Here is a 144,179-nt window from a genome sequence, read left to right on the forward strand (position 1 = left end):
TCTGCGGGCTTTTCCTCCACGTCTACAGGCTCCGATCGTCTAGTTTGCGAACCCCTTTTATATGGAAATGGTTTCCGCGGTCCATTTCGACCGTCCCAATTACCGTCCTCGGCGTTCAGCTTTCTACGCGTTGCGTACTCTTCGGCTAATTCTGCCGCCCTTTCCACAGTGTTTACATTTCCTCTGTCTTGCACCCACAGCTTCACAGATGGTGGGATGCTCGGATCCGTAAAACTGCTCTGGACACATGCAGTCAATAATTATGTCTCTGCTCTTGTACGCTTCCGCGCTTTTCAACCACTCGATTAGGTCGGCCTTTAAGCTATATGCAAACTCCAGATATCCCTCGCTATCCTTCTTGCCTGTGCTTCTAAACCTTTGCCGAAAAGCTTCGGCTGAAAGACGGTCCTTTTTTAGAAGCCTAGCCTTAACCTTCGCATAATCATATGCATCTTGCGCACTGAGTCTGGCGATTACTTCCGCAGCTTCACACGGCAGCATAGACAGCAACCGCTGTGGCCGTGTACTTGGACCGAAGTTCATCTTCTCGCAAGTCCTTTCAAAATTTCCGAAGAGCAAGCTATGTCGTTCCCGACCTCAAATGGCTTTAACAGCTTGTCCATGCGGTATGATTCTGCCTCACTTGATCGTCCCTGAGCCCCTTCATTTCCTTGAGACAACTCCGAACGTTTGCTTTCAAGTTCAAGTTGCATTTTTCTTAACTCGCGATCTCTCTCGCGATCTCTCTCGCGTTCCGCTCTGTCCCGTTCTTCTCTCTGTCCCGTTTCTCTCTTTTCTTAAAAAAGTTCTAATTTAATTTCAATGTCCTCATCACTGGCCTGTTCGGAAATCAGATGCAATAATTCCGATTTTAGCATTTCCTTGCGTACCTCCAGGCCCAGTTGCTCACCTACAATCAACAATTCGTCTCTCAGCAGTGTCCTTAACCCTTTGAAGGTTTTTTCCGTACATGTACGGCGGCGGTTTTCTGTCCCGCGAGGTCTTTTCCGTACGGGTACGGTTCCAACTCTCCGTTTGAAATTTCGCGCAATAATGACGATGCGGGCTCACCGAGAGGTGCTGCCACCTCTTAGCACTTATAAGAAGCGTTTGAAATTTGCTCTACGTTCTTGGAGAGATAAACAGAACTGATTGCTAGCTTCAGCGCATCGCTCAGACTGCGGCAACGCCCCTTTGGCGGTTTCGGTTTCGCCGCGTGATCGCAACGGAGGCGCGCGAAACGTCATTTTCTTTGTCGGCACTCTCTTGCAGGGCGGTGGAAGTTGATTTCTATCTTGATTGGCGCTGCTCTTAGCTTGTTTTTCAGCGACGTTCGCGATCGCGAGGTATTCTCGCTCTCAGTGGCAACGCGCTTTCGCGGTTTCGGTTCCGCCGCATGATCGCAACGGAGGCGCGCGAAACGTGATTTTTCTCTTTGTCGGCACGCTCTCGCAGAGGCGGCGAAAGTTGATTTCTATCTTGATTGGCACTGCTCTTAGCTTGTTTATCACCACCGCTCACGAGGTATTCTCGCTCTCCGCGGCAACGCGCTTACGCAAGAGGGTGCATCAGACCTCTGCCCAAGGCAGCCGCACGCAGAGATGTCATGTGTGCGCCAACACAACTCCTCGCTCCAAGAGAACAGACACGCATTTTAGGTGTGCAGACTGCGATAAGGCGCTGTGCGTAGACCCGTGTTTCAAGGAGTACCACGCTCGGAAGTACTATTGACCATTTTGCAGTTCTGAGTGATGCCGACACCAAAATACTGTTCCTAATTATTTTGTAGTATTTATTCCCGACTTTATACATTTTGTACATTCAAGATCCGCAATTTAATAATGTAATTTGACCACCTGGGAAAGTTTTTTTCAAAATAATTCGACCCTCAAAGGGTTAACTTCACGATTGCTGCTTTACTGCCTTGGTCCTGCTTTCTAAAAATACCTAGGTAAACACAACCTAGCTAGCAATCAACAATCCAGCTTCCCTACTGTTCTAAACAGAACAATCACAAAGTGAAGCCTAACCGAGTCAAAGCAAGAACCAAGCACTCACCGCAGACACAGCACCACGTCGCAAAGTATGTCTCACGGCTGTAAGCCAGTTGTTATGGTTGGGGTCGGGCATGAAATAGATGATAGCTGGCCCATGCCGTCGTCCAACTTATCCACGCTGAGGACGTTGTTGAAGGGAGAGACTTGTTCTCATGGAGAGCGAGGAATATGGAATTTATTTACAGTATCTACTTGAGGACGTTACAGTTCATCAGTCTAACATGACTAAAAGAGGAATGCACACTGAGGAGCCGCCAACGGCTCCTTAAGAGGAAGCCTTAGCTCGGGTGCTCCTATCTAAATACATGTAAAAGGAGAATTCATTTTCTCGACAACCACTGCACCAAATTTGATGGTTTGATGCATTAAAAAAAACCTAAAAATATAATGACTGTTGGTTTCGAATTTTTTAATTAGGCTGTAAATTTTTTATTAAAAATTGGCGAAAATAGAAAATTTTTAGAAAACGCGACTATCAAGTTTACAACTAGCTAACTCAGCAAGGAAAAATGGTATCAAAATTGTGTGAATCGCACTTGATAGTGCATCTAAAGCGGACAAAATTGATGTTACACATGAATCTGAAAAAAATCTGTAATATGGAAATACCTCTTTTGCAGAACCCTTGTACACAACATAACAAATTCACGTAAGATATAAATTGACATATCGAATTTGTCCGCTTTGAATGATCTAACGGATGCCGTTTACAGAACAGCAATATTTGTTCTAATTTATGAACTTCATAGGTCTATTTTCTTTGAACCTGCAAAAACTTAAAAATTCTTGTAACAAAATTCAGGCTCTAAATCGAAATTCAGCTTAGAACAGTCACTAGAATTTAACTTTCTCTCTCAAATGCATCAAATTTTATTAAAATCGGTCCAGGGGTTATCTGAGAAAAGCATTTTTGCGTTTTACATGTATTTGAATAGGCCACGTCGGAGTTGGGCCCGAGCTAAAGCTTCCTATACACACTGTCCTCCCTAGATCCCTAGGTGAGGAAAAACGGCAGTTCACCGTCGACCAATTCGGAGCGTCCAAAGTCATCGTAGCCGACCCGCCTTTGATGGGGAGGGTTTATGCACTCACTTCCGCACAGGTGGCACTGACCACGCCAAGGTGTGTGGGTTCTCGCAGACACGGTGCTGCCCCGAGCAGGCGCCTTTTTATCCCAGAGTCGACTCCACAGACAATGGCCGCCGCATCTGTCCATTGACTGACGACTTCTAAGCTGCGTGAAACGGCACCACCAAAATATCTTCCAGGAGCTCCCCTGCGCTCCAAACAGGCCTTGATGGCGACGGCGTACACACAATCAGTGGCGTAGCAACAGGGGGGGGCCGGGGGGCCGTGGGCCCCGGGTGCAAGGGGCCAGTAGGGTGGGGGGGGGGGGGTGTCATATCGTCTGAAGACACCCCTCTTTCCACCGGCTACACCCGGGGGGGGGGGGGGTGTGACAGAAGACCTATGGGCCCCGGGTGCCAGACGACCTAGCTACGCCACTGCACACAATACTTGCTCAGCCGACTGCGTCCAGCCATCTCGGCGCCCTTGCGTTGGGGACCCGGCGCACTGTCCTCACAAAACGAGTCGCCGCTGCAGCCATGGTGGCGCCGATGGGCTGGGGATTGACGTATTGCCGTCCTTCCAAAGCGAGTCATCGCAGCAGACGTGGTGGCGTCTTTCCGTCGGTCGTTTGCCCGAAGATCACCAGCCCCCGCTGGTCGAACGCAACAATAGTTATCATTTTGAGTGCTTTGTTTTCTTTTCGAGTCAAATAGAGACTGAGCAGGTTGCGCGCACATCTTGTTGCGGCTTGTTGCTGCGTGTTACAGTTGCACACACAGTGGAGAAATATATGTGCATGCACTCAGTACATGGGTCTTTCGAAAGAACAAACAAAGCATGCTGTCAAAAGAAGTTTGTGGAACTCCATTATTGCCAATGAAGGCTCAGAGTTTGGCGTTGCACAACGTTAAGGAATATCAGCTCAGTTCCCGCCGTAACGCTAAAATTGGTGCGCTGCCCCTGACAGTAGCACGTTTCCCGACAATGCGGCCAGCGCGCGCCGCTTAGCAGACGACGCAGATCACTACTCCGTCCCTCGAGCGTCTGTGCCCGCGTGAGCTGCTGCCGCCGCCAGACTCCAGCGCTCGCTGCATCGCGATGCAACGTGCTCCAAGTTTTTCCCTTAGTGTGAAACAGACTGTACACTCTTTGAGGTGTATATTTGCCACACAAAAATAATCGTCATTTGTCTTGATTGCGTTCCATTTCTTGAAAACGCTGCACTCGCTACTTTCCTGTCAAGAATGCTCTGTCATGCTGATAACGCGCGTGCAGTTCCTGACTCGGCAAGTAGGGGACTCGCAGCGTTTGGTGCACTTCAGCTAATAGCTCAAAGGCATTCTCCCAGAACCTTATAGTATGACCCCATTCATGCATCACTTGCATCACGAAAGCACACTGCAGCTTTGCTCTTGGGCTATGAAATCACTGCACGTGTACGGCTCACATTTATGTGTAGGCACCCTGAAAGTAGTGCTAGACTAATGCCATTTTCCTGGGATGCCAGAAATTGTAGCATCCAGTGACACATGGCATACATTTATCATTTAATACATCTCGCAGGATTTAATCCATGAAGTTGATCGTGTGACACCTGCCTCTTGACATGCATCCATGTGTAACTGGTTTCCTTGTGATACACAAACACTTAACAGAATTGTGCCTATGACCACGACAATGTCAGCCAAAGTAAATGCTGAAATATCACTAGGAGTCTACAACAGTATCACAAAATTCAATGAACTTTTAAATAAACAAATAAAAGAAAAAAAAACAACAGGGCTATAAAATACTAACAAGAGGCTTTATTTTTTGCAAAAGCATAACAAGATGTGAGCATGGGATCAATCAATGTCTTCTTAGTTTTGCCAATTCTGCAGAGACGTGCAGAACAGTGGTGCTTAGTGCTACTTATGCATGCTGCGCCTTTGCATATTTAAGACGAGTCAAGACAAGGAGCACCGAAAGACAATTTAACAGCACATTTCCTTCAAGCTTTCTCTCCATGGTATTCACAAGAAACACCACTTTGAGCATGCAGCATCATTTGCCATGTCCATCAAATTTCTTATACAAGGATTTTACGAAGTACAGCAGCTAATACAAACATAAAAAGAAACAACCCCATGAAGTATATTGACAATGAAACCAGGGAAAGCATTAAGGAAATTAAATGTTCTTTAATTTACATGCAATAACAAGGAAAAGGCAAATGAAAATGGGCAAGAAAAGACAACTTGTTGCAGGTGAGAGCAAAACCCAAATCTTTCTCCTTTAGTGTGCGCTGCTTTATCAATTCAGGTACCACAGTCGCCATCCTCTCATCAACTTCCTTAGGTATCTGTGTTTTATCTGCACTTGATACAGCCCCGACAATGTCAGCCAACAACACTGACAGCCATGACGGTAGAAGCAGTACATGCTTTTAATTGCAAATGACACATAATACGTCAATAAATGTCATGCATGCTACCTCACAGCATCAAAGCTGCTGAAGTCTAGGACCTCACTACGCAATGAGCCCTTATGCTTTCCCTAGTTTTATTATCTGTTGGCTTCGTACAGTAGAAAAGAAAAAAATTAAGAAATTTTGCGGTTCACCTTGTTTTTACCCACACGCACAAAAAAGAAGATATACAAGAAAAAAGGCAGCGTAGCACTGTACTACCCATGTTTTTTGTCTTTCTTCCTTTCTTTGTGTGTGCCAACTGTTTTGGGTAGAAAACCAGCCCTAAACTCCAACTTTTTTGTTAAGCTTCTGCACTGTGCATGTGCGATATGCATGTGTGGTTTCTGCTCACACAGCTCCCTTAAAGGGCCCATCACCAGGCCCCATAGCAAATTTTGGTTACATGCCGGAAGTTGACGTGTCCTCAAGGGAGCGTTCTGCCGCAAAAATTTTTCAAACCGGCTCATTAACAGCTGAGATAGAAATATTTCAGTGCCGCGAACCCATGATTTCAGCAGGCGGGCTCCACTGCCAATCAAGATGCTCTCTCCACTTGCCCCGTCTAGCCTCAACAAGCGATATTTCTTCCCTGCGTTCTCCCATACCGGACCTTGAGGATCGTGTGGCGCATATGTCACAGGCCCCGCCTTCCATGTTTTTTGCTCCTCGTTCTTTTTTTTGGCGCTGCGCATTTCCGCTGATGGCTTTGCGCAAGAGCTGTTGTCTCTTTGGCGCAGTGCACGATTTTGCACGCTGTGCACAAGGATACACGACTAGCAGTAGAATTCAGTGCTACACAAATGCTGAGGCAGAACAAGCGGATCGTACAGCATGATCAAGCGCTGGAACATGGCATAGTTTCAGTACTTGCACATGTGACTGCACAGCCGTGGGAACAAGCAAATGAAGCGGAAGTAATCTCTCTTGCTTCGGTGCGAAGTAAAATGAAAAGCACGCAGACATCTCGTTTGTGTGTTTCATTATTTCTCCAAACTTCAATTCGTCAACTGAAGCAACAGATCTCACAAATAACAGATGTTGCCTTCAATAATTATCGAAGTCACGTGTCACTACAAGCGACGTCACAATGCGGACACGAGCACATGGGTGCAGGGACACGAGGACGTCACTGTCCGGCTTGGAGCGCGGTAGCCGCGAGGGAAAGGAAAAATGGCGTTCGGATTGAAATTTCAGACCTTTCCGTGGCACAAAGCGATGCAATTCTTTGCAAACACGATCGTTGGTGCACATTGTATGCTCTGCGCTTGTCAGCTCGAAATGGCCAGACCTGGTGAGGGGCCCTTTAAAGGAGTCCTAAACCACCTCTCGGGCTTGGTGAAAAAACATAGCCTGTGGATAGCGTATGCTGCTGTGAACAGCTCAGGCATTTTGCCGTCAGTTTTCTCACTCAGTCAGTTTTTTAATCGCAGTCACCTTTCCCTCAAACACTTTCTTTTCAACAGAAGCCTGCTCCTCACTCTTTTCTGGATGCTTTACTTCGTAGTATAGCAGATTCCCACATGTGGCTGCTATTGGCCAATATCTGACATCAAACAAGAAGGGTGTTTAGATCAGTGCGCTTCTTCCTACTGTTACCGTGTATATTGTCGACAAAGTTTAATAAACAGGCTGAAGTAAGCGAAAATCTGCTTTTGAATTTCGGTAATTACATACTTTCGGAAAAAGCCGGCTATCATCTGCTCACACGCAGTGGCTGCCTCCATAGGAATTAAACTTTGGCCACCCTACTTATCGCTATCGTAGCTGGTGGGTCCAGCTACTTTAGACTAGCTTTGAACTCTCAACTGTTATTGTTTCCGTCATTGTTTCTGCGTGAAAGGTTTCTGTTATTGTTTCGCAGTTTTAACATTCAAGTCTGAGAAGATTTAACATGAAAGGAATGCACTGTCAGTGTCTTGTTGACATGTTTGTGGGCTGTCATTCTCAAAATTCTGAGGAATAACTTTGGCAAGAATGTAAGACAAGGTATGAGCAACTTTAGTGATAGAATGGTCTGGCAATATAACCCATATATACCGCATGCCATATAGCAAGGCATGGCCTATACACACACCTAAATATATAAAAAAATTTTCGCTCATGGACAACTCCATTGACGCCGGTGCCAACACCAACACTGGATTTTCAACAGAAGCCTGCTCCTCACTCTTTTCTGAATGCTTTACTTCGTAATATATCAGATTCCCATATGTGGCTGCTATTGGCCAATATCTGACATCAAACAAGAAGGGTGTTTGGATCAGTGCACTTCTTCCTACTGTTACTGGATTTTCTGTTACGCAAGGCCCTTACCACTGTTGCATTAAAATGTAGATGTGGCTCTTGTGATGAAACCATGTGCAAGAGACAAGCCCCAGCATGTGCAGCTAGCACTTAGTCTCTCTCTGTGAATGATGACGGGTGCTACCATTAGTTAAGCAAATGTGCCATGCAGAGAAGCGCACTTGTGAATTATGAAAAGGGTCTATATGGCTCTTCTAGCTAGACTCATATTCGATCATTTGCATTCAGATTTCACACAATGAGAGCATTTTCTCTTCCATTTAATATAATGTCTGTATGCAACAGTATTTGCCTTTATCATCTGGAAGAAATCAGGAGTACACATTGCCTGTGGTGACACAGCAAAAAAAAATTTTTTTTTTCTCAGCAGTCCGAAAAATTTTCTGCATCAGAAGAAAAAGAAGAGGACTGAAAACTTTCATAGCAAGTACAGGCAGAATGAATCACACGAGTTCTTTCGTGAGCTAGTCAGTAGTTTTCCAAGGTTTTAATCCCTACAGGGCTTTCAACATGAAGTAACAAACAGTAAAGCAGGTAATGAAATTGAGTGACATCACAAAAGTTATACACATATAAATAAAAATTTCAAGTTTTCCACAAACTTTCACATGTCAGACACACAGAACAGCTTTCCACAAGAAATAAATAAATGCCAGCATGACCCTGCACAAACTAAATAATGGCAATATTTTTCTTTCTCTCTAACATTCTGTCACTCGGACTAACAACATATCTACAAATATGGGTTTGTTGCAGCGTAGTAAATGCACATCTTCTTGCTACTGGCATGACCATTCAAAAGTATGCAAGAAGTTGGTAGTAAATAAAGAAAAAATGTTCACGCCGAAGATCAGACACAACTGAAAGCTTTCACACAAGAATGTACAATGTGCTGTCAACCACGCACTGTCCGTCGGTAGCACAATCCATGTCACCGGAACAATGTCAACCGGTGCACTGCATTCAAGTCCTTCATGAGGCCTTTGAGCGATAACTTCAGCCGCAGCATGTCCTCCTCTTCTGTTATGCTTGAGTCTGTGCCATTGATGGAGCTCTCATGCTCAAGCACTGGTATAACAAGAAAATTATGAGAAATAATGAGCTGAGCATTTAAAAACAAATAAGTTACATAATCACTGAAGCCATTCTGGAATGGTGTGTGCACGAAAACTCCTGTTTTTGTTTTTCCAGGCCATAACATCAATATATAAATATCACTTGCTCCCTCATTTTTCGCAGTTCTATATACATGACTAACCTTGGTGGTTCCACTATATTAGTTATATGCTAAAAGAGCTGCAACATATAGTTCGAAATTGGTCCTAACACTAGAATGTTAACAGGCAATGTTGTCGCAAACACCAGGGAATAATAGCATGCCTATGTAAAAGTGCTCAGTGGTAATGGCATTCAAATGAAGGCATAGCATACTTTACGTACACCCCTTATTTTAATTTGTATAGACTATTGATAAAAGTGTACAGCCAGGTAAAACGCGAGTGGGAAAATGATTTTTTTTTGGACACCTTATCTGCATGAAATTAGCAAATTACTCACTGCCATTTTCGACTAAGTTTAGCAAGCAATTTAAGTATCTTATGTCAACTAAAAAAGAGCCTTTCGACCCGTTTTCTTAATATAGTCCTCAGCTCACCCCGAAGCTGCTCCTCCAAAGCGTCCATCCTCCCTTCAAGTTGGTCTTCCAGATCAAGGACGTGATGCAACAGGTTTACTTTGCAGGCTTCAGCATCCAGGCTGGCTTCTTCCGTGCCACTGGCCTGCTTAGATACACTGCTGCGCTTTGTTGGGGAAGCCCCGGTTGCCGTGGAAGCAGAAGCACTGCTGCCCCGGCCGTCTTCATCCGCGCTGAGTGAGGTGACCTCTTCCTCACCACCAATGATATCCAGTTCCTCTCCTTTGTTGACAACTTCTTCAACACAGCCGACTTCAAAGGCCTCCATGGCTATGTCCTGCACAAGTGTTTTTGCATTCTATCTTATTCAATGTGGGGTTGAGACATGTTTTTTTTCTTCTTTTGGATTTCAAAATTCAAAGGAAAAAAAAAACTATTTCCTTTTAAGGTCTAGATGCCTTTGTATACCATCATCATTAGATGTTGAGATATGGTGCCATCAAAACATTATAAAGCGTCAGGAATGTAATGAACTAAAGCTATAATTTCTGTTGTACACAAAAGTTCACAAATATACCGATTATGCTTTTTCAATAGTAGAGGTTTTCACCATGTTGCTTGCTGCAATACAGTAGAACCTCATTCATATGTTTTGGAAAAAAAAAGCGAGATAAATGTACCAACTGGGAAAACGTATGAACTGAAGCAACTAGAAAAATTGGCAGACGTAACTATTGTTGACATCTGCGTAATGCGAAGCCTCGCACTGATCGGTGCGGCAGGAAACACCGACGCTTGTCGAGCTGGAGGTGCTCTGGCGGCCCGAGACGCATTTTGTTGTTTTCCTATTGCGTGTTGCTTTAAGAGGGCGACCAGAAACCGAAACAAAATTGAGCTGGCGGGCGATGCTGGATGCCACCGAAGCAAAACGTGATGCCCAAATGGCGCTGCCTGCAGCAGGGAGCAGCGGTGTGTTTGGATTATATATCACCTACTAAAAGTGTGAAGTACGCTACCTACAGCACTACGCACCATGCAATATAAGATAGATAGGTGAAGATGCTTATCGCAATAGCTCTGGCGGTGATAGCTGTGAATGCGGTGTGCAACTACCCCGGCGGAGATTTGCTGGTACCGGAATAAGAAACTGCGCGCGCCGTCGTTTTCACGTGAGACGGAAGGCTATGTACTGTTCTCGAGCTGGCGCGGCTCGCGCCTTTTCTTGTTCACATGGGATCTACCGACTGGAAAACGTGTATGATCGCAGGCAGTCTGCAGCAGAGAACGACAGCATGTTTCAGTTTGCACCTATTAGAAGCGTGCGCTACGCATCCAACAGCAATACGTTCTATGAAACAGATAGACGAATATGCTTATCGCAATAGGATTGGTGGTGATAACCGTGAATGATGCATGCGATGAGCCCGGAGAAGATTTTCTAGTGCCGAAATGAGAAACTGGATGCAGCGCCAGCATTTTAATGTGAGACGGGCAGGCGAGTATTGCGGTGAAGCTGCTGCAGCAGGCAGCTATATATTTTTGTTTATTTACAGTACCCTCACAGTAAGTATACACTATAGAGGGGCGAGGCTACATAAAGGAGGTTAGAAATAAGAGTATCCAGAAAAGGCACATTATAAGTAACAATGAAAAATTATGCTCACTAATTACGCATCATAATAAACAAAAATATGATAATAGTGGTAGTCTACCATAGGAATCTGATGATATACTTTTCAATACACAAGCTAGGAATGACAGCTCAATACATACATAGTAAAGTTGCAAATATTGTGTTTATAAATAAAGAAGTCACATGATATATTACCCATAAGTTTCATGATTTAGACGTAGTTGAACTAAAGGATGTTTAAATTGAACAGGATTACTTATACTAGCAATAGATGCTGGCAGACTGTTCCATTCGTTGCGAGTTTTTAGTAAAAATGATTGCGAATGTGTTAGTGTGTTAGAGCGAGGCACATGTACCTTATGCATATGATCTGTACGTGAGGTGCTGGATTAATCCATGCCAACTGAAGCGCTATGTTCTGGCAGTAAATCTTATAAAATAAGCGTAGGCGTTATTGTTTCCTGCTGGTTAACAGCGAAGGCACGTTCAGTGTAGTCTTCATTTGTGTTATGCTCGCCTTACGATGATAATTAGTATAAACCGAGTGGAGTGATTCTGGACGCTTTCAAGGCAGTTAATTGAGATGGCATGATGTGGGTCCTATACTGATGACGCATATTCCAACTGGGGACAAACATATGCCATGTATAACAATTGTGTGAGTGACAATGGTGCTTGCGAGAAGTTTCTGCGAAGGTATCCAAGTGTGCGATTAGCTTTGTTCATTATAAAGTCGATATGGTACTTCCAGGATGTTATAGGTTATATGGATGCCGAGATATTTCTAGTTTTTTATGCTTTCTGAAGGAGTGTTATCAAGTAAATAGGCAGGACAAGCTTCATTAGCACGGGATATTCACATTGATTTACATTTCTTGATGTTAAGCTGCATGTGCCATTTTTTATTCGTTATGCAGTGTGTTTCAATCGTCCTGAAGACAGGACATGTTACGTCATTAGTAATTTTGCGATATATTACGCAGCCATCTGCAAAAAGACAAACTTTAGACGAAATGTTATCAGGCAGATCGTTAACGTAGATAAAAAATAAGAGTGGCCCAAGCACAGACCCCTGTCGAACACCAGATTTCACAGGTGTTATTAACTTCATTAGCATTTACAAATTGCATGCGGCGTGTGAGTAATGCTTTTATCCAATTAAGTACATTAATATCAATGTTTAGTGCACTGAGTTTAGATAGCAATAATGTGTGGTGTACATTGTCAAATGCTTTAGCGAAGTCAAGAAGAATAGTCAGAAAAAATCCTGTGACCAAGTTGGAATGCAAGTCGTTAATAAAGCAAAGAAGTTGGGTATCACAGGAGAATGTTTTACGAAAACCAAGTTTGCAAGATGTAAAGAAATTATTATTTTCAAAATGATTGATTACCTGAGAATAAATTACATGCTCCATTATCTTACAGGGCACTGAAGATAAACTAATGGGCGTATATTTAGAAGGGTTATATGTAATACCAGGTTTATGAATTGGAATGATTTTAACCGTTTTCCAATCGAGAGGCAATGTGTCGTTGTGAAGCGAATGAGAAAAAAATAATTCTAAAATTATAGTGCAATACTCACTAGTACTGCGTAAAAATGTAATGTTAATTCTATCAACACCACATGACGATTTTAATTCTAATTTAGTTATAATTGATTTATTACCGTTACTATTAAAATTGTTATACTGTTCTCTATCACGCATGCCGCGCGCATTTTCTTGTTTACATGGGATCTAGCAGCCGGAAAACATCATACAATCGCAGTTTGGCGACATACTGAACGTTGGTGCCAAAAAGTAGTTTTCGGGGACGTATGAACTAGTAAAAAATTAGCGTAACTCCACTCTATTGGGTCATTTTTTGTACTCTCAATTGCGAATGTTGGCGCCGGGGAAAATGTATGCAACAGGAATGTGTCAATGAGGTTCTGATGTATTATGTTTTTCACTCAGTTAAAAAACAACAGGCAGACTCAACTCCAGTTGACATCTATGTACAGTGAAGTATTCTTGGTGTGATTGCTCATGAACCATAAGTGGAGACACTAGCACTCCAGTTCCCTCTAGTACCATATTTACTCGAATCCAATGCGCACTTTTTTTCCGATAAGACAGTCCTAAAATTTCGTGCACGTTAGAATCGAGCAAGACCCTAAATCTGCATTAACGTATCGCCATTGGCATTTTAAAACGGCTGCATCGTATGCTTCGAGTCTAACTTCCGCAGCTTCCTCCATGTGCTGCAGTATGTGTGCTTAGGCAATGCTTCCTTTGGCTTAGGTTAGTGCACCGTCAGTCTTCCCATTTTCTGCATTTGCTCTATCAGCATGGAAGTGCCGACTGCAAAGACATGCCGAGTTCATCACGTTGCCGCAATTTTAAAAAATTGATCACGTGTGCGGAGAAAAACGGAAATCGGGCCACCATCACGGGTGTTTGGAGTTCCCAAAACTTCTGTGCAGGACTGGCGAAAAAAGGAGAGACGTTCTACACTGGTGGCTGCTACGTACGACGCAGCTGCACGGCCCCTATCTTCAAAGTGATCTGCAACGGAGACAAGAGTCTACGCATCTAGGCGCACCGTGCTGTGTTCTCGTCGCTTAGTTTACATTGAAGTGAGAGGCAGCACAAAGGTAAATTCCCTCGCTTTTGCTACTTCACTTCCTCGCTTCAGCGTTTTGATAGAGTTTCCACAGTCATTGAGTGAGATGTGTTCCTGTTTGCTTGTGTGCGCTTGACACCATGCTTGTTAATTTAGCTAGTAAGCGAATGTTTAAAAGTTTATACAGCCGATAGAACTACTATCCTTACTTTTCGTATAGCTGTCTACTAATTAGCTATCGTAGCCGGTGCTTCGCCTCTCGGGTGAAATTGTGACTTTTTTTATTTGTCGCAACTTCAGTGCATTGGGAGTAAATCTTTGTTTTTTACAAATGATAGAAAGTTGTATTTCTGTAGGAAAGAATGAGGTGCGCGGTACTGTAAAGGCCTTTTCTTCCTTTAGGACATGGCAAACGGGTGTGTGTTACAATCGAGTGCGTTCCCCTCTTTTTGGTCGCGGAAAGCAGGTGCGCGTTACAATCGAGTAAATACGGTAACTAATGTAAGAAACTCAATGCTTGAAACAGTAAACTATTTCACCGCACTGCTCCTTGATGGAACTGCCATACCATTAAAGGCGTCGGTGTTAAGAGACCAAACACATATGAAAAAAAAATGCCTCAACTCGGCAAGATAGCTTTGCTTTAAAAAAAAAGAAGCGGAATTCCTCACTAGAACCATAACAATATAGTATTGCCACAGATTTCTTTCCTTTATTGTTTGCTGGATGCATGCCTTACATCCATCTAAAATGCACTGTTAGCAGTTTGTTACATGAAGCAGCCAAATACCACAAGGTCCTCCTGAATTATTTTAGTGACATGGTATGATGCTGCCATATGTTATCATGCAATTTAACTGACAGGGGCAGACCGTGATCTCTGAGGTCAGGTGGCATGCACGAGGTCTCCCGGATCATTCCAATTGACACGCTCCACTAAAGTTTGAGTGTAGAATGTGCCAGTTTGACAGTGGGCTCTTAAATGCACAGTCCATAGAAGCACTGCGCTGCTTCTTTTTGCTGGTGGAAACTGCATTTGCAAAGTGAATAAAACACTTGCACATGGAAATTGCACAGATACCACTTTTCTATGAAGTAAGGGCATTGTGAGGTGAGCCTCATTGAATTCACGTAAAATATTTTTTGGCGGCATCCGAGTTTTTTTTTTTTTTTTTTTTTTTTAAAGGAACGTCCAGACTGTTGCATATGAGAAGGTTCATGTTTCATTATGACGGGCCCTTGGTTGAGATATACACGACAATAATAATGCGTTATGAGGCACAAGATTTCTGTCACAGATGTGAAACACGCAATTACAGATCTTCGCACACTGCAGTGCAACAACAGAGAGACACTCTCGCTAGGCCTTATTAGAAAGATCTAAGATGAATAAAAAGATGCGATTGCTCTTGTGCTAGCGTGAACATAGCTGTGGAAATTAACTGAAGAAATTTGTAAATGTACTAAACTGCATGCAACCAGAAAACAAAATTGATACGCACTACCTTTACTTCAAATCAGGGGACCTTAGCTCTAAGTGCTTTTATGCCCTGACAGTCCATAAACACAGCCAACTAGCTACAAGCTGAAGCACATATGACTTGGTGGCAAGTTCCATGAGCAGTGAGAGAGGGAAATGCTCCGACTATGCGCTCTCTGCACATGTAGAACCGCATTGGAAAGCCTGCACATGCTGCTGCATCTTGGAGGCCACGCTCTACAATACTGAAGGTACAATGCTACTGGGTAAGTTGCACTTGACTAAAACAGTCATCAGCAAAATTGCGCAGATGAGCTAATTTAAAACATGGAACAAGTTAAACTCAACAAGGAAAGGCACTGCTAGCTTGCACTTGCTATTCCTTACCTGCACCAGAAGGTCACCTGCACTGCTATCACCACCAGTACTGATGATAACGTCTGGAGCTTCTTGCGTCAGCTCAGGAGTCGTGGCTCTTTCAGGTGCGAAGTAAGCATGATCATAGGTTGATAGATGCATGTGCCCGCTTGGCCTTGACTCGTCCTTTTCAGGGCTTCTCGGAGTGCGATCTTGCTTTTCAAGGACTTCGAGTGCCTCGTTAGCAACATTTCGTTTCACCCATGGCACAGTGAAGTATTTCAAGTCTGGATGGCTCTTTTCACTGAAAGGTAAAATTATGCAATGCTTAAATCAGTGTTTATCTCTGCTATGGGAAATTCAGGAACATTGATAATAAACTGGATCATTAACATCAGGATTTGCACTGTACTTTGCAAAGTTTAAGAATAAAATAAGATGAAGGAAAGTGTACAAACAGGGGCATTCCTAAAGAGACATAAAGAGACATTATAGAGTGGAGAAACAGCACAAAGAACAACAACTGGGACAAGCAAGAACAACACATACTTTCTGCCTGTGTCACCACAAATGACTGAAATGCTACGCTGAATATGTCTGTTGTTACCTTGCCACATTGATCTTGTGGGCGATGCTTTGGAGTACAGCCTGGACATTGTGCACAGAACACATGAGGTCATGAGTTGCTTTTATGGGCTCTGGGTTGGGAAGGTTAGCAGGCCTCTCCTTCAAAAAGCCGAAGGAGGCCATCTTGCCATGTTGGAACCAATCCGGGTCTAGTTTGAACCGAGAACTTTCTCGCATGCCTGTTTGTAACAGTAACACAGAAAGAAAACGAGTTGAGTCATACATCCTTCTGTTTTTGGAAAAGCAGCATCAACATTATATGCACAAGTAGCACGGGATCAGATAACTCACAAATGCAGCATATAGGTAAAAGTACAGCTGAACCCGGATATGTTGAATCTGAAGAGGATCACAGAGAAGTTTGATATATAGGTAATTCGATATATGAAATAAAAATTTCAAGGGGATTTCACAGCTGTTTGTTCCACACAATATTTTGCTGTATGTAGGTTCAATACATATGGTTTTGACTGTACTACACATGACATAAGCAGATAATTTTTTGAAATTATGAACATAATTTCTAAACATCACTTTTGTACGTAGCACAGTTCAGTCTCTTACGGTGCATTCCTTGAAGACATAGCCATTACCCAAGGCACAACACTGGTCTAGCTAGTTAACAAATGCCTAATTAACTTTTTAAATACTATTTGATTTATGGGACATGTTGCAACGGCAGAACAGTGGCCAAGTTGGAGGACTCATGGCTGCTTAGCTGAACTCCTGAGGCTAGCAGAAGTACTGAGATTATGGTCTCCAATTGTGCTACAATAATAATATATTGATGCTTCCATTAGTATAGCACCCAAGCTTCCTTCCACAGTGATTGTCACGAGTCGATGGAGGGTGACACCTCCTGTTGTGGACATCGTAACAGTCTCATTTAACATAAAAACCTCCACTATTGCTGGGCACTTTCACCCAGCAACAGTGGAGGTTTGAGTGCATTTAGCACTCAATATTCCCATGTATTTCCCTCCTTAAGAGGTTTAAAAACCTAATGATTACATTTAGAGATACGTATTCACACATTTCGAGGACATTTGTGTACCTTCAGGCCATACTTTTCGAATGATCCATTTCATTTTTCGTTCTTTTTGACATTTGTCATGGGCTCGTACATGTAGTGAATGCTGTTATGGCTGGGACTGGCCCCTTAGCACCGCAAATCAGAAAAGAGGAGGACCAAATGAAATGAAACATTACAAAACATGGGCCCTAAGTAGTCTAACTGAACAGGTGGAACTGTGCCATTTGCCATATGTGATTTTTACGAAGGGAGAAGAGAAAGAGAGAACTTGCATAGCAACAAAACAGAAACAAAGCTTAACTGCTCAACACAGCTTACCTGAAAACAGCAAAATCTGAACAATTAAGACAGTGACTCTCTAAGTATACAAATCTAGCTAACAATACAATACAATAGACTTTGAAACCTTCTCTAGATATTAGGCTGCACCTATTGTAAACAACAGGTGACTCAATGTACAGGTTAGCCAGCCTGCCATGCATACTAGCTTTAAAACATTTTGGTTGCAGTTCTACAAATGTCTTAGAGGGGATGTAGAAGATAACAATTTCTTTTGCAAGAATAAAATCCCTGACATGCATTTGTTGCATTGCAACAAAGGCTTAGCACCTCCTGGCCCAAATAGCATGCCCAGGCAATGCCACAATGGCAGCAAGTTAGCGTAATTAACCTCTTAAAAACAAAATATATCATTACAAATATACTAATACAGAAAATAACTTTAAAGACAGTGTGCGAATTTGAAGATGCGTATTCACAGCTATGCAGCAAGCAGGAGTTTGAAAGCAAGGGAGGAAACCCCAGCAGAAGCATGTAAAGGGGGCCAGTTTGCGAACGCTCAATGGAAGCATGCACAAGAGCATCAAAGAAATTAAACACCTGAGCCAAGTTCTTGCTTGCCCTCCGTCACGGCCTGCAAGTCTGTATTATCTAAAAATGGAAATCAACAAAAGTTTCAGGCAAGTTAGAAAGGACTGCACGGACTGTCCAATCGCTCCATTCAGAAAGAATGAAATAGGCCTGCCAAGCACTTCAAAGCTGCAGTACAGTAAACATAAACAAGTCACAGTAGTGACTTGGGTAATGCTGATGATGAACTGATGTGCAACAAATCTTCAAGGTGAGAAAGGTATAGGCCTCAAGAACAGGAACAAGAGAAAATTTTATATACTGAATATAAAAATCTCAGATGCGCCATGTGTTAGCATATTTTAACACCTGATAGGCTACGCTTTGTAATCATTGTTGTACAGCCACATATTTTTGTGCACAATACTTTTGTGCTCGATGATACTGGCTGCTGTAAAAAGTCAGTCTTCTCCCATAAGCAGGACTGCATGAAACATATTTCTAATGAGCATTGGGCATGACATTGTGTAGAATCAGGTGAATTCATTGTGCTGTGCGCATGTCTCACTAGTCCCAGTTTAACCTCTTTTAGAAAGGTTTTGTGATCTCAAGATCAATATAGGCATGGGATGCTTAAAAAGTGAGAGAAGGTAGGATTCTGAAGTCGTTCATTCACCCAGAAAGAACATGTCAGTGGGCTGCCATCCCTCCCTTAAAAAACAGCTCTTTGCTTGTTGAGTTTCTGACAATGCATTCAGAGAAAAACTCTCACAGTTGTATCCATTTTGGTAAACAAATTGCAGTTGTCACATATGCAATGCCCACTATTTTACAGGCTGCAGCAAGAGATGAAGCCGTAAACTTTCGAAGTAAGAGAATGTACGGCAAGAAAACTAATTTCAGCTTTTCTCGAGTAACAAATGGTGTGAAAATAATTTAGGACGTTATGACTTCAAATACTTCTAAGTGTAGTAAAAAATGTTTTATTAAAATGAAAGAATTCGGGAATTAAGAAATTAAACAGGTTCCATGTGTTTAGAGCATAAAGCAGATAAACATTTCTATCAAGCCAACTGCATGGCTTTGGCATGCCAAAAATATGATGGAATACATTCTACAATGTTGCAGCTTTAAAATAAACCCAAGTGCTAAGTTAAGGCTTGCAGGAGCGGCAGCAGCAGTCAACATTGCCGTATTAGATTTCGCAAAGAAAATAAGAACAATAACTAAATTATGGTTGCATTGGCATATGAAGCTTGCAGGAGAGACACTTGCTGGTAATGAAAAGTTGTGCAAATAAGCCACAAAGTTGTGCAATTGTGCTCAAGCTATATGCAATAGTGTGCTACTCATGCGTGGCAGTTTCTATGCCTCGTCAAAGACAATTTAGATGAGCAAGAGCCTTCCATGCATGTAATGGCACAGAAGCAAGAATGCCAAAAGCCTAGACTATTAAACAGTGTCTTTTTGCATCTGTGTTTTTACCTTTGGGTGCCACACACATGTAGCAGATGTACTTGTCGGGGACGTCTCTTTCCTCTTCAATTTTGAAGCATGCTCCATGCTGCCATGTGAGGCACACTTCGCACTGTTGGGACAGACAAGAACAGATGAGATCCAACCTTCTATATTTTACAAAATTTTCCTTGCAACATGACAAAGGCAGAGAGAAACTAAATCAGCTACAAGGTAGGTCACTATTATGGGTGACTATTCTTTTTAATAGGTGAACATGTGGACACACCAGCCTATCCAGAAATGTGCATACATGTGTCAAAACTCAGTGTAATACATTAACACTTTTTTTTTATCTCTGTATGGAAATTGCAGTACTTCTCCGCTACGTGATGCTGCAGAGAGACATGTGACAACCATGGTTTACCAATATCAATGTGTCACGAGTGTTTTTGGCAGGTGCGTACTTAAACTTTCAGCTGTCTTAGCAGTTTACATCAGCAGTGGTGGGAATGACCAAGAGCGAATTGTAGCAAATTTTCTAGAAGATGACCAAAGAAACAAATCAGGTAAATACCTAATATGTATTATCTTAGTTACAAATACTATACCTCTTGAATTACACAGACGGTGCAATCATAAACTGCAGAAAAAGAAAAGTAAAATTGCACGCTAACTAAAATGAGTGCTGGTCGAACATCAGACGTGCCTTACAATAACAAAAATAACGACAGGAATGTGTTAAATGCTTCTCAATAAGGAGACAACAGCAAAACACTAGAACAGAATGTTGCACAGAATATGTACAGCAACAACAAAACTAATACAAAAAGCTCTTCTGCAGTTACAATTCTTTAGAACATAGCGCTCCAGCACTAACAGATAAATTATTGCCAACAACGTACTGGAAAGATAATACATAGGCACCACACACACACACAAACACACACACACACACACACACACACACTATCATACAAATACACCAGAACCTCATTCATACATTTTGAAAAGAAAAAGAAAGAGAAAAAGCGTACTGAACGAGAAAACATAGGATGCGAAGTAACTAAAAAATTTAACAGACTCAACTGTATTTGACTAGATATCTACATAATGCGAATCGTTGCGCAGAACGCACAAGACGCCAACAGGCGTAGAGCTGGTGGGGCTTGGGCGGCCCGACATGTTTTGTTGTTTTCCTATTACGTAATGTTTAAAGACTACAACGAGAAATCGAAACGAAATCAACCTGAGCACTGTGAAAAAAATAGGTGAAGATGCTTATTGAAATAGGTTTTTGGCGGCGATAGCTGTGAATGCGGCATGCAATGACCCGGGAGGCAAATAGCTGGTACAGGAATAAGTCGCAGTTTCGTCCTAAAGGCAAAGCATCAATTGCAAAAGCAAATTAGTGGACAGCTAGCTATACGAAGGACAGTAGCTTTATCGGCCGTATAAACTTGTAAGCATAGGCATACAAACTAAATTACCAACCATGGTGTTAAGCGCACACAAACAAACATGAACACATCTCACTTGACGACCGTGGAAACTAGCTGCCAAAACACTGGAGTGAGGAAGCACGGCAGCAGGAGCAAGCGAATTGACCTTCGCGCTACGTCTTGCATCAACGCGAACCAAGCAGTGAAAACACAGCGCAGGGGCGGGCTGTCTCCATTGCAGATGGCTTTCAAGATACAGCAACCTGGGTGGGTGTGCGTGGCCGCCTGGAGTAGAATGCGCCCCCGGAGTCTCATGCAACGGAAGACAACGTGCTTCCTCCCCGCTTGCATGAGCGAGATTCAGCCGTGATCGCTGGCTCACTCTCGCACACTTTCACTCACACATACAGCATACAGCGCGTGGTGGTGGTGGCGGCAGAAATGTGCTTAGAGTGACCATATAATTGCTATCGCAATAGTAAGCATAACTTTATTGGGTCATTTTTTTTTGTTCTCGATCGCCAACATTGGCGCTGGGAAATTGTACTTAATGGGATTATATCAACGAGGTTCCACTGTACTTTGGTGCCATAGCAAGACCATTACAATAAAGACCAACTGTATGAGGCAAGCTGTGTCACTGAATAAACGGGACATGAAGCAAGGTGTACAGAAGTGCATTTAAAGGCACATAATTTATGCTCTCTAACTTATGAGTGGAAAAAAGAGATGCAGCAACAACAAGTTTAGCATACAGTGCAGTAGCTCTACCCATATGTGTTGCCTGCTGCAGCTCCCACTGGTGCAGTTTCTCATATTTGCAGCTTTAACGGAATGGCACAGATTGGCACCAGCATTCCCACCAGTGCCCCAGTGTCCCGCGTTGCAGAACGAGTTCACCAAATCATCTGTGCACACCAAGCTTCTGCGTTTATTGCAATGACCCAACTTGGTGAGGGGCTGTTTGAAATAAAGCCTTAAAGGGATACGGACACAAAATCTGAACATTTTAAGATAATACAGAAAATGAGCCATCCGTGTGCGAGTACACCGAAAACAAGTAGTCACTTCGCTCATTTTTCAGAGGATGGCTTTATTTTTGGCGTTATTGTGAGCCCGCGCAACCCCGACCAGCCCAAGCAAGTTGGAAGGCGTGACGTCACGACACCTTTGTCGGATAGCCAGCCGGCCGGCCACGGTCATTCGAGGCGCGCCGCCTCTGCCATCGCGAGCATGGATTCGGGTACTGGTGCCTCTACCAGTGATGAGTACACGTCTGTAGGTGAGGACCGTTCCAACTTAGCAAGAAATATAACCGCTTACGATTACGAGCCTTCTGCGTCAAGCAGCGAAGAAGAGCAGGCAGCCTTGAACGTGCCGGTCAGGCAGTCCGGGCCAGCAACACGGAAATTTTTTTTCTAGTAAACTTGAAGTGCAGCGGCAGCAGTTCGTAAAGTTATGTTACGTAGGATGCAAAATGCTTAGTTTCGTGACCCGCGTTGAGGCAGAAAGGCAACTATTACGGCTGAATTGTAGGTAGCGTAACTCGTTGCTTTGTGCTTCCCTATGCTGTCGGTTTTCGACCACTACACACTTCGTTTTTACGCGACGAGGCATGGCATGTGTAGCATTTTCCAGCCGTTTCGTAGCCCTGTTTTTACGGCTACTATCACATTCACGCCATTAGAAGCCATTTACTGGTTGAACTCGTTGAGATGGGCGGCTGCGCTAGGGACCCGTCGACCAGATCACTTAGCTACATCGATTCTGTGGCCATAGGGAAAGGACAGTCTTTGGCTGTGACATTTACTAGGGAAATGCTGCACGAACAACCAAGTCATGAAACCCGATGCATGACCATGCAGAGACCTATGAAAATCCGTAATTTTTTGCTTGAGGTTGAAAAGCAACGTGTGAAAAGGCAACGTAGATAAATGTGCTGGGCATTTTAGATTACTACACATGCATGCTGTTGTCTGGCGTTCATTCACTGGCTGTGTTTTGTATATTTAATCAATTAAAAGGGCGCTTGCATGCTGTCATTCAATATTAGACGCAGCGAAAGTGTACGCAACATGACTATTTTGTTTTGTGACAAAAACATGCATCCGCAGGGTAAACAATTTCTGTTACAACCCGAGAATATCTGTTCTTGCACAGCCAATGGAAGGGCAATTTCACCGCTGCGGCTACATGCATACAGAAAGAGAGAGGGTCTGTTGCCAGAACAACAAAAGGTGGCGAATACAGCCGACAGTTACGAATGCATCACTAAGCATCCGCTCTTTGAATTGTATTGCCTCAGGAGGAGCCTTTTGAGCGGCATGCCAAGGCTTTTGAGCCAGGCCGGTTGCATAATCATCGTCGACGAAGTGGTCCGCGCAAATGAAGCCATGTTTTAAAAGTCTCCATGCTGGGTGTGGTGGCTGACAGGTACGTATGCAATGTTTACGCACCTTCTCGTCCCTGGGAAACGTGCGCGACAGCGTGCTACGACCGATAATCCCGTTATAACAGCTGTGGGCGCAGTAATGTCAGGGCATTTTCTTCCGCCGTAATGAATGCGTTAATACCGATCGACGACCGTGCGAACACGCGTGCAAGACTGCATGGAATGCTGACGGGGATAATGTTTGAGACGGACCACAAGCGAACATAGCCGACAGCAATAAACAAACGCTGCAAGGGACCGACACTCCAGAAAGACGGCACCGGCTGTAACTGACCTATGCCGCGCACGCGGGGGTGTCATGACGTCAAATTTCAGCTTCTCCCGGCGGCCGCTTGGAAGCAAGGTGCAACAGAAAATTGCAAAAGAAAGGTGTTTCTCGTTCTTTATTTCTAAGCAGCTTGTTGTATTCGTCATTTTCAAAAGTTCAACTTTTGTGCTAACGCAAAAAGCCACCCACCAACTTGTGTGTCCGTATCCCTTTAAGGATTGCACATTATGTACCGTTGGAAGTACTGGCGGGTAAACGCAGGGAGAGACCCATGTCAAAATATAAGACCCACAGAGAACTAAATAGCCCTCATACCTGCATCATGAGGCCACTTTCCTCTTCACAATTGCACACGCACATTACAACTTCATCACTCTTTACCTCCAAAGATGTATCACCAGAATCAGTAGTCGGCGTACTTTCAGGTCCATGCCCTGAACTTTCCTTGGCTGCGTATAAGGAAGCATGGGCACATTAGTTAACCATACAGATTTGCTGTCTGCAATAGTTACTAAAAAGACATTTGTGAACAGAGCATACATTTGTCATGTTGAAAAGCCATCAGGAACCACTAGGAAATTCTGTTTCTATAGTTAAGTCACTTATGAATATGAATATATTATTTACTACTTAGTTTTTTGAATATTCAGTAAAAGGTCTGATTATGGTCGTGGTGCCTTGACACATGAACTTTCCTCGGCGCACCATACCCGTCAATACAAGGCATGATTTTTAACAGCACGTTCACGTAATATGTTTCCTGGGTATTCAATAATTTTTTCTCATAGTCCTGTGAAAAACGTATTTGAGTAGTTTTACTGCATTACCCCAAATTCTGACCAAAAATGGCCAAATTACTTTTAAAGATCCTAGTGGCCAACATCTTTTACCTCTACAAAAAGGATAAATTTGCTTCTGCTTGCGCTGTCCTTTAGATTATGGTTTTGCCATCTACTAAAAGCATGACTAAGCACTTGGATGAAACTGGGCTCATCCATGGCATTGCTAGAAAATGCAAGGTACCGCTGAGCTGAGCTTGCCCTTGGCGCTTTCACCATAAGCACATGGATGAACACCGCTCGTCCAAGGCACGGAAGAGGTTAAATAATGTATGCCCCTCAGCGACTGAAGTAGTGCATGCCATTTGCAACAACTTCCACTATGCCACTTATATAATAAAATTTTCTGGCAGCAAGAAATTTTCGTGCGATGAGAATTGTCAATGAGTGACTTCATGGTGGTTACATACTAGTGCACTGCTGTTACCCCCAAGATTACAATTTCATGGCAGTTTTAAACATGTGTGAAGTTTGAGCTGTGACTTTACAAAGTGAATGTCCTGACAGAAGCATGGACAACAATGCTTACAAGCTGATGGAGGCATTTTGCACAAAGAACACAGGAACCGTCTGTGCAACTCTTCCATTTCTCTATTAACAACTATTGTTTGGTTTAATGCCTGTTCTGCACATTATACATTGCAGGCGTCCTTGAAATTTTGCTTATACAATGCAGAAATGGAAATGGCCAAGAGGGTTTTGAAGCAGCTCTGGAAGCAGCAAATTTGGAACATTAGAGCAGGTTCGGAGCATGAATTGTCTGTTTTGGAGCAGCAGATACGTATATTGGAGCAGCTTGGTAAGGCTTAGCATGAGTGAAATGGAAGCAGATGAAGAAAAGGTACTCCTTATTTGACTTTGCAGAACACTGTTAAGTTATGACAAATCAGTTCTCCAGAAGCCTGCAAGGTGGAAGAAAGTTCATGAAAGGAAAAATTTGTGAAACCCTTAAAGGTTTCTCAAAAACCACTCTTAAGTTGCATACTGGATGTGCCAACTAAATATGTCCAAGAAAAATATAACCGAGGGTTTTATGTGAACAGCATTCAATGTCTTAATATGTTTCTTTTTGTTGTGCACAAACAACTAATATTTATGTTTCATTAGCTAACATTAAATAACTTACTTATTTGATAAGGTGCTAATGCAAAGAAAGGTTGTGGAGGATGTCGATAAATGACCAATCACAGCATATAAAGCAACCTAGGTCTTGTGTGAACCTTTTTCCAACAGAAAAAAAAGGAGGCAAAGCTTGCAAAATTAAATTCCGTATGACAATGCATTTCCGTGCCAGTCGTACTATCAACCATCTTAGACATAAACGTCATTATCTAGTATGTTGTGTGTACTATGCACGCACAAACTAGGAATGTGGCCTTGTAGCCGTTCAGAAAGTGAACCGTTACACAAGATTGCACTACTTCATGTTTAATAACCACTGAAGATGCACGTCAAAAGTTTTTCACGGGTTTCCTTTTTTTTTTTTCAAAGAAAAAAAAGAAAGGCCGCAAGAATCCTAGGTTGATTTCAATGCTGTTATTGGTCATTTCTCAACATACTCCACAACATTTTAACTGACATGTCATCTATTAGGTAAGCTTATAAAGTTTGCTAATTAAACGTAAACATGCACAATTAACAAGAATTACTCACAGTGAGTACTATGAACAACACCCATAAACATACAGTGAATGCTGTTTGCACAGTGCTCTCCGCTAATCTTGAATTCTTGGCAATACAGGACAGCAGAATACCGCAAAGTAAATGTAAAGGTACTTCCCTAGTCATTGCATGTTTGTCAATATTTTACATCGCCTGCCGAGAAAACTCTGGTATTTCTGAAAACAATAAAGAGATAAGAATGTTCACTGGCCTTCCTATCTGCGCTGCTGACCAATATTTTGCATAAGTTTGATTATGTGGGCTTATTTGCAGCTTCGCCACACGTCCCATAAAGCCAATGTAAAATTGCAACCAATATCTTGGACTTCTCTCGATGGTTTATTAAAATTTTCAGAACCGATCTGCACAAGTCATGTCATGAACGTTGTTACCGTGAACACAATTTCAGTGGTTTGCGCTTTTTGTCCAACTTTTAGAACCGCCATTTGGCCGCTAAGGTGGACTAAAACCTAAATTTGATATCATTTGTTTGCATTCTACAGCGGCAAAAGCCTGATTTCATGCGGTGTGCTTGTGCACAAAATAGTGTAGTCGGAGTCCAAATTTGAGTGATGATTATGGTGGCACTTGGATATTTGTGGCCAAGAATTTTAATGAAAGCAAGCATGTCATTTGTTTCCATGCCACACTATCGCACCATCATCCCGGTAACTGGACACGATGCACATGTGAAGTAGGTTTGGAACGTCCCATGCAGATCGTTTGCCATTTAATCGCCACAGATTTACTAATAACGTACACAGGCAAGCTCTAAAATGTATAATGAAACTGACGAGCCACCTAATAAACAGGCCGTACAACTTATTCATTCAGCCAAGAGCTTCACATGCCTTTGCGACTTCCCCTAAAAATGAACGTTCATTCAAATAATTTTTAGCTGGCCCACATCCAAATACACTCAGAATGCAAAAACACTGATGCTAAAAGGGACTGCTTATGCTTGGATTCCAGGGCTACACACTAGCCAACGCATGACTATGGGTGTGTGGTTGCCACTTAACTGCACATCTTGCTAAATTTAGTGACTTTGTTCGAAATTAGTGTTTTGGAGCACGTCGGTGCAGCACTTGTATACCTACAATGAAACCCTATACCAGCGATTTTCAGCCATGGATGTGTCAGGGACCCCTTATGGAGTGGTGGAAGTGATGTAGATATAAATTAACACATCATGCAGCGTGAAAGCGTGAAACAGGTGCCTTTTACTGCTACCTGCCAAAGAATGGTCAAACAAAAGTGCCGCGACAATTGAATCTGGACAGCCTGCCAATATGTGGTGCGGTCCCGTGTAACCAGAGTTGCATATCTGCACAGACATTCAACCTATTTCTGTATATACTGTTTAAGTATGCAAGCCTGGAAAAAAGCATGCTCGTATGCATATATCTGTCATAGAAAACTGCAACAAATGCTTTACAGCTATCTCATGGAGAAGGGGAAACATTTCTAGTCCCTCAGCAGAATGCCCGAAGGCTTGCAGTGGCCACAACCAAAGGGGAGGGGGGGGGGGTTCTCCTTTTTCTTCCTTTCTTTTTGTTTGCAGGAGTAGCTTTTGCGGACCCGCAGAAATGGCTTTGCGGATCCTCGTTTAAGAATCATTGTCCTATATCATTCTGATTTTAGCCCCCAAATTAAGATAAACTAGTTCAGTGTACTGCATTTTCTCGTTTCCTCCTCCCCTTCTTGTTTTACCAGCTGTGGCTATCAGTTTCCAGGAAATGCAGCTGAAGCCAGGCACAAGAAATTGGCACTACACTGAACATAAGTGACCAACTTAGTTTTTCTCTAGTGTTTGTGCATCGTTCAACAGTAAAAAGAAAAATGGTCACCTGTTTCGGAAGCCTTTGCCTTACGGCTGCTCTCTTCCTTAACAGTAGCACCGCGCTTGCTGCCATCATCCGACTTGTCACTACGTGTGCTTGATGTGCGCTTGCGCTTGCGATCGCTTCCAGATCCAGCCGATGCCCTGCGACTGGCTGCAGCCTCCATGTCGGCGATTAGCGCTTTCTCAGTCTTGGCAATCTTGCGCTTCTCCCTGCCTTCTACCAGTGTAGTGAAGTGAGGAATGAAGCGCATGCGCCGTGGCTTGGCAAGTGGAACTGCAGGTGTGGTGGGGGTTGTGGTGGCAGCAGGGGTCACTGCTGCTGCTGCTGTCTGTTGCACCTCTGCAGCTGATGTAGGTGGTGGGAGTGCTGCGAAGAGCTGCTCCAGTGCTGGTGTCTGCTCTGGCATTGTCAGTGGTAATGGTTGATGCTGCTGCTGCTGCTCAGTGCTTGGTGCACCTGGAGACAGAAATGCGAAATGAATCTAAATAGGTGTGACTGCTGTGCTGCATGGAGGAATTGAATGTCACTAAGAGCCCAAGGCATCAGGTTTCATTAGCAGTGCGCCAAAGGTGCTATTGTTGGACAAATTAAATGTGAATATGACAACTCAAATATGAACATGATATGTGCAAAAACTGCGAGGAACAGCCTTTACATTGGCCGATTTAGAGCTACAGAGACAAAAATTATGCGACCCATCGCTATGTCGAAGTTGCACTTTTTTCATTGTGACCATCAATTTTTTTCTTCCTTGAGCCTTAAGTAACTACTACATGTGTTCAATAATGACTTCATGTATCTTTGCTTGTGCACATCCTAGCAAACTGTTCCTGCTTTGCTTGCATTGCTTTAATTATTTGTACTTACAGGCGGACACAATTTACCATTTATTTTCCTCTATGTTTTACCCTTCCTAGAGGGCCTTTACGGCTACACTGAAATAAAAAAATTATAAATTTCACAAGAGAACATTTATTATTTGAAATCCCTGAAACAAGCCACTTATGGGAAATTACCTGTTCCAGTCGCTTCTTCAGATACTATTGGAGTCTCCAGCTTTGCCTCAGCCTCCAAAACACTAGCCTTGTCAGGACACATAGCTGCTTCATCAATGGGCGGTCCATCTCCTTCCTTGTGACCGAAAGCCTCACTCGAGTCTTCAAAAGCTGCCTCAGGCATGGGAACCTCTGAAGGGTGCTCTGACTTGGCTCTGACCAGCTCTTGCTCAACTGCTTCAAAGGAGACAGGTTGAGGCAGATCAGGAGTTGTGCTTGGTGGAGTACGATCGGGCGTTGCTGGCAGCACAGGCTTGCCTCCATGGTAATGCTTGAGGTGCGATGCCAGGAGGGGTTCCTTGCGGAAGCTCTTGTTACAACCCTCAAAGTGACACTTGAAGTGGTTGTGATCCTCTTCAATGATAAACTCCTTGGGGGCAACTGTGCAGGAAACGACAAGGTAAAGGCTCAACTGATTTCTGGAAGAATGCAAATTCTTCATTACCAAATAAAGAACAATTATAGGACCTTTGGCTGCACAATAGATAGGGTGACTTGCAAGGATAAGAAGAAAATTGTACAGTTCCCACCATGTTGTGACATAAATACACATGCACTCAACTAAGTCTTTTATTGCTCTAGGGAAACCTGATGAGGCCAATTCATGAGAAAGTGAGCAAGAAGATGACTGCAGTACTTCTTGCTTTTAATTGCTTTACTTGCATCTGGCTTGGCACTAAAAGTTGAGCCTACGTTAAACCTTTGCATTATCTGTCCTCATCTGGTTCAGTACTGCAGCAATCAAGATATGCACCACCAATAGGTCTAATACAACACACTGCAAGCTAACACAACTCATAGTTTGCTTGTACATGCAAAACTGTGAGCAGACTCTCCTTTCGAAATCTTTCTCATAACAAACATTGACCCATTTCTAGTTCAGGCAAAATTTCCATTCCTGATCGTGTGCTTGGGTGCGGCATGCTCGCTAAGACATTAAGACAGTGCAGAGCAAGGACAACGGCTTACTTCGTCTGCCATCTGGCGTGTACTGCGCAGTTGTCCAGACATCTAAGCCTTGGGAAGTAAAAGAAGAAAAAGAAAGATAAGTTAAGGGAAATTTAAATAAAAAAGTAATACCCACCTAAACATTACAGTGTGGAAACTGCATTACCTTTGCAACTCCCGGTGCACATTTAGTGCTTGAATAAAGTAAAGTGCAGTGTTAAAGGCTTTTGTTTAACCAAGCATATCTTGTTACAATGTAAGCAAAATGATGATTGGAATAGCACAAGCACCACTCAGCTATGTACGGATACAATGACATGTTCACTAAGCATACCTTTAATGTGGATACACAGTCAAACCTGCTTATAACAAACTCAATAGTTTCGCGAAAAGTGGTCGTCTCAGTAGTTAGTTACATATGAATTGGGACTTAAAAATGCTAAAATATTAACAGCAATGAAGCTGGCATCAGCAGTCACAATTCAGCAGCACTTTAGTCCAAAAACCAGGATTTTCAGTATATTTTTGCTCCTGGTGCTATTCCCACACCTAACTGCAAACTTCCTTTAGAAACGGCCATCTGAAGAATGAAATGGGGCGTCGTATATCTCTTTCAAAACAATGCCAGGTTCCAATCACCTGTTATTTCAAAAGTGGAAGTGCAGTCGACATTTTTTATTTGAGAGCTTGCGATATATTTTACTACCAGCGGGACACGAGTGTATTCTGCACAAGAGTTTGAAGCGTTCTAGTTGGCCAGAAGTGCAACCTTTGGAAACTACTGCGGCATGTCGCCACTCTGCGAAGGTCTTGGACATCATACATACAGACGAACCCACTTATAACGATACCGGTTTTAACAATATATAATAATGAGAAGCTGCTGCACCATCAACTTTTGTATGTTTTTCGAGGTGGAATAACCCAGTCACTACAATGCCCCGATGCCGCATTATTGGTTATAACGATGAAGTCTGGCTGCTGGGTGTCCAAGCCGAAAGGTAGTGAAATGCGAAATACTTGAAAAGAAAAAAAGAAAACAAGAAATTCGAGCCGCTCCACGATTCCAACAGCTGCCGCAAGCTCATTTTCCAGTCATCTCGGCGCGGCTCTCTCCCGTCGCCCTTCCACCCCCCCGAACACGAACAGACTGTGCCGATAGCTCTACGCTGCCCCACCCTCCGAAAAACAAACGGATTGCGCCAACTGCGCCGCAAGCAGATTGCTCGCTTGTTGCTCGCTGGCTCCTGATTCAGTGCAGTTCTGCAAACAGCTTAATCGCTTGCGTTCGTTTTTGTTGGTTGCGTTGAAGTCGTTTCTGGCCACGCAGTTTCTAAACTTCACTTGACTCGCCACTGAAACGGAAGATGGCTGATCCGCCTGCTGATCACTGCCAATGCATGATGCTGTCGATGAAAAGAAAGTACACAGCTATAGATTTGGAAACGTAAGTGCTTATAACTGATGAGATGATCGTTGCGAACGTGCTTTCATCGGACAGTGACGGCGACAGCGATGACGCAGTAGCGCAGGCTGCCTCAGCGTTGTCCTCACAGGATGCTCGGCATGACTCAGTCCTCCCCCCTCCGGGGCTTCGTTTTCGCGAGGAACCTTCCGCTGCACTACGTGGAGTGTTTGGATGCCTTGGAGAAGGATGTCAGCAAGCTTTGCGTAAAGCATGCATGGCTGACTTGGAGAAGGATGTCAGTAAGCTTAGCGTAAAGCATGCATGGCTGATGGACATAGGCTTTTCTCGTGCAAGCCAGTGAGATGTACATGGTGAGATGCTTGTGGTGATCTTTCCTCAGTGTTTCTTCTGGATTTCTCAAGCTGACAGGCTGCCATGGCAGCCTTCTCGCAATTTTTAAAAGGCCCCTTTTGGGGCCACCAATGCGATGCCTTGGCGGTGCTCACATATTGCTTGCCACCCGTGACACCTCTTTGCAGTTGTTACAGCAGTGCCATTCTTTAACGCCGACAGCCGCGGCTTGTTACACGCAATTGCAGCACCCAGGAAGCAGTTAAACGAGTGAACACAATCAACAGCCGAGAGGAGGAAAGTGGTGGGAAGGGGCACTGGCCTCCCTACCTATATAGCTTTCTCATATCAGCTCTGCCATCCCCTTGTTTTAACTTTTTCATGCAACCCGGTTATAACAATGGAATTTTCGTGGCACTTGAATATTGTTATAAGTGGGTTCGACTGTAGTCTTGGCATTAAGACTGCGTGTCAGCCACACAAGAGCCATAAAATTACGTTACATATGTTGCTTCATAAGAAGAAGAAGAAGGAGAAAAAAAAAATGTGATATCCGAAAAGTAAAACGTCACTGCAAACCGTTATCGGCAATCGACAATGTATAAACAAAGCGTCGCTCAACTGTGATCTCCTGATAACGGCGCGTAACCGCTGGCCTGGGCCGCGTCGACAGTAACGCTTGAGCAGTCGTTCCCATGGTGGAGAGACATAGATGGTCATTCCAAATCGTTGAAACAGGCGTAATGCACATGGTGCCGTATGGTCGAGTGCGCAAAAACATGAGTGACACGTCGTGGCATCCGATGTCGCAGTGGTGCACGGGCCAGTGCACACCCCGCGCCATGCTGTTTATGCTGTACGCAGCATGCCTCCACTCTGAAGGTGCGCCTTGAAGATGCGTGATCCCGCGTGACCTTCTTTGTGCCTTCTGAAATCCGCGAGAAGCGGTCACTCGCTCATCCCAAAGGTTGTATCATTGTCGCGGTTGGACTGGAGCGGAGTGCGCCCAGTTTGGTCGCGCTTCCACGCTTCACACTTCGCGTGTCTTCATTATACTGTGACTGGGTTTGAAACGTTCGTTGTAGCAGTACGGTGATATGAAAAATGTTCTTTGTATCTGGAAGCAGTTTCCATAGGGGGGTGTTGGAATATCGTAAGTGCACTGAAATGTGGTCGTTATAAGTGGGTTCGACTGTACAGTAATTTTTACGCCAAATCAGTCAGCAGGGAGCACAATACCAACTTCAAGAAAAAAGCAGCATTGCAATTAAGCGGGTACAAAACACATGTTTAATAATAATAGCAAAAACTTGATGTGCATGGATAAGAGTGATGAAGAAAATGCAATCAGTACCCTACCAGAGGATGCACAGTGATCTTGAGCTGTGACGGTGTGTGGAAAATCAAGTGAAGCATGAGAACTGCCATCTGCAAGATCTGTTAATGAAAGCGATGCATGCAATTAGCACTGTAGAAAAAAACCATAGTTTAACAAATCATGCAAAAGCAGTAACTTCTGTGAAAAAACAAACCATGCATAGCATGTGCCTGAACGAAGTAGTCACAACTGAAAAATCTGACATTGCAAGTGGCCTTAATGATTATCTGCATTCCGTGCTTACACGTGATGATGGCTTAAACCCATATTTTAACCACTGTGATGACCTTCCGGCTATTGATAATGTTTTGGTTCGAGAGGAAGGTGTACTTTCGCTAGACGCTTTCGCTAAACCTAGACGCTAAGAAGTCACCCGGTGTAGATGGCATACCTAACTGTTCTTTAATAAGGTATGCTGAATGGTGTGCAAAATACCTGACCCTCATATTTCACAAGTCACTGGCATGCACCAAACTTCCAACCGATTGGAAATATGCCTAAATAACACCTATCCCGAAAACTAACGACCTGTCACAACCTGCATCATTTAGACCTATTTCACTACTGTGTACATGCGCCAAATCACTGGAGCATATCATTTCCAAACATATCTCCATTTTTCTTGATAGTAACAAAGTAATTGATATGCGGCGTCACGTGTTTCGAGAAGGGCTGTCAACAGTAACCCAACTGCTTGAAATAGTTCATGATCTCGCTGCAGCATTATATCAGCATTACATAACCATAGCCAGGTCGACTATTATATTTTTTAGACTTCGAAAAAGCCTTTGATCACATGTCTCATCCCAAACTGCAATTAAAGCTAAAATCACTACTTAAAAATGATACCCTGTTAGCGTGGATAGAAGCTCATCTCTCATGCCGTCGTCAGAATGTTAAGGTTTATAATGTGTCCTCTAAATATGTTTCAGTTGAATCCCGAATCATGTCATAAATATCTCGGAGTAATAATTACAAGCGACTTCGAGATGGAATGAGCACATAACACATACAGAGAAAAAAAAAAAGGCACTGAAAAAACTTTGGTACCCGAGAGCACTGGCAAAATCAACACGTGACATAAAACTGTTAGCACATAAAATGTATACATGTATTAGGCTGATAATGGAATACACTGCCTTACACACCCTTACACACCCTTACACGCAGACGAACATCACCAAACTTGAAAAGATGCAGCACAAATTGGTAAGATTCATCTATAACACATATAATTGGCACGCATCCCTAACGCAGCTCCTACTTGACACACAATTGGAAAGCCTGGCCTCAAAGCGTTACCAGGAACGGATGAAACTTTTTTATTTGCTTTTTCATGACCAGCTAGGTATGAATAAAGCACATTACATCGACAGTGCTAAACCGCGCAAAACAGGTTCTTTTCACCCTAAGAAGGTTAAGGAATATTCTTGCAAGACTAACATTTTAAAGAGTTGTTCTTCCAAAGAACAGCTCGGCAGTAGAATGCCTTATCTACTGATACCATACAATACACAAACGTTTCATTGTTCTCTCGCACGCTGTCATGAAATTTTCTCTCCATACTGTTACTTGCTTTTTGTTTTGTTTATTGAGTGGAGTTCAGACCATGGCATCAAGTTACATTGTCTTTATTCTCTTGTCTTGTAATGTTTCGTTTGTAATTTTTTCTTAGAAAACTTCGTAGAATGTGCTGGTTTGTACTCATGGTGATTTGATTGAAGTGATATGTTTGTTACGATCCCATGTATGAAATGCGGCAACTTCACGTTTGCTTTGTACGCCTGCCCTTGCCTAAAGCCTGGGACTCAGGCTGACAGTATTCTTCTAAATAAATAAATAAAAGTTAAAGCTCACTAACAAGTTGCATAGATAGAAATTTTTTAAAGAGAAACGCTGACTTTAATGAGAAGGTGGAGATGTTAGTTGGCCAATTGCCTGGCATGCTACTCCAGGTATTTAGGATATACACAGTGATCACACACACACAAACAGCACACACACTCACAGACATGCCCACACATGATAAAGCTATTCACAAGACCTTGCTACGCCCCGTGAACCCAAGGAAAGGGCATTTTGGTCAGTTGGATTTTGCGCAGTTGCTAAAGAGGCACAGTATCTTCACGCATGCCTTGGGTGCCAAGTGGACTATACTAGTTGGACTATACTATCTAGTTGTTAGAAGCTTGTCTACTGAATGTAATTGGCACCGATAATTAGGAAAGCGTGCACATTTGTCTAAAGAGCAAACAATATTAAATCTCCCTTGTTTAGCCTCCCCTCCGACAGCCCACTTTATATTCCGAAAAGTGGAGGGCAGTGCCACCTGTTTACTGAAGTAATTAGTGCCCCTTCAATAATGCTCATCAGTGATTCCCAAGACAAAATTTTGCAACCATGCATTATAAATGCTAACTTGAGAGCAATGGCATTGGGACACGCTTGTCAACCAGCTTCTCACTGCAAGATTCAGTGGTGAATGTTACTGAAGTGTTTACTTCAGACGAATAATGGTGTTTGATAGAATTAGCAACCGGCTATGCATTCCCACATTTCCCATCTGTTATCTGTGCTAAAATAGCTCTACTAAAGTGACACAGTTCTGGAGCTGGGACCCAACAGTGTGCATTATCAGCTGTAGCAGCTTAAATGGAAAATGCATTTCCTCTATGGTGAAAGCCATTGCCAAACTCATTACAACTGATGCACTGCAAGATGCTACTTCTATTGGCTTTTCTGCTAATGAATACACCATTTCTTTGCATAACTTTTTTGCACAATTATAATGCCAAACTTGTTGCTAACAGTAGCATAGCTAGGATTTCACTTCAGCAGATGCTATCACCCTTACCTCATCTTAAAAAGGGGTGCTTGACACTGAATGATTACAGTGGTTTTGCAGCTGCAGTTGAACATCTAGGAACCATCAAGGCGTAGCTATAACTGTTTGCAAACGATGCATCAGCGAAATTCATGAGTGACAAGTTACTGCAGCATCCATAAGTCTAGGAGTTGGGAAGAGGTAATGACAGATGCACACTATGAACCTGCCCATTTCCATTTATCAGCATACATTTTAACATCAAAAGTAGTTTTTCTTTAGATGTTACAGTCCTACAGTGTTTTGTATTCTCCACACAGAAAGAAGGGAAATATATGCAAAGAAACCACATTTCTGATTCCTCTGACAATGAGGGAGAGCGGGTGTTGGGCTCTGTTACAGAGACTTTCATAATAATACAACAGCCACCACCGCTTTTTCCTATGCCTACGTTTATTTTTTCAGTTTCAGTTTATTACTCTTTAAGTTCAATGAATGGGTAAGAGATAATACACAGATGAGGGTCCCAAAGTCAAAGACTGCAAGAGGACCCTCGGTTTACAGCACAGTAATTCACAAAGAATGGGAGGAACCATGCCTTTTGCTGTAGCTGACGATTTTCTTTCCCGTTTTGGTGAAGGCTCATCCCCTGCGAGACTCGATTTACGTTTGCTCTGCAAAAAAGATAACATACAGTTTCACTAGCATGCTGCAGACTTCAATCACTTGACAGGTCACCGAAGCTAGAGAAAGGCAAGCCAGAAGAGTTCCAACTTTGGACAAAAGCTTAATAGGCATGTGCAAATACCGAATAGCAGATTTCAAGTTGAATTAAGAAAAAAAAAAGCAGAATATGAAATCGACTATAACATTTTTTCACAAAATTTAATGCTACAAATTTGGGCAAGAAAATCCAGAGCTACACATACTTGGAAGTCTTCTGGCATTGCATAACAAGAATTTAGCATCAAGATATATAGACCGATCTACTCTTATTAAAGGTAACACCAGATTACTATGCCAGCACTGATTACGGCTCAGTTCTAGTATATGAAGGCCTGGAAAATATTTTCTTTTCATCAATAGAATTTCTGTTGAATAGAATCAAGTGCCTTTCTTTTCCTCTGGATCTAATAAATTAGTGACGTTCCGCTGTACTGAATACCAATGAGGTTCTCAGTTTAATAGTGGACCTGTGTATTTCAGTGATCCTTCATTTATCGAACAAAAAGTGCTGCTTTTCAGTTTTTCTACAAAATACAGTAGACTCTCATTACAATGGACACTGATAATCTGACAAAAATTGTCAGTTTTATCCGAAGATCGTAATATCCGAAACGCCTCACTTCCGAAACTGGTCGTGATGTGTAACAATGTCATTGCAAAGAGTGGGTGATGAACATCCAAAGTAAAAAACAAATAAGCAACGAAGGTCGCAGTTTCGCCGGAAAGGTGAAGCATCGATTGCGATAGCGAATTAGTAGACAGCTTTGTGAAGGAGAGTAGATTCATTGGCAGTATAAAGTTGTAAACATTAGCTTACTAACTAAATTAACAAGTAACATGTCACGCGCGCACAGGTAAACATTAATACATGTCGCTCGATGACCGCGGAAAGTCACATTGGAGTGAGGAAGCGGGGCAGTAACAGCGAGCGAATTGACCTTGTGGGGATTTGGGGAATTCAACGCGCCATTGGGCGGGTGCATTTCACCTATGTTCTGCAATCCTTAAGCCACACGGTCTCCTCGCTGCAAACCAGTTGTCAGCGGTGGTGTTCCACTCGCGATGGTTCGCGGTGCGGGCGGAGTTATGACGTCACGAAGTGGCCCCTGGTGGCTACTGTCGTGACGGTTGCGTCTCTTTCTCCTTGGGACTGTGCCGGGTACGCACATGCTTCTTCTCCATTAAAAGCAAACTTTGTTGCATTAATAAAATTGGTAGAGCAAACTAAGGTTGAAATATGGTGCGTTATATCCGAAAGTCTGTTGTGCGCAGGTCCACTGTAACGAGCGTAGACTGTACAGAAGGGCTATCCAAACTTTACTGCAGGTGTGTTATTGCAAGCCAATCTGCGCGCAGCCAGCACCTACAGTAAAGAGCAGGTGCCCTTTCATTGTGAGGTTCGGTGTGGTTTGCTCCCTTTCAAAGATTCTGAAATCTGGAGGGTCACGGCAAATTTGCTTAATGCTGGGAGCAGCTAAACATTCGGCATAGGCAGGCTTTCCTTGGCTCTCATGTAAAGGAGCATCTGCATTGGTGTAAACCGTGTGGCATAAGCATGGTAGAGTACTATTGAATGTGCCTCAAGTTGCACGAAAAAGCTTGGCTGCTGTGTGATCATCTCAGAAGCCATGCCAAGCATTGCCTCGCTCGGTTTTCTGCCATTTGCTGACACACATGACAGAGTTTGCTTGGCAGAAATGGAACAATGGCATAGTTATAATACACCGTATTCACACGATGGTAAGTCGACCTCTCTTTTAAAATTTGAAAATATGAAGCGGGTGGGGGGGGTCGACTTACAATCGAAACCAAAACATGGCACAAAAAAAAAAAAAAAAAAAAAAGAAAATAGAGACAAATGGTATATCATGGGAGCTACAACGTAGTTCCAATTTTATGTTTGCTCTACGACCCCACCCATAGCTTTCCGCTATTCCGTGCGTTTGTTCGCTTTTCGGAAGGGTTTTTCAACATCTTTGAGTTTTACAGCGCACACAGCACTCATGTGGGGGTGTGATAGCTCAGGGAAGTGCCGTTGTTCCATTTGCAGCGGCACCCTCAGAACAGCGGCTCTTGCAGGGAGTATCGATAGTTAATGGAAGAGCAGACACCTCTCGCAGCTCGCGCATTTCTCTTTCCCTGTAGCTCTTTAGTTTCATGCGTTCGATTTGACTGCCGGGCACATGCTACTTTCGTGCTTCCTCAATCGTCATGAGTGCTCCGAGTCCACTAAACAATTGGCGCTCGTTCACAGCGACGTTGAAGAGGGCTGCCATCCTTTATGCTGAAGAAACAAATAACTGCGCAGCGGGTCGCAAATTTAATGTTTCTTAATGGCTGGTGCGAGAGTGGTGACGGCAGCAAAGCAAAATTTTCACCTGTGACGGCAAGCGAAGAGATTTCAGTGGGCCGTTGGGACGTTTTTCGCAGCTGAAAGACAAGCTTGCGGCTTGCGGCACACACGGACCCTGCCAGTGACGTGCGACAGGGTCATGAGACAAGCCTTGTTCTTCGCCTTTGAAGGACCTGCTCCGCCGTGAGTACAAGTGGCTGGTGGCAGAAGACCGTGAACTTACGCCGACCAGACATGTCAAAAGAGCCCCCCTGACGGCTGTGTGTGCTTGGGTGCTTTCGGCGTGGACTTATGTATGTATGCAAAGGTGGAATTTCGCTGGACGGCGACGTGCTGTGGTACCGTAGCAGTAATGACGATGGCAGCCCTAGTGAGGAGTAGTAGTCCAGTGACCATGCCATTTACTAATAAATTTTCGTTATGGAACGCGCCCACGGGTATGCTCTTTTTCTTTTTTTTTTCCCTGTCACACGCGATATGGGCGGGGGGGCCGACTTACTATCGTGTAAATACGGTAGCACTTCTGTAGCAGCATTCTTCCCTACTTGCTAAGCATTTATCACAGGCAATCTAAAGTTGAGGTTGTTTCTCAACAGGGAATGTGTCCCCAGCCAGTGATATGTTGGGTCTTAGCATACTTTTGAATGCAATGAGGTCCTGCTAGATCAATGAGCCCCAATCTAGCCCAGGCACAGATTCTCAAAGTTTATGTTGTCATAACCAGGAGCTAGTGTATGAATTGTTTAGCAAAGTCACCTCCTGTGTTTTGTTTTTACATCATTTCTGGTTTGCAAAGCTTATGCTTGCAGTAAGGCTGACCTATTTAAGTGTTCTGTAAGTATAATCCGATAATCTAGTCAACCCTTAATGGACGATTGTTACCTACAGGCAATGCATCAAACTTTTTTTTGTTGCAGAGTTTCGCTGTCGAGTACAGTTTCTGGCTACATGTCTTTGGCGAACACATTTGGCGAACAGGCAGCAAGCGTCATTTGTTGATTTAGAGCAGGAACGCAGAATGAGGAAGAATAAGCTTGGCATGTGACTCGCTTTCTTTTGAAAGCATAGTCAGAGGAGACCGACCGATGCAAGATCTCCGGCTGCAGTGGTATCACACACATGATGCAAAGCAAATGCAATGTACACATATGGTACACAAATAACGAGGGCTGCCTGTACAGGTCCCAAATGAAGCCGTGTGTTGTAGTGAAGCCCACTTCCAGTTTTCTGACTGGCGCTGCCCTCTTATTGCTCAAAAAGATTCTGTGAAATAGTTTTTCTTTTTGTTGATTTTACTCTCGATTTATTTTACACATTTAGACAAAAAATAAACATTCCTTTTCTGGGTATTTATGTGTCTCATGTTTAAAATGTTAAACCTAATGTCTATATTTAATATCTTTTTAATTAGAGTTATATTACGTGGTTTTGAATGACTACACAAAATGAGATGTGTAGTTACACAAACCCCCTATAGCATGTTTTTATAGTATAATTCGCAACCTTACTGGTGCAAATTGGCAAAAAATAAATAAATACATATTGAATCACGGGTTTTCCCATTGTCTCTATATATTGCTTTCAAGCACTTACATCACTTCTGCGCTTGGAGCTTGTGGGTGTTTCAGGGTAGATGGCTTTCTTGGCCATAAATTTCCCTCCTACAAGCAATATTTTCTTCTTGGATTGCGATGAGGTACTTGAGGTGCTTGTTGCAGGAGAAGCACTTGCTTCTGCAAATTAAATGAGCATCCCCATTTAGCACTTGTGATTTTAAGCAGAATAAATACTCAAATGCCTAATGCTAATGTCACAACTTGCTGAAGAGCCCTTGAACACTTATGAACATGACAAATAGAATCTGGCGCTGCTACAGGGCACCGAGTTTTCTTAAGGAAGCAATCATGCAATCACGACTGTCGCTGGAAAATCTACGTTTGCCACAGAAACACCAGAAATTTAAGTGAAAGTGCTGCTGCTTAATTTGGGTCATAACATATGACTGGCTACATATTACTGTAGTCTGATGGTACACAGATAGCTTTCCAAAGCCTGCATTTCTCAAAACGGGTGCCTCTTGCCTAAACAGTTCTCGCACTTGAGGTTTCACCTCACAGCCACATCAAAGGGCTTTCAACATGATCTAGGTATTGCTTGGTTGTCTCCGTTCTGTCTCCTAGCACCTCATTGTATCAGTCATCTGTGTTGTCTGCTTGTTAGACAGGAAAGACGCCTGTGTTGACGATCCCATCCACCATGGCTTTTGCACTAATCTAAACTGATTCAGAAACCAAACGGTTATTGTCCATTTTAATACATCCTGCTGCCAGTGGCTGAAAGATGAAAGAAGCTGCACCCATAAAAGAGTGCTGTGTTGATGGTAGGCACAAAGTCGGACAGTTTTCATGGTGACCAGGTTGCCAGTCACACTGGGCTGGTGCCAAACTAAACTGATGACTAAATGTCACATGCAGTGTGGCAACCTTACAAGCTGGAAATGCTGAAAAACCCATTTCGTCAAGCAGTGACGAAACCAGAATTTTTTGGGGGGAAGGGGGCAGGGTGAGGGAGGGGCTGGGCAGGCTGCATAACACAAATTTCAGGTCCGGAGGGGAGAGGTCACGTGACCAGTGCCCCCCTGGGTCACGCGACTAATTCTGGTGGGAGAGAGAGAGAGAGAAAGAGAGAGAGAGCAAACAACATTAACCAAACAGTATTTCCTTGTTGTGTAAATGCATTGTAATTACCCTTTTGTTATCAGTGACCGACTACGATCTACCAATTATAAATAGGATATGTAATGCCATGGAAACTGGTATCGTATGTTCACAGAGGTGGTGCCTATCTTGTACACCCGAGTCCTTTTTTCATTGCTTAAAGGGAAGCTGAAAGCTTTTCCAGAAAAAAAGAGTGAAGAGCAGTACGCCGTGGTTTTCAACCCTCTGAATTCGAATATCGCATTGAAATTGAGTGAAAGAAAGCGCAAACATATTTTATTTCGACGAAAAGTGCAGCAGCAGACACGCCCAGCTCGCGCGCCTCGTTTCCGCCTGTGATTGGTCGGGCGCCTCGTGACGTCAACAATAGTGTTCGTGTGGACCGACTGCTGCCGCTACACACGAAGCACAGTGCAAAGTAGTTTGGTGGTGTTTTGCTGAGACGGTCATGGAAATTTTCGAGAGCTTGCGTTTCTCTGAGGAGTTTGGCGTTAAGTCCAAACTCTACGAGAGCAATTTTTCGTGCGACGGTGACGGGCGACGGCTTCGAGCGACAAAACGGGCCGTCGCTTGAACAAATCGCTCGGTGTTGTCGCTCGATCGCTCGTTTCTAGAAACCTAAAACTCGTCGCTCGTTGCCCGGAAATGCTATGAGCGACTAGCCAATTGTGCGAAGCCGAAACTGGATGTACATAACTCAAATACTACTGTTTGTCACACGGAACGAGCAAACTATTGAATTTTACACGTGCAAGAATAAGAACCTATTGCAAGACCTTCAGAAATATTTTCTGCTCCTTCTTCAGTAAAATACATCAACTTAAATTGATAAAGCATGCGTCACGCTAGTTTCAGTGCGTATATTGCTGCCCTCATACCGGGAAGTCGTCGCTCGCGTGGAGTTCGGCTTGCAGACGACGAGTGAATGCGACAGCCATCGCCTCGCTTGTAGCGCTGTCGCTGTCGTGTGCAAGATCACTTGTAAGGGGTTTATTCTTGTACATACTACACGTACGTACATACTTGTACATACTACATGTACGAGCCGATTGCGAAGAGCCGGCCTCTCCAATAAGCAAAAAATGCTGGTGCAAGCGCTGCTTTCCACGCGAACGAAGGCGAAGTGTTAGCACCTCCTTCTGTTGGAAATGTTCTTTGGCGGGTATGTTTTTTGCTAAGCTGCATTCAGCGTTCCAGTGAGTACGTTTCCGGGCAAACAACTGTAGTGTTATGTTCCTGCATGCCTCCTCGTAGAACGTAAGCGGTGATGTGATCTTCAGCATTTGTGCGCTGCCCCAAAGCTGTCGGCAATCTACACAGACGGTTTAAACGCGGGAAAAGTTTACTGGCTGTTGTAGCACGTGTAGTATAGAACCTTCATCAGCGCGCCATCCGCACGCTACTCGTAACCGGCGAATTTCGTCGGCTACGTGAGATGGTCGGTTTCTTATGTGTGCGAGAGAAGGGGGAGCGCAGCGTCTTGGCGTGAGCAGGCTTTTCAACACATGCAAACTTTACACTTGCACTGTGTTATGGTAGCTGCATGCAGGCTGTTTTATAACACACGTGCGAATAGAAGATTCAAAGCGCTTGGCGATGAAACCTGCGTCAAGGGTGGGCTATAAACATGCACCTTCCGTTCAGCGTGCTAACTGTTTGTTTAGGAGAACCCAAAGCACGCATTATTGATAAACTCCGGTAGTAATCGTCACGGAAGTGGTTAGAGCACAACACTGTTGTTCTTGAGCGCTTGAAATTGTTTCGCTTCACAGCAGCCTCCCACTTAGCTGAAAGCTTCTTGTCTTGCAGGAACTAATGGAACATCGGAACATCGTCGCGGCCGCTGGTGTTCGTGCAAGCGTAGGCTGCACAGAACGCCGGCATGATCGGCCTACAAGTTCAATTGATACTGCGCACGTCAACTACCACTCCTATATACACACAAATAAAAGAATGTAGGTTCGAGTGAAGCAGATTAGGACGGCACGCACGCAGAAATAAGCCTGGTCAGGCACTGTCGCGGAGACTGCGAAGGAGCGGAACACCAGTGTTGACGTCACTAAGCCGCGGTTACCAGTCTCCGCTCGCATCGTCAGCGTCAGCAGCAGCGCACAGCGCTCGACGGGGGGCGGAGCTATAGCGCAATTTTAACTGACGATTGCGTCGCTCCTAAGTGAAAAATCCCCCCCAAAATTTTACCTTCATGGTTTATAAGGTTCCCGCATCCGTATATGAGCGTCTTATTGAATTCGACAGACTCTTCAGCTTCCCTTTAATAAAGAGACGCTCTGGACAACTTGTAGTTCTGTAATATCACACTTAATCTAAACTTAATATCTGTCTTCAGTGCTTTTTTAAGGGCAATGCGTTTTGGCAATGCAAATCGTCTTTAAGAATGGGTGTTGCAGAAGTGAGGGCCACGCACCTCTTTTTTCCAGCCTCCGGGCATCCGACTTGGAGCTCTGCTTGGGCAGCCTGGGTTTCGCCACCTTCTCGCCACTCTTCTTAGTGTCCATAGAGGTTTGTGCCTTGCTGCTACCCTCAGACAACCTCCGCTGCTCTCCGTGCCTGCTGTGGCTCCTCTTTGAAGAGTCGCTTGATGAATCACGATGACTCTTGCTTTCGGATTCTCTCTGAGGCGCTCGAGGAAAAGCCTGCACCATGGCACAGGAGTGCCTTTCTTAGGCAACTACTGCGCTTGCACTAGGGCCACATTTACTTGTTATAACCACAAAAGAGAAAAGTGTGATGCCCTCCAGAGTACAGTTCCCCACCAATTAAATTCCAGAGTTATTGACCACTCACGTTTGCTTGATCACTCACGAATGCGAAAAGCACCGAAAGGCATTAGCCATAGGGAAAAGGCATCGCTACAAAATCGCAGCTCATGAATTTCGTGCTGAAATATCACTGCTGGTATGCCAGTGTGACGTCAGAGATCTCAAAGTATTTTCTCGTATCTGGGTCTATTTGGCACAAGGAAAAGTTCGCAAACTTTATAGCTGACATAGGTTTCAGAAGTATTTACAGGACAGCTAACCCCCATAAAGTTGAGTCGCTAACTCCTTCACGATGCAATGCAGTCCTGCTTTAGAAGTGAACAACAAAATAAATCTGCATAGATGATGTTAAAATCTATGTTGAACTGGTGTAGTAACCTTAGGACAGCATCAATACCTGTGACTTGTTCTTGAGCCTTTTTTGGCTTACGTAAGAGTAGCTATTTTGCTATTGTAAAAGCTTAATTTACTGATGCAGCTCAACATAATATTCCTGTTTGATGTCCTTTCCAAACAGTTTAAACATTTTCTTCTTCACAGTTAATTCCCATTAAATGAAACTTTGAAACTTTTGAACTGCCACAAAAGTTCAATGAAATCTCAGAAATGTGGGAGAAAGAGGAAAAGCTTACCACACTGCCCTTCTGATCACTGGGCATCTTTTCAATATTAATTGCTTTCAAAGTCTTGACGATCCCATCGTAGAAGATTACAGCGTACAATTCTGGAACAAGAAAAAAAAAAGCTAACAACTGTCACAGTTCTGACACATACACATTTTATTGGCACAATGCGTATGCTTTTATCGTGAAAACAAACACATGCACACATGTGAAAAATATCCATGGCAGAATGAGAAATAGAGTACATACCGTCTTCTTTTACCTCCAGTATTTTTGCAGGGTACTTCCTGCGGTCGCCCCACCTTGCTAGCACCTCCTCTCCTTTTTTGTATTCCTGTAAAAGAAATTGAATGTAAAACGTTTCAGTACAGGTAAATGCTGATCACTGAAGTACCCATCTACAACAAAGGAGAAGTTGAAAGTATCAAAATTTGCCACATCAATGTCACATAAGAGGAAGCTTTAAAAAAAATTAGATTATGGGGTTTTATGTGCCAAATCCATTATCTGATTATGAGGCACACCATGGCGGGGGACTCCAAAAATTTCGACCACCTGGGGTTCTTTAATGTGCACCTAAATCTAAGTACACAGGTGTTTTCGCACTTTGGCCCCATCGAAATGTGGCCGCCATGGCTGGGATTTGTTACCACGACCTCGTGCTTGAAAGCCCAACACCATAGTCACTAAGCAACCACGGCGGGTAGAGGAAACCTTAGCTTGGGGGCTCCTACTAAATTCATGGCAAAGGAGGAATTGTTTTTCTCCGAAACTCGTGCGTTAAATTTGATGCGGTTTGTTGAATTTAAAAGAAAACGTTAGAACTTAGTGACTGTTGGCAATGAATTTTTGATTTAGACAGTAAATTTTCTAATAAGTATAGATGAAAATTGCAAATTTTCAGAACATGAAACTCAAGTTTATAGCTCTGTAGCTCATGAATGAAGAAGGATATCACATTTTTGTAAAGTGCACCTAATAGTACATCTAAAGCCGACAAAATTGATGTATTATACATGGCTCTCATATAAACCCCTAATATGTTAGTAGAAAGTTTGCAAAACCCTTGTAAGCAATGTAACAAAATCACGTCAGATATAAATTGATGTATTAAATTTGTCTGCTTTGGATGCTCAAACAGATGCAGTTTACAGAACTTCGATATCTGTTCTCAGTACAGAGCTATGAATATGTAAGCTTCGTGCTTCTACTTTTTTAAAGCTTATGAATTTTTGAAAATTCCTTTAAAAACATTTACACTTTAAGTAAAAATCCCGCTTTCAATAGAATTTAACTCAAATGCAAGAAATTTCATTAAACTTGGCCCTGTGGTTATTTTAGAAAAAGTGTTCCTTTTTACATGTTTTTGAATAGGTGGCATCGGTATTGGGCTGGAGCTAAAGCTTCCTCTTAACATACTGAGTTTCCCCTTATTTTGTCATGACACTCGCCACAATCTCATACATGCCTACAAAGTATCTTAGAATCAAGTTACCATTCTACTGCCATTGGTACTCCCAACTGCACATGCACAGGATTTAATGACCAGTCTAGTCTAACATTCCTTTTTGCCGTCATTTCGATACAAAATATACAAAACCATCGCATCGTATGGCCACATACACAAAAACAAAAGTAACACAAAATGAAGAAAGCAAATGCTATTGCAGGTCACAACAGCAAAGTAAATGTGTTAGATAGGAAACAAAAATTGCAAGTACAAGATAAAGGGGCAGACGAGCAATGCAAGAGTGAGCACTGTAAACCCTTTTCAGGGACCACTCTTAGCAGCTTCAAAGTGTGCTAGTAGCACATTAGGTTCAGACCAGGATAGGAAGAAGCGCAAGTTTTGATATTTTGTTGTACCTTGGCACAACTTGTATGCTTGTTTATAGACATATATTGCTATGATGTAGATGACCCAGTAGCCACCTTTTGTAAAGAGAACTTCCAGGAAGAGGCGTGCTACCATGATAAAAGGCAGTGCTCAAATAAGGAGTTAACAGAGAGACAAACTGAAGTCGTCAGATATGTGCTCACCGATTTTCTGTAACGGTGCTTCTTCACTTCCTTGCGCGTGTGAAGGTTAGCTGCAAGCCGCAGCCGTGGACTATCCATGGGAAGCCATTCGTCATAGCGAGAGCTCCAACCCTCAAAGTGGATGAGCACGTCGCCATCCTCTTCATCAATGCTCACAACCTTAGCAGCATACCTGCAGCAAAAGAGTACCAAGGTACACATCAGGAAAGCTGCTCGGTGACATCACTATGGTTTCTAATGAGGTGAGAAGATTAACTTGGACCAACAAGTGGATAGCCACCTCAAAAGCCCAAATCCAGAAAAAGCCTAAACCTTCCAGGAGCAATCAAACGTGGGTGAACAAGAGAAGCCTCAGCCTAATGTTGTGACAAGGGAATTTGCCTATGCCAGGGCAACAACTGTTTTCCTTGGCAGGGTTTAGATACCTGCCTCTGCCAAAGGGAAGGGAGCCTAAGTGGGTACAAAAGAACAAAGGGGGGATTAGTTGTGGCACTGATATCCAAAGATTTGGCTTATCCAAACCGAGAAAGCAAAGTTGCATTGGGGAATGGAAGTCCTATGTGACCTCATAGACCACAATGCTTGTGTACAGAGGTTGTCACCAGATACTGTCACAGAAGCAGAAACTCTTGTTCATGAACTGGAATGTATATCAGTTTATTCAATAGCAGACTTTGTTCCACTGCATAACATAACTGCAGTGGGGTTATATTTCTGCATATTAAACCTGATGGTTTAATATGCAGAAATAATGACAGTAACACAATTAAGTATAGTCTGCCATTACAACACGATGCATAGCAATTACCAGCTGCTACCAATTGAAAAATCTGCTGGAATGCAAAGTGGCCTGACTATGCAACCACATTTACACAACCCAGCAATGATATGCACGAGAAAGCAGTGGCAATCCCTGGGAAGCCCTTGGTGACATTTAATATCACAGGTGAGCATCACCAAATGATTTTTTTTAAAGATCTAGATAGACTTGACCATTCACTTTCCATGTTATATTTTCATATAGCCTCTTAGGAAATGGATAAAAGCATTAGAAATAGATAGGGAAAATAAAAACAGCCCACTAGTAGCTGCCATCATGATTTGCAAGCCTACTTTGTACCAAGCTATAATGTTAATCCCATTTGGTTAACACGCCGAATCGGTGAACAACATATAGGCATTTTTCCATTCTCTGCTCGACTCTGAATGATTAAAATGTGGTGGCTGTGCGTGCTATATATGTGGTACATATGTGCCTGTATACTATTTGGCACAAACTTTGTCCACAACAGTCCTTATTTTTCGTTCTCGGTATTGCACCCATGAACGGAAGCTAGTGTGAGTGGTGCCACATTGCTAAAAACTGTAACCTGAAACATGTAGCAGATGTTAAGATGAATGGAGGAGTGACCATTTGAATGTGTGCTGCACATGTCAGCTTTGTAACAGTTGTTTCTTCTGGTGACACAAGTCAAGCAAATGTGTTTGTGCACCCTGAGTTTGTATATATATTCAATTGTCTTCCAATTAAATATCTGTTGATAATCTGCACTCGTGTTTGACTAGCGTTCCGATTTCTTCTTTCTTTTTCGCAGGTTCCAATATGCCGAGCAACATATGCAAATGTTCTCAAAGTTGGGTTCATTAGTTTTGAAGCAGATTGGTCATCAGCTGCTTTAAACATCTGGTGGCAGCAATAAACAGCACATTCGGAAGAGGAAGAACCAATTAGTGTGTTTAACGTGCTACAGTGCAAAAGGCCAACATTCGTAAGGTGCTCATTGATGGAAAACCATTTCTATGTGTATATTTCATCCTTGCAAATGCTTTGTTTACAAATTAAGTCCAGGTTCCACTGTGATGTTTGCACTCGAGAGCCAGTGGTGCTAGTCTGCCATACAGGTGTACAACCAATTTCACCGCATGCAGAGCCGAAGTGTCACAACGAAACAACAAGAATAATTGGGATACTCCATGTTGATCACGCACATTTCTACAAGACATTGGCGTTATTCAGGCAAATACGTCATGCGCCTTATGTTTGGTCATCGTGGTACTAAGTTCATTAAACTATGAAGCTGCAAAGCTCGAGACACAGCAGTCAATTGGGTACAAACAAGCAGACATGTATGCACTTTGAGCAGCGCAAACACATCCAAGTTGTTGAATCTGCAGCTACATAGTGCTGCACACATGCAAATGCATCCCCTTTCAAGTGTACTGGCGAAACCTTAACTTCATCGCAGCACTTTCACACCAGGCAAGCCTTGAGAAAGCCAAATAAAGAATCTGATCAATGCAATAGAAATAACTTGCGAAGCAGCTTGATCTGTGCAAGCTGTCACAGTGTTTTTGCCTGCAGGTACACTGGCTATGGACAACATAACACTCAAAGCTCTGGCAGGTATATCACCATCGTGTACATTACATATACATTATTGGCGAGACAAAGAGCTCCGATTTCTGTGCTAGAACTCGACATAAAAAGGAATTTGCCCACGAAACCAGCCTCAAAAGGCTTCTAAGTCGAAGCAGGCAGCCAACCCAAAGTGGCAAAGCAAGTGCGCAGTTACACTGCCGAAAAAACACAAAAATAATCCATTTCTGCCAGTTTCATAGCATTCCATCATTGCTCCTAACACAGCACATAATAAACAAGCCTTGAATGCAATAACAGTCCATGCACGAACACCCATCAACAATCCCGTGTAAGGGCCGCATCTTGTCAAAATTGTGAAAAAAAAAAAAAAAGGCAGCCCTTACATGAGTCCATGCGGTCGGTACCTGATGGTGTAATATGCAGAAATAATGACAGTAACACAATTAAGTATAGTCTGCCATTACAACACGATGCATAGCAATTACCAGCTGCTGCCAATTGAAAAATCTGCTGCAATGCAAAGTGGCCTGACTATGAAAACCAGACTAAAATGTGGCCTGCCCACTGAACCATTAGGCAGCGGATATTATGATGGCATTCCCTAGGCATCTGCAAGCGAAATTTGTATGCCTTCTGCAGCCGTCCACATGTTAGTGTTGTTAGAGGTGCAAACTCAAAAAACTTGTTTGAACTACATCATCTTTCCTCTTGCAGCAGTGAAGTGTGAGAGTAACAAAACGAGTGTCTAGGTAATGCACATATCACTGCATGAATTCTCCTGAAAAAGCGGAGAATATTGCAGCATGCTAAAGTTAATCATGTAAATGTCAACCAGAGCTATTTTGTGTGCTTACATGCTAAGCTTAGCAAAAAGCAAAACAGACAAATGTGCACAGTCAACGTCCTGTACTGTTCAGCTTTAAGTGCAACATATATCTTGCTGTTTTAGAGCTACGACCTTTATCACATGCTCCTTTGTGGCACAAGCATGCATGTTCTAATAATATGAGGCAACACACGCATTTTTTTTGGTAGGAAGCCGGAGGTTCAAGCAGTCTAAAAAAAACACTATGCTACCTGGCTCTGAACTTGCCTTCCAGATGCGTTATCAAGAAAGAAAACCTTGTCCTCCATAAGTGTATACAGACTTTTATGCTGTTAACATGTTACTGCCAGCGTTTGCTCACCACGACGATCATCGGTGCACGACTTTTAAACATGAATAAATGCTCGGCTTATGCTTTGGCTAATCGTCTCCTGTGTTCGATTACATTAGTGACTATGTGCACCGTTTTCACACGCTATACTATACCAAATTTCGGTTAACTGTTAGCTGTGGTTATTGAAAATCCGGTACAGAGAGACCAAGCCAAGCACTACAATGCTTATGAGTAAACTTTGAAACCCATACGGCATATCCCTTGCCCTGTAAAAACATCGGTCTACCTACAGAGGACAAAAGCGTGCCTCACGAGAAAGGCCAGCAAAATAGCTTTCGCATTCGAAATATCGTAACAATTAATAAACATCTCGTATACTAATTGTTCGGGAATAGCGCTATGAGAAGCGCCGTTAAATGATTACCAGGCGCAAACACGCACACACTAACGTCGATTAAAGGAGACAAACGGTGCAAGACCTACTATGGAACAAGCTCGTCGTCTTTGTCGAGTTTAGTGTTAGCAGCGCTCGAGGACGAGTTGCAGGCATCGCCTTGTGGTACAGCGTAGAACTACATTACGTTTGGCTAACAAGCTATTCTGCCAAAACCCGTTTTCTTTCGCACATTTTTTCTTGCTTCTATTGCGAGATTGCAGATAAGGTGCAACGAACGAGCCAGTCACAGCAGCTCACCATTTGTCCTGAAAATCTCTCGCCTCAACACGAGTCCCAGGAGTGTAAACTGGCACAGCACGGGAACGCCTCCGCTTGTGGCCACTGGTGCTGCCGGCGCCGCTCTCGGCATCCAACTCAGATTTGTCGTTCGAAGTTTCTGCGCACCATGTCTTGTTCACATCGTCTTCGCTTCGGCTCTCACAGTGTCGAGACTGTTCATTGCCGATATTTTTTTTCACACAAACGTCGGCTTCAAGAATACAAGCACCTTGTTTCGCATCCTCATCCAAAGCAGACACTGTCGACACATCCGCCTCGTGCTCGGCGCGCGGGCTTTCGGACGCCACGCTGTTGGGCGCCTTGGTACAGTCGCCGTTACCGTCGTCGCTTTGATCGCTGTGTCGTGTCGAGTTGTCGTTGCTATCCAGTGTGTTTTCGCCAACAGCTTCGTTCGCCGTATCGTCAGTGCAGCACTGGCTCGACGCATCGGACGACCGGCTTTCCTCCATGTTTTCTGCGGCACTGCCTGCGCTGGACTCCGTAAGGAGCTCCAAGCGGCCAGAAAACCGAGGAGCGATGCTTTCGGTGCTCTCGACGAATCCATGATTAGCATCGCACGACGATTCTTCCATCATACTGAAGCACCGTTGACGTCTGTCCAACTATACAACAAACGAAGCCACCTGTCAGTCACAATGGCATTGGATCATAACGGCGCACAGACAAGAGTGCAACAAGAAGCTGCAAGGCGTTACGTATCCGGCAAGAAGTGCTTCTTTGGTCGGCTATCGGTAAGAGATGCGAACGGGAAACAACTCATCAAAGTCGGCATTACTGCGGTACACAACGTGGTGCGCACTAACGGTCATTTGGTCTTGTATAGCACCGACGTCTTCCAACACGAAAGTTGGTCAATAATCGTTCAGGGTCTTGTCATTAACCTACACTAAACAAAACAAATGGCGCGCACAAAGTCAACCACAAGATCCGACAGCTAGCGCTGAGCAAAAGCACGCACGGACGACGGAATACCGCCATGACACAATACACGCAATTTTTGCGTTTTATTAGAGCGTACTAGATTGAGTTAGTGGATAGCGCGGGCTTTCCGCTGAAGCGTTTTTTGTTGAACTGCTGGTGGCGCCACTGTCTCCTTCACCTGAATGAGTGACCTCGTGCGCGCGTCGCGTCGGATACCCTATCACAACTGCACGAAGCTTGGACAGATGCTCTATTCTTATGTGTCTAGTTCTGCTACTCGGTGGCGAAAACAGTGATTTTATTCTCCATCAACGTGTTGCGGAGAAAACGAAGAAACAGCGCCGGAAACAGCGCAAATGGCGTAAGAACGATAGTGCGTCGTTGAGCAGACGACAGCGACTAGCCAACGCCTCCTTTATTACTAGCTGCCCGCCGCGTCGCTCGCTTCCCCATCGTAGCGACGGTTCCCTTAGTTCAGCATAAATTCCGTGAGCCGGCGCTCGTTTCCTTTTTAACTTCCGGTGGCGGCGGCAGCGGCCACAATTTTTGTAAGAAACTCTATGGCAGCGGCGGCCGAATGCTTCTGCCGGCGCTTTCGTAACGCCGATATGCACGGGCGTCTGTTAGCGAGCGTTCTCGCGGGCCTCCGAGACGAAGACAGATGCTATGGTAATCTCAGAGGCTGCAACAGGTGAGCTAAGTTGCAGGCGTTCGCCATAGGAGGCGCTCGTTTCCTTTTGGCGGCAACGAGCGCCGCCTATGGCGCTCGTTCTGCTATAAATTAGCAAATGGCGATTGGAGGATTGGTGGCTCAAAAGCAGAGAGGTGACATAAGGTTAAAAGGGTAGGAAGACGTATTTAAAGAAAATCGAGAAATTCAATAACACACAACACAGATAAAAATAAAAGGCAAAATAAAAATCTGAGCATGGTGGCAACTGCCATCGCCCCGTTTCAAAGGGGACGCTCCTACCTTCCATCCACCCATCCATCCGGAGACGAGAAAAGAGAGAGAAAACGAAACGAGTTTAGCGGACAACGCGGCAGGCATCTAGTAAGACTAGCCTTAAAGCGTGTTCGTCGGTCATCATGGAACGGTATCTGGATAGCGCAGCAAAACAAGGACAGAAGAAGAAACGAAGACTAGCGCTTGCCTTCGTCTTCGTTTCTTCTTGCGTCCTTGTTTTGCTGCGCTCTCCAGATACCTTTCCATAATAGCGACTAGGCCCATGAGCTCACCTCCAATGAGCGCAACCCCGGAGCCATTGCCGGAGCTTCAGAATAAAGCGATGGCAGCGCCGCCGCAATTTCAACGTTTTTTTTTTCATCACTTTTAGCCACGGCGTCCGCTCGATCCACTTTCTCATACGGCCTTCTCATTCTCGAGTTTTGTCATTACGCAACTACTAATAAATGAAATGTAATAAGTTTTTGAAACAAGTAATTGCTAAATTAATTTAAAATAAATTTAATGCTTTATAAAATACCGCAGAAAGGTGGTTATTTTTTGTATTAGAGTGCAACATAGAGAATGCGAAACTGCTTTTCCTCATTACAGGCTCATTTCGCAATGCGCTATCACGTGGTTGTAGTAGTGCGTTTTTTTTTTGGTGGTGAGCTTGGTTCGCAAACAAGATTTTGCCTTCATGACTTTGTTTATGTGCTAGCTATCACCGTGTATCAATTGTGCCGACTAGAGCTCGAATGCGACTAGTAAACGAAGACTTACTCGCTTGGTGAGCAGTTACTATTCTTGCGTTACCCTTCTTTAAGCCTAATTCACTTAGTGGCCTTGGCACCAAGCAGGCGTCAACAAATATCGTCACTCTGAGTGCAACACTGTCGTTACTGTTTTGACAGCAATGCTTGCCTCATAGACTTGTGTGTTTGTTATCGTTTGACCTCAAACTGTGTTGATGTGTGCTATAAAGCTTGATCAAGCACTCGGAGGAACGACGTTTTTGTAACTTTGCTTTGTGTTCTTTGTCGATCTTTGTACTACGTAGGTAGTACGTTACCGAAGTTGCTGTACCGTTTGTGTGGTGTCTGTCAGCATACCCTACTGCTTCGATTTCAAAAGCAGCTTCACTTGACGATCGCATCAACACTCGGCTAAATCGAGCCACTGTAGCGTCCGTAACTGCTTACTATGACACCTGTACGCAATCTCGACGTATACACGGAAGTGTTTTGGAAATCCCCAAGTTCTCTTGCGGCAGCGCTGGCCCTTCCTGGCATCTGACTGGTTGGGAATGACTAAATTGGATGAGGTGCATTCGCTAACAGTCGGTATTGTCAGAGTACTATTTACGCTGATTTAGTTTCGATAAGCAGCTTGTCTTCCTCCGTCTGTCCGCGGCGCTGTAAAAGCGCGTGCCGTGTTTTTTTATTCGCGGCCTGATAAGGGAAGCGCCTGGTCGGTGATCATTTACTGCGACTGTTTAGTGCGGCGTAAAACAATTGCATTCCACTGCTTTTACACGTGAGTGTGTATATATATATATATATAGTCTCGCAGTAGCATTGTCTTTTCGTGAACGCTGCTAGACGCGCCAAGAAAGGAATGACTCATGTGAACGGTGCACAGCGGTAATATAAGAGCTTCTGGGCCGTTTAAATGATTGAGGTCGAGTGGCGTGCGAGTCTAGTTTCACAGCAACAACTACATTCTGAGCATTCGTCATTTGTGCCCGTTAATTTGAACCAGGGTGGTGTGAGCACAGAACATTGCAGTGCAGCGTAAAATATCATCTATACGTTCTTATGTTAATAATTTGGTGGGCTGGAAGTGAAGGCAAGAACCATCTTGCAGGGTTCTGAAACACTTTTCAAGCCCTCTCCAATATTGCAGCTTTAGAACTATATGTTCTGAGAATTAGCCGATGTGCACACTGATCTCTATTTCTGTCTTCCTTTCCCGCTGTGACTTTGTGGCTCTGTGCACCAATGCAAAAGTGTCATAAAGGGATACTGAAAAGAAAAGTAACTTAAACAGTATTAGTTAATAGCCACAAAAGATGTAATAACAAAAGGTGGGTGGCAATGCAACCTACAAGTTCCCACGCCAGCTCGTTGTAACATTGTGGAGCTTGACCACAGTCTGCTCAAGCATAGTTAATTTTTTATGGGTAAAGCTGGACTGCATTGTGTAAAGACAACTTAGAAAAATACAGGAACCTTTATTGAGCACCAGTGTCCAAAATATGAAAAAATTAGGGGTGTGTGAATAGTGATTTTTGAAAATGAATCGAATATAGAATACTTGTTGAGTAGTTTCCGAATAATGAATAGCCGATATCACAATTAATACAAAATTATGTTCACTTCCCAGTATTCTTAAAGTTAGTTCTGTCATTACATAGTATGTTTTGTGCTGCAAAGTGAAAATGACAACGGAAGACAGAAAAACCGCGTTCGCCGTGGCGCTAGACTGACTTCATCGCATGCGCCGGAGCGGCTTCGGAACGTCGGGGAAAAGGGCTGTCGCTGAATAAACAGGCGCAATGTTGCCATTCTTGTGTGAGCGTTATTGTGTTCCTGGCCATCCGGCTGGATGCCGTTCCTGCCCGGTAGCAGTCATAACAGTTGAGTTATAACAGTGGCGACAAGCAACGAACCAGCACCATGATGATGGCGAACACTCCTGCCATGGTGTGCCAAGTTCCACTGTTCGACGACGCCAAGGACAAGTGGTCGTCATACTACATCAGAGTGATGTTATAACTCAACTGCTACCGGGCGGGAACGGCATCTGGCCGGATGGCCAGGAGGATAATAACGCTCACACAAGAACGGGAACACTGCGATCATTTATTCAGTGACAGCCCTTTTCTCCGACGTTCCGAAGCCACTCCGGTGCGTGCGATGACGTCAGTCTTGCGCCATGGCGAACGCTGTTTTTCGTTTTCGCTTTGCAACACTCTTCCCTCCTTAAGGTGAGTACTGCTGTACGGATTTTCTTATACGGGTCGATCTACGAAGCACAGCTGGTTGATCTTGCGAAAGTTGTGCTGGCACAGGACTGTATCGAGTACGGACTTGATCCACGTGACGCTGAAGCTCACCTTCTGCCGTTATAATGGTGATCATTCGGGATCCTCTTGTTTCTTTTACTATGGCTGGCAGCCACCTTTCTCCCTCTCCAAAGTTGCGAGCCCAAACAGGAGTGCACTGGTTCATCTTGCTTTCTTGATCTGCCTTTGGACAGATAGAAAAGGTTATGGGTGGTGGAAGGCACGTGTCCAAATGAGAACAGATCTGGTATCACAAAAGTCGTTGAGACGGTGATCGTCCATCATCCAGGGGCATTCTACGGTAACTAAAGAGCAGTTTAGCCAATCACTCAGCCAAGTCATTTGACTGAACCTTCTTGAGGCCATCTTTCAGCGTCTGCACGGCGCGTTCAGCAAGCCCGTTCAATTGGGGGTGATATGGTGCTGTACGAAAGTGCTTGATGTTATTTCCTGTCAGAAACTTTGTGAAAGTCTCTGACATGAAATGAGTTCCGTTGTCTGTCACAATGGTTCTTGGTATGCCCAGCCTGCTGAAGATTTCACTCAAGGATGTAACTGTCAATTGCACTGTGGCATGACGCACTGTGATTGCTTCGATCCATTTCGAATGTGAATGTGTGGCCACTAGGATCATGGTGTTATTCACTTGACCAGCATAATCCAAATGTACACGTGACCAATTTTCGTGCGTTGGTGGCCAGCTTACTGGTATTTTTGCCGGTGGCATTGCGCTTGCTTGTGTGCATGTAGTACAATTCCAACTGATTTGCTCGATAGCTCCATAAATGCCGGGCCACCACACGACCGTACAGGCCAATGCCTTTCATTGCAGACATTCGCTGGTGCATCTCATGCAGGAATTGCAGCATGTCACCACGAGCAGCCTCAGGAATCGCGACTCTGTTACCCCAGTAAATGAGACCTTCGTAAACGGTTAGCTCACTCTATTGTGCGAAGTATGGGTCGAACTGCGAATCTAGTGCTTTGCGCACCTTTGGCCAACCATGAAGCACGTAGGACTTGACATTTCTAAGTACTTGATCTTTCTCAGTCAACTGTCTCATTGCTTGCAACGAAAGAGGCGTGTCATCCAGCTGCTGCAGCGAGTGCATGTACTTGTGTAGCTCCTCTGATGTGTCCTCAGTGGTTTCTAGAGGAAGCCGACTGAGTGCGTCTGCATTCAGGTTGTCCGAGCCAGGCTTGTACTCTATCTTGTACTCGTATTCTCCCAGCAGCAAGGACCAGCGCTGAATTCTTGTGGCAGCCATTATGTGCGTGGGACGATCTTCGCGAAGTAGACCCACCAGTGGCTTGTGATCTGTGATCAAGGTGAATGTCCTTCACAGTAGGTAATCCTGAAACTTTGATAACCCGAACTCTAGGGTCAATGTTTCACGCTCCAGTTGGCAATAATTCCTTTCCGCTTTGGTAAGTCTTCGAGAGCGAAAACCTATAGGCTTGTAAACATTGCCAATGCAATGGCACAGTACCGCTCCGATTCCGTTCGGTGACGCATCGCACACCAAGCGCAGCTGCAGTGAGGGATCGAAGTGAGTGAGCATTTTGGCATTGCATAAAGTGTTTTTTGACTTCTGAAATACTTCCCGTTGTTGACAGCCCCAATTACAGCGACATTCTTTCGTTAGCAATTCGTATAGCGGGGATAACAGATTGGCCATATTGGGAAGGAACTTGCTATAATACGTGAGAAGACCCAAGTAGGAATGCAGTTCACTCACATTCTTGGGTGTTGGTGCCTTCATGATAGCGTCCATGTTCTTCTCCAAAGGTTGCAGCACTCCCGTACTGATCTTGTGGCCAAGGTACGAAACCTCTGGCATCCTGAATGTGCACTTGTCATTCCTTAGCTTGACTCCGTACTCTCAAAAACGCTGGAGAAATGCCTTGAGGTTCTTTCACCCGGCACTCCCCTTCTTGGCAACCAGAACGTCGTCCAAGTACGCCTGGACTCCCGGCAACCCGTTCCGGACGCTGTCCATTATACGCTGAAAGATAGCTGGGGCTGAAGACACACCAAATGGCAGGCTATTAAAGCAGAATAGTCCCCGATGTGTGTTAATGACTGTCAGCTTCTTTGACTGCTCATCCAGGGGAACGTTGTTGTAGGCGTCTCGAAGGTCCAATGTGCTGTAAACGTTACCCTCTTGCAGTGCAGCAAAAAGGTCATTGATTACCGGGAGTGGCTACTGCTCTGTCACACAGCTGGCACTTGCCATTAGCTTGTAATCGCCACACAAGCGAACTGTTCCATCTTCATTATCGCAACTATCGGGGTCACCCACTCCAAGTGAGCCACCGGGGACAGTAGTCCGGATTTAACAAGCCTGTCCAGCTTGTCAGAAACCTTTTCTCGCATTGTGTAAGGAAGTGAGAGTGAAAATTTACCAGATAAAATGTACTTTTGCTGTAATTTATCTTTATCTGGGTGTAGTTGACATATTGAAATATTCGAAAAGTATTAAAAAAATATTTGCATCTACGAATAGGACACTATTCGATTCAAATATTTGCGTAACCCCCTAAAAAAAAAGTACTTTGAAATCTGTGATGTCATGCCGACGTATCGTTGCGGGGGTTTTGGCATGCAATTAAAAGAATGGAACTTTGATCTCAATTTTCACTTATAACAAAAGAAAGGAAAAAAAAATTCTGGGGTTGTGCATTCCAAAACAGAATCTGATTATGAGGCGGGCCATAGCCCCATGGGGGACTCGTTAATTTTGGCCACCTGGTGATTTTTTTTTTTTTTCATGTGCACCTAAATCTAAGCACACAAGCATCTTTGCATTTCACCCCCATAGAAATGCAGCCGCTGTGGCCAGGATCAAATCTACAACCTCGAGCCCAGCAGCGGAACACCATAGCCACTGGGCTACTATTGCAGGTCTTCTAATAATCAACCTGATCATAAGTAAAAAGGACGCTGACAACTGAAGAAATAAGGAGGGACTTTATTTTCTTCTGTGTTTGGTGGCCTTTTTACCTGTTATGATCCTTCCCTACAAGACAAGCTTCCGTCAAAACCTCGACTTCAGTAATCAACCTCTTGCCGCAAAATTAATGAACGTAAAATTTTGAAAGAATACATTATCATTCTAAACTAAGCTGACGTTTCTCTACAGTGGGCCTTTGAAGGTCTGTTTTATGGTGTTAGTAGAATCATCATGCAGCTATGAGTAATTGCAACAAACAGCAATGTAAGGGGGGTTTTGTCCTGTGTAGCCTGTTGTATTGTGTCCTCTGCAATAGGGCGGGGCATCAACTGAAATTTTTAACGAGAATAATTTCAGCTGTTTAATTGATTAATTCATCAGGTCATCAGATTTCTCAATTTTCGTACATAAGCTTTGAGGAAAAAACAAACTGCTATTTTCTTTATACAGACAGTTGCTTTTAGTTCGTGTCTGCAACACCTAGATTGTTGTTGCTTTTTAAATGATGAGCAAGTATTTGATAAACAACCTTCATTGAGTACATATTTCAAGCATGTAAAACACTATGATAAGATATTCAGAAGTCTGGGCAAAAGCCACCCATGCCTACTACAGTTGTAGCCAGAAGGACAAGTGGTCGAGGGAGTAGCTGGACTTGGTAATCTCAATCCCTTAGAGACGTGCACACAGGAGTCTTATTGGAACAGCCTGTCTTTGGTTGCCTTCCTTACTTTTCAACAAGTGAACCATGGATGTAAATGCTGACACTTTGCCTGATATTGCTCACGTGACTTCAGCATATTGTGATTAAAGCATTAATAGAATAATCGAAGGTTCATTGATCATTTCGCTCATCCCTACTCTGCAATATGTGTGCCATATTGTGCCAGTAGCCTTGAGGCTGTGTTGTGTGTTGCCACAATGGCAACACACAACACAGCCTCAAGGCTACTGGAAGAACTACACATTCTGTGTATTTTGGGCAGGTGTCTGCAAGGGAGTGATCTTGTCCTTGCTGTTGCAGGGAATAGTTTTTGCCTTGAATACAGCTCACTTTGCGTAGCAAAGCAGTCTAACTGTTAAGGGAGACTGACTTGAAGGTTTTGTGAAGGATGCGTAATGAGTGAAGCCCACGTCACAGTGGCAAGGTGTAATAACCTTCTTTAGCACTAATCTACATAGTGAATGTTCTGTGGCTTTCCTTGCCTATACCCGTGAATTATTTGATGATGGAGGAGATATCTGCAAGAAGAGAAAACCTGGCTTCTGCACCAGCAAGTAGAATGAGACCGAATGAAGCTTCCTAGTTTTCCAAGTTATATGGCGAATACCGTAAAGGAGCTGATTTTATGACAATCTGATTGTCAAACCTTCTGCACTCAGCATATAATTAGGTCTCAGAACTCTTTGTATTCTGTGTTGCATTCCATACTATGGCACTGTATGTTCTTCCATATTGTGAAATTTCATCTTTGCAAATAAATGTGGCGCTTTAAATAGCAGGCTTAGAGGACAAGACATAGAGCAGTGAATGATCATTTACAGGAGTGTATTCACATGCTGCTTTATTTTTTGTAACATTTGACTGTGGCACCTTAATGTGCAGGAGCACTGAGCGTGCGAGTCAGGTTGGTTTCTTTCTTGTTTTGTGCAACATTGACCATTATTGAGAAGTTTCCGAGTGTTGCACGTACATCTGATGCCGCCACAGCTGCTCTATGGTCATGCTCTCTTGATAGCTGTACCCTTATGTAATGCCCTTGGGCCTTTAAATTGGAAATAAATGAAATTAAAACTCTGATCCTTATTTTCTATACTTTTTATTATACTCATTTCACAAGTTACATCCATAACCTTGAACATACATCCAGTGCAGTGGAGAGTAACTGACGTCGTTTATCACAGTACCAGTGCCATATCTTGTGATTTCGTGCACTGGCACTTGTGCGAAGAACTTCTATGACCCATATACAACTTTGAGCAAGACACGTGTGACCCTGGCCTGAAGAAAGGATGGCTGATAAGCAATAATAATGCTTTTCATTATTACCAGTGGGCTCAAGTTAGAGCATTATAGGCACACCACAATGACTCATTCATGTCGTGATTGGTGAATGATAGTGAAAGTTTATGTGGTTTTTGAAACGGCCAGTAAACATTGAAAATTACATGCACATGATGTTGAGAAATTAATTGTCCAGTTCACTTTTGTTGTAAAATAGTCTTATGTGGTGTGCATGCATACAAAGCATTGTAGAATCATATACCTGGGTTCAGCAGTTGGAGTACATCTTTAAGGGAAAATTTCATGGCCTAGAAGCAGTAGTTTGTCAGAACCATCGCAATTGTTCCATTCGTGGTCAGCAGCCTAAAGGACGACATATTGAGCAGAGTGGTAGCTTTGGTTTTATTAAAGAGATTGTCAACTTATTTTGTAGATATCCGCATTTCGGTGGGGGTGAAGTGCAAAAACACCCGTCTACTTAGATTTAGGTGCATGTTAAAAAACCCCAGGTGGTCGAAATTTCCGGAGTCCCCCTCTACGGCGTGCCTCATAATCAGATAGTGGTTTTGGCACGTAAAACTCCATAATTTAATTAATTAATTTTAATTAATTTTGTAGATATTACACGCTCTCATTTATTATTGTGTTGCATACTGTTATAAGAGTTTGGGATCTCAAACAATTGTATGGTGTGACCGGTTGGAATTATTGACATTACTCTTGAGTGTGTTACTCTTGACAACTCTCGGTACCTCTAGTGTGTTGGTTACTGCTATTGAGCTCTGCATGAACGTCAGTAGAGGTAAAATTGTGTGTTATCAGCACAGAATATGGTCTTTAACCAGAAGGCATTTTCAGTTTAAGCCTTATAAGGCATGGTCTTGTTTTCACCTTGGTTCTCCCCCCCCCTCTCTCCCACTTTTTTTGGCCAGGACCCTCCCATGCGACGACAAGGGCAGGCAGATCCATTTGTGCTGACGGTGTGATGTTTCCTCACCGCAGAATGCCGTGCCACATCACCATTCTCTATGTATACAGCATTATCAGCCTCACAGCACTTTTCCACGCAACACTGGTTGCGGCGGAGATTGTTGCCGTAAGTTGATTCTTTGTGTCTAGGCTAGTGATGCACACTGCTGTGACATTGATCAGGTTTGTAAGGTAACTGCAAAGGAGTTACAGATCTGGAATGTTTATAATTGAATTGTAACTTCTGGTTTATAACAAAGGTTGCAGCAAGTAAAAAAAGATTGTATTCGTGAAAAAGGTTTTCTCGTCAGTCCCTGCACTTTCCATTGTAATTTTTTTATGGTGAAAGGGCGTCAGAGGGGTATTTGCTTTGAGGAAGTTCCTGAAGCAGGTGATATTGGCAACAGCAAGGTTGCTGGTAATGTCGCTGTCATAAAACAAATGTGTTGCTTGTTGGTCTCTGCTGTTCTAAGTTTGCTGCTGTTTGTGTGCTGCGTCTATAAGGTGCCCACAAATTTTACTAATTTTAGACTTCATAGGTTGGTGGGTATGCATTGATCAGGTTTGTAAGGTAATTGCTAAGGATTTGCAGATCTGGAATGTTTATAACTGAGTGAATAACTTGCCAGCGAGATTTCTTTGCACAGGTCATCTCATGCCTTTAGCACTCGACTGCAGAGTGCAATGGACAGGGCAAAACTTGCAAAAGATGGAAGGTTTGTGCCTGTGTGCTATTGGTCTGTCATGCTCTAGAAGTATAATCCCAATGGCATATTCGAATGGCCGTTTCAGAATGCTCTGGCAGTGTTATGAAGGTCATGTAAAAGAGCAACTAAGCTTTGCTGCTAGTAGAAATAGGCTCCTCGATGATAAGGAAGCAGGATTGTAATTTCCATACCCTGTTATTCTTGTAATACAGTTTTAAAGCTGTTCACCAACACCCTTGCATAGTCGGAGAGCTCTCAATGACCCTCTGAATATGCCATAAGTAAGCACTAGTAGGTACAAGCAATATGTCCTTGTTGTGGCATTAAGTGTTGTATATAATATAATAGAGCTTCTTACTGCGGCATAGTAGCCAATACATAAGCTGACTGCACGAATGGTTAAGCACACAGTAACTCTTCAGAGCAAATCCTGATACATTTTACTTGGAGTGACAGTTCAACTACAGCTTTTGCTTTTCTGAGACACTCACAGCTTACTATTTGGTCTCACCTACCTCGAATAGCAGTTTGCTTCTGTCCTCACTTACAACCCGATGTGTGATTTCTGCATGTGATGTGGCCTTGACAAGTGTGATTGTGCTGTCTGCAATCCATACTTCTTAATGTGACATACGCAAAATACTTCTTGTATAAAATCAGGTTGATAGAATTGCCACTGTGCCCTGCATGTAATTCACAAGAGGACAAAGCATGCTTAATCTGCTATTTTATCCTCTTCATATTCCAAAGGACCATCCTCTGCTCTTCACTGAAAGTACCTCGGGGACTGCAAATTGACGGATGGTGTTGCGCTGCTAAGCATTAGGTCGCGGTGTCAAATCCCAGCTGCGGCAGCTGCATTCCGATAGGGGCAAAATGCAAAAGCGCCCATGTCTCATGCATTGGGCACACGGTAAAGATCCCCTGGTGGTCAAGATTCATCCGAAGTCCTATACTACGGCATGCCTCATAATGAAATTATGGTTTTGGCACGTAAAACGCCAGAATTCAATTCAATTGCACATTGAATGATAAAATGTACTTGGCCTATGAGCTAACATTGTATTGAAAGAAACCTCTTGTATTCTAGTATTGTGTTTTCTTCGTATTAACTGCTGCATTTTGTTTACTTCCTATCTACCGCATTTTCTTTTGTACCACTCCTCTCTTAATGCCTCTGGCCCTGAGGGTATGATAAATAAATAATATGCTGCCTGTGCTTCCCATGCTATGGAAGTGCTTTTAACTCTTCTGTGACTCTAGGCTCGACAAGATACTTTACTGCGTACTGTGTGTTATGTGCCTGTCATATCTCTCCTGTGTGCATCATTTTATTTGTCAGTGCATTCACCTGAAGTAGCATGCTAGGCGAGCCACCAGGCAAACCTCTGCAGTTTCCAATAATGAGCTACTCTTTCTTTCTGTTTTCAGATTCCACACAGTAACTCCACACCAGAGATAAAGCGCTTCTTCGACCAAGAGCTGAGTTTCTCGGCTATGGTGCCTGATGAAGGAGTTCCTGTAAGAAGCAGAAACTAAACCATTATTACTCTTTTATTTCATACACTTTGACATCTTGCTTAAAGTTGGACATAAAATTCCGAGATTTTCAGTTACACGAAGCACAGAAAAATAGCACCCTCCACGGAGGCCGTGGACTGAGGCAGCACTTCATAATGCGTGTCTTATCTTAAACATGCTTTGTTTATTAATTTTTTTTTTGCAATTTATACAGCCCTTGCAGTCACTTCTAAAAATTTGTGGTCACTGATATTGATGGTACAAGCATATGCTTTCTTTAGTAAGGTCATGCCCTACCAAAAGCAGAGAGACACAAGACAGGAAAGAGTGAAAAAAGAGAAAGAATATGGGTGGGGTAATTTCTATGGCATCTTTATGTGCAACACAGCACTGGACTAGGTCAACAGAAGCATGAGAGTGTCAGTAAACATTCCCCCTTTTTTTTTTCACATCTAGCCCAGTGTTTTGTGGCTGCAGTGTGACCCTGATATGAGGTACCAGAGTCTCTCAGAAGATTGCAGTCAGGGCAGGGCAAGCTGCAAGCCAGCTTCAGAGAGATGTCGGCTGAAAGTGGCATTGATTGCCTAGTCTACCCGGCCAAACATTACAGTTATATATTCGACCATGTCACCGTAAGCTATCATAAAATCTGGATATGGCACTTGTCTTCATAGCGGGTACATCACTATGGGAAATTTATTGGGTGGGCAGTCTTTCATTGATAGGCACTGAGTTATAAAAACAGTACAGAGAAAATGCGCATTTTATGTTGAACAGGACGCATAGATGTCTCTCGAGAAGCTTTCGAAAGTTTGGAATTAAATGTAGTCTTTGGCATGCAAGGAACTTCGTTTAGCTGATAACCGATAGGCACATTGGATGGCTAGGTCAATCTGACTGTCATACAAAATGTTGCTTGACCACCTGACATGGATGAACACATGGCCATGAGCACTCGTGTTAATTTCCTTTCAACCATTGTCACGCTGGACACCTTTGTCTCATTATCTCCCCTAATCAGTTTGACTTCGTTGGTCATGAATGCTGCTTGTTTCATCGGCCGTGTATCAGTATTGGCCTCGAGCTCCACCACTGGAAAAGCTGGCGCCATCGTCGGCGTGACGTGCTATTAGGGATCACGTGGACATAGCGGCCGTGTCGGCTGCTTTGGGAGCGCCGAAGCGAGCTGGAAATGAGTTTACATTCCCTTGTACGCTGTGGCCCTCATTTATTGGCGAGATTTTCCCGCTTCGAGTGTCTCCTTTACAACGCTTGAAAGCACTACAATAGGTAGGGGCTGCCTTTGAAGGCGCGCAACATGGTAGGCTACTGCTCGGTGCCGCAGTGCCGGACGTACGCAACGGAGCCCGGTGTCAGCCTTATTCACACGCAGCCGCAGGATAAGAAGCTGCGTGAAGCTTGGCTCGTGAAACATAAAACCGGCAAAAAGTCATCGGCCATAACTAGGGTATGCAGCAAGCACAGACGCGAGGAAGATTTCTGCTACGGCGCCGGGTCTGCGATGTTCGGAAAACGCGCACTGAGACGCTCGCCCGAGTCCGCTGCCCGACTAATGTCATGACGGTTTGGTCTATGAACTTGTCGATGCTATAGATACTGGGAAGTTCACTGGATTGGAAAGGAAGCGGTCATGTTTGTGTTATGAATTAATGCACTGGATTAAAAAAAAGAAGCAGCGGGAAATCGCACGCTGAGAACACCGATAAACATACAGTGCGACACAACTCGAGAAATAGTATTGAAACGTCCAAGAATTTAGAAGAAAAAAGAAAGATAGAATCGTCGCGACGGCACATCACCGTCCCCGTAGGCGTCGAAGTCTCTACAATTAAATTATTTTTAAACAGCTCTGATAGCGCCCATGCAACAATGGTTGCTTGTATACTGTCAAATGCTCATATTCTGTGGCCTATAGCTATAGCTGGCCTATAGCTATAGCGAAAACGCGTACACGGCGAAAGCAAAACAGTGCGTGGACAAGCATGCAGACGCGCAGTTGGTCGCTGCGAATCTGTTCGATTGCTACATTGAGGCCTCATCCTATTACGCTCCATTTAGTTATACAAACACTATAAGAACATGTTTCACATAGTTTGCTCTCAACGTTTACCTACCTTTCACACAAGAAGCCGGTTCAGGAGACTCCATTGCGGCGATCGCGCGCAGTGCCGTTCGCAGTACATGTTCGGTAAAGAGATAGCGTCTGTAAACGATTCCGTGTTTTCAGTTTGCCCAAGATTATACTTCGACAGTACGAAACTTCTTTCATTTGGAGAGTACTTACAGAAATGTCCGGGAGAGCTCGCGCATGGTGTTTTCAGTGAGCGCTGACAGCAAAACCTATGAGGAGCGCGCCGTGTGATCCCTCATACTACGCCAGCGAGGCGCTTCCGATAGATGGCGACTCCGTAACTCCTCGCCGCCAATAGGGGCTGAAATACAAAATTGAAACATAAATAGAAGTGGGCCACTTTTCAAGTGCAAGTGCCACTAAATTGTTGCCTTACCTTAGAAAAAATGAGAGTTGCTATGTTATGTACAAGCTTTTGCACACTTAACACCTCTCTCTATTTTTTGTGTTGTCACAATAAGAGATGTGGTGGGACACATGTACATGACGTAGTGCATGAGATAGGAAATTGGAATGCTTAAACATACTGGAAAATTTACTCTCTTAGCAGCAGGCAATATTCTTGGTTTGCCATGGTAGTTTGATCTTGTAACTTCCAAGGAAAAAATGACTGCTATATGCATACGACACATACACTTAAAGCCGACAACCCCATTATCATCCTGTAGAGAAAAAGAAAAAGTAATTCACGTACATACATAAACTGTTCGTCAGGCAGCTGAAGGAGACAGTTCTTTTTATTAACATAGAGTCACATAGGCCATTTTCATCACATAAAGTTACAATGTGTTACAACTGGTGTTGCATGACAAGTAGTGATACAATGTAAATGCCTACTTCTAAATGTGCTGAGTGTAAAGGTAAAGTGAGGAAGATGTTCATGCATGTGGTTGACAGCATTTGTATGCTACTGCTGTCATTATGGCTGTCGTGTGTGTGGAAGGTACGGCGCTGTGCAAGTGTAAGGTGTTTATCAACAGAAGCTTTGTAAAGTGGTGTTATGGCTGTGAATGTGTAAGCACAGTGGCTGGCGTGCTTATTTCTGTGGATGTACTGGCACTGGTCAGCCTGAATAACTGAACAGTTAATGTCGGAGCATGTATGTAACAGTCTTCATGCTCTGAATCCATGCCTCGTAAATTACAAAAGGGATGAAGGCATTACTAAGAAAAGGTGCAAACTATGTGTGAACCAGAAACTGTCGCACTTGTCTTGACACCATTTCTTTGTAGCATCTTCGTGCAATTTGAACATGATTTAGGAACACGGTTTAGACACCGTGGTTTAGAGCTTGACGACCTATCATCAACCAGCCACCAAGGGGGCACACTGACAGAGAATAGCTGTGTTTAAACTCTAAGGGTATTTGCAGCAGAATTTCCATGGGCTCTCTGTTCCAGTGACTGAGCTTGTAGGTGTGTCCAAAAGGAGCCTCACGCTGTTCCTTTGTTGGCAGTGTCCTGAATACTACCTTAAGTCTTGAATTCAGACAAGGCAGTGGTTCACAGGAATGTATAAACTTAAGTGATTCACAGTGGTTGAATAGGAGATGCCTGTCTTGGCCTGGAGCTAACGTTATTAACAAAGGGACTTGTCTTCATCGGGACAAAGACACGTGCTCTTGTCAAAACGTTGGCTCTAGTCTGAGACTTCCCTTGTTTAGACCATTGTTGATCATTTGGGATCTTTACTCAAATTAACAGCACAGTAGAAATGGGACACAAAAACTCGGACAGCACAAGTGCTTTCTTCCTTTCGATGTATCAACCCTTCCAGAGTTTGTGGTGCCTGCACCTTCTCTCTGTGTCCAGCTTTTGTTGCGCTATTAATATGAGTCAGTCTAGCAACTAGCTTGTCTAACAGCATTACTTACAGATCACTTAGGTGTTTGAGTGCGACAACAAAGACTTCTCAAAGGCCAACTGCAAGAAAATTTTGTGCAGCTTATAAAGCATAGCTTCAGGTAGTGTAAATATAAAGCAGACTCCGTGTGAAATGTGTTTGAAATGTGAGTGGAGGTGTTGCAAAAAGCCCGCAAAAGTAGAAATTTTTCAATGCTGAAACCTAAAAAAAAAAAAAAAAATATGAAAGCCGCCTTTACCGTCTGTTGGAAGTGACGCCATGTCCCAGTAGTACACCCAGTTTGCGTGGCATGATGTCTAATATTGGGCACTACATGCGGCTGCCTGCGCCACGGTGAGAAGTATCAGAGACAATGTACCGGGATTTACGCCATATCTGCTAACCACTACGTGCACACGTCATCTGCTTAAATGCTATTTAAAGGCTGTTGGTAAGAAAATTAGACACTTACCGGCCTTGCAGCTTTGCCAAGGTTGCTTCAGTGGTATACACTACTCATTTATAACCCATTTAACCAAAGTGAAAGAGACCTAAAAATAAAATGATTCTTGGAAAGTTGTATTCCTGAAATCTACAGCTACTTTTGTGCATATATGCCTAGTTTTATACTTACATAATCGCTGTTTTAGCTACAATGTCATCTTAGGTTACATATAGCATGAGCTGAATCTAAGCAGAAGTTGATGCTGAAGTGTCACTTTTTCTCATAACATTTTTTGGCCACTTTACTAGTTTGTCGGGGTGATGTTTCATAACCTTGAACAGCTAGAGCTATGATTCTTTTTTTTTTTTTTTTAACATTAAAGCCCAATCAGTATATCAGGTACTGCTAGGAGTAGATTTTTATATTTCTTCCCATATCTTTTTAAAATATGATTTTGTTTTTTCCTCTCAATAGTCATGTTACGAACACTGAAATTTGATCATCTATAAAATGACTAATTATGACTTGATTTGAAAACTTCTGTCAGCAGTGCATTTATTGCAAATACTAGTACCTACTTATCCAGTAACCTTAGCTTTCTGTTGAGCAGTTCTTTCTCTATTGTCTTCAGAAACAGTAGAGAGGTAGCTTTATGCATCTCCAGAACAAATTGACTTTCAAGAAAAATTATTGCGTATTCTTATCATGTGTGGCCGAAAAATACAGAAAATATCTCTACAACCCACATTCACCGTTAATTGTTGGCACATTGCTTAATGAAAAGCTTGTGAAAGATCAGTGTGTTGATTGCATTCTTGGGTAGTGCTTTCAGGTTTGCAGTATGCTGACAAAAATGTATTTCACAAACTTTCATTTGCAGGGCTTGCTAACCATAGCATCACCTTTAGCAGCATGTCAACCAATTGCTCCTCCACCATTTCCATCCAATGACAGTTTTGCCTGGTTCGTCCTGATTGCCAGGTTTGAGTGTGGGCTATCGGACAAAGTGAGTGTGATAGCCTACTTTACTGGTTGCTTAACTATCATAGATTATGACCATAGTCTTCTTTCTTGTGGTGGCTTTTCTGAAGGATAGAACTGCTTATTGTTTAAAAAGAGTGATGAAAATCAGAAGTGCACTTTGATATGTTGTACATATGATACAAATTTATAAGAAGAAAAAGCTGGGGAAGCTGGGGATTTTTATAAAGTGCCTTCTGTGAAAAGACGGGAATTGTTCCCTCACTTGCTGCACACTCGTTGGCACACACTCTGACCCAAGTTGGCGAGAGGTTTATTGAAGAGCGGCACTTGCCAAGTGCATTCACAGTGCAGCTCGCTAAAGCGTTGGCGTGAAAAGCGTCCATTGAAAAGCAGTGCATACGCATTGTGTTTGTGGCGCAGCCTGCTAATGTTGGGTTGCTGTCCTTGAGGAATCCTTGTAACGTAGGCTTGATTTTGCGTTCATTGAAGAACAGCACACATCTACTGGCACATACCCTGTGATCCAAGTTGACATCAAAGGGGCCCATTGAAGGCCAGCACAGACCGAGTGGCATATACCCAACGCTGCAAGTTGGCGTCAAAGAGTTTTTTTTATGAACAGCAGTACCTACCCAGTCCTGCATCTACAGTGACCCATGTCAGTGTGAAAGAGGTGCGTTGAACAGCAGCACATATGTACACGTACTCGGAGCTTCATGACCAGTGACGCAAGTTGGTCCGACGGTTCGTTTTGAACCCTGTTTCCTCAGCACAGCAGCCTGATAAGCTACCCATTCGACTACAGACTACGAAGTGACCCAGGTAGGCGGGAAAACAGTTACATAGATACATACACTTAAACTTCGATATATTCTCGATATAACAGGTGTTTAACTTTATATAACTTTGTGTCCATAGAACACCATTTATTTAGAACATCAATATAACAAAGTGTTTATACAGTGAGACGAGTAAAATTTTATACACTGTTGCTGCGAAGGAATGCCGAGACAATAAATGCAAACGTCCACAGACGCATATGGTCAAATAGTTCAATTGCATGCGGCTGCTTGTGAATGCACCTCTGAAATTGAGCTCTGTGCAAGTAAGAGCAGCCACTGAAGCAGAGCAGCACCATGTTCCATATAAAGTCCAGCTGCAATAACATCTTATCGCATGCGATGGTAAGCCGAAAGAATGGCGACTTGATGAGCGTCATCTTCCTGCCCAAGAAAGAGGAAAGCGGGGAGAGAAGGTGTGCTGGAATGCGTCTACTTTTCTAGCGCAGCTGAGAGCATATGCAGGCCACGCACCTTGCTTTAGAGGTAATCTGCCCTGTGTGCAAAGAGTGGGTGTGCCGAGATGGCGGGGCATCATGCGTGCTGTCTTCCCGCATGTTTAGTACTGCAAGTTGCGTAAACTCAAGACATGTTGAAGTGAGAGGCAGATGAATCATTTGCTCCCTGTTACTGCCGCTTTTCATGATACAGTCGAACCCCGCTACAACGAACGTCGCTTCAACGAAATTTTCGCTTCAACGAAATATTTCCAATTCCCCGTCAGCTCGCTATACAAAGTAATGGAACAAATTTCTCATCACAACGAACCATTTTTGGGGCGCGTTTCCGCTTCAACGAAATTTTTGCTATGCGAAGCTCGATTTAAAAATATATCTTACAATAAAACAAGCATATCGCCGCCCATCTATGTACTTCCATAGGCCCACGCTGCTTTGTTTCGCTAAACATTCGCTGGACCAAACTAATCCACTCACTGAAACGCACATGATCACCGCCATAGCTTGGTGTTGATGACTATCGGGCTGGCTGCCTTGCGACAAGGCGCGGGGGCAAGCTCCCGTTTTCTTCCAATCCAATTCAGAGCCGCAACCAATCCGTTGCCAAAGGACGCAGCAGCCTGGCAACAGCAGCGCGTTTGCCCTAGTTTTTTTCACTCGTGCTTGTGCTGCTAGTGCGCTGTAATGAATGCGAGCATGGCGACTTCATCTAGAAAGCGGAAGTTCCTCTCGCTTGAAGAGAAGGCACGGATTATCAGCGCGGCATCCAGTGGCAGGAAAAAGGGAGATGTTGCAGCGGACTTCGGCATCTCACAGAGCACGCTGTCAACGATCTTGAAGTCGAAAGACGCGATAGCGCAAGCTCTTTCTTCGGGGACATCCGCGAAGCGGAAAAAGCTGACGCAAGCGGCTCATGAGGACCTTGAGAAGGCTCTGTACACGTGGTTCCTCGACGTGCGCGCAAAGAAGATGCCGGTCAGCGGAAACATGTTGCAGCAAAAGGCACTTGGCTATGCCTGTATGCTGGGCATCAATGATTTCAAAGCCAGCTCAGGGTGGCTGACCCGTTTTAAGGCCAGGCATGAAATCGTCGCTAAAGTGCTGTGTGGGGAGTCGGCCTCATCAGACGCCGACGCTGCATCTGCTTGGGCATCAGCTACTGTGCCGGAATTAATGGAGAAATATGCCACATCAGACATATACAATGCCGATGAAACGGGACTTTTCTTCGAGCTCCTCCCCTCCAAGACGCTTCACATGAAGGGCCAGCCATGCAGCGGAGGGAAGCATAGCAAAAAGCGTGTGACTGTGCTCCTGTGCTGCAACATGGACGGGTCTGACAAGCGCTGCCCACTGGTGATAGGCAAAAGTGCGAAGCCGTGGTGCTTCAAAGGTGGCAAGAGCCTGCCCGTCAAATATGTTGCCAATAAGAAGTCTTGGATGACACGGGCCGTTTTCAAAGAGTGGCTAACCGCTTTCGACCGTGACATGACGGCAAAGAAACGTAAGGTTTGTTTGCTCATCGACAATTGCTCAGCGCATAACGTTGAAGACGTTCAGCTTCAAAGCGTGGAAGTAAGATTCTTCCCGCCGAATTGCACGGCTTTAATCCAGCCGCTGGATCAAGGTATCATCAATAGCGTTAAAAGCGCTTATCGACAGCGACTGATTCAGCGGCTGGTGTTAAACATCGACACCGGTCGGGCAATCGAAGTGGATTTGTACATGGCTGTACAGATGGTCTCAGCAGCGTGGACGGCAACCAGTCGCAGTATCATCTACAACTGTTTTGTGCACGCCGGCTTTCACTCCGATGCTCAACTGGCAGCGAACTCCACGTCGGACGAGGAAGGCTGCAGTACAATTGCTCCACCCTCCACAGAGGCCAATGCGGCATGGGCAGCCCTTCAGGACTCCGGAGATGTGCCGGCCGATGTTCACATCGGCGACTACATCGCTGTTGACAGTGAAGTGCTAGCTCACGAGGAGCTGAGTGACGAAGCTATAATTGAGGGCGTTCGCCACAACGACGCATCATCGGATGATGACAGCGACGCGGAGGACTTAGCGCCACCACCTGCAATAAAAGTGATGGATGCTTTTGATGTGATCCGCAGATTTTTCGGTGCTCACGATGACGACGTCGCGATGCAACTGTTCACCGAGTGCGAAAGCCGCGCCACTGCACTCGTGGCAAAAAAAAAGAAGCAGAAGAAGCTGACCGACTTCTTTGGAAATAAATGATGTTTTGGGACTATGTGGTCCAACCTGACAGTGTTTTTGGCCTGTTTTCGCCTCAACGAAATTTCGCTTTAACGAAATTTTTCGCGCGCCCCGTCAGTTTCGTTGTAGCGAGGTTCAACTGTAGCATCATTCCACAGCAGATGAGCTGTGGGGGCGGAGTGGACACGAAAGCGTGGCTGGATTCGCTTTGTACCGATGATGCGAAGGTATTGTTGAAGTGGCATGAAACTGTTTCATCGCTGACTCTCAAATTCAACAAAATGAATGTTTTTTTTTTTCATTCAAATGCCCTTTCTCCGATTGCCCGATAATTCGGAAAATTTTGCAGCCCTTTCCATGTAAGGAAAATCCATCAGCGACTGCACTTATTTACATAAAAATTCTAATTTCAATATCGCGAAATTTCAGTACAACAAAGCAAATTGCCAATTTTACCGACTTTGTTATGTCAAATTTTAACTCTACGTAGATACTTGGCCTCCGGAAAGTGCATAAAGCGCCCTACGAATGCGAATGCATTAAAATTCATGAACCGCAACCAAAGAACTCTCGTGGGACTGTGTCAAATGTGCAAGCATGGGGTTGGCTTGGCTAGTCCCATAGGTTTGGGCATGGTCGATAGCTTAGTACTTTGTTTCCTGGAGGCACTGACATTATATCAAGAGAAAAAAAAAATAACATAGTGCATTTTGCTAATCTTCGTTGCTAAATTATTATGCTGTCATTCAGGCAGAGTCTGAAATATTGATTGTCCTTAATGTGGTGTCTATGTGGCATGTGGCTGTGCTGCGCAGTTGTCAGAATAATACAGAATTTCCGAATTATTCGTTAGTTACTGTACAGAAAAACCAGTGGTAAGGAGGTTGAAATCCCAGGGCTTGTCTAATGGTTACTTGGCTTGAGAGGCCTTAAAAATAAAGCTATGTGCGCTGTGCGCTCCTTGTTAATATTTAAAGTTCAAAGAATATAGTAGAACCTCATTGATACAATCCCTTTTCATAAGATTTTCCGGTGCCAATGTTCGTGATCAAGTTACGCTTCTTTTTTACCAGTTGATACATTCTCAGAAATTACAATCTTTCGACATCAGGGTTCTGTACTTCGCCAAAGTGGATCACATTATAGGTTTCCAGCTGCTATATTGCATGTGAACAAAGAGATACGAGGTGCACACGATTCAGGGCAGTAGGCCTCGGCTGGGGTAACTTCCTCGCAGTACTCACCCACGAGTGCCATGTGAAAACGCCAGCGTGCACTTAGTTTTCTGTTCTGGTATTGGTGAATCTTGTCAGAGGTCATCACATTCTTAGCTATCACTGCCTACCCTATTGCGATAAGCATCTTCATCTGTTTCACATGTGCGGCATAGTGCCGTTGGAAGCATGCTGCGCGCTTTTAATAGGCGATAATACAAATGCTCCTGTTGCTGTTCCCTGCTGCGGGCAACACCAAGTGAATGTCGTGTTCTGCTCTAGCAGCATTGTATTCTAGCGTCATTCACCAGCTTGATTTTGTTTCAGTTCCTCGTCGGTGTCTTAAAACACTACATGATAGGAAAGCAACGAAGCACGTTTTGGCCCGCTCAGGTCTCACCAGCTCAATGTGCGTCGGCGCTTCGTGCCACGATTCTCACCGAGTGGGCATGTCAAAACTTCCCACCAAAATGCCCTGCTTGAAGAAGCTGCTGACTCCGGCCGAATTCGAGGAGCACAAATGTTAAGCTTGCTGAAGCCAAAAGAATGACAATGCGCATATTGGGCCGCTTGGGCCCCGTCAGCTTGGCGTGCATCGGTGTCTCATGCTGCACTGATTCATGCCACGCTTTGCATTAAAGGGACCCTGAAACGATTTTAACGATTTTGTACAAACATGCTGAGTCGTTAACGTAGGTCCTTCTGATCATTAATTGATGCATCTAAGTGCACCGCGTAAAGTGTGTAATTTATTACAAGATTTTAAAAATGTACATCGCTGTCGATCGCAGCACACCGCTTGGCGGAATTTTCAGCCGCCCCTGCCCATATGACGCAAATCTCCCATATCACGTCAGTGGGGCCAGCTATCCAATTGGCTGACCAGGGCATGTTATCGATAATTTTTCCAACTTTATAGTAAACAAATGATGTTCGTAATAGTCGGAATGTTAGTCCAATTGTTTTTATAAAAAGAAAGTAACATAAAGGGAATGCACAAGAACAATTTTTCAGTGCACTTAAGCACTTCCGGCACACAGCAAGTGACATCTGCTTGTGTTACAACCTGCTCTGTCTTTGACGAGAGCTCCGCCTTCAGTGTCGGTCTGTCTTTTGACAAGCGCTATGATTTGACTTTGTTGTGTTGTGGACTGCAAACGTAGCGACTGGCAATATGTCAAGCTGTGACATTGTGTCCCTCTGCAAGGCATTAGGCAAGCGAACTGGCTGCTGCGCATTGGACTGCCGCTATCCAATCGGTGCCAGGATTTGCGCATTTGCCGCCGTCACTTTACAGCGGAAGATTACTAACGCAGTAGTGTTTCGCGAGTCCGGTGTTAGGGCAAACGCAAGCACAAGGGGACAGGGTCTGGCCGCTTGACTGTGCCGTGTGATGAGCAGAAGTGCAAGTGTGAATGGTCTGCACGATTACACCTCCCTATATCACACCACATGGGCGTGCCCCAACGTGAAGGCGGCCCTGCAAATACCCAACCCCACACCCGAGCAGTGGGAGGCCGTGCTGACTAGTTCGGACCCTCGTAAGCAGCAGCAACTGGTGCAGCGGGCCCGGGAGACAGCAAGAGCCGCAGGAGTCCTGGACTAAGGGTGCCTCCCGCACAAGCAGAAAGACACCTGCTTGTCCTTTCTTTTTTAAAATCAATGTTTCTCCTCCTCCTCCTCCTCCTGCACGGTGCAGCCACCTGGTGGCACAGAGCTCAACCATACACAGTAGCAGTAACGAAATGTATTCTTTGCTGCTGGTGTAAATTTTTCGGTGGAGTGTAAGCATCGACACGTTTTTGTAAATGTTTAAAATGTTTTAGGCTTGGTTAGAGTAATATTAACGCTTTGTTTGGCTGGTTAAGCACTGCGCCATCAAGTGGCTGAACCGTGCAGACCAATCAGGCCGCTCATGTACGTCTACACTTAAGTTCCTTCATCAGCTTGAGCTTATGCCTCCAGCCATCTGCCGAACTGCCCAGCTTGCCTGTGGTTGCCGGAATACCAGACACGTTCGGCGCTTCGACAGACTGCTCGCAACGCACGCTGCTTTGATAGCTCTTGCTTGGGGTCGACTGCCTAGCAGCTGGCGGAGAGTTTGGAGAGGCTTTGCGCACTCCCTCCTAGAGAACCGGAAGTCGACAACACGACGTGCTATCATGACACAAAACCAGTGAAGGCGGAGCTTAGCCCCGATCACTCGGCGAGCGAGTTGAGAAAGTGCATGACTGTGGAGGAGGGTAACTTGTAATCTTCTGTAGCTCTCTTAATATGAGATGTTTCACACAAATTGTGGTGTGAATTATTATCTTTAGCTGTACCCTACGCGTTTACAAAATTTGTCCGAACCGTTTCAGGGGCCCATTAAGTAGGTATCAACTACAGCAGAGTCTGTGAAATTTTTTATTGACTATGGTTAGTACATCTTTCCAGGTAGTACGTTTCTCTTGCAGTTTTTTCTAAGACACATGAATGAGGTTCTGCTGTACTAAGAATAATTATAAAGATTTATACTCAAAACTGGAATAACTCGAAAACTTATTCTAAATTTTACTATGTTCAGTGCTGCTGTCTGCTCTTAGCTTGCTGGGTTTTTGAAACTTTGGAAAAGGGCTTTCATAAGCTTGAAGGGCCCCTGAAACGGTTCGGACAAATTTTGTAGACGCGTAGGGTACAGCTTAAGTAGAACATTCGCACCACAATTTAAGTGAAGCGTTACATATTAATGAAGCTACAAGCGATTAGAAGTTACCCTCCTCCCTAGCCATGCTTTTCCTCCTCAACTCGTTCGCCGAGCGAGCGGGGCTAAGCTCCGCCTTCACTGGTTCAGCGTCACGATGCGACGTCACATCGTCCACTTCCGGTTGTTTTGGAGCCCACCCCCGCCCGCGCGAGACCGCTCCGCTAGCCCCTTGGCCGTCGACCCCAAGCGAGAGCTATCGAAGCAGCGTGCGTTGCGAGCATTCTGTCATAGCGCCGAACGTGTCTTGTATTCCGGTAACCACAGGCAAGCTGGTCATTTCGGCAAATGACTGTAGGCATAAACTCAAGCTGATGAAGGAACTTTAGCGTAGACGTACGTGAGCGGCCTGATCGGTCTGCATGGTCCATACACTTGTTGGTGCAGAGCTTAACCAGCCAAACAAAGCGCTAATATTGCTCTAACCAAGTGCAAAAGATTTTAAACATTTATAAAAACGTGTTCATGATTACACTCCTGCGAAAAATACACACCAGCAGCAAAGAAGAATACACTTCGTTGTTGCTACTGTGTATGGTTGAGCTCTGTGCCACCAGGTGGCTGCACCGTGCAGACCATTCGCATTTGCCCTTCTGCTCATCTCATGGCTCATCCCGTTACGGCAAAGTCAAGCGGCCAGACTCTGTCCCCTTGCGCTTGCGTTTTCCCTAATACCGGACTCATGAAGCGCTATTGCGTTAGTAATCTTCCAGTGTAAAGTGACGGCCACAAACGCACAAATCCTGGCGCCGATCGGATAGCGGCAGTCCGATGCGCAGCAGCCAGTTCGCTCGTACGCTGCCTTGCAGAGGGATACGATGTCGCAGCTTGACATATTGCCAGTCGCTACGTTTGCAGTCCACAAGGCAACAAAGTCGAATCATAGTGCTCGCGAAAAGACTGAGACCGACTCTGACCGCGGAGCTCTCTTCAAAATGGAGTATGTTGTAACACAAGCAGACGACACACGCTCTGTGCCGGAAGTGCTTAAGTGTACTGAAAGATTATTCTTGTGCATTCTCTTTACGTTATTTTCGTTTCATAAAAACAAATTAACTAACATTCCAACTATTACGAAGATCATTTGTTTACCATAAAATTGGAAAAATTATCGATCACGCGCCCTTGTCGGCCAATCGCATAGCTCGCCCCACTGACGTCGTATGGGTGATTTCGATCATATGGGTAGGGGCGGCTTAAAATTCCGCCGAGCAGTGTGCTGCGATCGGCAGAGATGTGCATATTTAAAACCTTATAATAAATTACACACTTTACGCGGAGCACTTAGATGTATCAATTAATGATCAGAAGGACCTACTCTAACGACTCAATACGTTTGTAGAAAATCGTCAAAAGCGTTTCAGGGTCCCCTTAATATGAACTAGAAAGTGTAACACCATTCTTATCTTCACAAATATTTTTTTGTTTCAGGCACATTTTGCCCAAGAAGCAGGTTATGATGTGGCTGTGATTTATGATCGTAAAACGCACAATAGTGGCCCCTTTGGGACCCACATCACGCCAGAGCCCAAGTACTACCCTATCAGAGGTACTTTTATCTTGTTCAAAAATTCTTTTCTAATGCATCAGCATTTGTGCTACATGTAATTTCGCTGCATTAATTTTTTTGCAACTACAGCTAGCTTGTATTCAAACTCTTAGGGACCATAGATTGCTGTTTGTGTGATCATAAGTTTAATATACCGAAGTTGAAAAAGGTGCACTTTTTATATGATAAGGCGCGTGCGCAAGACAAATCTGTGTCTTGCAAAAATTACATTAAAAGATGACAGGTTCTTTGCAGAAGATGAGAAATTTAATGTGTGCAAGTTGCAACTGCATACAACAGCATGAAAATCTTTTTGGAGATTACCTGGCACGCTTATTGGCACAAAGCAAGGCTCCAGGATCATATTTTTTTACATTTACATTTCACTGATGTTGAAGTGTAATGCAGCTATATGGCAGTATGCAGCACATTACCCTGAAATGCCACTTGCAGGCAATATTTGCTTTTGGCAAGCACACTTCAACTTTGCAATTAAATTCCTGAAACTTTCGGTAAGGGCTACATTTGTATACATAGACTATTTTGATTAATTCACTGTCTGTTGAAACAATGTTTTATTATGATGAGTGGTGCACCTCGTGTCGGCAGGGGAATGCTTTCCTTTGTGTTGCTTGCATTCAGGAAAGCGTTATCTACTCTGGCAATCAGTGGTGAGCCCCAGAGAACCATGAGATAATGCAACATTGTGCCATGCTGTTACAACAGCAGTAAACACACGGCCTTGTTTTCCACCTTGTCTTGGCTGTGTGGCCCATGTATCGTTGAGTTTGTTTGCTATTTGAATATGGCATGTGCTCACTTGGAGGTTTGTCAAGTGCTCTTTGCACATGTAATTGCTTGATTACATTGAGTATTTGTGAATTTGTAGTAGCAGTGATGCCACATAAAAGGTAATGGTCAGGGCTGGTTTGTTTCTGGAAGCAAATCTGAAGGATTTTCAGAGGTCTCCTGGAGCTTTTTTTATTTGCTACCATGCATTTCATCTGCTATCGCTGTTGCGAATTTAACTACAGGTTTTTATGCTAAATTTTTTCTGTGAACACAAAATTTAAAAAAATTGGTTAATTTGTTCACAGTTTACTGGAATTCGACATGATCAAGTTAGGCAAATTTACGGATTATCGAAATAGAACACAATGTTGGAGAAAGTGTTAAACTTTGTTGCATGAAAATTTCGTGCCTTTACATATGCTACACAGTCAATTCTGAACAGTAACATAAATGCATTAGTGCTTGGTTTGTTCACTTGTGATACCTGGGTGGTGATATATTGTCTAACTAACATTTAGCAGTGATCTTGGAATTAGTCATTGCACTGGGGAAAGCACAGTGTTGTGCACAGTGCTTATGACGAGGGAGCACTTTGGTTTGTCTTTTTAGCACATTGTGGCCTTCATTTCAGCATGAGCATTGCAAGGAGTAAGCATGCATATGCATTTGCTACCCCACACAACTTGGCTCGTCACCAAGTGAAGGCCATCTGCTCACTACTAAGCCATGTGAGACTTGAATATTGTGCAGCTTGCAGCCTCTGCCTTGCAAGTTACTTACCACCCCTGTGGCTGCAAGTGCATACATGATGTGAGAGCCGACCGTCGCAGGGTTATGTTTTTGGGAACCAAGGAAATGGCTTAAGTGCACACATAAAGGTGCCCATTGCCCTTCATGTACAAAAACAATGACCAGTTCCTTGGAGAGACTATGCTAAAGAATCCGAGAGGCTTGACTCGCTGCCTTGGCATAATGAGCTAAAGCTCATTACAGGCATTGAGACCCAATCTGGTCCTAAACTGTGCTTTGAAGCTGAAACTAACTGACATGCACACAAATGTCCTGAAGACCAAGAGAGTAAATGTAAGTTTGTAATGCACCTGCACTGCTCTCCTTGTCAGGTGCTGCTGGTATTTTGCCATGAACACATCTTTTATTGTAACTGCTGTAACTGCTACAATCCAGTTCCCTATGTCATGCGATTGTCACGTGAGGAAGATTAATGTCAGGAAATGCAACACAGCTGCGTGTTGCCAAAAGATGTCTTTTTGTTGACTTTGCTAGTTCGTATTGTCAAGAATTATATAATGGTACCAATTTTAACAATATATCGGTTATAATACTGAGAAGCTGCTGCACTGTCAACTTTTGTATGTTTTCCATGGTGAAATAACCCGCTTACTATAATGCCCCGATGCCGCATTATTGGTTATAATGATGAAGTCTGGCTGCTGGGTGTCCGAGAAGAAAGGTAGTGAAATGCGAAATCCTTGAAACGAGAAAAAGAAAACTAGGGCCGCTGCACAATGGGCCGCTGCTCCAGTAGCTGTTGCGCGCCCATAGCTCTAACGCTGCCCCACCTTCTGAAACACAAATGGACTGCGCCGCAAGCAGATTGCTCACATGTTACTCGAACAGCTTAATTGCTCACGTTCGTTTTTGTTGGTTGTGTCAAAGTCGTTCCTGGCCACGTGGTTTCTCAACTTCGCTTGACTCGCTGCCGAAATGGAAGATGGCTGATCTGTCCGCTGATCATCGGCAATGTACAACGTTTCCAGTGAAAGACGAATGTGCTTGCATCGGAGGTCGACGACGGCAGAGACGATGTGGTAGGGCAGGCTGCCTCAATGTTGTCGTCACAGGAGGCCCGGCATGATTCATTCCCTCTGGGACTTCGTTTTCATGAGGAACCTTCGATGCACTATGTGGAGCGCTTGGATGCCTTGGAGAAGGATGTCGGCAGGCTTCGCATAGAGCATGCATGGCTGACGGACATAAGCTTTTCTCGTGCAAGCCAGTGAGATGTACGTGGTGAGATGCTTGTGGTCATCTCTCCTCAGTGTTTCTTCTGGATTTTTCAAGCTGACAGGCTGCCATGGCAGCCTTCTTGCAATATTTAAAGGGCCCCTTTTGGGCCCACTAATGCGATGCCTCAGCAGTGCTCGCATATCGCTTGCCACCTGTGACACCTCTTCGCAGTTGTTGTGCCATTCTTTAATGCCGACAGCCGTGGCTTGTTACACACGATCAGAGCGCCCAGGAAGCAGTTAAACGAGTGAACACAATCAACAGCCGGGCGAAAGGAGGTGGTGGGGAGGGGCACTGGCCTCCCTGCCTATATAGTTTTCTCATATCAGCTCTGCCATCCCCCTATTTTGATTTTTTCGTGCAACCTGGTTATAACAATTATCGGTTATAATAATGGAATTTTCGTGGCGCTTGAATATTGTTATAAGTGGGTTCGTCTGTACTTTTAAAAGGTCATGCTTTATGCTTGTTACAGCAGAAACACATTAGAAAATTTGCATCTGTCTCGGGATAGCTCCTCAATTCTTGGCAGGCCTACAGCTATTAGCTGCCAAGTGAAGGGTTCTGCTGAGCCTAGCGTTACTATATTACACAGCCTATCTTTAATTTGCATTAAAGTGCTTAGGGGGGGGAAGGAGGGCTTTACTGCATTTAGTAGCCCGCCATGTGCACTGGGCAAATACCATTGCACATTCCACTTCACATTAAACAAGCACGAGTGGTCTCGTGTGGCTTGGTCTCCAAGACTATTGTGTGGGACCTCTCTCTGTTGTCGGCTGTGTGACAGGGCCCACTGTGTGCATACTTTGCCTGGCCGATGCAGAAGGCAGTGGAAAGAAGTCAAGTGCTGTGGAACAGTTGAGGAACTGATGCAGTAATCTAGTGGCGTTGGCTGAGCTGTTGTCGCGAAAACAACCAGCAGAGATTGACCATGTCGCTAGCATCTGCATTTACATCTGGTAAGGACAAATATGAGTTGTTCTTTTGGGCGTCAAATATGCATACAGGTCACTGGCATGGAGAAGTTTTAGGCACTAAAGCTCCAGCCATTGGTTTATATCTAGAAAGGAGTGTGCTTTATTCAGGTTACCTGGTAAAAATCTCACCAGAAATTGTACTTACTCAGTGTTTTGAATGTACTGGTTTTCAAGTACTGAGATTTATTGTAATTGCATTGTAGTTGGCTGCTTCATGTGTTCATTAAGATTTGCACGTACTGACATGAACAGCCGTAGCAACCAGTCTGATATTTCTTTTTCTTGTTTTTATTAGGAAATGGCTTGAAGGACACAGATGACCTTAATATTTATGCTGTTATTGTGAGTGAAGAAACTGGGATTCGGCTCAAGCGGTATACTTACAAAGACGAGTAAGTTTGTTGCAGTTGTTGCATTGCAAAATCTTTCGTGCTCAGGTTCATTTGTCTTACATTTGTTGCTTGAGCATTGTGTACTGTCACCTCTGAAGAGGGGCTTGCTTTATAAAACTACCCATCATGTGTACATACCCCAAATTTTAATTGTACTCTGCTTGCCGTTTAAGGAAAAGAAAAGTATTTTTGCAGTTTTGGCTTTCCATTCAAGTTTCTATTTTCCTCCTTTTCTCCTCTTTATTTCTTAAATAGTTATTGTTTGTTTTAGGGCCAATTTAATATAGCAGCTGTGATAGTTGCTTGTTTTTAAATGGCCTTAATGGCACGTTGTCTTACATTTAGTTCTGTGTGGCTACTGTTAGGGTCCATTCACACCGGCAACTTGGCACAGGTTGCACGACCAAGTTGTTTGCAGGTGGTCGGTGTAGTTAAAAAGCAACTGTTTTGGTCTGTCGCTTGCTGCATGGTTTTCGAGTTGCTCAACTGCAGTCGCAAAGTTACTGAACCAATCAGCAGCGCAAGGAGCAGGACATCTGCATATGCCGACGGATATTGTACGTGCTGATGGCAGTGTGCGCAGATGCAAACGGCACCATCGAGACAGTTCAGTTCCGCAACGGGCAATTCGTGCTGGTCGGTGTGAACATTGGTCGCTGCGAGTCACTGCTTGGTTTTCAGGCATGTTCGGTTGCGCAACCTGTCACTTGCCGGTGTACATGCGCCCTTAAGAGGAAGCTTTAACTCGGGGCTAACTCTTAATTTCCCTATTCAAATGTGTACATGTAAAACAAAGAAATGCTTTTACAAGAGGATCACTGGACTGAATTGAAAGAAATTTGTAGCATTTGAGAAAGAACGGTAAATTGTATTGAATCTGAGAAATACAATTTTTGTTTAGTGCCTAGAAATTTTTATATTAGTTCGGGGAACTTGAACCACGAAATGAACAAATCCGCAACTCTGCACCTAAAATAGGTATTGCAGTTCTGTAAGCTTCATCTGACAGAACCTGCCGTGGTTGCTTAGTGGGTATGGTGTTGGGCTGCTAAGCACGAGGTTGTGGGGTCAAATCCTGGCCACGGTGGCCGCATTTCGATGGGGGCGAAATGCAAAAACACACATGTACTTAGATTTAAGTGCACATTAAAGAACGCCAGGTGGTCTAAATTTCCGGAGTCCCCCACTACAGCGTGCCTCATAATCAGATCGTGGTTTTGGCACGTAAAACCCCATAATTTAAAATTTTTTTTCATCTGACAGAGCATCTAAAGTGGACAAATTTGATCACTGAATTTACAGGTTACTTGAAGTTGTTACAATCTTTAAAAGGTTGTTTTAAAAGTCTTGCTCACATATTAGTGGTTTATTTCAGAGTAGTGCAGAATAAATCAATTTTGTCCGCTTCGGATGTCCTGACGGGCAGTTTTCAGAATTGTAATAGCATTATTTATTTCAGTGTTTCAGAGCTGGAAACTTGGTACTTGAGCGTTTCTTTTCTTTTTTCCATTTTGCAATTTTCAACAATTTTTGTTGAAGGTGTCATGGCCTAAATAAAAAATCTGCTTCCTAGATTCACTAGAGTCACTAGATTCGTACCTTTTCTATTAAATGCAACGGACCTAATCAAAATCAGTGCTGTGGTTGCTGAGAAAAATGATTTCCCTGTTCATGTGTATTTAGGTAGGAACTCCCGAGCTAGAGTTTCCTCTGTCAGTCACTGCCGTGCATTGGTGATGGCAGGGGAGAAATGTGTAGTAATAATAGATTTATTATTGTGTCATTTTTTTGTCTGTTTCGCAAGATGCCTGCCTTTTATACAGTCGAACCTCGATATATCGGAACAGTGGGGTGAATTCGAAGTAGTTTGATATAGCCAGAATTCGATATATGCAAAAAACTTGTAAAAAACTTGTGCAAATCAGTCAAAGAACCAAGGGCACGATTGGGGATCGTTGTTTGGAGCGCACGTTTGGCTGCGCCACGCGCAACCGGGCTAGGCTGTGCCGACTTCGTCAGCCGGGAGCGCACAGTTGATTGCATCACACGCAAGTAGTGTAGGCTGCGCCGACATCATCGGCTCGCGACGGAGCGGTTGCGCAGTGGTATCGTGCTGCTTTCAAGCGTGCGTTCAGTGAACAAGGTCGGCAGTATCGTGACTGGTAACGGGGAAGTGGCAGGGCGTTCTTTATCCTCTTGGCAGCTCTCGGCCAGCAGCATGCATTGGTGCTGTCATCTGACGAGAGCCGACCTTGTTCACCGAACGCACGCTTGAGAGCAGCATGATACCACTGCGCAACCGCTCCCATCACGTGGCTTTTTTTTTCCATATTTAGCGGGCTTTTTTGCACCCCGGAAAAAAGGACTATGTGAGACGTATTGTAGGGAAATAACTCTATTGGTTGTTTCAGAAGGTGCTCTACAAATCTGCTCTAAAAATCTGCATATCATACTTGGGGTCCTCAGCCAGTAATTAAAAAGTTGGGTAATGAAATTTAATTAATTAGTGAGTTACGGGGAAAACAAAAAATACCTGAGTTACTATAGGCTAGTGCGAATAGTATGCGTTCGGTTCAATTTAGTTGCGATGTGCCTTTCATTTTTAAAATCATGGCTCACGTTACGTGGGACACCTTGTATATACATATATATACATATTTTTTTCCCTTGCAGTTATGAGGTGAAGCTATACCCTGAAAGCTTCCAGAGCATATTCAGCTACCTGCTGCCCTTCCTAGCAATTGTTGGGGTCTGCATTATTGGACTCCTAGGCTTTGTGGTAGGTGGTGTGAGGTATCTTTCTCTTTCTAGTTGCTAAGGAAGTGTTAGTATGCACTGATGCACTAATTCAACACGTCCTAGCAGTTCATACCAGTAGTGTGAAAGATCTGCCCTACTTGTCAAAGCCACAGCCCCTTTGTCTTAAGTCTGTTAAACAACCCCAATCTCGCTTCAGGTTGTGCAGTTATGTTTGGGCATTCTAGCATTTAATGAAGGATACAGATTCCATTTCTTGCCACTTGTTCAAACAGTTGCGTTGTGCCATTGCTGATTTTTACATTAAAGTCGTGCTAGTTCTCTTTTGACGTGAACAGTGAGCCACCAGAATATGTAGGGTGAAAAAAATATTTTTCTTACTCATTCCATCCGTGCAGTAGCTGGCTAAATTGGCTACCCTACAATAATTTGAGGAAAATTGGTGTTCTTGTCCGCTGTTTTCAAAATTGTTTTATGCATAATATTATCACAGGTGATAAAATTACAATTAAATGTACAGCATAGACCGGCTATAATGCAAGTTGACAAGAGTCTTGAATTTCTGCAACCATAAACGCTACTGCACTATAACCAAAACAGCATTTTCCAAGGCATGTATGTGCTAAACATGTGCACCAAGCAGCCGCATATGTCCGAGAATCTTGGCGTATGACCAGAATGTGCCCTCACTTTTGTTAGAGAGGTGGTTTCTCCATTTTCCAAGTACCATACTGCCACTGTGAAGCATTTCATTGACTGCAACAAACCACAACTTTGGCTGCCGACTCCCAACGAGGTAGCACTGATTAGGCCTAGCCCGCAGTGGTGTTGGGTGACATACCATCACGGAAAGCTCACCCTTGATATATGTTTGTATTCGTAGAAGAATACATGTTCATCTGGCATGAGATCATGCACACAGACTGCACTAACGGCAGCACACATGAATCTCAGACTGACTTACTTAAAAAAAAAACGTACAGCACTTTTTTTACAGTGACCGTAAAGTGACAAAAAAAATATTTTCCGTAGTTAAGCATGCATTGTTCAGTCATGAATAAGATGGGCTTCCACGAATACTTTTAATCGCAGCAAAAAAGTACACACACTGAAATATATATATTCTGATTTGGCACACGGGTAGTAGTCCACATCGAAGTAATTGCCGCTTGATTCACTTTCAGCAGAGAAACCGGCACACACTGTGTGTGTGTAATTGAACCATGTATGTGTGCGTATGCAACCAAAGTTGGTGGTTGTGTGCTGTAAGAGTTTGAAGACAATCCCACCGCAGGCAACCAGTTTTAAGGTTTAGACGTAGTTGAAGGGAGCGACTTCCCATCGCTGGTTACCAGTTGTATGGGTCGTAGTCGCCAGTTCTCCTCTCTCTCTGCCCCGTTTCCCTCTTTTCCTAAAATGTTCTAACCCAATTTCAATGTCCTCCTCACTGGCCTGTTCGAAAATCAGCTGCAATAATACCGATTTTAGCATTTCCTTGCATACCTCCAGGCCCAGTTCCTCACCAACAGTCAACAGTTCTTCTCTCAGCAGTGTCGTTAACTCCATGATTGCTGCTTTGCTGCCTCGGTCCTGCTCGCTTAAACATGCCTAGGTAAACACAACCTATCTAACAATCAACAATGCAGCTTCCCTACTGTTCTAAACAGAACAACCACAAAATGAAGTCTAGAGAGTCGAAGCAAGAACCAAGCACTCACCGCAGACAGAGCACCATGTCTGAAAGTCCATCCCACCACTGCCACCAGTTATAAGAGCTTGAGAACAATCCCACCGCTGCCACCACTTGTAAGAGTTGGGGTCTAAAGCCCCTTAACCTTCGTAAAGTAGTGACACTCTCCTCCTCCGCCTTCACTCCTCCTCGTTTCTTCTCGCTTTCACGCTCCCTTCTCGACTGTGGCGCCACCTACACTGCTCGAGCGTAGCAACAGTGCCAACATGCGCGCCTCGCCACTCCGTAGATGCTTCTCGAGCGAAAATGGCGCTGATGCACGGTGTGAGGGCCCACGTGATGCTATTAGGCCATGTCAGGATTGGGGGCTCAATCCCATCGCTCGTAACCCGTTGTCAAGATTGGAGTCCGGCATGAATTTGAAGGTAGCTGGCCCATGCCGTCCTCCAACTTATCCACGCTGAGGACGTTGATGAAGGGAAGGACTGCTTCTCATCGAGAACGGGGAATATGGGTTTATTTACAGTATTTACATGCAGTTCATCAGTCTAGCATGACTGCGAGAGAAAGTACGTCAGTCTAACATGACTGCTTCAAGAGAGTACATCAGTCTAACACGACTGCTTGAGAGAGTGTGTCGAGCAGCCGCACAACAGCGGTTTATGAACGCTCAGTCCTCCCCCGATACCCAAGGGACGGAAACGGCCACCTCTTTGCTCGAGGGCTTACACACACACACGCACACACACACACACATACACACAGGTTCACGGTCCGGAACCGAAGTCACACGGACTTCGTAGAACTCGGCGCTGACCCCCACAGCGCGGCCGCGTGCTCATTGTCTCACGTCTTAGACGGCGCGTGGGAAGAGGCCTTGGTCGACGTTCCCGTGGCACTCCCCCGCTCGCGGCCGACCCGGTTGGCGGTGTCGTGTTGCGGCACAAAGCCTACTTCGTCAAACTCATTCAGTCACAACGGCGACGAGGCTAAAGTGTAATGCCAAGGAAAGTTGCCGCCCCTGTCGCAAGTGGTTGGCAAAACTTGCACTTCAGCTGGCCGTTCTTAACAGCCAATAGCAACGCGGCGTTGGCCTCGGCCAGAGTGTGCGAGGAGGAGGCGGCATTCTTCAAAGCCTGGCAGTACTTTACGAAGTTTAAGGGGCTTTATTGGGGTCAGGCATGAAATAAATGGTAGCTGGCCCATGCCGTCGTCCGACTAATCCATGCTGAGGACGTTGTTGAAGAGAGGGACTTCTTCTCATCGAGAATGAGGAATATGGGATTTATTTAGAATATCTACATGAAGGTTGGAGAATGTTACAGTTCATCTGTCTAGCATGACTGAAAGAGAATGCACACAGCACACTAGCACCCCACTAGCAGCCGAAAAACTGCTGCTTAAAAAGCCTTTCTCCTTCCTAGATCCCTAGGTGGGGGAAAACTGCCGTTCAACCTTCGTCCAGTGGTAGCGTCCAACGTCGTTAGAGGCGTAGTCGACCTGCCTTTGAGGGGAGGGCTCACACACTCACATACAGTAAAACCTCGTTAAACCGTACCCGCTTAAACAGTAGTTTCGTTTTAAAAGTAGTAAAGTCAAATCCCCGACTCAGCGGCCATTGAACATAATGTGTTTCGTATCCGCATAAACCGTACCAGCTTACTGCGTACACATCGGTTAAAACGTAGCGTTCGAACTTTTCGTCGCGCAAACACGGCGCTGCGCCGTCTCCATCGGGCGGCCCAGCAGAACAACACGCCTCAGAGATCGGAACAACGGCCTCCAAGCGCCCTGTGCGTTTGTGTGTGAAGCCACATCAACATCAACATCATTTCGACGCGGTGCCAGAGAGCGTTATGGCGTCGTGCAAGCGAGGACTCGCGTCGTTCCGAAGCTTGGATAAAAAAAGACGCCGGGTGCTCAGCATAGAAGAAAAATTAGACATCGTCCGTGCTATCGAACTTGACACGAAGAAGTCGGCGCTGACACGCAACAGGGATCTGCTGCTGACTACAGTGTGTGGCATTTGGAATGCGAAGAAGTTGCTCGGCAGCGCTGCTGCGACCGCGAAGATATGTCGGCTACGAGGTTCGACTTTTCGCCATCGTTGCCTCTGTTGTTGCCGAAGTGTCGACTAGCGACAGTGACGAGGACGACACGGAAAGCGATAGCACGGGCGATTCAGGCCCGACAGTGGCATAAGCTGCGCGTTGCGTCAGCCTCATGAATGCAATCGTCGCGACGACCATAGGGGCACGATAACGTAACTCTATTCCAAATAAAAATTATTCCAAACTCCGGCACCCGTAATGAAAAAGGCGCCCCCGGGACTTCTGCAGCACTACTGCGCACGTGCACGGTGAATACGTAACGCCAGCGAGGAATCTGCCATGCGAGTGTTTGCCGAGAAGAGGGGGCTGGCCGAAAAGCTGGCACGCAGCTTCAGTAAGTTTGAGGCCGCTGTCGTTGTGCTTGGCCGCTGCGGCATCAAACGAAAATAACGCTTTTGTCGCGCGAAGTGAATAAATACTGCATGTTTTTTCCCCTTTTATCGCACTCTCTCTGAGTTCCGTTTTCGACAGGTAAGGGGGCGATCTCACGCTATTCGGTTAAACAGTACTACCGTTTAGTACGTACCTTTCCCGAGCTCCGGCCAACTACGGTTTAACGAGGTTTCACTGTACACACTTTGGATTCCCAGAATCCACCGAGTTGAGCGGGTCTTTGTAGCCAGGTTGTCACGCTTGACCCCAGTGGGCGCCTCTTGATTCCAAAGCTGATTTCTCAGGTAGCCACCATGACTGTCAGCAGACTGTGACAAATTCTGGGGCCTGTGAAAACGCACAGCAAAAAAACCCTTTTGCAGCAGCTCTCTTGCTGCAAGTAGGCCATGAAGGTGACAGCGAATCAACTAACAATACTTGGTTTGCCGAACGTCGCTAGACTTGCTGGCACTGGTGGCTCTTTGAAGGAGGCGCAAGGTTGATTAACTTTGCTGTGGTCTCCAATTCTCCGAAAGAGGTGCATGGTCGGTTAACTTTGCTGGCATCGCCAGTTCTCTGAAGCGACTTGTCGCAGTGGGCCGGGAAGGCTTCGAAGGTCGCTTCTCCGAAGGACGCCACCCCCGCAGGCTGATTGTAACAGTGCCCATTATAAAAACCAAATGAGTCAGAAACTTGCAGTAATCCTTCTTTCTATTGTCAACAAGGGGCAAATTAGCTTTTGGGATCCAAGTCACGAGAAAAAAGCACAGGCATTGCAGCATCCGCGCCCGCCTATGAACAGGTGTTATCGCACCCCTGTGAGCAACAAACTGGCAAGCATCCAGCAGTGACCCTTTGAGAGCTTAGAAACCAGATAGGCATCAGTTTTTAGGAGTGCACTGAATGGAAACGGCTGGCAAAATGAAACTAAAACTAACTCTGCGTGCCCTCGCATGCGCGGATGTGCGAGCAGTTGCTGAAACGCCAGCGTAAAGAAGCCGTGGAATGAAAACCAAGAGACTACGGAGTAAATAATAAATTACTTGTATCCACACAGTGTGGCAGCACTTGCTGGAGTTAGAAAACTGTCGCGTTTTTCAAACATACAGACGGCCCCGTAAATATGCATAGACCATTTGGGACTTGTTTGCGACGCTGTCTATTTGCTCCATTGACCGTCAAAGGGTTAACCAAAGCAAGCTCCAAAACATATAAATGTTGCCGTGCTCAGTGACAGACTGGTGATGGTGTTTACGGCTGTACCCTCTGTAACCAGGTCCCAAAATTCGAGCGACTATGCCATAGATGTAAAAATATACTGCAGAGAATTTAAAAACGGCAAGACTAATTTTCGGTTTTGTCTGCCACAGCCTGCACTGCTGCCAATAACTGTGGTGCGCCGCACTGTGTTGCCACCAATCCTCCAAGCTAATTCTTTACTTGTCCCCATTGTGTTTGAAGTCTTCAGCAGGAGCCAAGAACAATGTGCAGGTCTACGGGGACATGCTGTGGCATTGAAGAATAACATGTTCTGTGGTCTTCTCTAGCGCCACACAGAGGGCACATCTCGCCTGCTGGCTGTTTGTGAAGCACACTCTGCACTTTCGTGCTTGCTACTCCAGCTCTGGCCTCAGGCAGCAATCAATTATGTTTTACCATTGATCTCCCTTTTTTATTGCGGTCTTTTCTACCTGATAGAGCATCCTAGAGTACAGTTGCCGACCGATTTTCTGGACTCCAAAAATTCGGAAATGCTCGATTATTCGGTCTGCTTCGCGGCACCGCCATTCTCCCCATAGACCATAATGTATAACAATTGCCGAATGTTCGAACACCTTGCAACCTCTCGTCTGATTTTTCGGACGCTCCTTGAGCCAACTCGATCGAGAGCACCATGCACCGACTCTTGTTGCGTACTCCAGGGTAGCGTACCGTACTGCTGCCGAGAAGTAGCGGCGCCTGCCTATTGAAGCTCGACCGACATTACTTATTGGGTAGCGTGGCGTTGTCGGCGGGCTGCAGGCATCCGGTAGATCATGGCGACCAAGCAGGGGCGAGACGCTTTGCTAGTGCGAAACTTGCACTGTTTATTCAAAGGTAGTTGAAAGAAAATAAGAAAAGCATGAAATATGAAGTATCAAGTCTGAAGTCTCTCAAAAGTACATTTTGGAGCCCCTTAAATAGGCTCTCTACAAGTGTGGGCGGGATCTTGCTTCCGTCGATGACACGTGACAGGCACGGAGAGAGGGCCCCTCCTCCTGCCATACCGAGCACGGGAAGGAGAAGTCTATCCTCTTTTCGACGAATCCGGGGAGAAGGTCGGGTGAATGACCTCTCCGGCGCCGTGGGGTCCAGCCAAGAGAAGGTGAAGGGGATGAGGTAAGCACACACGATGCCACGACCATGAGAGGAGGGGAAGGGGATGAGGTCGCCCGTGGGCTCTGGCTCAGGGGGTAGGGTGAATGACCTCTCCGGCGCCGTGGGGTCCGGCCAAGAGAAGGTGACGGGGATGAGGTAAGCACACACGATGCCACGACCATGAGAGGAGGGGAAGGGGATGAGGTCGCTCGTGGGCTCCGGCTCAGGGGGTAGGGTGAATGACCTCTCCGGCGCTGTGGGGTCCGGCCAAGAGAAGGTGAAGGGGGTGAGGTCGCCCGTGGGCTCCGGCTCAGGGGGGTAGGGTGAATGACCTGTCACCACGTGGTGTCAGACGCCAACCCTAACACCCTGACCGGTGCATGGTTCGATTTGCTGAACGCCATTTTTGTTTTGAACGGAGCCTCCTTGCTGCCCCACGAAATGGCGCTACTGCAAATCCCCGCTCATCATCATCGTTTCTGCCTGGTTCGATAGAGTGGCTCTACAGCAGTTCCGGTTTCAGCTTAGTAAGCCATGTCAAGACAATCCAGCAGCTGATTTTTTTCTTCGTGCACAATGCCTCCTTTAAATAAAGGAGGTGTTGTCGTGCACGACGCTGCGAGTAGGCCACGCTTTTCGTTTGTGCGACTGGTGCCGGCATGACGACGTGGTGATGTTTGCTTTGTGTGCTGTGTCGAGGGTCCGGTGATCGAATGCGGCATACAGAAACATTGTGTCAAGTGTCTAATGGCGCCGACAGTGCCCGCGCAGACTGCGCTGGGGAATGCCAGCAAGCGGGTGCCGGGAGGCCTAAGATTTGTCGCCTTCCGATGAGCTCCCTACTGACGCGGAAAATGTTCTGCCAAGACCTGCGCAGTGGTTGCATTGTGATTCCGGACACCGTCTCATTTGACAGTTTCACAGGTGCTGACACTGCTGTACTGACATGCGCAGAACTCGCTAACAGCGAGATAATTCGTCAGGTTTCTGCTGCACCGCCGGACGATGACTCTTGAGTCGGAGGATGATGCACCATGTGCTGCGCTGCCGTCGCATGCGGAGCGTGTCAAGCAGTGACTGTGCTTTCAGCCGCCTATAGTGACCGTATGACCCTCTCGGAAATTCAGGCTTATCTGATTGCGCGTAAACGGAACAGCGAGCAGCGGTGCATTCACGATTTCTTCAAGCCTACTGCCGAGCCCGAATAAGTGTGTGGAAGTAAAGGATGTCATTTTTTTTTAATCTGGTTTTTCGGACACCTGTTTATTTTGACATTTCCGCAGTCCCTGTGAGGTCCGAATAAACGGTCGGTGACTGTACTTACCTTCACCACCCTTTTCCATTTAACCATCTCAATGCGTTGCATCTGGGTGTAGATTTGCTTCATCTGATATACTTTTGCGGATAGTGCCAATGGTTATTAGCAAGCATCACGGATGATACGACTGGCCATGCACTTTCATGTTTCTAGTACCAGATCACATTTTTGCAGTTCTAAGATGCTTCAAACTTGCTATCCAACCAAAGCAAGCCTTGTCTGAACTTACTTTGTGGCTAGTGCTTCTGTGTGGCACATTATATAATTTTACGTTAGTTAGCCGGGAGTACAAAATTTGCATCATTGCTACTGATGGTTGAGAGCACAGGCTCGTGTACTCGCATTATCATCATCAGTGTTCCCGCAACACCCTTTCCCGAAGTCAACAAAAGTTTGGGCAGTGCTAATCTTCTGTTAGGAGTTTTATTCTTGAATGTATAAATGAGTATATTTTATTAATAAAGTATTGTGGTTGTGGCTTTGAGACACTATGGCTTAAAAATATGTTTTATATGTGGGAAACGTTACCAGGTTCAGTTGTCACAGATAAACATAAATACCCCAGAAAGTGGACGGGAAAACGGTGTCGCAGTAGCTCAGTTGGTAAGAGCATTGCAAGCGTAATGTGATGACGTGGGTTTGTGCCCCACCTGCAGCCAGTTATTTTTTCACCCACTTTAATTTTCATTAGTTTATCATTTGTTTAATTCAACAAATAAGCACATGTAATTTCACCTATTATGTCCTTGGTGTCTTCGTTTGTTGACTTCTTATGAGTTGGCCTAAGGGTAATTTGTGTAGAATGGGGCCTACGGGCATCTGCACACCCTAACTCCTGCATACGAAATTGAATACTGCTGTGTGCTTTGCGAGTTATCCATTTGTGCAGTGTCGCAACTGTATGGTAGTGTTGTGGTGGGTTGCCGCAGTTGGTGCGCTGTATTCGTGACTGGCGCAAGAAGAGGAAGTCCCGCCTGTCCCGCAAGTTTCTCAGGCAGCTGCCCACCACCAAGTACAAGAAGGGAGACATATACGAGACGTGCGCCATCTGCCTTGAGGATTACGTTGAAGGAGACAAGCTGCGCATTTTGCCTTGTTCACATGGTAAGTGCCCTCTTTTGTTTTCTGTGTCATTTCAATGGAGCAAAGAGGTACAGTAGGAAGGGCTCTGCTCTCTCTGGTGTCGCCTGATATAATGTGGTAAGTGCTGCAAGTCATCAGAACATTCTGCGTGCTTCCACCGTGCAGTATCATTGGTGCCAACACAAGGCACCTAGACTGATCTCGTAACAAGTTTTGCTAGGCCATGCAACTCATTGCCTCAGACTCTGGCCAGACTGGTCAAAGTCACCATAGAGTATCTTACAAAATAATATTACTAAAGGGAACTCTGACTCTGCAGCCATTCTGTTCCCTCGGGAATGATGGCTAGTACACTGAAACCTCGTTAAACCGTAGTTGGCCGGAGCTTGGAAAAAGTATGTACTAAACAGTAATACTGCGTAACCGAAATAGCATGAGATCACCCACTTACCTGTCGGAAACGGGACACGGAACTCAGAGAGATTGCAATGAAAGGGGGGGAAAAAAACATGCAGTATTTATTCACTTCGTGCGACAAAAGTGTCATTTTCGTTTGATGCCGCAGCGGCCAAGCACAACGACAGCGGCCTCAAACTTACTGAAGCCAACTTTTCAGCCAGCCCCCTCTTTTCGGCAAGCACTCGCATGGCAAATTCCTTGGCGTTATGTACAGTCGAACCCGACTATATCGAACCCGTTTACATCGAATTATTCCATATATCGAACAATTTTTGGACACGGTATAGTTACAATGAGTATATATAGCAAAAATTACGCTTACATCGAACAAAACTAGTAGCGACTCCCGATATATCAAACGTCAAGCGGCGGAAAGTGCCCCCGGAAGTTGGCTTTCCCTCGCGGTGACGGGAAAACCCGGCGGCGCGGCTCCATCCAACCGCTCTCCCTACGCGACCGCGCTACCTCGGAGCCGCCGACACCCCCCTACAAAAAATGATCCTGGCCCGCCCCCCCGCACCGCTTGCTCAGACAGCCAATCAGAGGCTCCTGTGCCCTCGTCGTGCAAGATGGCGAAAGTGCGAGTTGTCTCGCTGCTTATCTGATTCATTGTGTGCGCCTTCTCCCGCAGCGTTGCCGTGATGAAGCGGCAGAATTCGCCTTTCGTCGTGAAGCTCGAAATCATAAATAGGGTCGAACGCGGTGACAAGTCGGATGTCCCCGCAATGTACAAGATTCCGAGGTGCACTCTCGGCACGATCTTGAAGGGGGAAATTAGGGCTAAAGCGGCCTAACTCACGACCCGGTGCCCGTAGTGCCCGTGGCGTACGCGCGGCCGTGTACGAGTGGTTCATCCAAAATAGCTTCAGCCGTACCGACTTCCGCGTGCTCGGTGATGACTGTAAATTCTGATTAATGCGACGAAGCCATTGCCAGTGTTGCCGAAGTTTGGAGCGAGCTGTCAGAATTTCCGGAAGCTGTTGACGAATCAACGGTGGACGAGTTTGTGAGCGCAAATGGTGGTGTCGCGACCACGGGAGAGTCCGGAAACGAAGACTACATTGCCGACATCGTGCCGAGCACAAGTGAAAATGGGCACAACGAGGAAAGCAACGACTGTCTTTGGCCCACATCTTTCGAAGTGACTGGTGCGCTCGCACTAGTCCGGTGCTTCTGCGCGAATGCGGAATGTTGCGGCCTCAGCTGCTCCGACTCCTTAAACAAAGTGGAAAAGTGCGTGCCTCGCACGCAGCGAAACTGCCCAAGCAGAAGAAAATGCAGGACTATTTCATGCGAAACTAAGCTAGTTTCATCAATAAAGTGATTTTATAAATGGTATGTGCTTTTATGACATCCACTTATTTAGCAGGCTTATATCGAATTATGCTCTATATCGAACTGATAGGCGTTTTTTGGCGAGTTCGATATAGCCGGGTTCGACTGTATTCTCCGTGCACGTGCGCAGTAGTGCTGCAAGTCCCGGGGCGCCTTTTTCATTTCTGGGTGCTGTTCTCATCGCGACGATTGCATTCATGAGGCTGACGTAATGTGCAGCTTCTGCCGCTGTTGGGCCTAAATCGCCCGTGCTGTCACTTTCCGTGTTGTCCTCATCACTGTCGCTGGTCGACACTTCGGCAACAACAGAGGCAACGATGGCGAAAAGTTGAACCTCGTAGCCGACATCTCTTCGCGGTCGCAGCAGCGCTGCCGAGCAACTTCTTCGCACTCCAAATGCCACACGCCGTAGTCAACAGCAGATCCCAGTCGCGTCCCCGCAGGGGCGTCTGCGTCAGTAGGCTTTTGGTGTGTTGCGACACCACGTACCCGAGCACACGAGGGTTGGACCCTCCAGCACGTAGCCGTCCGCGGCTTTGCCGTGTCCGGGGAAAAGGGGATACTGGGGGTTGAGCCGATGCCGGGTGTTCGGACCGTTAAGGCCCCCCGGCGGAGGCAACACACCTCTTTGGCCTCGGCTTCACGTAGATGGCACCCCCGGACTAACCCATCCGGGGGAAATCAGTAGTTGCCTTTTCCTGTCCCCCTCTTCATTCTGCGTCTTTCTCTCTTCTGTTCAATCTTTCCTGTCTTCTCCTCTCTTCTATTTACTTTCGACTTTTCTGGCAGCAAGGGTTAACCTTTGTGTGGTTGGCCAACCTTGGGTACTCCAGATTGCGTTATAGTAGCACTGTACAACTGGCGAGGGCCGGTCTTTCTTGTAAGACTTGCTCCGTCCCCACGTTGCGCTCGGTGGTGGGCGGTTGGCACTGCAGCCGAACTCAAGACTCCTATATGGCTTCTAGCAAACCACTTTCCCTTGATCGCCCTCTAAAAAGGGGGCGCACCGATGCAACATTCCAATTCTGTTTGAAGAACAATCAAGAACACTTTCCTAAGTACCAAGTAATCCACAGTGAAGACAACAAGAGCATGCGTAAATTCTCCCCCTTCTTGGTGGCGAAATGCCTCGCAAACACTATAGGACCTGGCTACAAAGCCACAAAGATGTCCAATGGAGACCTGCTCCGTGAAATGAAGGATAATACTCAACATGATAAAATTAATGACTTGAAATGCATTGGCGATGTAGCAGTCACTGTGTCGGCACATCGAACCATGAACACGAGCCGTGGAGTAATTTCTGAAGATGACTTCTTGGACCTTAGTAATGAAGAGTTGCTTGAAGGTTTCCAGGACCAAAATGTGATCAAGGTAGAAAGAATCCTAATCCGCAGGAACAATGAACAACTTCCAATAAAGCACATGTGACTCATCTCCACATTGCGTGAACTGTGATGGAAGCCGTCCCGCTTACTCCAGGACGTGCCCTAAACGGAAAAAAGAAAAAGAGATCATTGCATTAAAAGTCAAAGAAAATATAACATTTCACGAAGCAAGGAAACGTCTTTCGTACTTAGATCACACCAGCTTTTCCGAGGTGGCGCGACAGGGGGCAGCGTCACAAATACCTCGGGAGTCTACCGCGGTCACTGATAGTGGTCCGGTAATCACTCCGCCTGCCCCTCTGGTGGCAGTAGCAGATGCTGCTCCATCAACATCGAAGGTGGGCCTGCAGACTTCGGTTCCGCAGGCTCCAAAGCTAAACCGAACTCCACGGCCTGGGACGCAACTCTCAGCGCCTAGTTCACGATCCTCCAGCGCCTCCGATAAGGTTATGGAGGTCTATCAAAAATCCCCAGCGTCATCGATGCCGAAAGATCAGCGCTCTCAGGAGCGCGCTAGGAGAGCGAAAATTCCTGTAACTGCTCAAAGAAAGGGACCGGTAACCTAAATGGTTACCGCCCTTATATACATATCCATCTATCTTTACCACGTGCTCTTGAACACAGACAACAAAAATCTTCCTCGATATGGCTACACAAATAATTCAGTGGAATGCCAGGGGCCTATTTCGCAATCTAGATGATGTCAAAGATCTACTAGAGGAATATCAGCCACGACTGTTTTGTGTTCAAGAAACACATTTAAAGTCGACGTACGAGAACTTCTTAAAACAATACACAGTTTTCCGTAAAGATAGAAATAATGGTAATTCTTCTTCAGGTGGTGTGGCAATCATAGCCCAAAAGTCAGTAGCATGCCAGCATGTATCACTCCAGAGTTCATTTAAAGCAGCGGCTGTTCGGGCAATATTGTTCAACCAACTTATAACTATTTGCTCCATATACATACTGCCTGATGAACGGTTTGACACAGCAGAATTTGAAAAGCTGACTGACCAGCTTCCCGAACCCTATATAGTAATTGGAGATTTCAATGCTCACAGTACATTCTGGGGTGACTCAAGATGTGATGCGAGAGGACGGGCAATAGAAAACTTCCTTCTTTCTTCTAGAGCCTGTCTATTTAACAAGGCAGAGCCAACCTTTTACAGTTCCACACACAACACGTATTCATGTATAGATTTAGCCATAGGGTCAGCATCACTTCTTCCATACCTGGAATGGAGAGTTATCAGTAATCCATATGGGTGCGATCATTTCCCAACACTCCTAGAAACAACAAAATTGCATGATGGGCCAGCTTACCCCAAAAAATGGAAACTTCATAGTGCAGACTGGTCAAAATTTAGAAACATAAGTAAACTGTCCCTGGAAGATGTGGAGCACCTAGGTGTAGAGGAACTGACCGCCTACATCACAGAACATATCCTCTGTTCTGCTAAAAACTGCATACCTCATTCCTGCACAGATAAAGGCAATCCGAAACCGTGGTGGAACAAAGACTGTGAGTCCGCAAAGAAACGTCAGAACAGAGCATGGAGTAGATTTTCACGCTGCCCAACTACAGAAAATCTCATAGAATTTAAGTGGTGCAAAGCAAATGGCCGCTGTATCCGCCGAATATCCAAAAGGGAAAGCTGGACCACGCTACGTATCATTAATAAATTCATACACAGATGTTAGCAAAGTATACAGCAGGGTACATAAACTAAAAGGACAACGTCCAAATCCTTTTCCTCTCATCCCTGGCTCTGGCGATACAATAGAAGATCAAGCAAACACTCTTGGTGAGCACTTTCAGAGGGTATCAAGCTCCGAAAATTATACTGAAAAGTTCTTACACCATAAAAAAATAGCTGAAAATGTTCCTCTGCGTCCAAAGAAGTCGTTATCAGAAGGATACAACAAACCACTAACATTAGATGAACTAAAGCTTGCCCTAGGCTCTTGTGGCAGCTCGGCTCCAGGCTCTGACATAATAACATATGAAATAATCAAGAATCTGCCTATTGAGACCCTAAACTGCATCTTAGGCCTATACAATAAGATTTTTACAACAGGTCATATACCTTCATCTTGGAAGGAGGCAAGAATCCTGCCAATACTGAAACACTGCAAAGACCCTACCTTAGTTAACAATTACAGACCAATTGCACTGACTAGCTGTTTACTTAAAGTATTTGAAAAAATGATTAACCGTCGTCTTGTGTTCTTTTTAGAATATAATAGTATCTTGGACCCTCACCAATCTGGCTACCGAAAAGCAAGGTCTATAACCGATAATCTTGTTCTCCTTGAGTCATATATACGTGATCCATTCGTACACAGCCAATACTGCCTATCTGTATTCTTTGATCTTGAGAAGGCATATGATACGGCCTGGCGACACTGTATTCTGCAAGACCTGTCGTCCTATGGAATTTGTGGTTATATGCTGAACATCTTGCAAAATTACCTATCTGAAAGGAAGTTCCGCATAAGAATTGGCAATGTACTATCGCGCACTTTTGTTCAAGAAAACGGCGTACCACAGGGAGGAGTGCTAAGTTGCACACTTTTCCTAATTAAAATTAACTCTCTCCGCTCTGCTATGCCACCCATGGGGTCTTATTCTGTCTATGTGGACGATATTCAATTCAGTTTTAAATCTTGCAATATGTCCATATGTGAACGCCAGATACAGTTAAGTGTTAATCGGCTTGCGAAATGGGCCGACGAAAACTGGTTCCAATTCAGTGCAGAGAAGACTACCTGTGTGCTGTTTTCCAGACGAAGAGGGATATGTCCTGACCCAGGCATTACGATGTATGGGAGAAGCCTGGTAATTAGAAAAGAAAAAAAATTTCTGGGCGTAATCTTTGATTGTAAGCTAACATTCATGCAGCATATAAAACAGTTGAAGCTGAAATGTCTTAAAACCATGAACCTTCTAAAGATTTTATCTCACCAGTTGTGGGGAACAGATAGGTATTGCCTCCTATCTCTTTTTAAAAGCCTTGTGTTGTCACGCATAGATTATGGATGTATTGTTTACCAGTCGGTTTCAAAGACAACACTTAAGCTACTTGAACCTGTCTATCACTTGGGTATCTGCCTAGCACTTGGTGCCTTTCGTACGAGCCCCGTCCAAAGTCTATATGCAGAATCGGATCAGTGGCCGCTGGATTATCAACGTACATATCTGGGAGTCACCTATGCAATAAGAACCTTGTCGCTAAAGAAACATCCATGCAAAGCACTCATAAGTGATCACTCCACAAATCAGTTGTATTTAAACAGGCCTTCACAAGCTCCGCCATTCCTGTTAGTTGTAAAACCTGTTGCGGAAAAACTCGGAGTTGTTTTCACTGATCTGCATGAAAGCGACTACGCTGAATCCATCCCACTTTGGGAGCAATGTACAGTTACCTGTGACTTGTCCTTTAGAGAACTTAACAAAAAGAGTTGCCAAAGTGCCCTCATCCAGCAACATTTCTTGGCCCTTGAAGACAAGTATAGATCGATGGCATTTTTCACTGATGCTTCGAAGTCTGCAACTTCGGTATCATGTGCAGCCCATGGCCCAGACTTCTCCAACACTAAAACCTTGCACACACATAGCAGCATTTTTACAGCCGAAGTGTACGGTATCCTGATCACTGTTGAGTACATAGTACAGCACAAGATACAAAAGTCCGTAATATACACAGATTCCCTAAGCGTTGTCATAGCCCTGTCCTGCTGCAAAGCAAGCCGAAACCCTGTAATCAACTAGCTCCTCAAACACATTCACGCAGCGTATAAACAAAACCTTGCTATTGTTGTATGCTAGGTGCCAGGCCACTCTGGGATCACAGGCAATGAAATGGCGGACAAAAATGCTGGACAAGCGGCTCATCGGGATACAATTGATGTAAGCTGGGTACCTGGTGTGGATATGAAACCTTTGGTATGAAAGGCGCTCCGTAATCATTGGCAAACTGAATGGGACAAGGAAGTTGAAAATAAGCTGCACCTGCTTAAACCGCAGTTAACCAAATCCTTTCCACTGAAGCTTAATAGACACACCGAAGTCACCCTGGCACGACTTAGAATAGGACACACTTATGGCACACACAAATACCTCTTGGCAGCAACAGACCCACCGACGTGCACATGCTGCAGTGAGAACCTAACCGTACTACATGTCCTCATTCAATGTCCTGAACTTCACCGACACCGATTGGCTCATTTTAGAGAACTCTACTCACATCATATACCTCCCCATCCCTGGATGTTCTTATCAGAGGACGCACTATTTAACTTTAAAAGAGTGCTTAATTATCTTGCAGAAGTTAACTTTCTCGACATCATCTCATACCATCCTAACCTTCAGATTGTGCCTTACCCGCCGTGGTTGCTCAGTGGCTATGGTGTTGGGCTGCTGAGCACGAGGTCGCGGGATCGAATCCCGGCCACGGCGGCCGCATTTCGATGGAGGCGAAATGCGAAAACACCCGTGTGCTTAGATTTAGGTGCACGTTAAAGAACCCCAGGTGGTCAAAATTTCCGGAGTCCTCCACTACGGCGTGCCTCATAATCAGAAAGTGGTTTTGGCACGTAAAACCCCAAATATTATTATTATTATTATTATTAGATTGTGCCTCACAGGTGAGGTACAATCTGATGCACAAAAGTATGTCTGAGCTCTTGCACTTCTTGTGTAGGCAAGGATTATACAGCAAGGGACTCGGGCAATCCACTATAATTTACTATGTGTGCCCATAACCAATGCATTTTAGGCTTTATATTTATCTTCATAGGTATTTTAGAATGCAGTCACTAGTATTTATAGATTTGTCTTACGTGTAGGCCTCTATACAGCCTCTAGGTCATAGCCCTAAACTCACAATTTTACTAAACCAAAACACATGTCATGGCGCTCTTTGGCCTTAGATGCCCTTGCGCCATTAAACTTCAATCATCATCATCATCAGATCCCAGTCGCATGCCAGCGCCGACTTCTTCGTGTCACGTTTGATAGCACGAACGATGTCTAATTTTTCTTCTATGCTGAGCACCCGGCGTCTTTTTTATCTGAGCTACGGCATGACGCGAATCCTCGCTTGCACGACGCCACAACACTCTGGCACGGCGCCGAAATGATGTTGATGTTGATGTGGCTTCACGTGCAAACGCACAGGGCGCTTGGAGGCCGTTGTTCCGATCTCTGAGGCTGGTTGTTCTGCCGAGCCGCCCGATGGAGACGACGCACCGCCGTGTTTGCGCGATGAACAGGGGAAACGCTACGTTTTAACCAACGCGTACGCAATAAACTGGTACGGTTTATGTGGATACAAAACACATTATGTTCAATGGCTGCTGAGTCGGGGATTTGACTTTACTACTTTTAAAACGAAACTACTGTTTAAGCGGATGCAGTTTAACAAGGTTTTACTGTACATAGATTTGTCTTACCTTCACGCTTGTGGCATCAAAAATTCTTTCGAAGTTATTTATTACGCTTTATCTCTCTAAATTGCCCAGCACTTATATTTTCTCAACTCAGGCAATTAGTCTGCTTGCATGCATAATCATTGCGAATTTTTGCATATCTTGTGACAGTGATTGGCAGTGCCCCTCTTGCCAAATGTACCACTTCTGCTTTGGCTGCCAACAGAAAGCTGGCAGTATCATCTAAATAAATAAATCTATAACGCACATATTGCTATTCACTGCATGCTTAGAAGAAGTATTTAAATTAGACTGGGAAGGCTTAGGAGTGAGGATCAATGGCAAATATCTCGGCAACCTTCGGTTTGCAGATGACATTGTCCTGTTGAGCAACACCAGGGACGAATTGCTAGGAATAATTGTGGATCTAAGCTGAGAAAGTGTAAGAGTGGGATTGAAGATTAATATGCAGAAAACAAAGTTAATGTTCAGTAGCCTGGCAAGGGAACAAAAATTAATGATTGCCAGTCAGCCTCTGTGCAGGAGTATGTTACTAGGTTAATTACAGGGAACCCTGATCATGAGAAGGAAATTTACAGAAGAATAAAAATAAGCTGGAGTGCATACGGCAGGCATTACGAAATCGTGACTAGGAGCTTACCACTTTCATTGAAAAGAAAAGTGTACAATCGTATTCTAGCGATGCTAAATTATGGGGCATAAACTTTCAGGTTAACAAAGAAGCTCGAGAACAAGTTAAGGACCGTGCCGAGAGTGATGGAACGAAATATGTTAAGCGTAACATTAAGAGACCGGAAGAGAATGATGTGGATGAGAGAGCAAAGGAAGTTAGCTGATATTCTAGTTAACATTAAGAGAAAAAAGATGGAGCTGGGCAGGTCCTGTAATGTACAGGGCAGATAACAGGTAGTCCATCAGAGTTACGTAATGGTTGCCAAGGGAAGGGAAGCTATAGATGACCGACTAGGGCTATCGATAACCTTCGCCCTCCTCCCCAATGCTGCTGCGCATTGCGTTGGCTTAGTGCTTCATGTGGAAAAGGCAGCTCGCCGTTTGTGGTGACCAACACCGATACAGATGCCTCACCACTTTCACGTCGCTGCCAAGTTAGGCATTGAGCAGTTATTTCTTCTGAGTAATGCCTGTTACTGCTGGTGATGCGATGCGCAGACATGTAATCATGCAGCTATTTTCATATTTCGTGCGTTTTCTTTATAATGCGGAAACATAATTAGTATGCGAGGCATAGCATACTGAGAACTGAATTGGCTGTCTTAAAACACAATTATTACTTTCTTTTCTATAAAAATTTTATGCCATCAATGAATAATTAAAATATAATTTGTTAATTAATCTCATCTAGTTATTGATAGTTCAATTGTGAAAAAAAAGATCATCCTGGTACAGTACGTCACTGCTAACAGAAGACTATTGGTTGCATTATATCCTGTATTTTATATTTAAGGGCTTGGCTATTGTTAGCTGGGACGTCCTTTGTCCGTAGTGTGATGTCCAGTCATTCGGCGCTAGCTATTTCTGTCACGGCATTGAACTTTGGGTGAGCAATTGAATCCTTTGTCCCTTGTGCCCTGCAGCATACCACTGCAAGTGTATCAAGCCATGGCTGCTGCACAACAGGCGTACCTGCCCCATCTGCAAGCGCAAGGTGATCCTTCCAGGCATGAACCCCAACTCCGACTCAGAAACCGAAGACGAAGGGGCCAATGCCACAGAGCGCACACCTCTGCTAGCGGGCTTTGGTGGTGGTGGTGGTGGAACTTTTGGTGGCGTGCCCCCGCTGTTACACCAGCCAACAGAGGCTGCGACCGTAGTGCGGGGCTCCTCTATCCGCCCTATTCTTCACACGGCGAGCTTCCACCAAGAAGACAGTGGCATGCCGACTAGTAGCTCATGCCCAACACACGTGAGCACGGCGCACTCCCTAAATCGGGACGTTGACAGCAGCAGCATCAGCAGCGGTGCTGAAGATGAAGTGCAGGTCAGGCCTGGCCGTTCGGCAAGTGCACAAGGTGAAAGCCAGCACCACTTGCGGTTGTAGTGTATAAAGTGCAAGGATAGGAGTTGCCTTTTGCAGGCAGGGCAATTTCCATGCTCCTCAGTAATTTTATACCTTCTGAAGTCTGCTTTTCTCACACAACAATAATTGTCTTCATTCCCGCGGGCGTTTTATCTGCCTGAAGGTCGGGCTAGTTGGTACAGTTGCTTGTTGGGGGTTCGAAGATGGTGCAGACGCAAGCTTGTTGTGTGCTCTAGTTGCTTGCGTTTGCATCTTTCTTATGCCATTGTTTTGTGACAAGCATTACTATGTGTGCAGTACTTTTCCTGGCATTGAGGCTTAGATGGTGATAGATAGATAGATAGAATAAACTTTATTCTCCAACGGATAAGGTGATCTACCCACCCCCCAACAGCGACATTTATGAAAATACGGCATGCACCACGTATGATGGGAAGTCCAGTATTGAAATTACGTTGCTTGTTGTGGGACTAAAGTGCACTGCACAAGGTTTAAAATAATGACTGTAGGGAGCACGTACCATTCTCAAACGCCAACCTGGTAGTGGTACACTAATATATGAGGTGCATATATGTATAGCTGTCTGCGTATTCTTTTGTTTTAGTGGACGCAGAAAGAACTTTTTCTTTTTATCATGTTAGCCATTTTTCAGTCATTCAGGCTTTGGGAATATGTGTGTCTTCCACAGCCAGCCCTTTAATTTTCTCCCAAATCCCATTCGGCACTTTTTCAAGCTGCTGCACTGCTCTTGTGTGGTGGGAGTCTAGAGGTAATCTCATGAAGCAGTCTATGTGTCCAAGTTATTAATCCTAGTTAGGCTTAGGAAATGGCAGGAGGCAGGTGTTCTGAATATCACTGTTAAAGCATTGCGTAAGTAGGTACTTCCAGTATAATTGAGGTTAGCAACATCTTGCGACATTTCCGTTTGTGTCTGTTTTCTCTTCTACGTCCTCGTGTTTGTTGCGCTACGAGAAAAACTTCAAAATTTTCATTTGGTTCATCCGTACTTGTAGCACACGACAGGTATTTCCTGCACTGAGTGGCGCATGCTAACATTTGACAATTACTGTCAGCATATTTTTTTTTTTTTTTGCAAGGCAATGGTGCAAGGCACTAATGAGGTGTGCAGAGCAATTACAGAAATGACATAGTATAAGTCTCAGCCTGCAAGCTTATTAAGCCTGCTAGCATAAAGCTGTGTTAGATGGTTAACATTGTAACTATCTTCCCACTGGAGTTGGGAACATGCATGGTGGGTAATGGGCACCCATGATGTTGACTGGGGCTGTATATAACTGATCTGGAACAATTGATGCACTGTGTATGTGTGTGTCATGCTGCCTTTATTGTCGTAGCACCTGAAGTCTCTTAAGGTAGCAGATTCTTCGCCGTACAAGAGCTTGCACTGTCAGCTTGTGTTGTGTGATCTGCAAGGGTTTCTACTGGTGGGTAAATTTGCCAAGGTTCATTTGTTTGAACTGAACTATGCGTTTGAGAAAAGAATGGCACATTTCTAGTAGTATGTGATATATGGTGTAAATTGAGGCCGTTGTTTTTGTGGCAACATTATGTGTGTATGATTGTACCATTTGTCATCTGTTTCCTTTCTGCTTTCAGTAACTCGCACACTAATGATGGACATCAAAGTAATTAGTTTACTCCTGGTAGTTATGAGGTGATGGGGAATTTTGTTGCGAACTTGATCCTTGGTGCGCCATTTATGGCCTACTAGCATGTTTTCTGTGTGCGCTAGTATGGAAACTTGCACATTGTGAGTGGTGTTTTCATGCATTCATTCATAAGTCATTCTCTGTATAGCTTGCCTTTTTGTGCAGCCATCCAGAAGCCAGTTGTGTGATGCTTTTTAATGTATCGTGAAGCTATGATGGTGATGGTGGGAGCAAATATGTTGCCCAAGACACGTGCTGTGCTGCCAATAAATTTGTCACATGGGCATCTGTATCAATTCATTTAACTCTAGATTTTGCTTACAAAAAGCTGTAACGATGTTGACTTTGCAGCCGTTATGAGGTGCATCACATATTAGTCGCACCAGCACTGCATGTTGCTGGCAAGTGCAATTTTTACTCCTTGTGATCAGGGGCGTTTCATTTTAACTTTGTTAATATTATATTTCTTTTTGTCTGTGTGTGGTTTTTCGAAGCAACTGTGTAATCTGCGAAGTCTAAGCACTACTTCGCAGAATGTGATGTCCCTCCAACTATTTGGCATTAGCGGCGTAACATTGCACACCTGTGCATATTTTGGAAAACTGACTGATGACCCTGTCATATCTTTCAGGAGTGTGTGTATATACAGCTGTAACTTGCATAGACAGTGTGTTAGGAGAACTGTATCGGAGTACTGCATTTGCAACCTTTTCACATGCCACTTCAGTAATTGTGTTGTACCACTGTGCGAACTGCAATACATGTTTTCCATTAGCACTTGTCCCAAGTGGCCTCTGCAGCCATAATGGTTCTCTGATGAATGCTGGGCAAATCAAGTGTGGATGAAGAGCTTAAAGGTATTGTTTAATGGCAGCTTGCTTGATTAATAATGCCAAAGCTCAAGAAAGTTATTTTCCCCCCTGTCTTTTGAGTAGTATATTCAAACATGATAGTGTGATTTAGCCTGACATATACTGCGGTGTGGGATACACGGACAGGAAGAGAAGCATTGCTGGAAATGTCTTTTCACAGACTGCATTCAATCAGGTGCGTTGTAAACATCCTTGTGTTACATATTTGAAATAAGAGCAGGTCAGTAGCTGCTTACAGTGTTGAGGATTTGGTTGGAACACATCGCCACGAGACAATACCAGAGCGCTTGTCCTGTATTCTGTCTCGTGTTTCGTTTGTGTGTGCGCTGCCCAAGAATGGATAGGTTCCAGCTCATCTGCTTTTCAGTCCTTCTGCATTACCAGAGATGCTGTCACCGTCTGTGTATCCTGTATCGTGTTGTGCTATTGGCTGGCACTCTCCAATGAGTTCTTTTTTGTTCTTTATCTGCAGCCTTGTCCGACTACCTTCTTGTCGCTCGGAGTGTCTTGATTGATGGGCTGCATGTGAAGTGGTGCTGCATTGCTTTGGTAGTAGAGTAGACTCGGCTGTGTATAATGTGTGGTTTATATCATTCACACTTTTTTTTTTCTGGTGGTGCTCCTTTACCGATATTGGCACTAGTCATTGTTCTTTCTGACAGGCCCTAAGTAGAAAAAAAAGTGACGTTGATAAACTAGCTGTCCTCTTGGCTGATTAACAATGCATGGTATTTCTCTTGGGGTGCATTCTTGAAGCTTGAAACAAGTACCACAATTGTTTTTCCAGAAGATGAAAATAAATGTTTATTTAAATTATTTTGTGTCTGTTGTCAGAATCTGGAAAGCAGAGAAAAAAAGAATGACAGTTAGTTGTCGCTGATGGTGCCTGCTGCTGTATGGCAATCGCATATTTTAGTCTTTTTTTGGAGCCACGATAAAAAAGCCAAGGCAATGGCATAAGACATCATGGCTTTGCATTTGCAGCTGCCACAGCTATCATGAGTATAGTGATGAACGTACCATCAGTGCAAATTGAAATGCAAACAAGTTAGAGAAAAATGGAATATATGTTCGCATTTTCACATTTGCCAGTGTTTTCGACACTATGATTAATTGTGGAGTTTTTAGCGACTTGCTGTGGCTACCCTGCCACATTATGTTCTTGAGTGACCGTGTGCAAGAGGTGTGGCCTATTTTATGAGTTCACATTGGCACGTCAACATAGTGACAGCGCAGCTCTTTTTACAAAATTTATTTAATTTGCATTTTATTTTATATTAATAATACATTCATGTGGTATCAATCAGTGCAGTCCCTTCGTAGAGATGCTCAAAATTTTGATTACTTTAGCTGTAATTGTACATGGCTTAACTTTATTCACTTTCAGTATAAAATGTAGGAGACAGCCTATTGCTCAGCTGGTTGTCATCGACGTGGCTGACCACTGTATGCGGAAGTAGTGCTTAATCTTTGGTTCCATTGCACAATAGTAAAAAGTAGGTGAAAAACCAACATCACACATTGACCTGTGCAATGCCTAAAGTATGAATAAGTAATGCGCCTGCCATTTTGTTTTAGCTCTTTCAGTTGCCACAATAAATCAACTTCCCATACAACAAGGTGCCCTTACACATTGCATGAACTTTGAAATGTGTGAAAAATTTATTTGCATTTCATGGCTGATGCCAGATCTGGACATTTGAGTTTGCATAGACAGGGACCGTGCATGGACTGCTGCAGCTTCTACTGTTGGGTCCATGTCTACTCATTACTGAGCACATGTTGCTGTGTCTGTCATATTGCCAGAATAAAAGTCTGTGATACAAGAAATGTGTTAGCAATGAAAGCTTGACAGAGAGAGGGAGAATTTATTATATGTATGGGTACAGTGAGGCTATGGGAAACTCATTGGTATGTTGTAATGCAGCAGGCACTGCTATCGTTTGTAGTCTGTGGTGAGTCACAACTGGCTAGATTTAAGGAAGTTTGTGCAGTGCTGTTATGTGGTTGCAAGGATGTATACTTGGTTGTTACTGGCACATCTTGCACACTTACGTTGTATGTTGCTCTATGCTCAAAGGAAGCGTGTGGCAACTTGTGCCTTTTTTATGTTGCCATGTCATCTAACATTGACCAGTTGGCATGATTAAGAAGTGAATATTTATGCCTGTACTGATGTTACTGTTAATCCTGCAGGCCTACTATCATTGTCCTTTAGATGCACCTGTATACGTATTAATTGAAAATGTCATCTCACTTAAAGAATTAACTTGCATCACAACATTTTATAACAACCAACATACAACATCACAACATATTTATAACAAACGAAGACAGACGTTTCTCTGAGCTGCTGAGCATATCGCACTAGCTGCTAACAGCGACATACAATCTTTCAGCATTTTGTATGCAAGTTGTAACATGTGACCTTCATCTTACACAAAGACTCATTGCACTTGGACTCATTGCACAGCAGTGGTGCTGTGCAGGCAGACTCTGTTGCGTCATGGTGTGAAGCAACCACATATACAAACGACATTGTGGGAAAATGTTGCCACAAATTTACATTGCTGTTCAAAGAAATACATGCCCATAAAGAAATGGCAACCGTACCATGAGGTCAATGCTTTAACAAAGGTGTATTAGTGCTGTGTTTAATATGCTGTCATCACATGAGAGAACCAGTTCCATGCTGCCAGCATGAAATGCCGTGGCTGACATAACTATTTTTTTTGCTGTCACAACAGCAAGTTGCAAGAGCGAATTTAGATGGAATCGAGCAGACTGGTTGCTGCCATGTTGTTGCACAATCACGCTGTCACCGTGCAGGCCTCAGGGCAACAAGCAAAATTTTCTGGCTAGCCAAAAACCTGCGACGCGACAGCGACGAATCGCCCTCCACAACGACAAAACCTGTTGCTCGTTGCTGTCACCCAAAAATCACGTGCATGTGCTTGGGCCTTTATTAGGTTAGTTCAACAAACAAAAGTGATCCTCATTGCTGAAGGTATAAGAGTTCTAGCAGGAATTATATGGCTATTAAAAACCTACTTAACCTCTTGGCTGTCAAATCCAGTATTTATATGTTTTGCAATTGAGTAAAGCTTTTTCCTTTGCTTTGTTAATGGCATAACTGTGTCTGAACAGACCAATTGTTGCTAGGAACACTTACTTGGATCAAGCATGCACTATAACTCTTACTCCTAAAATACATGGAAACCTCACTTCTTCCATCAAATGCAAGCTTAGCATGGCAAATACAACTACTGTGACATTGCACAAAGCTTATAAATCCGTCATCTCTTGGTAATACTATCTACAACAGTGCACTGGAAGTGGCACAATTTCTACGTACTAGACACACTGGAAATGATACGGGAAGCTGCGACATCTACCGTTGTCATCCTGGCATCCTCCATGTACAGTCCCCTGTAGTAAAGATTGATCCTGTACGTCCCGTAGCCCTGTAATGGCAAAGGAAGTCGTTTAGTAAGTTCGTTGTGGCCACGTTGTCTGAAGTGACAAAGAAAAGACTGCAGAGTCCACTTTGAGCAGCCCCACTTAAAGCAATTTCTCGATTAATATAAACAGCTTTTCCAAGGATGACACAACATTTTGCCATAATCCCGCGGGTGCCATCCACTTATGACGAGCTCCAGTTTGGTCAGAACAGATGAAGTGAACCGCAGCAGAGCTTCGTTCTAACCGCATCTGACAACCTACCAGTCTCAACAACCTTTGGTTTGCATATGACATTGTCCTGTTCAGCAACACTAGGGATAAACTGCAACAAATGATTGAAGGCCTTAACTGAGAAAGTGTAAGAGTAGGGTTGAAGGTTGATATTGCAAAAGACAAAGGTAACATTCAATAGCCTGGCAAGGGAACAAAAATTCATCATCGCCAGTCAGCCTGTAGAGTCTGTGCAGGAGTATGCCTATCTAGGTCTGTTACACACAGGGGACTCTGATCATGAGAAGGAAATTTACATAAGAATAAAAATGGATTGGAGTAAATACGGCAGGAATTACCAAATTGTGACTCGGAGCTTACCACTGTCGTCAAAAGGAAAAGTCCAATAACTGCATTCTACCAGAGCTAATGTATGGGGCAAAAACTTGGAAGCTCGAGAACAACTTGACGCTCGTGCAACGAGCAATGAAACGAGAAATGTTAGGCATAATGTTAAAAGACAGAAGGGGAGTGGTGTGAATGGTGGGGTGGAGTGGTGTGCGAGGTGTATAGCCAATATTCTAGTTGACATTAAGAGAAAAACGATTGCAGCAGATCTAGCGAGTTGGAATCTACATTCAGTGAAGCTTTGGGCGAGTGGCTAAAGAGTCGAAACACGAGTGCACTCGTGCACACAAGCGCAGGCTCACACAAATCATACCAAGCCTTTTGTTAAAGAAATCCCTGAAACGGTTCAGACAAATTTTGTAGACATGTAAAGTACAGCTGCAGCAAATCATTAACCCCACAATTTGTGTGAAGCATCTCGTATTAAGAGAGCTACGGACGACTACAAGTTACCATCCTCTATAGCCATGCATTTTTTCTTGAACTGGTTTGCTGAGTGATTAGGGCTAAGCTCTGCTGTCGCTGGTTCTGCGTCATGATGAGACGTCGCGTTGTCTACTTCCGGTTGTCTTGGAGCCAGTGCGTGAAGCCCAAATGAGAGCTATCAAAGCAGTGTGCATTGCGAGCATTCTGTCGCAGTGCCAAGCGTATCTGGTATTCCGGTAAATGTAGGTGAGCTGGGCGTTTCGACGGATGGGTGGAGGCATAAACTAAAGCCCCTCCATAATAGTACTGCTGTGATAAAGGAGCTTTAGCGTAGTCGTACGTGTGTGGCCTGATCGGTCTGTACAGTCCAGCCACCTCGTGTGGAAGAGCTTAACCAGCCGTATGAAGAGCTACTATAGCTCTAACAAAGTGTAAAGCATTTTAAACATTTAGAAAGATCACGAGTTCGAGATTATGCTCTTGCCAAAAATTTACACTGCAGCAGCAAAGTAGAATATACTTCGTTACTGCTGCATTCTGTGTTTGATTGTGCTCTGTGCAACCAGGTGGCTGCACCGTGCGGACGGTTCACGTTTGCGCCTCCGCTCATGCTGTGAAACGCCCAGGCCCAGTCCGCTTGCGTTTACCCGAATACCGGACACGCGAAAAACTACTATGGTAGTAATCCTCCGGTGTAGAGTGTAGAGTGACGGCCGCAAACGCGCAAATCCTGGCGCCGATCGAAGACCGACAGTCCTATGCGCTGCAGCCGTTCCACTCGCCTGCTGCCTTGCAGAGGGACACGATGTCGCAGCTTGACATATTGCCAGTCGATACGTTTGCAGCCCACAACGTAACAGGCGAACAGTGGTGCTCGCGAAAAGAAAGATCGAGACCAACACTAACCACGGAGCCCTCATCAACACGGAGTACGTTGTAATGCAAGCAGAAAACGCTGTCAAGTCTTGAGTGTACTGACAAATTGACCTTGTGCATTCTCTTTCTGTTGCCTTCTTTGTTATAGAAACAATTTGACTAACGTTCCAACTATTACGAACGACATTTGTTCGCCACAAACTTGAAAAAATTGTCGATTATGCGCCCTGATCAGCCAATCGGACAACTGGCCCTACTGGCGTCATATGGCATTGCATATGGTCACCTTGCGTAATTGCGTCACCTGGTAAGGGGCGGCTGAAAACTCAGCCGAGTGGCGCGCTGCGAGCGGTAGCGATGTGTATCTTTAAAACCTTAAATAAATTGCACGCTTTACGCGGAGCACTTAGATGCGTCAATTAGTAACGAAAACGATCTACCATAACGAATGATTACGTTTGTACAATATCGTCAGAATCGTTTGAGAGTCCTTTAAGAGGAGCCGCTGATTACTAGCGAGTTACGACGGACGCCTTGAACACATCATGGTTTCAGAGGCATGCATGCGTATACATACGCAGCGAAATTCGAATCCATTGTATACGCAAGAAGCGTTTACTTCTTCATTACCGAGTAGCCGCGAATGCACGAAGGCTAGCTTTCTGGTTATTTTGTTTACTGTCTCCCGCACGGCCGGCGCCGCAGATGCGCGGAGGCGAGCACCATATCGTGGTGCTGCAAGGAACCCAGCGGCGCGGGTGCTCCGCTGTGATTGGTTGGCCTATTCGGCAAGGGAACAGCCACGGCCAAGAAATCCGGCGAGGTTCGTAAAGAAAAGCTTCGCTTCTAAAATTAGAGATGGGCAGGCCACGTGATGCGTAGGGCAGATAACCGGTGGACCATTAGAGTTTAGAAATGGGTGCCAAGGGAATGGGCGCCCAGTCGAGGACGGCAGAAAACTAGGTGGGGTGATGAAATTGGGAAATTCGCAGGCGCAAGTTGGAATCGGCGATACAGAGCAAGACAGAGGAATTGGAGGTCGCTGTGAGAGGCCTTCGTCCTGTAGTGGACATCGAAAAACTCGGTGTCCTTCCACTCTGTGAAGAAGGATGACCAGTGAAGCTGTGTATGTGGACTCCTTAATGGCGAACTGCACCTCCGCCGCTAGTCGGCCCGGCATTGCACTATCTTCGGGATCGGCCCACGTACGGGGATTGCTTAACGCCTGCTTCACCTCCGCCGCGGGTAGGCCCGGCATTGCGCTATCTTCGGGATCGGGCCACGTATGCGAAGCTTTTTGCTTACAACGACATGAAAATTTCCTTGGATGGTAGAGGTATACGGCTTCGGTGTAAAAAAATAGGCTGCTGCTGTTGCTGAGGATGATACGAGCCGTGGGATTAGACTCGCAGCAGAATGCTACTCTCCCACGTGGCGGGCCAAGACACGAGTCGCTGGTCGGGGTGAGATCTTTCCAGAATGGGGCTGACATGTGCGCACCGCCACATTGTCACGTTTCAGAAAAGCAATTAATGCAGCGCAAACCGCTATTACTGAATATTATAGTTTGTCAGCTTGAACGCCACTCGCCGCTGCAGCAGCCCAGCATTCCATTTCCGGTAGCCACAGCGAACGGACGTGTAATCATGTACTCCCACGGAACGGCTCTGGCGGGCGTTACCCGCGGAAACAGGCTCAACGATAACGACGATAGCGACTATCAGACTGTTTTGGCGCAGCTGCCTACGGGTCTTGTCGCATTAAACACCGTGTTTTTACACGACCACATCCGGGCACGGCCCTACAAGGTTGAAGATATTCGTGACGCGCTGCGCCCTCCTGGACTGCTGTCTGAAGTCGTCACACTGGGGGCGTGCCAGATAAATCATGTCTGGGCGGTTACTATATGCGGCGCCTATGCAACAAAGAGGCTGCAGGCTTTCAATAAGCTTGAGGTGTAGAGGCGGCGCGGCCTCATCATCGATGCCAAGGACCAGATGATGAAGCTGCGACTCCACTGGCTACTTCATGGCGTCGAGTACGAGGATGTGCAGACGGCATTTGCGGCCTTTGGCAAGGTGCTAAAGTGACCTAGGAGCGCTGGCGCGTCGAAGGCGTCAGTGAAAAAAGCTCCACGACGAGGCTCGTGTTGTTGAACTTCAAGAGCGGTGTCGCGTGGAAGACTTGCCCCATCAGATTCGGGTCGCCGGCGAGCTGGCTCTCGTTGTCGCCCTTGGCCGGCCAATGCAGTGCTTGCGCTGCAAAGAAAGCGGCCGCGTGCGCCGCCACTGCAAAGTGCCCCGATGCTCACTCTGGAGACGTTTTGGGCATGCTAACGCAAAGTGTGAGCCGTCTTACGTCGCATCGGTTGGCCAGAATGAGAGTAACAAGATAGCAGAGCATGCCATGGACGTGGTTGAGGCCGAGGACCCGGCCAGGAGTACAGGTGACGTCGCTAATCTGCAGGGGGCGACAACCACAGTGGCACTTGCCGCGGAGGAGGAACATGGGCCGCCGAAACCAGTGGCTGGATCTTCGACGACACCGGTAACGGAAATGAAACACGCCGCGAAAGAGGTATATCTCCCTCAAGTTGCTGTGGTCGACGCACCAACCGCCTGCCAAGACGAGACGGGGCCACCCATACACCGTTTGATGGCGCGGCTGTCAAGCGACCGCTGGAGAAAGAAGACCTCAAAGGCAGCCCAGAGGCAAGCAAGACGCACGGACCGCCCGCAAAGGCGCCCCTTGGGAGACGTTCCGGCTACAAGCCACTGTCCAACGTCCCGACAGGGCGGCTGGTCGGGGAAGAACCGGCGCCGCAGCAAAACGACGCCGGGCTACCGGGCAGGCGCGGTGACATCTAGCGATGTGCTATAGACATTTAAGGTAAGCACCATGCTTCAGGTTCCCCTCTAACACTGACAGCGAACGATTGCTTCAAACCAGCGTTTGAGTTTCGCCACTCTTAATGTGCGAAGACTGGCTGCTAAGAAAAAGCAGAGCCAGGTCGATCGGCTTTTGGTGGACCAGGACCTAGACTTCAGAAGAACTTCAGTTTGGCCTAGTTGGTGTTTACTGCATATCATAATGACCGCAAATAAAGACGGGGACAGCAGAAGAGAACACATAAACGACACGGGCGGTAACTTTCAACTGCTTTATTCACGGCAGCCCGTGGGCATATATAGACAAATAGAACATGTGCAGAACGCAGCACACAAGAACACTCATCAGCCTAGCGGGGCAACCAATTATCAAAAATATCTATTTCCGATTGAAACAACCTAATGGAAGTGTCACTAACACAGTCTTGGCCTTTCTTTTTTATGTGATAAGCCTCCATCAGTTCGCGTGCAGTCTGGTCCTGGCTTCTCCCCGGAATCTTTATCTCCTTAAAAAGAGGTGCACAGTGACAGGCATTGCAGTGCGCAGGCAAGTGCGCCAATTCATCTTTCGTTAACTTTTGTTCGTGTTCCCTGGCTCGATCATTCAGGCACCGTCCTGCCTGCCCTATGTAGGACTTGCCACACGCCAGGGGGATTTCGTACACAACTCCTACATTGCATTTCGCATACGGCTTGGTATGGTTCTTGCCACACACAGCCTTGCCTTCCTTTAGGATCAAGAATACAAGAAGCTAAAGTGGAAGGGGCGGCGGAAACTGGAAGCACAGTGCTTTGTTTCATGTCTGAGTATTTTGTTGTTGTTAGCCATGCCATTGGAGCATCCGCTGGCTGCATTATTTTTGTTAAAAAGTTGCAACGCCTTGTGATACAAAATTATTTTTCATGTGCATCGGGTAGGATTGTGTGGTGCGATATTTCGTTGGGAGAGCGTGACTGGCGGTTCATTTGCGTTTATACGCCAAACGCGGATAACGACCGAGTCAATTTCTTTTCGGATATTAGGAAACATTCAACGGTCACGAAACAACTTTTACAGAGCGACAAAAATTTGACTGAACGACGAGAGCACAGACTTTTTTTTTAAAAACTGCATGAAAGAACGAGCATGAAATTGCCGACGTTGCCGAATGTCTCGAAGTGGAATGCGAGGTGCACTACACGCATTTTCAGGGCTCTAGTCATGCTCGCCTAGGCAGGTTTTACGTGTCTTTTCAAATTATATCTGCATTTAACTTTTACTGTGTTTTTCCATAGATAGTTTTTTCCATAGATAAAAAAATGCAGGTGCAGCCACGTACAGTATCTCTTTTTCTTCAATTTACACACCAGGACTTTGGCGGTACGGGTCAAATCCAATGTAGGTGTAAAAAGAGTATAGTTTTATCTGGGATCTATGGAAACTTAAGCAGTGCTATTATGTGACGAGCCTTTTATGAATTTTGTGTCTGAAGCAATAAAAGATGTTAAACTGGACAGTAACAATATGTGTAGACTGCGAACTACTAGAACAAGGCTTTAAAATAAAGGCAATCGAAAGAAGCAGCGTGTTAAAACACCGGGGGAAGATGAGAGAGAGAGCGCTAAAGGCAAAGTTGCAGAACATAACTGCGCTGGAAAGCGAAGAGCCTGGTCTGTTTGAAGATGACCTAATCAAGTTGGAACAGCTGAAGCAATTCGGGGAGAACCGCTATCGCGGGTCACTCGTTCGAGCCAGAGCAGAAGCATTGGCCACGGGTACTACTGGCTCGAAGAGGTTAAACGAATCAAGGGAAAAAAAACAAATTGGAAAGGCCCTCATCTCTCAGTGTTTGCGAGAGCCACTGTGTGCAACTTGTTTTTAATAAGCACGATACAGTACGTCATGCAAGTGTTCTGTTGGTCTCGTATATATGTGCAAGAGATTCAGAGTTTTTGCTGTGTTTATTCGGACATCAGACTGGGAGAGATGTAGCCGTTTGAACTTGTCCGGAGAAGTAAAGGACAGGGGCATGGGCCTGTTACATGTGTTTGTGAAGCAGTTAGTGAACGTTTTTTTTTTTTTCGAGGCGTCCGTGAGCCCTTTCTGCGCACAATGTGCCAGTTGCGACTGAGCAAGAGTCTGTCGGCTTACGTACGTAAGCCGACAGACGTGGTGTATTGGTGTATACTTAAATTGCACGTGGTGTGCAATTTAAGTATACCTGGTGCACTTCGAGGGTAACTAAAGAAGTAGTTGACTGTGTCCGTTTTTTTTTTCATGCGCTTTTCTAATGGTCACCTTTTTTCGGTATCACGGAAGAAATTATACAGAGACACACCTGACATGATTATACCGGTTCCTATGTGAAGAGCCATATACAGTAGAGGACAGGGACATGACATATTAAGGCGTGCTAGGAAAATTCAGGTGCAGCCACGTACAGTATCTCTTTTTTTTCAAGTTACAAACCGGGACTTTGCCGGTACGGGTCTTTTTACAAGATAAGGGTATTTATTTACCTTGGGGAGCAAACTGCCTTATATCTAAAGTGGAAACAATCGACCACGTTTATTTTGCATTGTTGGGAAGGGGTTTATATTTTGGGACATTCTTCAAAGAACACTACAGAAAGAGTTGCCCTTAAATCGAATAGGTATTATATTTTTAGCTGTAGAAAACGAGGGCGGACTGCCTGTGGGCCCAATTATGCTAATGGGCTTCTACTGTTTATGGCGGGCTCGAATGGCCGGCTTTTTTTGTGAGCCTGACAGGCGGCCTGCATGTCTACTTTACCGGGATGGTGTTATAAGTTCATTGATGTAATTAAAGATTATGAATGCCCCCCCCCCTCCCCTGATTGGCTGACGAGGATTGAGCCCCTGGCAACATTACAGGAATTTTAAACATGGCGAGCTACAATGTAGCTGACCGAACGATATGTATGCATGCAAGCTTGGACATGTGTTTATATGTATAACTATGCATCGCTTTCTTTGTAAAAGACAACGATACCCTTTGTGTTTGCTACGTGAAAGTTCCGGCAATAATAATAATAATAATAATAATAATAATAATAATAATAATAATAATAATAATAATAATAATAATAATAATAATAATAATAATAATAATTTGACCGCCCTTCCACTACTGTGAAGAGCGGTGCAAGCGAAGCTCGGGATCCGCGGCTATTCGTTGTCGTAACGCCTCGGCTTCGCGCTCCCTCACGGCGAGGTCGGCACGTCGACGACGAACCCTTTCTCGGGCGAGTTCCCGGCGGCGTTCATGAAACGCCGCTTGTGCTTCGTACGAACGCACGACGCGTGGCCCGCTCCCTCTGCCGTTCCTTCAACGCAGCCTGCTCTTTGGCAGAACTAACTAAACGCGGCCTCCCCCTTCTTACTGCCGGGCCCGAACTGACGGGAAATGGCGGGCGCGAGGCGAGCGAACGAACGCGCGATCACACCCTTTCCCTTCCCCGGAGAAAGGGGACGCCTGTGATTGACTCGCGCCTTGCTCTGTCTATTTCTTAATGCATATAGGGTGCGTATGATGAACCAGCAGCGGCTGAATTTTTTTTTAATCGGCTACCGTGGTGGTCTCGAAACCAGGAGGTAGGTGGTTCGAATCTGCAGCACGACAAGCAATTTTTCTTTTCGCGCGGCTTACGTTTTTTCGTACGGCGACACCAACACCGATGCCGACACGAGTGAGGCGATACAAGCTTCGCTTGAAAAGCCGCTTTATGGCGTTGTACTGCTGAGCCCGAGGTCGCGAATTCAAAATCCCGGCCGCGGGGTTCGTACCTCCGATAGCAATGTAATGCAAGAATGCTCGTGTACCTTGCATTGGTGCAGGTTAAAAAACCCCAGGTGGCTCAAATTATTCCCGAGTGGCGGGAATCAATAATAATGAGATCGCGGTTTTCGCACTAGGACTTCAGAATTCTATTTTTTCAGCCTGTACGCCGGTGCGTTCTTTTTTGTCTGTTATGCAGCGTCTTCACACGCAGTCAAAGAAATAACTGGGTCGTTATGACTATACAAAGCTTGGAGCTGCCAAAGTCGGAGGGCCTCGCCATGTGGTTTGCCCGGCGCTGCTTGTTTCCATGGATATGGATGCATGGATGGATGTTATAAGCGTCCCCTTTGGAACGGGGCAGTGGGTTGCGCCACCAAGCTCTTACTATTATACTGCCAAATGTCCTACCTAGGTTAACAAAAAAAAAAAAAAACCGCGATGAACTCCCACAACCAAATTTTCTGACCCCCTATTGTGAACTTTGCTTTTGCACGTCTCCGTTTTATGTCGTATCCCTACTTCTACCAATCTTCCAATCGCCTCTTACTAATCTCTATTGCGGACACGTTTATCTTTCCCCTGCTCTCGCTGAACCCAAGGGCTTCAAGGAGGCCAGTGGTGCCTAAATCGACCGCTGGGCAGACGCCTTCACATTCTAATAAAACATGCTCTATCGTTTCCCTAGCTTTACTGCAGCAAGCACATGCTTCGTCTTCCTTCTTATATCTCGCTTTGTAGGTGCGTGTTCTAAGGCATATTGATCTCGCTTCGAAAAGTAATGAGCTTCCCTTTCAATTATCGTAAATTGTTTATTTCCTGATTTCGTTTTTTCATCTTAAATAGTTACTGATGGCTGGTTTCTTTTCCATTGCCGCCACCCATGAGATTATTTCAGCCTCTCTGGCTTTCCGCTTGACGTTATTTGTTGCTGTGTTGCTCACCCTACATGCCACATACTTGCTGGTAAGCTTCCTAGTTCTTTTCCTCCACTGTGAATCAATGTTTCTATTGTACAGGTACCTCAACACTCTCCCAGTCCATTTACTTTCTTCCATATTGCTCAGTTGTTCTTCATAATTAATTTTACTGTGAGCTTCCCTCACTTCAAAACTAGTCCAGCCCATATCACCCTGCACAGCTTCATTTGTAGCCTTCCCGTGAGCGCCCAATGCGAGGTGTCCCACTGACCTTTGCTTCCCATCGAGTCTTGATTGTAGCCCTGTTTTCAAGCAAACAACCGCATTTCCAAAAGTAAGTCCTGGAACCATTACACCTTTCCACATACCCCGGAGCATCTCGTACCTGTTGTATCCACAGAGCGCTCTGTGCTTCATTATGGCTGCATTTCTCTTCCCCTTTACTATTATTGTTTTTTCCTGTGTTTCCATATATCTATTGCCTTCGTTTATCCATATACCAAGGTATTTGTATTCTTTACCCGAGGTACTTCCTGGCCCTGTATTGTCACTGTTCACTGTTTTCATTGAATGTCATAACACCTGATTTTCTAACACTAAATTTCAAACGTAAATTCTCGCCTTCCTGTCCACAAATATTAGCCAGACGTTACAAATCAGTTTGCTTGTAAGTTAGCAACACAATGTGGTCCGCATAAAATAAACGTGGAAGCTGCTGCTCTACTACTGTAGCCGCCTGTTTGTATGAAAGATTAAACCCGATATTACTTCCTTCTAGCGCCATCTCTACCCTCACCATGTACATAATAAACAGAAGTGGGGATAAAAGGCACCCCTGCCTCAGTCCCTTGTTGATATCAACTTTCTCCTCGCTCTTCATCCCTTCCCATTCAACGCAGACGGTATTTTCTAGGTAAATCTCTCTCAAAAGCTGTAGACAGTCGTCACCTATAAGCTTTCCCCTTCCAGAATATCCCACAAAATGTTGCGGTTTACGTTGTCATACGCTCCTGTAATGTCTAAAAAGGCCACATATAATGGTATGCTTCCTACTATTGATATTTCAATACACTAAGAGCAAATAAGTTCAAATAAGAACAAACATAGGAACAAGAAATTAAGCCCGCCCCCTTGTGGACAAAGCGGGGTGATGACAGGCCTGACGCAAACGGCTCAATTCATGGTAGAGTTGCATGTGGCTTGTTGCAAACGAATAATCACGTAGTATTAGCTAAAAAGGTGAGCAATTATGAGATATTTTTTCGAATATAAATTGAATACGAATATTAAGTAAAGAATGTAGAATCGAATATTGAATAGTCAAATGCTGGCGCTTATATATACAGCTGGGATAGTTATTTAGGCATAATTAGGTACAACGTTTTTGCCAGCTAGTAATATATATATATATATATATATATATATATATATATATATATATATATATATATATATATATATATATATATATATATATATATATATGCCACCAATGATCAGGAACACTTTGGATCAGCTTTACACAAGCTAACTACTTGCAAGCTGCACGAATAGGCTCACATCATCATTTGCGCCTGGTTGCGAACTAGCTAAGAATGAATTGCTGTTTTATGAGTAGCTTTCCTAGAACGTTAAATAAATGGTAGCGAAAAAATCGGAAGTTGTGTAAAAAATAAGTAAATAAAGAGCTGCTGAAGGACTTGTGTGCCGCAAGCACAGGTCAGCGTCTCCTCTTTTGTTTTTTTTTCAATACCAGCCAGATGCGGCCGATCCGACCGTTCACCACTCTCTCTTATCGTTCTTTCCTACTCTCCTCCGTCGGCCAGCATTTGCGCAGTTGGTTTGCGCCTGCTTTACGATGGTGGGGAGAGCAGTATAGAGTTCCTCACTATATTACCTAGAGGGAAATCTGGCGCTGCTGCGCTGTGGTATGCATGGGAATGCCGGCATAATATGACTTCGGATTGGCATCATTCTCGGAGAGTCAGGACACTTTGAAGACGCGCCTGGCAAGCACCGTTCCGTCTATCACAATGATTCATTTTCTACTAAACAGGACGTAAAAAGCTATTTTAGCTTTATTATTACGCAAAAACATATTTTGTTTAACTATGAGGACTTGTTATTGTGTGTAGAATTATATGATACGTAAAAAGTATCAGCGGACCGCCAAAGTTGGAGGACAGACGACAAGATTCGCGCTAGCTTTGAAACAGTTTGTCGTCTGTTCTTGCTTTTCTTCACTTAGTTATGTATTGTAGGTGAGTAAAGATGTAGTATGCGTGAATTGAAACATTTTATGAAGATTTTACTTTAAGAACGCATTATTTGTGCAGCCATATCCACGTTTTAGACGAAGCCTCTTACAACATAAGCCAACACGAGCTTAGAATGCCTAGAATACCGTCATTCCCATGACGACACGGTGCCCCTTAAGAAACTCCCATAGACGGTGGCGCCAGATTTCCCTCTAGTTGTTATACATAGTATGCACGTGACGTCACATACGCTGCTGTCGTCTGCTTCCGCCATCTTGGGGTACCTTATCAACAGGCGCGCGCATAGGCCTGTAGGTTCCCCAAGATGGCGCTGCTGTAAACCGGAAGTCGCGGAGTATCGTTGAATGACGTACGTGCATACTATGTATAGTGAGAAATTCTATAGAGAGCACCATCTGGGTGGCGCCTCCCGACGGAAGTCTGAGGAAGACTTACAGACGCGTGATAACCTGAAAGACGCGGGTCTCGTATAGCAACATATTTAGACATTAGAGGCACGGACGCCTAGCAGTTCCTTATTTTTTTAATCTTTCGGTAAAGAAACGACAGATAAAGCTGGGGAGCTAAATAAAAAAACTAGTGAACACTGTTACGATGGTCTCGTCGTATACAGTAACGAAAGGCGAACCGCAGGGATAGCGCCTACATCGAAAAAATCTTCATTGGTATACAGCTTGCATCTTACGAGGAAACGTCGAAAAAGATCACGCACGAGGGCTTCCGAAAACAATGACGCATGCAGATTTCACGTCAATGACAACGAAAAAAAGAAACGCGTATAACATCTGGGCCAGCTTACTTCAAGCTTAAATTTTGACTAGAAGGATTCTAGTCAAAATTAGTCAGATTCTAGTCAGAAAATTATTCGATGACCTTTTGCGTAAATACACAGTTTTTAAGCTCTGATAGTTGCAATCAGTTGCATTTCTGAAACGTAATTGCAATTTTAATCGCTTTCTTTAACGTTTACGAGTAGTATGCGCGAGAGCTGGTCGCCGAAAAATAGAGGTAATTGCAGTTCCTTGCTATTAAGCTGCAGTATGTTCCACATCCCGGGCTCTGACCTTTACTTACGAGGAGGAAAGTTGGAACCCACTCGGCATATACAGCACACTGCTGCCAATTAGCTTCTCTGCGGTTTCTTCCAAGCAAACTTTCTATAGTTCAAAACAGAAAAGCGCCGAGTCCAGACTCCTACCTGACTCTAGTCACAATTTGGAGCTCTGGGGAGGAGAGGGTTGTGGCTCTGTACTACCTCCACTGCAGTGCTAACAAAACTGTTTATGGGAACCCGTGTTTAAGTTCACTTAACGCGATCGTTCACGTACTCCGCGACAAAGTAAATATAGGCTCTGCGTGGGAACAAGCTGACTGAACATGTGCTCCATACGACGACTGGACTCTCTTCCGACGGAGTACCGTATTTCTTCGATTCTAACGCCCACCCGATTTTTGACGGCCAGAAATGGAAAATGCAATTCCATGGATATGAGTTCACAGTTCCTGCAGCTTCAGGGACGTCTGGATTGGATTCGATTGGATGACAGCAATTTTTAGCGGACTTAACGAAGTTCGGCGCCTGCAGTGTGAAAAAGCACGATCTGAGACACCTTTAATTCTTCTGAGGTCGCTAGAGCTGCAGGTAGTGTCCAATGTATGAAAGAGCAGTTACCCTCGATCCCCGCTCCTGCATATTATGTATAGGTGCTCGCATATATATATATATATATATATATATATATATATATATCAGATCGTGGTCCCATTTTTGTTAAGCACAACCATATAACACCGATTACCTGTTAGTTTACTTAATGTGGTCGTGTATATCGGAGCGCTCGGACGAAGCGGTCTACGATGTATCGGGCAACTTACCATTAGTAGGGCAAGAGAGAGGTACAGCGTACAGGTTAGCGTTTCTTCGTACCCCTGGATAGAGAACATTGTGCGATGCTCGAAAACGCAATACGCTAGTGATACCGAAAGTCAAGACAGGGACGAAAGGAAGCGTAAAGATCACTTACAACGCTTGAGAGGCCTTCATTGCTGAAGATGTGATCCTGAAAGTTGTTTTTAATTTTGGTATACATCGCTATCGACCCTTCCAAAATCGTTTCTATAAAATCTACTGCTACTGTACACGTCTAGAATCCGATTAGATAAATTTTGAGTGTCGTAGATAATAAACGGGAACATGGAACGGAAAAGTGGGTGGCGCGAAAGACCACGCATGCTGAGGTCGATGTTGCTTTCAAATAAAGTGCTTTAGAGTGGGCGTTTCGGTGGTAAAAATTCCATATTTTACCTGGGAGCGGTTCGAGTTAAGAGACGCTGCGAACGTACGCGAAGGCGAATCAGAAAGTCTCTGCCCCTATTTTTTTTAGCCAAATTACCGCTGTGAATGCGAAGTCATCATATCCATTCCCAGCGGTGGACCTTTCTTAGACCGGCCCGGCCTTATCTGCTGGTATCTTCGCGGCACGGCGCTGCTGTCAGTCGTTGAAGATGGCGATCGTGCTTCACACGTCTACGGCGTACGAGCAACGAAGTGTGATTTTGTGGAGCAAGGGACGAACGCCCATCGAAATCCACAGGGAAATGCAGTCCACGTATGGGAAAAGGTGTCTCGCTTTGAGAAGACTGAGATCGTGGTGTTGTGAGTTCGCAAAAGGCCGCGAAGACTTGCATGACAATGAGCGTTCCGCGAGGCCGCGTGCGTTGCTGACTGACGACAGGGGCAAATCAAAATTTAGTGCTGCTGTTCAACCAATGTCCGAACCGGTGTGGAGACTACGTGGAAAGATAATGTAAGGTACGTAGAGTAGTACGTATATTTGTAATTACCTGTATGCGCCTTGTTTTGGCTAATAAAAAATAGCGGCAGAGACTTTGATTCGCCTTTATATTTAATAAAACAACACGTGCTGCTACCTTCGTCGCCTAATCTGATGATTGCGAGTATCATAGACGACGCTGAAACGTGTTTTTCAACATGCGTAAGCCTTCATAATTATAGACGCCCATTTTTACACTACTCGTACGGAATAATCTTGCTGATACTCCAGCAATTTTAGAATGCGAGGTAATAACAATTCACGTAGAATGAGTCGCATTGCTCGCTGCTACATATATGTATATTTTCAGTGGAGTGTATGCCTATACGCTAAGAGGGATGTAAATTAGCTGGTTCGAGTGTTACCGTACATTCAATTTGTACTTACTATCAGCTGGCGGAGTTGTTGGTAGACATGAGGGAAGAAGGTTGCGCCGTGCACGATGTCGAAGATGGCACCGGTCCCTTTCCAGACAACGTTCACGATTATGAGAGCCTTCATGCTCTGTGAAATGATAACCACATTATTTACGAAGGAATCGAACAGTTTTCTGTCAGCTGCGTCGTGTACCACACACGAAATGATGAATGAAATGCGCCAGCGCAAGCGGTATCGCGAAACCGATATGTGCGTTCTAGGCTCCAGAGAAAGTCACCGGCCATGTCAGCCAACCGTGTTACTAGAACTGGCAGAAAGGCTTGTCCCCTGTCCGCAATGCTCACTGTGCACCGCTGATTCTCCCGCTGAGCCAATGGCCTAGCCTGAGGGGAGGGGCAGGGACAGGGCCCAGTGAAAACAATTTGTCCATAGGACATCCGAATCTTGTCCCTACTTCTATGCACCATTTCGATGACAAATAGAACTTCCGCCGGACGTCCAGTTTCGGATATCCTAATACACGGACGTCCCGAGGATATCGCACATGGACCTGTTTTGCATATCTTAGCACGGATGACCCAAGATTATCCCACAACATTTTTTTGACATTCACGATGAATATTTGTCCCCAAAGTGAGGCTTTGTCTTTGAGTTTCCTCGTAACAGAATTGTTTTCTCGCATGTTCGAATTATAATCCGAAGCTATCATGTCTGCAGCTCGTGCGTACGCGCACTTCACGAATATTCTGACGCAATCTACTATGAAAACTTCGATTAGCTCCTTAGGTCACTTGCGCTTGGCAGAATGTCTGGAATAATGAGGAGTGCCCTGCAATTCCGTACAATTGCGTGTGCGCCAAACGTATGCAGAAAGTGTGTCTGTTCTTGATGTGTGGGCGCTCTGCCCGTTGCATCTGTCACACAGCGTGTGCTGCGACCGTAATAGACATAAAGGCAAAAGGCTCTGGCCAATGTCCGTGAGATGTACAGTCGATCAAAAATGTTTACGGACCACGGGGTCTCAGAAAATGCTAAATATACGAGTAGCCTTTAAAAGTAGCCAGTAAAACCGTACATCACAATGTTGTTCACATATACCAGTAAAGGCTGTAAATGGGAATACCAGGCTGCGTTTTGAGCCTGCGGAGATATTCAGATTTCCGTCAGATCTCTTGGTCCGCAAACTTTTTTGGTCGACTGTACGCAGCATGCCCCAATGATGTCCCTCGCGGACATGCAAGGGATGTCCACAGGACGCAGTAAGTGCGGCCGAATGGTCATGTGGGGGACGTTAGCTGGATGTATTCTACACACCCACGGGATATCCATGTCCTGGCAGTTGATGTCCATAAGATACCCATAGGACGTCGTTGTTATCATTGGAGCACTATGGGCAGAGCGGGGGAGGAGGAGGTGGTGCGCATTGAAGCACTTCAGCACGTACACCATCCTCTCCCGAAATTTCTGCGTACCAGAGATGCGTGACATAAAACGTGCAACAAGACCCGACTGCCCCGCACCCATTTCCTGGTCAAGTGCGACCCCTCCCCCTCTCCCTTAACCCGGAAAAAAATTCCTGGCTACGTCGCTGTGCTGATCGGTAGCGTCGCTGAAGGATCAGCAGTGGGCAAGCCTTCCTCTTTTCTTGAGGCCCGGATGACGGTTCTCGTTTCCGATTGGCTGAAGCGATACGCTGCCTTCGCGGCGCTGCAAGGAGTTGCTGAGACTGGGTGCAGTCCAACCCACTTATGCTCTCTCTTGCAAAACGCCAGTGATAAGTAGTATAATTAAGAATTAGATTATTTGGCTCGAGGCTCGCTGATGCGCAAGAGTTGTGGTATACATGCACAGCGGTGTTAATGTTATAATAGAATGCCGCTGCTGTGCATACAAATGAGCTGCAGAGTGTGACGTCACAAAAATGCGTCCGCACTTCCTCAGATTTCAGAAAAAGTCTACTGGTGTGAATTTCTTCCAAAGAAAACTTTAATACTTCAGGACAAGTCTTCAAAAATCATTTCGCTAATATTACTGCGTGACACAGCCACAGAGCTTCATTAATCATTCTTGTCATTCTTGTCATTCTAATCATTCATTAAGTTCATTCTCGTCGCATATGTGTCCCGGGTTTTTTTTTTCATTTAATTTCATTAGCCTTCATGTCTACTTGAATTTATTTTTCTTCTTTGTGTATTGATATTATAGTTGTTTTCCTTGTAGCTGCGGTTTCTGTATAATTTTCATCTTTCACTTTATTCACCTGGATCCTATGCATGCCAGACATATGGGTAGGCTAATTCCTCCAGCTTTCATTACTGCCTTCGTTTGCAGACATATGGCTTATAAGCAACTTCCCGAGTTACGTAACTATGATTATCCACTCATGTTTGCAGTAATAGTTCATACATCTGGCGTTGCTACACTTATTGACAAGCTCGACTACAATTCTTCACCTGGCTTTGACTCAATTAACACTAAGTTCCCAAAAAGCACTTCCGCCTACAGTTCTATTATACTAACCAAAAATTTTCAACAATCGCTCAACACGTACAGGCGTTTTACCTTATCAGTGGAAGGTCGGGAAGGTGGTTCCGCTCCGCAAATCTGGTAACAAAAACAGCAACCAACTATCTCCCCATCTCACTTACCAGCACGTGCTGCAAACTGCTAGAACACATTGTATTCACAAACCTCGTCGACTTTCTTGAAGATAACAAATTTTTTCACCTGCACAACATGGCTTTAGGAAATCATACTCATGCGAGACTCAACTCGTGTCCTTCACTCATCAGCTGCACCGAATTCTTGATCGTTCATCATGCACCGACTGCATATTTCTAGACTTCTCAAAAGCATTCGATAAAGTCTGTCATAAACTTCTAGTGCACAAACTAACCCATTTGAATATTGATGCTAATCTTTTAAAATGGATAGAATGTTTTCTTGTTCATCGCTCACAGTACGTTACTGCTAAAGGCTGCAATTCAGCGTTGTGCTCTGTTGCTTCTGCAGTGCCCCAAGCATCGGTTCTCGGTCCTTTGTTGTTCTTAAAACATATTAACGACCTTCCTTCACAAGTAACTTCTAACATTCATCTCTGCGCGGATGATTGTGTTATATTTAGAGAAATAACTACGGATTGGTGACACTAACCGTCTTCAATCGGACCTTGATGCAATATCTAACTACTGCAGTTTATGGCTAATGCAATTAAATGTTAACAAGTGTGAAGCTATTCATGTATCTGGGAAACCTAACGTCTCTCAGGTTTACTATTCAAATTACCTTCCTTTAGAACAGATAACTTCGTACAAGTACTTAGGAATTCATATTACATACCACCTCACCTGGGAAATTTACATTACTAATATAGTGAACAATGCTAATTGCGCTCTTGTTTACTTAAGGCGAAACTTCTTCAACGCTCCACACTCTGTGAAATTATTGCTTTATAAAACACTAATACTCCCGAATTTAGAATATGCTACATTAGTCTGAGACTCTAATAACCTAAACATAATTGACGCATTAGAATTAGTTCAGAATAACGCTGCTCGTTTTTATTGTTTCGAATTACAACAGAACTGCCAGCGTAACAGTCATGCAACCTAGCCTTTCTCTTCCATCTCTAGCAGCTCGACGTAAAATTTCCCGTTTATCACTATTTCACAAATTTTTTCACCACAGAACACTGCGTGATGTATTAATCCATACTTCACACTACCTATCTCGTCGCATCGATCATTATTACAAGGTTCACGTCCCTTCTTGCAGCACAAATACATTTTCCCAGTCATTCGTACCTCGAACATCACTAGAGTGGGACCACCTTCCCGCAAACATTGTATCCATCAGCGATAATGTTTTGCTTCGTGATGCCTTAACCAACATTACTTGCTAGAATGCTGTTTGATGTGTTTGTATATCTTGTCCTTTTTTGTAATAGCTTTTGTAATTGCTCATTGTATTCCTACTGAATTATTTGTCAAATCGTATTTTTATGTTGTATATTTTTCTCTTGTAAGACTTACTGTTTGAATTTACTTGCAACCCACTCCCCTCTGTAAAACCTTCACAGGCCTTGAGAGTATAATAAACGAAATGAAATGAAATCTGTAATGGAAAGTCTAACAACTAATAGCCTGTAGGCTACCCGACGAGACAGCGCCGTGTAAGCGTTGGCGCTTTTAACGAGTGTGTTGTTTAATTCCCGCGGACAACCGTACACTGCGTTGGACCTTCCTCCAAGCGGATCGCCCGAAATGAACGGGCTTGTGACGCGAATGATTAGAATGCACTGCAAAGGTCGCGGCATTCGTCGAACAGAGAGACCACTCCCAATAAAGCCATAGGACGACTTGCTTGCAACAAGGGGAGCATGCATAAATAAGCAAGTCGCGAGAAGTTAGTCAGAGACGTCGATTCCAACACGGCGCGCGTACTTTGTCGTTGTTCGCTAATTGGCCTACTATACTCGCGGACACCTTTCTGGGGCGTCTGCACATGTGTTACCGCGCCAAGTAGTTCGAAAAGTTGCAGAATCGACGGAGCTTCTAAGTGCGACGGTATCGCGTTTGCCCAGACGCGGAAGGGAAAAAGCCGCAAAGTACGTGAACTTTTACACTCAGTGGTGTGTTTTGTATTATTTAATTGTTGCTAATAAGTTCTTTGTTTTCTCTTTCCCAGCTTAAACTAACGTGGATGAAAACATGGAACTTTTTTCAGAAGAGCTGTCACTTGTGTGCGCCTTGCCTTCGTAGCTTTCCCTTCATAGCCACGGAATGTTGCACGCGAGTATAGACAGAACGATTTTGAGCTTCAGACTTTTCCGAGAGCGTTAGGAAATGCATGGCTGGAGGCCATGCGAAAATATAGCTCCCCGTTACGAAGTGCACGTGGAGTGTGTTTAGAGGTCCTTGACACGCGACATTTCAGTGGCACTTACGAAGTACACGCCGATGAGGAGGCCCAGGTCAGTCACTACGCCGGCGAGGAAGCGGACCACGAGAGTTATCACGTACAGGAGGAGCGCTGTGTAAGAGAGGATGCTTCAGTACGTCGGTTCGTGTCCTTTACGTTATGCGGCATGCTTTCTTGTTTTGTTCTCTCAAGTCACTGCTACTCACCGTAAAAAAAGTTCCGGAATGTTATTTTGACAAAACGGACAGAAAATGAGGTGAGACTGACCTTTTATAATCAGCGAGTATATGTAAATAAATGAAAAAGAAATTATGCAAATTCATTGTAACAACAGTGCAAATTGGACAACGCGTTTGACGCTTCCAGAGTCTATGCGTGGACACACCGCGGAGCTGCCTTGCAGGGCGCCCGCTGCATACGCAAGACGACGACGATGACCAAATCGCGTCCTCTCTTACGCATCGGGACGGAGACCCGACCCAGTGTGGTGGCTCACTGCCTACAACGCTGTGCTGCTGAGATTGAGGTCGCGAGCTCAAATCCGCGGCGGCGGTGGCGGTCGCATTCCGACGGATGCGGAATGTGCTGAACGAGAGCTCGTGTCCGACGAACTTTTAAGGTGCACGTTACATAACCTCAGACGACGAAAGTTAACTCGTGCCCATACCCTTTACAGGCGTCTCATGGCCCAGGCTATGGGACGGTTAAGTCACGTCATTCGGTGACATCAACTACGCATCCTATATATATATATATATATATATAGATAGATATATATATATATGTCTTCCTGTTCTCAATTTTGCTTCACTTACGTTGCTGTTCGATGTCGAATTCCAGGAGCACCTTGTCTTTCAGCGTGAAGAACAGGAGAATGGAATTTATGAGCTGAAAGAGGAGGTGCGTGAATTTGTAGTTTCGGCAAACCGCGAGGTTCGGCACGAACGACGTGCTGTTCGCGGCGTGTCTCTCTGTTCGTTTCTGACACGCATTGTACTTGCCAGGCATTGCAGAGAAAAGATGGCGATGCTCAGCTTTGTCTGGAGCTTCAGCCAGGCGATCCCGGATCGAAACATTGTTTCGAGCACTACTTGCTGTTTGTCTCTCTGACCGCAGCTGGGGAGCTTTGGTTTGCTTTGGTTTGGTGCCTATGAATACGGCTCAACCCACTACGGGGGGATCGGCCATGAATCAGGCGGCAGTATGTAAGAAGTGAAGAATACTTAAATAGAATTTTGTAATTTATAAATGATAATAAATGAATACTAATCGTTATCTATTTTCAGGCTGGATTTTTTAAAATTTGAAGCTAATATTTTTGTGTACATATTGAGGAAAGTAAAACAATGAAATTAACATGGTAGTCTCCTTGTTTCACTCGCAAAATGAAATATGGCATCAAATACGTTCCCATTGCAGTGTCCTAGTGCGGACGCCCCAAGAGACAGTATCACAGGGAGCGTAATGCCCAATCCAAGTTGGCGATGGGGACCTTCCAGAAATCGTTTTTTGTGCACGTCGAACCTACGACACCCTATAAAGAAATGTTCCATAGTTTCAGGTTCGTTGCAATAACAATGAGGGGAAGGTGCCGAACCAGACCTGTGGGAATAAAAATTAAGCATTGGTGTCCAGCAACGCATTCTCGTGAATCAAACTCCAAATTTTCTTGTTGAACACCACTTGCTGTGCCAAGGGAATCTATAAGGTGCTGGAAATCAGTGTTATTTAGTACACATATGATTTATCATGTTCTTCTTGAACACAAAATTTTGCTAAATCTTGCAGCCGCGATGCATGCCGAAGGTTTCAGGATCCTCAATGCAGGGCCTCTAAGAGATGCCACTGCCAGTTCGTCTGCTGACTCGTTTAAAGTGAATCCCAAGTGTCCTGGTACCCATAACAAAAGGATGAGGCGTAAATCTTGGGGGATAGATGAATGAAATTCTCGGAGAATGGTAGATGAATTTGGCGCTGTTAGAGCAGAACAAACGGATAAGGAGTCCGTCATGATTACGGCTGAAGAAATAGATGAGGGGAATTTTCGTAGAGCTAGAATGATAGCCAATAACTCTGCCTGGAAGATTGGTGTAAAGTCAGGCAGTCGAAGAGAGAAAGACCAATTAAATTATGGCGAAAAAATGCCCGCTCCTGCCTTCTCTTTACTGCCAGAAGCATCTGTGGCTATTACTGTATATATAGGGAGGTTCTCAAGTTGGTCATTTAACAAACCTTTTCTAATAGGCAGAAGCTAGCGTTATTAGGTAATATATTATTGAATTCAACGCTCACTGTCGCAGAAGTTAAATTTGGGAAAACCACATAACGGATTGATAGTTGCGATCGTTCTAGTAGCTTCTGCATCAAAATTATCTGGGGACGATGCAGTCGAGACCATTGATTCACAAAGATTGCAGTCGGCTTTGGAATGGACACATAGGAGGAGCGTCTCTGGGGAGAAGTATATATATTTGGTAATGTCTGGACAATCTGTATTCGAAATCGAGTTTGAAGAGAAGGCAGGCGAGTTTGATGGTAAAGAATATCATTCGATACACATTTTGGAAGGCCAAGACATAGACGTAATGATTCGCGTTCTAAAACAACGAGAGGGCGTGATTTATAAGCACGACCTACAGAAAATACGCAACGCAACTCTAAAATGGGGCAGACATACGTGCAATAAATAATCAGCAGAGTCTGCCTGCGCAGTCCAAAATGACTGTTGCTGACTCTTCGTAATAAACCAACAGCCCGTGATCCTTTAGATGCGATGTATTCTATGTGTGTCGGCCAATTAAACTTTTCTGTCTAAATCATTCCCAGATATTTCAATCTTTGTACCTGTGGAATTGTCTCGTGATCGTAATTCAGTGTTATCCGGATGGGAAAAGTTAAGGGGAGAACTATGACGGCACTTTTGTTGACATTTAGCGACATTTGTGTTCCCTTAAGCCCAGGCAGGTATACAGTGGGGGGGGGGGCGAAGTTAAGCGGCATACCCTCCCCCCCTCCCCGCCCACACCACTAATCCTCACACACATTCCTAAAGCACCGCCAAATCAATGTTTAGACTTGACAGCTATTCGGTGGTCAACATTTTGCTGCCTTTTTCACTCCTTTTGGATGGTGATATTTATCGGCATCTCCTGGGATGTGACAGCAAGTTTTCTCATCGATTCGGTGCCCGCGCCATTAACTCGAGATGCGTTCAGTTGTCACCATCTATTCAACGGTCACGCGCATGGCTGTTGCTTCGTTAGTTCAACCTTCCTTGTTTAGACTGATCCAGAGACCAGGAAAGGAATTCGGTTCGTAGTCAGCTGGTCTCTATGCTTGAGGAACGAGTTGAAGCCGGGGAAAACGCCAGTTGCGTTTAACTTTTCCTTTTGCTTCATTATTTCTTCGAGTGGCGGCTCGCCACGACGCTGGCAGATCATCGGAACCATATAGACGCGATATGGGTTAGATAAGGGGAAAAATAAAACAATTCGAGACAGCGTCCATCATCAAACCCTGCAATAACCCTTAAGCCCATAAGCAATATGACTGTCACCCGTTGCGTCGTCTGGTTTTTCCCTAATTGTACAGCACTTTTTGTGCGAAATTGGCAACTGGAAACAAGAGTCGCAAGGAGATGAGATATTAAGCCAACAGCCAAACAGGAAGTAAAAGCGAAAATTAACAAATTTAACCATTGTTTATGAACATATTTATGGATCAACATCTTTTTATTTAAAAAGGAAGTAGAGAAAACTCTGCCGGAAGTGGAGAACAATTCTGTGTATTCTGAATGACACTTCTACAGTTGTCAGTCGAGCCGCCTGACGTAGCCACTTCTCTGCTGTGCTTATCGGGGGTTTTCTAACCTTCCGCGGTGGGCGCAGTACTTCTAGAACCGCAGCGTCCTGTGCTCTACGCGATTGTACGGGAGTGGTGGCCACGCATCATTACGCAACTCTCCAAATAACAATACGAGTCGGTTTTGGTACTTCACTTGGTAGAGCACTAAACGAGGGATCCAAAAGAACCGGTGATTGCTCCGCAAATATATATTTCTCTATAATTCTGTATTATTAGCGCGTAGTTTTATAGGTTTTCCCTCGCCTATTATAGTGAAATGGCGAAAGCCTAATTCCTTATTGAAGTGAAATCAAATGCTTGCTTCGCTGCAACTGTTTATCGTCAAGTTTCATTTCAGTTAACAGTGAAATTTCATGAATAAAACGTGCTCAGTAGTCAAATGAACTGTAACGCAGACTTTTGAAGATTTAATTAATTATAAAGTTTTATGTGCCAACCCACGGTCTGATAATGAGGCACGCCGTAGTGGGGGACTCCGGAAATTAGGACCACCTGGGATTCTTTAACGTGCACCTAAATCTAAGTACACGGGTGTCTTCACATTTCGTCCCCATCGACATGCCGCCGCTGTGGCCGGGATTCGATCCCGCGACCTCGTGCTTAGCTGCCCGACACCATAGCCACTAAGCAACCAAGGCGGGTAGACTTTTGAAGAGTGAAATGCTCAGACTCCATACGCTTTCTGTATGTCTGTTGCACACATAATTGCTTCCGTCGATGAAAAGACTCTTCGAGAACAGCAGACGCTCGGGAGGTATCAAGTACGACGCCACTTCGAAAAGGCCGCATGACGATGACCTTGTTTGCTTCTGTGATTGGCTGGCGGAGTAACACAACCCCGCGCGGTCCGTGTGCCTTGGTTGCCAACTGCTGTTTTTTTTTTAAAGTTATATGCTATACTATAGAAATTTACTATAGGGAGAGGCCTTCGTCCTGCAGTGGTCATAAAATAGACTGATGATGATGATGATGATGATGATGATGATGATGATATAAATCTTTATTTCGCACTTTCGTTTGTTTACTTGTTCTTGGCAGTGCTCTTCCTGCGCCTCTTTCCTGCGAGAGTCCATCAATGTGGTTCCTTGTTTGCCAAGTAAAGAACGGGTGTATCTCACAGGCGTACTACCTGTGAGGTACATCTTATTTCATTTCTCTTTTTCGGGTTTACGCGTCTTTATGGCGAATGGTGGGCATTATTCACATTTGTACTAGTAAAGGTACTCCCCCTCCCTCATTTGCATAGAAAAGTTACATTGGGATGCCCCCCCCCCCCCCCCCCAAGGTATATCTTGGGTACGTGCCTGCTTAAGCCACATTTCAATCTGATTCAAATACTAGTGCAATGCTTTGTAATGACTATGTATATCGCTTGACACCGAAAAAATGCAATATCATCAACGTATACATATACCTGCACGTCATGGTGTGTAGGAATATGACTCAGTAAAATATTAAATAAAAATGGGGAGTGTACTGTGCCTTGAGGAACACCCCTCGTGTGTTTGTAACATTGAGAAGAAACACCATTTTGGTAGCAATAAAATGTACCTCCGCTTGGGAAATTACAAATCCATGCAATTACATATTGTGGGAGATTCGCACTTTCAAATCTGTTGATCAAGATGGTGTGCTCGACACTGTCATACGCCTTCGCAATGTCTAATGTCACTAAAGCCGCGTACTGTTTGTTACGGCGAGCAAGTTGAATTCGACTCTCCAAGTCAACATGAGCACACCAAATTGAGCACCCAAGCCTGAATCCTATTTGAGAGTCACCTAATGTTTGGTTGTCGCCTATCCACCTTTCGATATGACCATACAGTGCTCTCTCGATGAACTTTGCAAAATTTGAAGCGAGTGAAATAGGCCAAATGTTATCTGTTGTGTATCCATCGCCCTGCTTTTTAAGTAGCGGAATTACTTTGGCAACTTTCCAATCTGGATGAATCCATGCATTCTGAATTGAAAAAGTTATTCATTTAAGGAACTCCTGGGGAGACAATATTCGAATATTATTTTTATCATTGCTGTGGTTGCTGAATGAAAGTGGCAGTGACTTTACCACTTTCACTAATTCTTCTAATGTGACTGCTGTGAATTCATCAGCTTGTGCAGGTGCCGGCATATGATAGGGTAGACGTGACGTAAATAGACTCTCTAAGCATTTTGCAATTTCCTCTAGTGACTGCACCAATTCCGTGGAAGTTAAATTAACAGATTCTACATTTGTTGGTGCTGAAACAATCTTTTTTGACCATAGAAACCTAAATAGGGCTTCTTTATTACTGGACTGGGATAGATAACTGTAATGTCTTGCGTTATAATTTTCTTCCGCTTTGTCAGTTGTCTGCCTGAATGTACCTGCAACAAACTTATAGTCATTCCAATTACGTGGACACTGGTTATACAGTAACTTTTCCACGCTGCTTTTCTTCTTCTATATTAGCATCCACAGTCAAGATTCCACCAGGGGGAATAAGTGCCACCTTTGGTTGACTGCATACTGAATCTGGATTTTGTATAACTGTCACTTAGAGCGTGACAAAAATTAAGTGCCTTTACTTCGTCACTTAGTCCTCCCTATTTATATAATTTTGATCGCAATGAATCTTGAAATTTGCTGTAAATAATATAGATGCGCACATGGTTATTGACCAAATTAATTTGGCACGCAATTTCAAAAATTATTGGAAGGTGGTCGCTGTTTGTGGCCGAGGTGATAGCAGACCAGGACAAAATGACACAACCTGGACTCGAAAAAGTCAGGTCTAGCAACGAACGCGATTTGCCGGATACATCGGTTGATGTTCTCGAATTTGCACAATTCAGGTCATTTGACGAAGTTCTATCTAACAATCGTTTGCCACAAGAATCGGACCGATAGCCCCATGATACATGATGAGCATTAAAATCACCAGCTATGATTACATTTTTTTTCTGCAGGCTCATCATGCATGCATCATGCATCAAGAAAACCTGTACTTATAACTCCTGCAGGAAAATAAACGTTGACTGTCGAAAATGGGGCACAACCAGGAAGTATTACGTCCAATGCTAGCACCTCCCTTTCTGCAGAGAATGAATAGTGACTAATCTTAGCTCTATGACAAATTTTTGATGAGATTAATAATACTAAAACCTCTCTACGAGAAGGGCGATCCAGATGAAAACTACGATAATTCTTTAAACGAGATCTCTTATCTGTAGATAACCATGTTCCTTGCAAAATAATCAAATCAGGAGAAATTTCTTCACAAAGGTATAACAAATCAGTGGCTGCAGCAAAAATAGGTCCCTATGTTGACGATACACCGGCAGTATAAACTGCCGTCTGTAAAATACTATCTTTTAGGAAATCATCCTTTAATAGGTCGTCATTTTGACTCTTTTTAGCCTTTAGTTTACGAAGGATTGTAGTTCTAGGGTAGTACGGAGAAACGCCACGTTTACACGTTCGAACATCCAAAGCCATGTTCTCAATGTTTTCTCAACCGGACTCGCAACTGTTATCACCCTGGCGTTTGACATTAGATGCAGAAGGTTCTGTTTCGTCAGCACTGCGGTGCGACGTCTTTGCCGATAGGCCTTTGTCTGTATTCTCATGAGAAGCTGTACTTTCAGAAACAACACTTGGTCGCGCAGCAACCTGCAAAAGTTGTGACACCTGAGCAGCGAAAACTTGCTCCAATGGTCTCAGAAAGGTTTGAAAAAAAAAAAAAGACTGTCAAGGACTTTTGTCGTAGCTTTCTCCACATCAGCTGCTACCACGTCACCAAAAGATGCGTCCATAGCTTTTGAGCAGCTTCAGCGTACCCACATGACTTCTCTAATACTATAGCCCGAGCCTCACGACGCGAACATCGCTTCCGTTCTATAACTTGTGGAAATTGAAGCTCTTGGTCTCTATCAAAGCATTTCGAACAGTCCGCAGGGTGGCAACCTTCACACAAGCAGCATCGCTAGCTCTGAGAGGGACAGGTCTTTGCATCGTGGAATTCTCCGCAAATGCGGCACCGAAGTTCTGATCTACATCCCTTAATGCTGTAGCCATATCGCCAACACTGAACGCATTGCAGTGGGCGGGGAGAAAGTGCTGGTAAGGGTGCGCGCCGACAACATACGGGTGGGTTCTTCTTTCTCTTTAGGTGAGCTCAGAAGCGCAGTATTATAAGTTTATTTGTCACCTGCGATTATTCGTGTATTTTCCTTTTTGTTACTTGTCTATTTATTGAATAATTAATTTCGATTTTCAATCATATTATCACCAGGTTCGGGGCATGTCACCCCCCCTCCCCCCCCACTGAGTTTGTGCCATTATTGAGGCATTATTATCATCATCATCGTCTTCAATAGGGCAGTGCCTAGGGCTCAATGAGGCTATCCACTAGACTTTCGCGCATTGATTAGTTGCTTGATTATTCTGTTGTCTCGTTCACTGCTGAAATAAACGCTCTATGAAGCAAGGAGGGGATCTTGAGAAAGTCGAAGTAGGGAGAGGGATTCGGCCTGTATCGCGGAAGCGTAGAGTGTACTGCAAAGAGCACAATCTGCACTTGGGACAGGAGCCTGGATTCCCTGTCGAAATCAGGGCTCTTATACTGTGGTCGTACGCAGGACTCAACTACACTGGTTACCACTTATGGACGGGTTTTGCAACGACTCTCGGCGACGGAGTTGTTCCGATGCTCCAGCTTTCCTTCTGATAAGAAGGACTTAAAAGCACATTAGGGCGCATATTTATTTTCAGGTCCCTTGAAGATCCGTGCGCGTCTAACTCGTTCGTCTGCGGAACGAGAACATCGACATTGTGCAGATTTAGATGTGATCTGCTTGGGCCTAATGAAAGATAAAAAAAAATCAAAGAAAGAAAAAAAAAGGAAGGTTGGCCTGATGCCGCCAGAATGACGAGAGTGCGTTTTACAATCGCTTTATTTGCGGTCCGTTTTACTGCTGCCTCCTCGGCAAACTCAAATACATGTCGCAATCTCGGTAAGGGCACTGCACAACGCCATATCAACTTTCGCTGCAGAGAACCGGTCTGCCACTTGCTGACACGGCTTTATGTTGGCTTTCTTTGACAACCGCGCTTGCGCAACCTGGGACCAGGACGATCACTGGCGAGGAAGCCTCGATAGGCGGTCGTCAAGTTTCGCCGCCGACACTATTTGGAAACAGCGTGTGGTGTGCGAGTGGAACCCTTCGTCTTGACATAGCTTCGCTCCTTTCCCGCTGTACATGATCTCCAGTGTATGCTGTAGCCGCACCCGCCGGTTTGAGCGAAAATGTTGAAACTCTGTTTTGCCCTTGTTTTCATTTCTTTCCTCTACTAGTGCTGCTATAGCGTATAGACCCGATTTCAATTATACGGTGCCTCGTTCGACTCGCAGCAGTACCATGAGTGAGTAAGAAATAAGAACGACGGAAAGTAGACAACAGCAAATGGGCGTCTGCAGCTCGCCTGCTCAAAGGTGGCTCTGTTCATTTGAGGTGTACCCAGACGTCCGAAAGCGTTCTTTCTTGTGTCGTTGAAGACTCATTCTAGAGCTAACAAATGAGAAACGCCACTATGTGCTCTCAGCTCACAAAGTGTATGATGCTGAACAATACGCTGTGTTTACTGCTTCTGCGAGCGAGCCTATCCACCGTTGACTAGGCCTATCTTGTGCAACTCGATACTGGTCTTGTTCTCCCGCGAGGTTTGCCGTCTTCACTGGTTTCATACAGTTTTCATTTCGCACGCTTAGGCGCCTGCCTGTATACAGTCTGTTCTTTCTCTCGCTTCTCTCCGTTCTCTGATTCGTGCATTTCTCCTCATCCGTGTATTTGTAAAGGTCCTGTCCCCATCCATGCCTTGTTCAATTACCCGTCACTTCACTCTCCCTTATCGTTTACCTCTTGAAGGAAGAGTAAACAACGGAGGAAAATTAAACATGACTATTACATATTCTGTGTTCTGGCGTTGCGATTTGTCGATCAATTCTTGGGTGCCTCAATGCGCGCCTCCTCCGCAACTCCCGAGCGGCGGGCGAGGAGGGCATCGAAGCACCCTAATCAATTTCACCTCGCCCTGCGATCTGCTAGCCCCATTATTTAGGTCATATGGTAAAGAGACTGCCCCGGCAAAGGCGTTGGTCCTCGGGTCGATCCCCTAACCATAACGAAAAATTTATTTATGTGAAACGCGTATGGGTTTTCTTTGTAGCTTCGTGCTGCTGTTGGGAGGACGACAATTTTTTCATTTTATTGTTTGTAAATCGCAGTTTCAGAACTGCACGTACAGTCAACTGAATTACACAAGCGCAGAACCAAGTACTATATTCTGCTTAGCTGCTGGCGTAAATTTTCGACAGTGGCGTGATCGTGTTCACAATTACGCCGCTGCCGTAAATTTGCACCAGCAGCGAAGCAGAATACAGTAGGTTACAATTTAGCTCGATTTTTCTCTGGTTGAGCTCTACGCCACCAGGCGGCTGCACCGCTCCGGCCGCTCACATTTACACCCTCGCCCATACGGCAATCCGCCCAAACCACCCCCATTTGCCGGAATAGCGGACACGTTAAATGTCTCTAATTACAGATATTTTTATTACGTCGCCATGTTGCCGAGAAGCTTCATCTAGTAATAAAAAACGAAAAATCGAGAAAGTAAGCTTACATTGTTTATTTTTAATGGTGATGGAGCAGTAACACGTAAGCCCACAATTTTCGTACAGGTCAGGTGGACTTAATGCTGTCAGTCCCCGGGTTTGAAAGACAGAAACGGAGATAACCACCTATTTAATGAAATCAAAAGCTTAAACCGAGCGAATTTTTCTCTTCGTGTTTCGCGTGCCGTCTAAACAGAGAGAACGAAGCCTCAGACAACAATATTTATACTGGGCTACCCTCGTACAGTAGTTTCGTAAACTGCTGCTTGACTTGTTTCACACTATACGGATATTCTGTCTGCATTGATAATTTCAGCTTGATTAAAAACAAAAACAAAGAAGTAACATCAATAGTAGTCGGCAAAGATGTAGTGTAAGCAGGGTAAGCTCGAGTTGCAATGACGCATTCTTGTAATAATACACTGGCGAGAGAAAAAGAAACGTTATGCAAAATCTTTCACCACATACTGTCTGCTCTTGATATTCCGGCTGCACATTTACTGCTCAGGTGCACCTGCAATGGCTTTAACACAATTGTGGAGTACTATGTAGGAAAACAATAGACGTTCTGGAGACAACAGTGCTTGCAGGTAATTTTGCATAAATTGTGCGAATAGAACAAGTATGCTAAACAAATATATAAGCAAGCCCAATGCTCGCAAATCCTTGGAAAATGCAATTTACGGTGTCATGTCGAAAAAATAAGAACAGACTCGGTTTGTGCATATTCAAACAACGCAAATAGTTTGCAAGGAGAGGAACATTTCAATTGTGCAACATTTGATGAACAAGAGAAGCCTCGGCCTGGAGCCAATGTTCCATCAAGCAAACGTATTTGTGAGGGCCTTTACGAAGACATGTTCCTACGCTGAGGTTTCCCTTGCTCGTCCACTGTTAACTGGCCGAATGTTTAGCCGAACTTATTATTCTCCGAGTATACTTCAAAAGCTTTTTGAGAACACGTTGTGTTCAGGTTTGTCATCTGCTATTTCAACAGAAGATAAAATTAGTACAAGCGATTTGTCATGTTTGTAAGGTGTTAAGTAGGCCAGTCGTGTGGAGCTTTCATTTTCCAGCAACCGTCTATCTTTATGCCCAGGGCTAGCCTACTTATTGACTTTGTAATAATAGTTCATCAAGCATGTAACTGCGAAATATTCTGTCACTGCTAGGTGTAATCTCCTTAAAATTGCATCGATCACCTTTTATAGCTTTAAAATTATGTGCATTCTTATTTCACGAATTATTGTGGCGAGGAAGCATGCGATACCTGGTAACATTGCCCACCAAGCTAATTTGCAAAGAGCAGAAGACAGAGCTTATGCACTAACAACTTGGACTGCGCCAGCTTGTTTCTTTTCTGGTTGCCACCGTTGTAATGAATAGAAAAAAATAAGAAGAAGTGGGACTCGACACGCTATTTCTCCGTTTGTTATGACAGGGCCTTAAAAGCAGGAGAGCTTGAATGTCAAATTTCAGTGTTTCTATTCTCTATACTATGGAACCGTACACTAGTGCTGCTTTCGTGTATAAGCCTCGCATCCCCTCCTCTGTGTACTCTTGTATATAGTTCATGGTGAGGCACGTGGCTCAAGAGGAGCTGTTTTTAATATGGTGACCGTTGAGCTTCTTGCGGCTTGGTGTGGGTAGCATGCAGGCCAATAACCTCTCTTTTTTCCGTGCTCCTGATAGGACAGATGGCGAACATGTAAGCGAAAAATGGTCAGTAAAGCAAATTGATCTACAACATGAACAAATCCTCGTTCTAGGTGAAGCTTACCTACAGTTCAGAAACATAATTTGCGATGCTCATGGCCCTTGAGGTGACTTCCAGTGGGGACACATTCTCAGTTGACTTGAGGTACGTCGAGACAACTGCGTCCAAAGGCGTGAGCGAATATGAGCAGTGTCTTGGAGACTGTGGTCGGAAGAACAAAAAAACAGCATCGGTTATTATGGTGAAGGTGCAGGCCAGTTTGTGATTAATTTCCAAGAGCAGAGCGCACGACAACGTTGCACGACAGGAAAGCATACGCACAACACCGTTTTGTGTGCATTTCTTTCAGTGGTGTCCTTGTGTGTGCTGTGTTTAGTTAAACCTCTATTAGGCGA

General features: G+C 44.6%; 2 protein-coding genes across 6 annotated transcripts; one reads left to right on the top strand and one right to left on the bottom strand.

Annotated features, from left to right (window-relative positions):
• Positions 1-4,911: 4,911 nt before the first annotated feature.
• On the bottom strand, positions 4,912-52,550 carry LOC142572236 (PHD finger protein 20-like). Of its 4 annotated transcripts, none has more exons than XM_075681204.1 (18): positions 51,503-52,550; positions 47,269-47,440; positions 45,478-45,562; positions 45,238-45,329; positions 44,251-44,479; positions 40,702-40,841; positions 36,628-36,703; positions 33,187-33,264; positions 30,090-30,137; positions 29,082-29,501; positions 28,069-28,521; positions 24,033-24,166; positions 19,586-19,688; positions 18,131-18,181; positions 16,199-16,397; positions 15,622-15,895; positions 9,536-9,851; positions 4,912-8,949 (listed from the first exon to the last, which is right to left on the bottom strand). In XM_075681204.1, exons 1-18 carry the CDS (start codon positions 52,117-52,119, stop codon positions 8,813-8,815), a joined length of 3,624 nt encoding a protein of 1,207 aa, XP_075537319.1. In that variant the 5' UTR covers positions 52,120-52,550; the 3' UTR covers positions 4,912-8,812. The 4 variants fall into 4 exon arrangements, with proteins under 4 accessions (XP_075537319.1, XP_075537322.1, XP_075537320.1 ...); XM_075681207.1 differs by lacking the exon at positions 51,503-52,550 and adding an exon at positions 51,292-51,440; XM_075681205.1 differs by lacking the exon at positions 30,090-30,137.
• A 1,475-nt stretch (positions 52,551-54,025) lies between these two features.
• Positions 54,026-108,990, top strand: gzl (godzilla E3 ubiquitin protein ligase). Of its 2 annotated transcripts, none has more exons than XM_075681208.1 (9): positions 54,026-54,201; positions 62,370-62,533; positions 64,545-64,634; positions 69,954-70,079; positions 78,966-79,083; positions 83,176-83,272; positions 85,946-86,051; positions 94,787-94,982; positions 105,190-108,990. In XM_075681208.1, exons 2-9 carry the CDS (start codon positions 62,423-62,425, stop codon positions 105,651-105,653), a joined length of 1,308 nt encoding a protein of 435 aa, XP_075537323.1. In that variant the 5' UTR covers positions 54,026-54,201; positions 62,370-62,422; the 3' UTR covers positions 105,654-108,990. The 2 variants fall into 2 exon arrangements, with proteins under 2 accessions (XP_075537323.1, XP_075537324.1); XM_075681209.1 differs by having other exon boundaries at positions 54,027-54,201; positions 94,808-94,982.
• The last annotated feature ends 35,189 nt before the right edge of the window (positions 108,991-144,179 follow it).

This window comes from Dermacentor variabilis, chromosome 2 (assembly GCF_050947875.1).
Source record: "Dermacentor variabilis isolate Ectoservices chromosome 2, ASM5094787v1, whole genome shotgun sequence".
In the NCBI taxonomy this organism is placed as follows: Eukaryota; Metazoa; Arthropoda; class Arachnida; order Ixodida; family Ixodidae; genus Dermacentor; species Dermacentor variabilis.

Excerpts from the sequence above, each read along its gene's own strand:
- LOC142572236 (XM_075681204.1), bottom strand. The coding sequence starts at position 52,119 with ATGATGGAAGAATCGTCGTGCGATGCTAATCATGGATTCGTCGAGAGC. Across the intron at positions 18,182-19,585 it reads CATGTGTGTGGCACCCAAAG|ATAATACAGACTTGCAGGCC; the intron begins GTAAAAACACAG and ends TTCCATTTTTAG. Across the intron at positions 16,398-18,130 it reads CAAGCAAGAACTTGGCTCAG|GCATGCGAGAAAGTTCTCGG; the intron begins GTGTTTAATTTC and ends TGTTACAAACAG.
- gzl (XM_075681208.1), top strand. The coding sequence starts at position 62,423 with ATGTTTCCTCACCGCAGAATGCCGTGCCACATCACCATTCTCTATGTA. Across the intron at positions 70,080-78,965 it reads AGTGTGGGCTATCGGACAAA|GCACATTTTGCCCAAGAAGC; the intron begins GTGAGTGTGATA and ends TTTTTGTTTCAG. Across the intron at positions 94,983-105,189 it reads CATTTTGCCTTGTTCACATG|CATACCACTGCAAGTGTATC; the intron begins GTAAGTGCCCTC and ends TGTGCCCTGCAG.